The 144,179-nt window shown below is 41.5% G+C and overlaps 2 protein-coding genes and 1 non-coding gene across 5 annotated transcripts in view; 1 reads left to right on the top strand and 2 right to left on the bottom strand.

Moving 5' to 3' along the window:
* Positions 1-2,334, bottom strand: part of PTPN14 (protein tyrosine phosphatase non-receptor type 14) — a 192,520-nt gene extending 190,186 nt beyond the window's left edge. Inside the window, exon 1 of one of the 2 annotated variants that reach the window (XM_040263167.1) lies at positions 1,867-2,334. The gene's annotated coding sequence lies outside the window, so the exon portion shown is untranslated. Of the gene's footprint in view, positions 1,326-1,866 lie in introns of those variants that run through there. The other variant, XM_040263168.1, reaches the window with a different exon arrangement.
* Positions 2,335-42,224: 39,890 nt separating this feature from the next.
* On the top strand, positions 42,225-107,604 carry CENPF (centromere protein F). 2 transcript variants are annotated; one of them, XM_040263170.1, is made up of 20 exons: positions 42,225-42,363; positions 45,120-45,322; positions 46,605-46,801; positions 54,873-54,994; positions 55,417-55,508; positions 57,565-57,856; positions 58,964-59,166; positions 68,233-68,358; positions 69,482-69,610; positions 71,433-71,555; positions 77,270-77,405; positions 79,407-82,801; positions 84,057-87,344; positions 88,576-88,728; positions 92,612-92,788; positions 93,177-93,338; positions 95,569-95,731; positions 99,234-99,710; positions 102,113-102,291; positions 106,631-107,604. In XM_040263170.1, the coding sequence occupies exons 2-20, from the start codon at positions 45,161-45,163 to the stop codon at positions 106,832-106,834; spliced, it is 9,780 nt and encodes a 3,259-aa protein (XP_040119104.1). In that variant the 5' UTR covers positions 42,225-42,363; positions 45,120-45,160; the 3' UTR covers positions 106,835-107,604. The 2 variants fall into 2 exon arrangements, with proteins under 2 accessions (XP_040119104.1, XP_040119105.1); XM_040263171.1 differs by lacking the exons at positions 42,225-42,363; positions 45,120-45,322; positions 46,605-46,801; positions 54,873-54,994; positions 57,565-57,856 and having other exon boundaries at positions 55,421-55,508; positions 106,631-106,834.
* On the bottom strand, positions 90,315-90,386 carry TRNAS-GGA. Its single transcript has one exon. It is a non-coding gene; the product is annotated as a tRNA-Ser (tRNA).
* Positions 107,605-144,179: the final 36,575 nt, after the last annotated feature.

Genomic DNA, 144,179 nt, shown 5'->3' on the forward strand with positions numbered 1-144,179 from the left:
TAGAAGGCGTTCAGCTTTTCGTAGTTTCAGAGGAAGGAAAAGTCATTCCTCCAACGGTGCTGATGCCGTGATGACGTGGGAAAGTGGAGAATACTACAGTGACACACACACGAACTCACTCTGCACAGCACAGACGCCCAGTCAGATTAGGCAAAAGGGCATCTGTGCTCTCCAGCTTCCACTCGTTAAGGCTATCATTCCCAAGGCACATGCTTTTAACGCCATCACCAAAAGATAAGGCGACTTCAATGCAAGGTTCTGTAAGCTGCGGTATTATCACCTATTGCTGTCAGGTGGCCCTTTGAAAGGGAATCAGTACCATTCTGATGAAACCAGGCATGAGCATGAGCCAATTAGTGTCAATGAAAATGCAGATGGTCCCCCAACCACTGCTTGTTGCAGATCCAGCATCAGGCATCCAAAGAGAGGGATGTGTGCGCCGCTGGAAGCTACTTGGTTCCTGAGTGCTTCCAGTTTAATATCTGATATTTTTTTTTAAATAAATAATAAGCTGTCCTGGCTACACTGAACCAACCAAGCCACAAATCCTCCTTCAGTCCCCTGCTCTCTACTAGGTATGATCTCCTTGCACCCGTATTTTGGATGACTCTTACTTTGCACGAGTTCTTTCCTCCCCCTGGAAGGCACTTTCCTAATCGGTCCTCTAGGTGAGCAACGCCTCAACTCTCCAGACTCGGCGCATACCTGGCCTCCTCTCCTCTGGACCAAGCCTTCCCAGGCCCTCTCAGTTCACTCTACTTTCAGATCAGCCAGTGGGTTTCCTCTGGCAGGCTGCAGTTACATCCTGTTTTAGCATCTTTGTATCCCCAGTTCCTAGCCCAGGAGGAGAAACTGCCCTACTAGGTTTGTAGAATGAATGGGCCAACGAACTAACCCACTTGAAGAAATTCACACGTTGGTGGAAACCCTGTAACCCATCCACAGCTGGTATGGAAATTCCTCACCTTCTCAAAGACCCAGCACCTTCACAAAGCCAGCCCCTGGACGGACTGAAGACCAAAGCCCACAGTCGGCCTTAAGCTGTAGGGAGGGGTGGGGTTAGGGGTGACGGACCCGGAGAAAGTGGGAAGGAAAGTGGGGATCGGGGCAGCGCTCCCTCACTGCTCCTCAAAAAGGTGAAAAACCCCTTCCGAGCGTTAAAAGCCCAGAAGTAGGGGTCATGCCAGGAGAAAGGGGAGACAGTGTCTGAACACCACCCTCGGAACTTGTTAATACTCAGAACTTGGGGCGTTCGAGGTGGAGACCTGCTCTGAAATTAGGGGGCCGCAGGGTCCCCCTGTGAGTCGGCCGACCACCCAAGTAGGGGCCAAGAAGCCCAGCAGTTTGGTGGCAAGGCTGTGGCCTAGTGGAAGGGCATGGAAATTTCTCCCTCTCAAGATCCTGTCTCCTAGGTAGTGGGGGGGACCGGGGGCGGGGGGCTGTGGAACAGAGGAGGGTCGCGGCGGGGGACCCTCTCCAACTTGAGAGGCAGCGACGTCTTTGGCTTCCATCCTCCGGCCCCCGCCGTCTGCGTGTCTCAGCTGTCCTCACTAGGCCCTCTGTGGTTCCCCAAAAGAAAACGGCAGCGGGGAGGAGGGGGCGAGAGTGTGAGTTTCACCGTCCACTGTGCAGACAGCGCACCTTCCATCGTAACTCCAAGCCGTGCGCATTAGCGGGCGGCTCCCACCGCCACTTAACAAGTCCAGCTGCCCGGCCCCTCGCGCTCCGGCTGCCCTGCCAGGCGTCCCGGGCCGCCGATCCCAAGTCGGCGTGGCCAGCGTTTGCCCAAGTCATCGGCAAGACGCCCGGAGCGCCCAGGGCGGCCCTCAAGCTGGGGCCCGACTCCCCGCCCCAGACGCCGCTTACCTGCTTACATGGCCCCGTCGGAACCCCGTAGTCCCGCGCCGAAAGGCTGCCCTCCGCGGGCGGCGGAGCCCCAAGTCCCCCGAAGGAATTGATTCCAGTGGCTGGCGGAGGAGGGGCGGAGGGAAGGAGCCGGAGGAGGCGAAAGGGGAGGGAGGTTTCCGCCGCGATCCCGGCGCGAGAGTGGGTGCGGGGGCGCCCGGAGAAGGGGGGAAAGGAGAACCACCCCGGCGCGGGGCTGTCCCGCCAGAGAGGGGGCCGGGACGGGGAGGCTGGCCGAGGTGGTAGGGGACGCGCCGCCAGGGGCCACGGAGTGGCGGCTGCTCGCCGAGGACCGGCGCCCGGAGGGCAGGCGGCGGAGCGAGGACGAGCGCAGCAACCTGCCCCCGGACTGCGCCCGCCGCGCCCTCCCCGGGGTGAGAAAAGTTGGGACGAACTTTCAGGGGCCGGGAGAGCCAGAGCGGCAGGAAATGCGAGCGGCCGCGAGAGGAGGGAGGAAGGGGCCTGGCGAGTGGGAGGGGACGGAGCAGGCGCCGGCGGCCGCGGCTCCCCCACCCCCGGGCCCGGCTCGGCGGCGCGGGGGGGAGCGCGGGGCGCGCGCCGGGGGCGGGGAGGAATGCGGCGGGGCGGGCGGGGGCGCAGGGGGGCGGCGCGGGAAGGGGAGCCCCGGCTCCCGAGCCCCGGGGGCGCGTCCTTGGGGACGTCACAGCGCTGGAATCCGAGGAATGCCGGGCTGCCGGAGCTCCTTCTGCAGGCCCGGGAGAAGTCGCGCACTTTTATAAATGTGGTGGCTTTGGGAGAAGGTTTTCAAAGGTGAGGGCTGAGCAGGGAGGACGAGGTGAAACTCCGCTGGAGTAAGAGGCGAGGGGAGTGGGGAAAGCGAAGGGACCACAGCAACCCCACCTAGCGCCTCTCCCGGGCGGGGGCCGAGGCGGGGGGCGGGAGTGGGGCAGGAAAAATCGCACCAAGAACTCCGCAACCTGCAGAGGCGGGGCCGCGATGGGGACTGGCCCACCCCGACCTAGAGCACCCCACCTTATTCGCGGGACCCCTCCAAGCAGGATGTCCCCACGCAGTCACTGCACAGGGAAAACAGACCCGGAGAAAGGAGGGTGGCTTCCCAGAGAAGGCAATCTTTTAAGTTATCTGTCCAGGACTCCTGGAACCTCTGGGTACCAAACCTGGCGTCTAAACCACCCCTCACCCGCTCCTCCGGGAGTCGCACAAACAGTTAGTGTACCCAAGGAGTTAGTATACCCAAGGAATTAGTGTACCCAAGGAGTTAGAATCGTTTTCCCGGTTCTTTCCATGCCACAGAATCGCCCCACCCAGCCGGCGTAGGCATTGGGAGGAAACTTCCTTAGCATTTTCGGAGGTGGAGTTAATGAGACGCAGCTGGTAAGACGAACCAGGCTCTCGGAGCCAGGCCCAGGAGCCCGGGTTTTCGGACCTACCCTGCCGTCACCGGCCGAGGAGTGTCCCCGTCCCTGAAAGCCTTGGCCTCTGTAGCTGTAAAAATTAAAGGATTTGCCTGTTTTTCTGTGGTCCTTGGCATTGCAAAAATGATGCCTTAGTCTGTGGTCTTACTCGAGCAACCTTTCCTAGGTTGAATAGGGTCCTCGGAGAATTGCCACTGAGGATGTCGTTCCAAATTCCTTCCGTGTCCCACAACCCAGAAAAATCCCTGGGCTCTTGGGGAAGAGTCTCCTGTACCCATCAGGCACAAATCTGTGGTTATGTGATTTCTCTGAGCATTTGCCCGCATCCAAAACTACAAAGAAGCAGAGAAGACCCTCAAGGGATGGAAGGAAAAAGGCTGAAGAGAGTTAAGATCAATTTCTCCAACTTTCAAGAAATAGCTGGATACTTTCAATATGGACTTGCTGGATTTCCAAAGAAAATTAGGGAGTGCTTTATTGTCCACCAAAAAGTGTGGAAAGCACTTCATGTGTTCATATACTATTATCCTTATTTGTAAGATGAGGAAAGTGAGGTGTGAAGACATTATCTGTCTCACCAAGGATCACACAGCAAGTATACTATGATAATGGACCCTAGTGTGTCTGGCCCCAAAATGCAAACTTATAAACTCTGTAAAATTTAACCAGGACAGGATTAAGATCAAAGATAAGGAAATGCCTACAGGCTCTCTTGGGGTTTCAAGGAAAAGCGGTGGCATTTGTGTATTTTTGCTCAAAAGTCACTTTGTTACCAAACCCTGGAGCACAACGTGCTGAGACTGTTGTGTAGAAGAGAAAAGACTTGTATGTAGAAAGCAGTTGTACCTGGGTGATCCTGAGCAAGCCACTTCACCTGTAGGCCTGAGTTTGATTGTGAAGTGGAGTGTGACATGAACTTTGGAGCTTGGTTGAAGGAGTTCATCGCTGAAGTCTTTCCCAGTCTGAAGTAGGATGAATATACATTCCTCTCGGCAGATGGCATGCCTATGGAGGAAGCTAAGTGATAAAGCCAGGAGGTCTTGGGGAAAGGACTGTTTTCACACTGCCTTCAGAATCCAAATAAATGTTAAGAATGTTGCTGGGTGTTCAATGGCAAAACAGAAAACCACCAAATAAAATTTAGTACTACTCCTATGGACTCATTTTTATGTTAAATAATTTTGTTTCTAAAGAAAAAATGCCTTAGTAATTTAAAAGCCCACAAAGTGGTTTTAAGAAACTTTGATTCTCTAGATAAATATATAAAAGTAGTCACAAGTTTCTTTCCTAAAAGAAAAAAGCAACCCGTTGCCTAAGTCTTCATTATACTTGAGTCTCTTCAATATGCATCAGAGTGACTAGGAGCTTGGTTGATGGGATAAGTTCCAAACACATCACTACACATTTATTTCAAACTTTGTAATTTTAGGAACTTGTCAATATTAAATATGCTCCCAAATCTTTCAGTTGGTTCTAAGCCCAATTTAAACTACAAATAAAGGCCAAATCTCATGGGCCACCGTGATTTGTCCCGCCTCCGAGGTGTTTCTCATTAATTTATTAATTTTGTACCTTTAAAACCATTGAAAAGCAAAACGAAATAAGTTCCCCAATCAAAGAAACCTGGAAAGTGAGCAGGCTCTCTTAGGGAGAAGTCTGACAACCACTAGGGGCCTTCTACAAAATGTAAAGTCATATATAAGTAGAGAGAATGTTTGCTTTTATCCTAAGTCTAATTTCAGTTCCTAAGAGGATATTTGGCAGTTTACCGTAATAGAGGAAAAGAGAAAAGAGAAGCTTTTTCAAAATACACATCCTCTGTAATCCCTGCTTCCCATGTCTCATTCATCTTATCCCCATGGTCTAGGGTAGAGAGACTTCAGTTGGTGCATATATATATATATATATATATTTTTTTTTTTTAGGCAGTATTTTATTGATATAATCCATACTCCATAAAAATGTACATACAACTTGACTTTTTCACACAGATATATCCATGTGAAAACCACCCAAATCAGGATATAGAAAATGTCCATCACCACATAAACTTCCCTTAAGTGACTTTTCAGTCAGTATCACCTCTCAAAATTAACTTCTACTACCATACACTAGTTCTGCAGATTCTCCAACATTGTATAAATATAATGTGTGTATGTATATGTGGGTCTGGGTCACTGTTTGCTTATCCATTTTTCTGTTGATATATTGGGTAAGTATATTTTGAAAACATTTCCCAGGTAATTCTTTTATGCCTGACCACCTCCAATTCAGAACTGTTGAGTTACAAAAAAAGTAATCATAAATAAGCCTAGATTATTAACACCTACAAAAAATATTAAGTAGCAGAGGAGGAAAAACTATTTTAGAACAACCAACTTTAAGAGTTTTTTAATGGTAGTACACATTCAGAGCTTCTTATCAATAAAAACAAATTAGGAGGTAACTGGAATACGGACTTTGTGTTATCTAGTGACTTTTTAAAAAGCTATGTGACTGCAGAACTGTCACGTACAGCCACATGCACGGTATACAGAATTCCATGAGCTCAAATAGACTGCAGTGTGAATGGCATCCTCTGGATAGGGCACTGTGGTGGCTGTGATATTATGAACTCTCATTTTAGAGATATTAATAACATCATGGAATCTGCTCTGGAAGAACCATTTCTGGCATAGAAGACTGAGCCCTTCCCTCCTGGTTGCATCTCTGTGCACTTTATGGGGAAGAAAAGTGCCCTTTTTTGGCAGAGGGCGGAGGGAGCATGCCATTCGGCTTGTGGTATCTTAGTCTTAGTTCCCCGACCAGGGATTGATCTGCACCCTTGACAGTGAAAGTGCTGCACCCTAACCACGGGACCACCAGGGAATTCCCAAAAAGTGACTTTCTAAAGCTCAGATCTCCCCATGGTGACTAAAGGGAGAAAGTCACAGCATACTCAAATAAATAATGCTAACATAACAGAAGAGGTGGCAAGAATACACAGAAAGACTATACAAAGAAGATCTTCACGACCCAGATAATCATGATGGTGTGGTCACTCACCTAGAGCCAGACATCCTGGAATGCAAAGTCAAGTGGGCCTTAGGAAGCATCACTACGAACAAAGCTAGTGGAGGTGATAGAATTCCAGTTGAGCTATTTCAAATCCTAAAAGGTGGTGCTATGAAAGTGCTACACTCTATATGCCAGCAAATTTGGAAAACTCAGCAGTGGCGACAGGACCGGAAAAGGTCAATTTTCATTCCAATCCCAAAGAAAGGCAATGCCAAAGAATGCTCAAACTACCTCATAATTGTACTCATCTCACACGCTAGCAAAGTAATGCTCAAAGTTCTCCAAGCCAGGCGTAAACCATGAACTTTGAGATGTTCAAGCTGGTTTTAGAAAAGGCAGAGGAACCAGAGATCAAATTGCCAACATCCTCTGGATCATTGAAAAAGCATGAGAGTTCCAGAAAAAATATCTACTTTTGCTTTATTGACTATGCTAAAATCACTGCAGATGGTGATTGCAGCCATGAAATTAAAAGACACTTACTCCTTGGAAGGAAAGTTATAACCAACCGAGACAGCATATTAAAAAGCAGAGAGATTACTTTGTCAACAAAGGTCTGTCTAGTCAAGGCTATGGTTTTTCCAGTGGTCATGAATGGATGTGAGAGTTGGACTATAAAGAAAGCTGAGGGCAAAAGAATTGATGCTTTTGAACTGTGGTGTTGGAGAAGACTCTTGAGAGTCCCTTGGACTGCAAGGCGATCCAACCAGTCCATCCTAAAGGAAATCAGTCCTGAATATTCATTGGAAGGACTGATGCTGAAGCTGAAACTCCAATACCTTGGCCACCTAATTCGAAGAACTGACTCATTTGAAAAGACCCTGATGCTGGGAATGATTGAAGGCAGGAGGAGAAGGGGACAACAGAAGATGAGATGGTTGTATGGCATCATCGACTCAATGGACATGAGTTTGAGTAATTCCGGGAGTTGGTGATGGATAGGGAAGCCTGGCATGCTACAGACAATGGGGTCATAAAGAGTTGGACAAGACAGCAACTGATTTGAACTGAACATAACAGGAGACTTTTGTGGATGCATGAATAGGACGAAAGTGCAAGATACCTGTTTTTCCAGTTTCTTTTTGAGGCCCACCATACTTGCACCCTTTATGTTACATACTGTCTCTGTTTCATCATCTTTCCTCGTGTCTCAGCTCTCTCATTCTTGATATACCCTGATCTCTGGCCACCAAACCTTCTGGCCACCATATTATTGCCCCACTTCATTTCTCTTCTTTTATCCACCTCTCAGGAAAATGCTCCCTGCCTTCCAAAGGGATCATCCTCTGACTTAAGTCAAAAAAGAGAGGGCCCCCAGCTCCATGCCCATCAACCGAGGTCACAAATGAATTATTGCCTTGTTATTTCCTTCTGGAAAGAATTCCAAAGATTTTGGGGTTGTGTTCTTTCAAGCTGGGAGGAGAAAGATAAATCTGTCCTCTGGGACACTGTGCCAGCTCCCCTGGCAACTGCAGTTGACCACGTGGGCAATGGTATCAGCAAGGGTCATTTACACCAGGCAGCCTCACTCTAGGCCGATCACTAGTTTTTCCAAAGAAAATGTACAAGACGCAGCCAATTGTTTACTCTTTAAAATTTGATACAATAGCAATATATATTAAATACACTTGAGGAAGGTAATTAATTCACACACATTTGCACTATTTTCAGCAAGGTTTAAGAGAAATAAAACCTAGGCACCATTAAGTATCTTGCCTATTTCAATGTATTCATTATTCTCTACTAATTTCACCTTAGATCACAAACACACTTTGAATCATGTCTTAAAGGTGCAAACTTCCTTGTCATATTCACCGGTCTCAGCTTGCTGACTTTCCCCCCTGCTCTCGGCCCCCGCCTTGTCTTTCACCCTTTCAGGCTTGATGAGAACACACAATTTTCCTCCCACACTGACATGTGTGCGTGTGCACCTGTGCACACACATACACACACGAGTCATCACCATAGGCTCCATGGAGCACACTGCCAAGAAAGAGTTTACCCTCCTCTTACTGCTGAAAGCCATCTATTACCCAGGAGGGGGGAAAAAAGTTTTCACTATTTCCAAAATCTTTTCTGGAGAGCTTCTTCATTTTGATTTCAACCATTTTAAACTTTGTAATGAAATAGAGTCATTAAAAAAGAAGGAAAGAAAAAGAAGAGAGGAGAAAAGGAAGGGAAGGAGGAGGGAGAGAGAGGGGAATGAAAGGGAGAAAGAAAGGCTCTCTGTAGTCATTTACATGTGATTGATAAACTCAAAAGCACAGGCTATTAGAGCCTAACAGATCTGGTGCGTGCGTGCTAAGTCGCTTCAGTGGTGTCCAGCTCTTGGCGACTGTGTGGACTGTAGCCCACCAGGCTCCTCTGTCCGTGGAATTCTCCAGGCAAGAATACTGGAGTGGTTTGCTGTGCCCTCCTCCAGGGGATCTTCCCTACCCAGGGATGGAACTTGTGTCTCCTCTGCACTGGTAGGCAGATTCTTTGCCACTGAGTCCCCAGGGAAGCGACTTGATAGCTATGTGACCCTGGGCAAAGTACTAAAGCTCTCCCACCTGAACTTCCTCACCTGTAAAACGAGGAATTATGAGCATGTCTCTCTCATAGGGTTGCAGTAATGAGCAGTAGTAAGGTTGTGGTAAGTGAGTCACCATGTAGGAAACTCTTCAAACAGCACCTGGTTCACATTGAACTCTCAATGTGTTACGTACGTATTAATATCATCACCAGCGTCATTCTGTAGATTTCTTCTAGACTGGATTTCTTGCCTTCAGCAGGAAAATACATCTGAATCTCGATCCAAATTCCCAGGAGAAAGAATATGTCTTCAGGTGCCAGTGTAGGGTGTTAGAGAAGGAGCAGGCTTGGTGCAGCCCTCTGGGTGGGAAAGAGAATTCTCAGGCAGGAGAGAGTGCCCAGGGAGGCTCCTCGTGGTAGAGAAGCAAGTGACCTCCTAGGGAGGGGAGTGACAGAGGGAGGAAGGAAAGGAACCAATATTCCCTGAGCACTTGCTGTGCACTAGGAACAAGGCTAGGTCCTGTATGTACGCCATCTGAAGTAGTGCTTGTAACGGTGTTTGAGTGTTGTAGACTGAACTCTGTCCCTCCGAAATTCATATGTTGAAGTCCTAAGCCCCAGCAGGGCGTATTTGGGGATAAGGACTTTACAGAGCTAATTAGGGTTACATGAAGTCATAAAGAGGGGCTCCGATCCAATAGGACCCGTGTCTTTATAAGTAGAGGAAGAGATTCCAGATTTCTCTCTACGTGTGCACAGAGGAAAGGCCACGTGAGGACACAGAAGGAGGCCATCCGCCCACCAAGGAGAGAGGCCCCTCCAGAAACCAAGCTGGCAGCACGTTAATTTGGACTTCCAGCCTCCAAAACCGTGAGATATCAGTTTCACCACACAGCCTGCAGTGTTTCACTATGGCGGCCCTAGCAGGTTGATACATCGAGGTTAGTGTTTTTGTTGTTTAACAGAGAAATAAACTGAGATCTCAAGACATTAAATAGCTGCATTTAGACAAGTACCTAAGTACCTATGTACATGGCAGAACCAAGATTCAAATATGGACCTCTCTAATTCCAGTTGTTCATGTTCTTTCTAAACCATCATGTGGCCGCAAAGTTTATTGAGTACCAGGATAGTTCAGGAATAGGGTTAGGTGGTGGCTGAGCTTGTATGGTTAAAAAGGGGAAATGAGACCATCAACAGGGTAGAGTCAAAATTCCCCATGAAGAGGACAGTTGTACTTGGCTGATGTTAAATTCCACAAATAAGAAGGCACATACCCAGAATATGCATCTCCGATCATTTTAAATCCTTCTTTTCCCGTGTCTTTCTGAATGCAGCTTGTAAAAGGGGGAAGGGAAGCTGCTGCCATATGGTCTGGGAGCGGCTCCTTTCAAAGACGTCTAATTTTCACTACTAATTATTTCATCAGAGAAGCCTGGTGTGCTGAAGTCCAGCGGATCGCAAAGAGTTGGACATGACTGAGCAACTGAACAGCAGTATTTATGTCATCAGCTCCCTAGATTCCTATGAGTTAAAGTCCTCTGTTTAGCTACATGAACTCCAAGAAGTGGCAGTTTGGGTCCATGGTCCTTCCTAAAACACAGATTGCCTTCGCCTTCTGCCATGAAGTGACTGTTTCTGGTAGTGCAGAGTCATTTCTGTTCATGACCTCGATCTCAAAAGGTCAGAAATACCCTAATTTCTAAGAATAGTGGCTTGTGAATCTCTCAGGAATCCATGAACTGAGCTAAACTGTTCTTCGTCCTGTTTATATCCCTACCTGGGCCAGCTCTGAGGAAGGTACACAGCTATAGAATTTACCAGGGCTGGCCAAGGAGCCATCAACACCTCGAGGAGCTGCGTGAGGGCAAGTCAATAAGAGCTGTAATTATCCCTGTCTAACCATCTCCAAAATATCTGCCTGTTGTCATTTTGTGACATGGTAGTGGCAATAGGTGCCAGGTTGCTAAGAATAACTGGGCTAGAGAAATCCTGAGTGGAATCTTAAAATCATTCTTCATAGGAGATAAAGTGATAGCTAAACGCACTGTTACAAAAAAAAAAGTCAAGTCAGCCAGGACATTTCTGAGTAAAATGTCAATAGATTCCCCCCGTCTCCACTGTGTACATTTTCCTTTCCCAACAACCTTAGGGGAAAAATGTTTATAGAGCCAGAGCGTCAGTCGGTACCTTCTTATAATGATGGCATTCAGAATAAAGGGGCCAGGCGAGATACAGCCCTTTTGCTGACACTGTGTTTGCTAATATTCGCAGCTGCCCTAAAATCTCCCTGAAAATATATCCAGCCTGAGGAAGCTGGATTCCAACTGTATGGGCACTGACTCTTCTCCATCTCGTGTCCTGAATATGACATTTAAATAAAGCCCCAATAAAAGGCAATTCATTAGTTTGTTCTTTTCCCCTCACCTCTTTGGTTCTGAGTTTATTTTTAAATGTAATTTAAACACCTAAATGAAATTGACAGTAAATAATAACGCAAACTGTACTACTGCATTTATGGAAGTCAAAAAAAAAAAAAAGCTAGATAGACTTCCAGATGGATTACAGATTCAGAGGACTTGAAAATAGAACAAGAAAGGGTGCGTTTGTTTCTAACATTGGCTGCTATTGCCAGAACACCCCTCTGAAGGTACGGGCCATGAAAAGAATCTTCTGCTGTGATTAGCAACAAGGAACAACCTTTGCTGGGGGAGGGAAGAATCAGGTCGTGTTTGGGATGCCTTTCTACAGAACATGGACTGCCCAGCCTGCAGGGATGAGATAGGGTTACCCCCAAGTATGGGCAGGGCTATGTCAGGGAATCCAATAGCACTAAATCAAAACCTTCTCTAAGACCCGGCTGCTTCCTGGCTGCCTCCCCTAGAATAAGGGGTGACTCAGAGTGTGGCTGACTCCCTGACTTCAAACATTTCTGAGTAATTCCCATGGATCCAGACAAGGGCAATTAGAGGACTGGTTTGGAATGACCACTGAGGATCAAAAGATACTTCTGGTGGCAGCAGGGGAAAGGCAAATGGCCTAGGAAGCTCAATTTTGAGATGTCTTCTGCTACAAGAGGAGACAGAGGTACCTTCTGACATCCTAAATCTTAAGATGCTGCTGCTAAGTCACTTCAGTCGTGTCCGACTCCTAGCGACCCCATGGACTGCAGCCTACCAGGCTCCTCTGTCCATGGGATTTTCCAGGCAAGAGTACTGGAGTGGGTTGCCATTGCCTTCTCCCTTAAGATGCTAGAAGGAGCTTACTCATGTAGGAGGGCGTGTCCTGGCCTTCCCTCCACGATGGGCGCCTCTGAGGTCCTGGGATACACAAAGACAGAGCTTTTATATGCTGAAAGAAAAACTTTCCAATTTGATTTCCAACTCTACTTCCCTGGCTTCCTCTGCCCCCGGGATGCCAACATTCTGCTGTTCCTTGAACATACACTCCGAGTACTCCCCACCCCAGGATCTCTGCATGCACTGTTTCCTCTGCCAAGAACTCCACTCCTCTAGGTGTTTTCTCACTTCATTCCTTGGACAGAATTTTCTCAACCATCCTGTCAAAATAGAACCTCTTCACACTCCATTCTCTATTCCTTTGTGTGCATGCTCAGTCATGTCTGACTCTTTGCGACCCCGTGGACTATATAGCCCTCCAGGCTCCCCTGTCCATGGAATTTTCCAGGCAAGAATATTGGAGTGAGTTGCCATTTCGTCCTCCAGGGGACCTTGCTGACCCAGGATTGAACCCACTTCTCCTGCATCTCATGCATTGGCAGGTGGGTTCTTTTCCACTGAGCCCCCTGGGAAACCCTCACTTCCTTTACCCTGCTCTAATTTTGTTGATAGCACATACACCACCTGACATCATCTATTTACATTTGTTTGCTTATTGCCCCCCACCCCCACCCCTGCCCCTCCAGACGCTCCATCACAGGTAGAGATTTTTAGTCACCACTGTATTCTACTGCCTGGTACATAGATCTTCAACAAATTTTTATGAATAGTTGGATAAATAAAAACTGTATAATTTTTATGTCATTATATACAGTTATTTTCCTGTGCTCAGAATTCTACATGTACTATATTATTTAATCTTTACAATAATCCTGTGATGTAGGGGTTATACTCTCTCATTTGCAGATGAAGAAATTGAGGGTTAGAGAGATGAAATAACTTATCTGTTTTTGTTGTTATTTCTAGCTGGTGGTTTCTGTGTTTAGGGGGTTTTGATGTTTGTTTGCTTGTTTCTTTTGGTGGCACTGGGTCTTAGTTGAGGCACGCAGGCTTTCTCTAGTTGTGGGACTTGGACTTAATTGTCCCATGGCGTGTGGGATCTTAGTCCCCCAACCAGGGATTGAACCCACGTCTCCTGAATTGGAAGACAGACTCTTACCCACTGGACCATAGGGAAGTCTGACTGTTTGTTTTTAAGAACCTCAGTCACAAGAAGTTAAATGCTTAGTCACTCAGTCATGTGCAAATCTTTGCAACCCCATGGATTGTAGACCACCAGGCTCCTCTGTCCATGGGATTCTCCAGGCAAGAATACTGGAGTGGGTTGCCATGCCCTCCTCCAGGAGATCTTCCCAACCCAGGTATTGAACCCAGGTCTCCCGCATGGCAGGTGGGTTCTTTACCATCTGAGCCACCAGAGGAGCCTGGAATCTCCATTCCAAACACACTCTGTTCTTCAGTTTATACATGAACGTGAAGTCGCTCAGTCGGGTCCGACTCTTCACGACCCCATGGACTGTAGCCTACCAGACTCCCCTGTCCATGGGGTTTTCCAGGCAAGAGTAAGAGTACTGGAGTGGATTGCCATTTCCCTGCTTCTCTTTTGCTTATTTTATAATTTTCCCTCTTTATGCCCTGTTCCTAACTTGGTTCTCTTCCTCCAGATTTGCATTTGATGTTGTATGTCTAGGGCAGTAAATAATAGTTAAGGGTCCAGCTAGTTTGCCTGGACTGACCTCCTGGTTTTGCCACTTATTAGCTGTACCATTAGGAAATTCTTGGTCATGATTCTTGAACGTTTGGTCTCTCTCCATTTCCCTTTTTTTCCTTCTGTGTCCCTAGTACAGAGACTTTAACTCTTACCCGATTCTTCATGTTTCTTTTCTCTCCATTTTCCATTCTTTATCCTTACACTTTCTTTGCCTCCTGGGGAAACTCCTTAACCTAATCTTCCAGCTTATATATTTACTAGATACCTTCATTCTATAAGCAAGCCATTGAATTATTTATTCAATAATTACAGGATTTTAAAATTATTTTTTCCTTTTTATTGAGGTATAATCAACAAAATTGTTAGGCACTTAAAAATATATGGTGCCCTGATGTGATGTATGTAACCATTGTGAAAGGATTTTGCCCATTAAGTTAACACGTCTATCATCTCACGTATTTACTGTTGGCGGTGGGTGAGAACATTTAAATTCTACCCCTCTTAACAGATTTCAATTACACAATAGGGTTATTGGCCACAGTCACCAGGTTACACATTAGGTCCTCGGGCAGTACTCATCTTGTAACTGAAAGTTTGTGCCCTTTTACCAACCTCTCTCTATTCCCCCCACCCTCCAGCTCCTGTTTCTGCTCTCTGCTTCTACGAGTTTGATTTTTTTTTTTTTTTTTTAGATTCCACCTAGAAGTGATAACATCAGTACTGTCCTTCTCTGTCGGGATTCATTCTGTCTTTTACTTTTCTAGTGAAAGTGAAGTCACTCAGTCGTGTCTGACTCTTTGTGACCCCATGGACTGTAGCCTACCAGGCTCCTCCGTCCATGGGATTTTCCAGGCAATAGTACTGGAGTGGGTTGCCATTACCTTCTCCAGGAGATCTTCCCGACCCAGGGATCAAACCCGGGTCTCCTGCATTGCAGACAGACGCTTTACCCTCTGAGCCATCAGGGAAGGGGTTACTTTTCTAGTAAGAACTGTTTACTCTCACTTTATGTTTCCAATATCTTCTCTCAGCTCTTCAAGCATATTTGTTATTCTAGTTTTAAATTCTTTTCCCCTTTTCCATGAGTTCTGCTTTCTCTGACGTAAGCTGTTCAGTTGATTGTTCCTCAGATTCACAGTTCTCAGAATTTGCCCTCTAAACTCATCCTTGTTCCTTTGGGACCATTGTGTGTGTGTGTGTGTGTGTGTTCAGTTGCTCAGTCTTGTCTGACTCTGCGACTCCATGGACTGTAGCCTGCCAGGCTTCTCTGTCCATGGGATTTTTCAGACAAGCATACTAGAGTGGGTTGCCATGTCTTCCTCCAGGGGATTTTCCCTAACCAGGAACTAAACCCGCGTCTCCCGCATCTTCTTCATTGGCAAGCTAAGTCTTTATCCCTGCACTGCCTTGGTTAGCAAAATTCATCTGTGCTGAGGGGCAGACATCTCTGCTCTAGATGAGTTGGTGCCTATATTTGCTATGTGTATCTGTGGGAAAGGCACAGGGCTTTGCTCAACTGGTCTCCAAAGAACTTCTGAATTACTTTTTATTGGAGGCAGCCACTCTGTATCAGAAATAAATACCATAGTGGGGATGAGAGTGAGGAGATGTGTGTGGAGGGGGTATTATTAGGGACTGGTCAGACCAGCTACACTCATTGCCATCTGCTTATACCCATACCTGATGTGAGCTCTGCCTTATAGTTACCCCATTGCTTCTGGCCTATGCTCTGAAAATCCTGCCTCCACGGTACCCAAAGGAGGGGGCAAATCTGCCTAGGGCAACATGGATGAGGAAAGGGCAGAACTAAAACATTTCCCCCAAACTGAGTCCCTGCTTGTGACCCCAGGGCTTCCCCATCCCTGGCCAGTTTCCCTGCTGGTAGATCAAGTCAACTCCGATACTCTCCAAGAATTTCTTTCCGTGGCTAACTGCTGAGCACAGTTCCAAGGTCTGTCATCTCCGTGGCAATTCTCCAGGAGAGAACACTCAATCTGTGTTTCTTTGCTATCTTCCCCTGAACCAGAAGCTTTGTAAATTTCCCAAGATCATCAGCTGTGAGAGATGGAGCTGAGGTTCAAGCTTTGATCTTTTTTACTCCAGTCCTTGTGATGTTAGCCCCTAAACTATGCTCAGGGTTTGCTGAAAGGTGATTGGGTCAAATTATCCATTCAACTAAAAAGTTATTTCATTCCAGATGTTTCCCACTAACCAGAACATGGACTCCTTAGAGAAATGGCAAACTTCAAGTCTGAGGAAAAAAATGTACAAGAAAGGTATCAAAAGAACACTAGGGTCATAACCAAAAAACTCAGGAACCACCTTGAAGAGATTCCCAGTGGGTGTAGATAGACCAATTTTAGCATTTGTAAGTATAATTACAGCAATTGGTTATAAAATGTCAACTGTGTTGAAACCTGTAAGTTCATAATGGTACAAGAAAAAGAAAAAGAAAAAAACCCCTAACTAGTCACCATTGGAACCAACTCATTATTTTGAAAAATGATAAATGAAGGCATAGAAATAAATCACCATGTCTTTCCTAAGAAATCACTCCACTGGTAACCAAGTAGTAGATGAGGAGGGGTTTTACATGATGGAAATACCCTAGATAACAAATAAAAGGGATGATGAAATTAGAATATCACTATTTCGCAACTTCTGATAAGGAATGGATCTAGGCAACAGCTTGAGTGGTTGCTAACATCACAAAAAGAGGACTATTTTGAAGACTAAAGAGAGTCAAACATAGGACTATTTTGTTTTGAAAAAGATAATCTGAACCTGATCAGGCCTCTAGATAGAGTTAGCTACCAATTTACAAAATGTGCACGTCAGAGGAATATGTTCAAACAGACCTCAGAGATCAGTAAATGAGTATTAGCAAAATGTAGGCTGTGGTAGTGTCAGGAAGAAAACTTTTTTTTTCCTTTTAAACAATACATTTCAATAGTGAGGAAGAAATAAGGTTAATGTATAGATTAAAAGAGACTTAAAAGACATACTAACTGTTACAACATGTGGCCTTATCTGTATCCTGATTCAAACAGCATCTAAAAAGAAAAGTTATTTATTCTATTTATGAAGACCTTTGAACACTGATTAGATATTAAGAAATTATTATGAAATATTTTAGATTACTGATAGTTTTTATGTTAAAAATAGCTTCTCCTGTTTTAAATATACATATATATGTACACATATTTTAAGAATTTATTTATAGTTGAAATGTTATATTTCTGCTTTGCTTCCAAATAAGATAGGAGGTGAGAAATTTATGGGGGTATAGGTAAGGCAAGATTGGCAAAGAGTTTATGATTGCTGAAACTTGTTGATGGATATATGGGCATTCATTTTACTATTCTGATTAATTTTGTATAAGTATGAAATAATAAACTTAAAAGCCTAATAATAAAAAGTTTAAAAAATAAAAATATAAGAATAATATGTCCTCATCTCAAATATTGAAGTATATAATTAAAGATGGGTTGCATGTTTTCAAATCCTATTTCCATGTTAAAATTCCCTGCAGGCGATCACTTTAATTCTATACTGATACAAAGGTTTTATGAGTTATTTTATAGCTATATATATGTTAAGTGCAAGAGAAAACTGAAGCGAAGCATTAGCTCCTACAAAATGGTGTCAGCCATCCTACATTTTGGGTAGGATAGACACAAGACTGTAAGTTTTTTTTTAAGTCTGTAATTATACATATTAAACTGTTAACAAAATAGAAGAGAAAAATGACATTTTCATTTGTACTAAATTTGGGATTTGAAGCTATCAGAACAAGTTCCAAGATACTTCACTTAGGAGAAAACACAGTCTAAACATTCCAAACTGAGGAAACAAATTTGTTTGGGATTAGACAGAAGGAAACTTCACTCAAAACAAGTAAACATAAGTATAGCTTAGCGCTCCTTTAGATGGTGCCTTCCACTACTGATTTTGATTTTCAAGTTCTACTGAATTTATACATAACTTTTCAAAGGCACACACCCCATGATCCATGATCTGGATTTGAAGTCAGAAGACCTGAGTCGATTGGTAACCTGTGTGCTGGGAATCCAAACAACTGGTCAATCCTGTCAGTGAGGTTTTTAAAACTATCTGTTTCAGCTAGAAATACTCCATTTAAATAGTTGATAAATTACTCACAGTAGACCTGTCCAGGAAAGAGAAGAAAAGAAAGCTCAGCAAGCATAAGAATATAAATAGCCACCGAGTATCATAACTACACAGACCTTATTTAAAAACAGAGAGAGAAACACTTAGGATGTGCATCAATCTTATTATCTCTTTTCTGACAAGAAGCAGAAAGATGGACTTGTAGGGCCCTTCTGCATGCCAGGAACCACCTACTCCCACCCATCTGCCAGGCCAGCTCCATATGGTCTCTAAAATCAATGTATCTCTTTGTGAGATTTTTTTTTTTTCCCAATTAAGGAGAGCACATTTCCTACTCAATTTTTCTGCAGACTCCTCAAAGCACTTACATGACTCAACTTGTGTAAAATTTAATCTATTTATTGTAGATGGTATACAGATTAATGCTGGCTGATGTTATTCTTTTCTGTGTACCCAGCTGATATTAGCATTAATTCAAAAGTGTTTAATAAGCCCTTACTGTTTGTTAAGTGTTGATAATATACAGTTGAATAAGACATGTTTTGGGGTGAACTTTTTAAACAATCTTCCATATTTATACTAAAGCAAGGTCTGTTATCATCTTTTAATAATTTCTTATCTGTAAGACAAAATTATACAGGAATACATGGTTTTTGATACAAATGAAGGGTGTTTTTTTACAGCAGAATTTGGGAAAAAGGTTCAATAGCTACTTTCCTTGAAACACTATTACCACGTCTTTCTATATTCTTTAATTTTAAAAAGAATCATTCGAATTCAGTGATACTTAAGGTAAAACTTGAAAAATATTATGATATCATCAGATCATTATGATTTAGGAAAACAGTCCTTAGGAGGAGCACAAGAATATCATTTCTGGCTAAAATAGCACTTTCCTGTAAGAACTGTAAATGAAGCATATAAAAGGAGTCTGACTTCAGAATTCCTAGTATTTGAAAACCAAACAAAGGAAGAAAACAATGTTAAAATAGGGAACTAAAAATTTTACTCTAAATAATAGCTGTTCTGCGAGTGAGTTACATCTTTATGTGTGTTTTCTATCTGACTGAACACACATTTTTATTGATTTGCAACCAATAAAGCCATTGGTACCCATTTTAGTATAGAAAGCAAGCACTCTAGGAAAAACATTTGAGAAAACTCTCTCTATATTGTGGGAAAACATTTGAAAAAACTACTATAGTAGTCATTTCTAAACCAAATTCTGTAACCGAGAAAGTAAATATTAATATATGGCCACACAAAACTATCAATTTCCTCAAAAATGCACAGAAATAAGTGAGTTATAAAAAGTTGGCAGGACAGGGGTGTAATTCATGTGTGAGACCCTCCACTCAGGCTGTTGCTGGCCAGGCCTGGGTCACTGGACCACAGGCCACTTGTCCACACTCTATAGCCCCTGCTGAGCTCACCGCTGTCTTAGCAAGAGTTTGTAAGACGAGAAAGTGACATTTTCACTCATACTAAAACTGATATTTCATCAGAAAAGTTCAGCGGCGCCTCATTTTGGAGAAAACCTAATATAAAAATTCCAAACTCATGAACTAAATATATTGAGGGATTGTTTCCCATTCAAGGTAAATAGCCAAGGCTCTAATCACAGGCTCACTTATACTATGTGCTCCAGTATTGATTACACGTCAGAATTCAAAATTTATACAAGTTATACACGCACATATACACACACATATACACACACACGGTGTAGTATTTTGATTTGAGGTCAGGCATGAGATTATTACACGTTGTAACTGGCCATGTAACTCTACAATTCATTTGTGGGTCCTTGTTTCCCAAACTATACAGTCAGGAAGACTGGCCTAAGACCCGTTTTAACTCTAAACTGTATGATTCTCTTATTTCTCTAAGATAAGTTTACTACATCAGTGGTATAAGTTCACAGTTCTCTTATACACCTTGTCCCCACACTCCCTATTTTAGAGAGCAGTGGTTTTGGCCAATGGTCTGGAAACTACACAATTGAACTTCCTGTGGTTTCTAGAACGTTGGCTTCTATACATCTGGACTTTGGGGGACATGTCAAGAAAAAATGTTTTTAATCTCCAAATATCAGTACAGAATTCTACCTGAGACTTTCTACAGGTAAAATAAAACAGTTGTCTTTTCTTTAAAAAAATCTCTGGAAAAGCAAGTTAATACACTAAATGTTCTGTACTGTTTCTCCAAACATTAAGTTTCTAAGGTCTTCCACCATTTGTGTATTAGTGGAGGACAGCATTATAAACAGGTAATAAATGAATGCAGATGGAGAAATAGCAGAATACTGAATTTTAGTTCATGAGTTTATTTATGCCTATAAACGTATGGCTGTAGTTTTCTATTCCTATGTAAACTATCATCATTTACTAACTCAACAACTATAACTTGAACTCTTACTATGTGCTAGGCCTTGTGCTAGACACTAGATGCAAGTAGATGGAACGAGACAGGTTTTGGCCTCATGAAAGTTACAGCTAGCACAGACATAAGCACTAAATAAATTGTTATACCAAATACATCCATAATCACAAATTGTGCTAAATGTAATGAAGGGAGAAAAACAAGAGTATCAAGAGAAAGAGGATAAATCTCCTAACTTAGAATTTGGGATACTTGAATCTTCAAAACAATTTCTCTTTTATGCCAGGTCAGATGTGATCTCTGAGGCCAGGCTAAGTGTATCAGTCAGGGGTCTCCAAGAAACAAAATCAATAGAAGCTATATATATATTTGGCTTCCCTGGTGGCTCCGTGGTAAAGAAGTCACCTGCCAATGCAGGAGATGTGGGTTCAATCCCTGGGTGGGTCAGGAAGATTCCCTGGAGGAGGAAATGGCAACCCACTCCAGTATTCTTACCTGGAAAATCCCACGGACAGTAGAGCCTAAAGGGCTACAGTCTGTGGGGCCACAGTCGGACATGACTGAGCAACTGAGCATGCACAGACAGAGAGAGAGTTCTTTTAGGATTGACTCAGATGATTATGTAGGCCAAGAAATCTCATGATCTGCCATTTGTAAGCTGGAGAACCAAGAAAGCTGGGGGTGCAGTTCAGTTCAAGTCCCAGGGCCCGATAATAGAGGAGCTAACGAGAAAGCAACGGCAACCCACTCCAGTGCTCTTGCCTGGAAAATCCCATGGACGGAGGAGCCTGGTAGGCTGCAGTCCATGGGGTCACTAAGAGTCGGACACAACTGAGTGACTTCCCTTTCACTTTTCACTTTCATGCATTGGAGAAGGAAATGGCAACCCACTCCAGTGTTCTTGCCTGGAGAATCCCAGGGACGGGGGAGCCTGGTGGGCTGCCGTCTATGGGGTCGCACAGAATCGGACAGGACTGAAGCGACTTAGCAGCAGCAGCAGCACCGGCGTAAGTCCAGGTCAGATCCGAAGGCCTGAGAACCAGGAGTGCAGATGTCCAAGGACAGGAGAAAACGGATGTCCCATCTCAGGCGGAAGGAGTAAATCCCCACTTCCTCTGCCTTTTTGTGCTATCCATGTTCTCGATGGTTTGGAAAATTCCCATTCACATCAGTGAGGGTGGATCTTCTTTATTCATCTTATTAACTCGAATGCTAATCTCTTCCAGAAACACCCTCACAGCCGCTCAGAAATAATGTTTTACCAGCTATCTGGGCATCTCTTTGCCCAGTCAAGTCAACACATACAATTAACCTTCAAATACAATGAAGAAAAAAAACCCAATATTAAAGGAGAGAGTAACCTAGAACTTGGGATATTTGAACCTTTAGAACAATTCATCTTCTAAAAATTTTTTAAATTTTATGTATTTATTTTTTTGGCTATAGGTATACCCCACTTAGTTCCTGACCAGGGATTCAACTTTCAGGCCACAGCAGTGAAAGTGCCAAGTCCTAACCAATGGGCTGCCAGGGAATTCCCTAAAACATTCATCTTTTATATAAGATGCTTCCTATAGATCAGATGTTTTCTCGAAGGTCAGGCTGGGGAATGTAGAATGTCCTTTCTCTCCATAACCCTCTCTCTTGTCTTCCTTCTTCATCCACAGATTTCTGGAAACCAACTCTTTCCTTCCTTCTCTTTCAGAAACAATTAGGCCTCCATGTACATCCAGCTGGGCTTGCCCTGTGGCTCAGTGGTAAAGAATCTGCCTGCAATGCAGGGGAGGCAGGAGGGGCAGATTCGATCTCTGGATCAGGAAGCTCCCCTGGGTAAGGCATGGCAACCCACTCCAGTCCTTGCCTGGAGATTCCCGTGGACAGAGGAGCCTGGTGGGCTACAGTCCCCATGGGGTCACAAAAAGTCGAATACAACTGAAACGACAGCAGGGACACACATACACCCAGTTATGAAAACCAATACCCAGGAGACCCAGTAATAGCCGGGAATTAGACATGATGGGTCATGATAAATGGTGAATGGTAGATGAGAACACCTTAAGTAAATAATCAGGCACACCGGACATCAGGACTCTCAGAGTGAGGCCATGCTATCAAGCCCTACGTTCATTTTTCTTTCTGTTCTCCCTTTGCTTGTCTTCTTGGCAGCATTTCACCGAGTTGACCACCTCCTCTTTTGAAACACAACACCTCTTGGTACACTCTTCCTCTCACTGCCCCCTTCCAAACTCTCTAGCTCTTCTCCACCCATCTCTAAATGTTGGAATGACTCAGGGTTCTGTCCTGAGCACTCTGTCTTTGATTCCTCAATTATGCTCATTCATGTCACTTCAAATGCCATTGGTAAAAGATGTCTTCCAAATTTATATCTAATGCTGCAGTCTTTTTTCTGAGCTCCAGTAGCAAGATTAAACTCCTAATTCACATTCTTTAAGCCTGTTCCTCTCCCAGTCTAGCCCATTGTATGCATTAACACCACCATCCACCCAAACTGTATGAGCCAGAAATATTGGCGTATCTGTGATGCCCTCACCTCCTACTTTCTTCATGCATTCATATAATCTTGAATCAGCCCACATCTTCCCATCTCCTCTGCCAGCATACTAGGCCTGGCTATTCCCATTACCCACCTGGACAACTATAGTAACATTCTACCTGTTGATTGGTCTCCATTGTCTTTTGCAGAGGCAGGTTAAAAACCTTTCTACAGGTTAAAAACCTTCAGTGGCCTCCTATGGTAGTTTAAAAAACAAGTTCAAGTATTTTACTAAGAGTCTTGTATGATCTGACTTCTGCAAACCTCTCCAACCTCATATTGGGCCCTCTCTATTTCTCACGGTGCCTAAAACATCCTGAGTTCTGCCTCACATCCTTATTTATCACAAGCTACTTCCCATCTTGGGCCTTTGGATAAATATATGCTCATCCCTTTGAAAGGAATATAATTAACCTCTACTTCCCATATAGCTGATTCCTTATTCATTGGGGGTCAGTTTATTATCACCTCCTCAGGTCTTCCCTGGTAACTCTCTGTATTGAGGTTCTCTAGAGAAATAGAACCAGTAAGGATGATGGATAGAAGGACAGACAGATAGACAGAGATGGAGCTATGTAGATAGATAAATAGATAGACATTTTATGAGGGGAGGGGTGGTAGCAAGTCTGAAATCTGTACGTCAGCCCAGCAGGCTGGCAACTCCAGGCAAGGGCTGACCCTGCAGTCTTGGGTAATTTCTTCCCCAAAACTGTTGTTTCAAGACTTTTGTTCCTCAGGGAAATCTCAGTTTTGTTCTTAAGGCCTTTCAACTGATTAGATGAGGCCCACCCTTATTAAGTAGAATTATCTCTTTTATTTCAAAGTCAACTGAAAAAATAAAAGGGAAAGTCAACATATTGTAGATGTTAGCCCCATCTACAAAATACTTCTATAGCAACATCTAGATTAATATTGAATTGAAAACCTGGATACTATAGCCTAGCTGAGTTGACACATAAAGCCAACCAACACACCCTGCTAGATGTATTAGACTCTTTTTAATCTTTCTTTTCATGTGGCTGGCATATGTGTTTTATTTCCTCATACCAGGTACCTTGATCAGGGCCTAGAATTTTTCCTTATTACTATTCAAGTTTGGACTAAAGCACTCTTAATGTGCAAGAGAAATTTGGGGCTAGGGAATTGCTTCCACAAGTTTCCCTTCATCCATGTTTTTCCAGCCTAAAATCTTGCCAGTTAGAGATAATTTAAGTGTCAAACACTTAAAATGTAAACTCTGTAAGCAGTAATAATAATTATCGTGTTATTGGAAATTCTAAGCTGGTCTTGGTAAAGAAGAGGAAAAAAGAAAGTTAAGTTTGTCTGTAGCATAGTTTTGAGTAGAACTCACTCTGACTCTCACAAGAAACTACCTTCCCTGACTCTTTTTCCATCTAGTCTCTGGTGTTTACATCTGCTTTAATTTCCTCCTCTCTCTTTACAATGGCTTCCTATGACTTTGAATATTCTTCTTTGCACTTATACCTGATTGTTCTAGAATACTTAATTAATGTCTGATGTTCCCTAGATTATCGCCCGGATGTGTTATCTAGTATTGGTAAATCCTCAAATTTTCCTTGCAAGAATATAGGGTTTTTTTTCCTTATAATGACTTAGTGTATTTACAATTCACATTCTTATACAATAATAGGATGAGTACATATTGTAAAATAACAGAGGAAAATATTTGAGAGAGGCAGCGCCTCAATCACTTTCTAGTAAAGGCAATAATTAATAACGCTATCAATTATTGAAATTGTTTCAATTATTGTCCTATTGAAACCAATGCAAAATTCCCCCTTCCCAAAGAATGGGAGGGAGAGTAAAAACCCAGAAGTTCACTAGCTGTAGTTAAGTGACATTAGCCATCATTACGCTAAGGTTCCCTAACTTGGTAAAATCTAGGGAATTGAGAAACTGGAAACAGATCAAGGCCAGAAATAATTTTCATATTAGATCTCGCCAATATTAAAGTGGTATACTCATCTGCAGTCTTCGCACAATTAAGTGATGAAGAGGAGGCTAGGTGGGTTGTGAAACTTGTGGGCCACTTGTTTTGCCTTCTTCTGTTAATGATCTTCCACTCAACTGAGCATCTTGGGGAGGAGAGGGCAGGAGTGCAGAGAGGATGTTAGCTTCAACTTAGTCTACCTGTTCTTTTGTAGAAGTACCAGTAGAAGGGAACAGGGGTTGAAATTAATGAGGTGGAAATGAGATTCTGAATTATCAGTGCATTTCCATGGTCTCTGCTCACCCTTGCAGGTTGACTGCACTCAATTTCCTTTAAGCTTCCCTAGGTAGGGACGTCTAGACACACAAGAAAGAATTATTTCTCTCTTATGAATCTCTATTCCCTGTATCCACTTCTATTACTACCAAGGGAGATTTTAAAAGTTAGGGAGACCTAAATAGAAAAACATTTCTACTTTTTGTTTCATCTAAAAAGCCTTTAAGACATTTTTGTTAATAGAGGGAGGATTTTCCCTAGTATCTTTGGACATGTTTCTGAAAAGTTCCCCTAGGTTACTTTTCTGCGTATGCTCCCCAGAGCAGAGAATATAAGTAACACGACATACCCTCTGTGCATTTTTTCTTCAGTTCCTCCTGTCCTTGTTGGAGAAATAGTTTCCATTCTTTCAGAATGCTTTTAAATTCTAATGTCAGAGAACTTTTGCAAAATCCAAATATGCACTTGGGTTGATCACGGTGGATTAAGTTGAAATAATATCATGCCTGGATGCAACAGCAGTGAAAAGTTGGTTATGTTCCACTTCTGTGGATATAGTAAACAATGATAAAATCAGGCAGGGAGACTATTTTTATTTACTTTTTAAGAAAAGAAAGAAAATTGCAGCCAGGAAACCAAAGAGAAAGGCTTTTGTCTCTAGTGGGACTTCCTTGGTGGTTCAGACGGTAAAGAATCTGTCTGCAACTCAGGAGACCTAGGTTCGATCCCTGGGTCGGGAAGATCCCCTGGAGAAGGGAATGGCAACCCACTCCAGTATTCTTGCCTGGAAAATCCCATGGACATAGGAGCCTCTCAGGCTACACAGTCCATGGCGTCGCAAAGAGCCAGACACGACTGTGCAACTAACACTTCACTTTGTCTAGAGTTGCCCAGCTAGCTCAAAGAATCTGCCAGAAATAGTGAAAACTGTAGCAGTTTCATGATAGTTTGGAGGAAGGAGAGTGCCCTTGGGTTGAAGTTCTTTATTGGTAAGGCTGTTTTGAGTTGAACCTAGAAGGAGGGAAATTAGAGAGGTGAGGGGAAAGAATTCCAAGCAGAGTTTCAAGGTGGGCACAGAGGTCTGAATGAGCACAGTGATGGGGATGGGGGTGGGGGTAGAGGAAGGCTGTTTGTTCCAGCCAAGGGAGGGGCTGCCTCTGAGGAACAGGATACCAGCCTCTTCTCTGAAGGATGGCCTCAGCATGCCTGCCCAGTGGCCCACGCTGCTTCTGTCTGGCAGAAAGCCTTCATTAAGAGCTTTTGAACTGCCAAGGAAATTAGTCCCCAGTTTGAGTGAGTTAAAATTCAACTCTCCCCCATCCCAACACCAACCCTTCAGGATCCTTTCCTTTGGCCATAAGACCTTTAACGCTGCTGAAACAATGAGGCAGAGAAGAAAAGGTTAACAGTTTTTCCTAAGCAATTAATTTGGGCGTGCTATTTGAGTAACAAGTTTTCTAGTATTCTTGTAATTTATTTTTCGCTAAAAATTCATATCAGACTCATAGCTACTCCATACAAGGACAAGTTTTGGAATTCTCTCTTTCTTTGTTACACACACTCACACTCATGGCCAGTTACAATCTCATCTCTCTCCCTCACTCAGAATTTTGCATAGGTTCTGGCCTGGGACCCATTTAATAGCGCTAACTAGTGAATACAGCAAAGGAAATCTTAGCATTTGACTTTCAACTCATAGTAAACATTCAACTGTGTGTACACATTGCATAGGAAAGCATAGGCTTATAACACTCGGGGGAAACAAAATCTGCCATTTCCCCGAGAGGAAAAAAAAAATCACGTTGGCCCAAGAATCTTGTAGTGTTCTTTTATTTCCCCTCTTAATTCCTGAAACCTAACAAGAAGATCCCAGAGAATGATTAGAGTTTCCCAAGCTTGGTCCTCAGTTCTTCTAAAACACTCTTCTTTGGGGTTTACATGGGTGTGTGGATCTTTATTAGATTTGGTCTTTGCCCAAATGCCTAACTCAATCTGTCGTCGTCCTGTTATCTTCAAGTGAAATCCGAGTCTCCAGGAGGAACTTGAAAAAAACAAAACAAAAACAAAACAAAAAAAACCCCCACACCTGGTCTGGCACCCAGAACACTAAGGGCTGAAAGCCAGGGCAGATTCTTCAAGTATAAGAATCAAACCATTCACTGTCTGGCCTTGGGATTGGGTCTGCCAGCCAAGAGGGAACAGGAAGCTTGCCTCTGAGCCCAGGACTATGGAATGCAAACCCCCAAGCAGTTATTTGCTGTGGTTTCAAGTTCTGTCCTAGAAGTTAAGAACAATGTGAACTCTTTTCTAAGTAGCATTCTAGTCAATAAGTACCAACCTAGCGCCCAGAGTCTTTGAACCTACTCCAGTATGCACCCTTTACACACTATTTTAACACTGTATTAGTTTTTAAAGCTGATCTAATATGGGTACTAGTGTACAGAGAGCCTGGATCTCTTGGCTCATTAGGTTGCTATTTAAGACTGAGGGAGATCAAATACCCTCCCTAAAAGTCCTTAGTAGGCATCTCAGTGCCTTCTGTAAACCTCAGCTGACTACTGGACATTTCTCACGGGTCACACTCGATTTGTAGTTTACAGATCTGTCTAGGGGTCGGGGACAGTTTGAGAGGAAAGGTCTGTAGCTAATATACATGGGCATTTAGACCAAACTCTTGCTGGCATGCAATGTAATAACTCATTTCCAAATCCTTTCTTGGAAAAAGAATTCAGATTACATAATCATGAAAAACAAACCTGTTGCCACTGAGCATGAACTAACATGTTACAGTATTTTATGGCTGAGAGTTGTTAAGCCAGCAGCCAGTTTCATGCACGGAGGAGAACGCTGGGAAAATGAGAATCTGCCAGTTTTGTTCAAAGTTATGCCACTTAGTGGTAATGACATAGGCCGTCCACCTTTCTTATTAGATCACATTACCTTGGGACTCTGAGCTGATTAAGTAGGTGCTCATTTACTGCTCATTAGAGCCATGGGATTATTATTAATAGCCACCTAGGAGCCGGTTAGAGCGATTCATTAGATGAGCTCTTCTTAGCAGGAAGACCACCTTGGGTGTCCCCAGGTGTCCTCCAGTTTCCCATCACATACACCCTCTGCTCTGGAGCCTTCCTGATGCTGCCTCCCTGGGCAACGGAAGTAATGAGCTCCGATCTGGTGTAGCTGTTCAGCAGCCTACACTGTCCATTAAAGTCAACCGGAGAATTCTAGTGTTCTGAGCCTGTAAACGTTTCAGTTCAGACGGGCTTGGAGATAAAAGACTCTAAACTGGATTGTCATTTATGCTTCCTAACTTAAGAGCCAGATACAGATTCTGTCCTAAGACTCCTACTTGTGATTCCTAAAGGAGATCTATGAGCCACAAGGGTGGGTCGGTGGCCAGGCATTAAAAAGCATTACGTTCTCCCTGCAGACGAATAACCAAATAAAAATGCTTTTCTGCCCCAAGCACAAATTTGACCCAAATTTCTATTTTCAGCACAGAAGTGAAAAAAAGGAAAACAATCTGACTCATCAAATTAGGCAACCACCAACTCACCATATAACCTTTCTTATGATTAATATACCTTATAAACTTACTAGGAGGTGTAAAAATCACCTTAGTTCTTCCAGCAGAAATCACAGGTAATTAGATGACACAGCCTACCCAGAACAGTACCTTTTGAGTACTTACCATGTGACCTGGCACTAAGAGCTCTCCGCAGATTATCTCACTTAATCCCCATGACAACACTATTAGGTGGATAAAGGTGAAAAGAGATTGAGTCATTTGCCCAGCATTTCACAGCTGGTAGGTGGTGGCCCTGAGAAGTGATCTTCAGTTTGATACCTACAGCCCAGCACTGGGCTGCCTGCTGGTCACCAGGCAGGATAGGAATTTAGAAGGCGAGGAAAACACCCTTCAGTTGCTATGGTCAATGGATCACCTTCATACATCCTGAACATATATTCTGTCACCTTTGACTTTTCGTGAAAAAGATATCTTTTTTCTTGGTAATTAAGAGTCGCATGCAAATCTGAAAAGTGGTGGCTACCTTGTTTAAAATAATCAGGTATTCCTATTTTCTGGTTCTAGGAGTCTAGAAGCAAAATCTTCTCGAAGGGAAACTATAAGGGATAACTTTATACTTTTTATCTCTCAGCTGTCTGGGTAACTGATACCAACCATGAGAAGAGAGCTAGTTTCCTTCTCAAAGAAGCAAAGGAGACAGGAAAAAAGAATTGCCCACTTGTGGTTCGTTTGCACTTCAACTCATCCTCTGAGGTCTTGGGTGAGGCAAAAAGGAAACCAGTCATTCCCCAACTTTTTCTCTCCCTTCTGCTCCCAAGGACTTTCACGGCAGAGCTGGATGAGAAGAGTTGGATGAGTTTCTTCTTTTGGGGGACACTTTGATCTATCATTTACAAGTGCTACATACAGTCATTGAAACTTACTATGTGTCCAGCATTGAACTAGGCATAAGGACTCAATGCTCAGCTGTTTTGGTGGCTATGCAGGGAAACGGGCATCTATAAAGTCAGGCAGTCCTCATGTGCTGTTCAAATATTGCACCTGCTCTCATAGCAGGAATAGATTTAAGGCCGAGGGTGTGAAGAAGTAAAGTCAGGGATCCCCTGGAGAGAAAAGAGAAGGAAAAGAATCCTCATATTTGTCTCGAATTTTTCTAGTTTGAGAAGTGAGGACTGGAATATAAGGGAGTCATAAAACTTGCTATTCATTTTGTGATATAGTGAAGGTAAAGAGATTTTTCTGAAATCCTGGCTCAGGGGTGCAGTACTCATGATTTAGTTTCTTCTCATGCAAACCTAGCCTCACCTAAACACCCTGGCGTCTGCATTCATGTAATAGATATGAGGAGATCATCAATTCTGTCTGCTTGAGACAGTCACAGTTTTAGCATTGAAAGTCGCACAACCCATAAAACCATCCTTCTCTCTTGGGCGTTTGCCATGTTGGTCCTTCAGTGATTCCTTGAAAGGCAACAAGCTAAACCTACACCCTCAATATGTAGGATTATGTTTTGCTTAGAAGCAAATGAACCAGTTTTAAACATTCTCTGGCCTTTATTTTTTTTCAATGTCTTATACCCTAAAATAATAAAAGAATCTCTATCTAAATCCACTTAAAAACGTTCCAGAACTAGACTTCCTGGGTGGTCCAGTGGTTAAGAATCCACCTTGCAATGCAGGGGACACTGGTTTGATCTCTGGTCCGGAAAGATTCCACAGGCCACAGAGCTTCGAGGCCGCGTTATTAAAGCCTGCACACCTAGAGCCCATGCTCCACAACAAACCACCGCAGTGAGAAGCCCACACGTGACGACGAAGAGTTAGCCTCCGCTCTCTATACCTGGAGAAAACCAAAAAGCAGCAATGGAGACCCACCGCAGCCAAATAAAAAAGGATACCTTCTTTAAAAAAAAAATTCTAGAACCAATAAAGGGTGTGAATGGTTTAACTTTCTCAAATTTGGGCTTAAAAGAGAGTGAGTATACAATTTAACTGAAAAAGATATTTTTGAGAATAAAAAGGCTGACTAAAGTTATTTAACATGTGTCATTTTTAACATATTTATTTATTGAGCAATAAACTATTTTTTATATCAGTGGATCTATAAAATAGTTCCATTAAAAATCATTTTCAAAAAAATTCGCTCTTAAAAACATATGCACCTCCCTGGTGGTCCACTGGTGACTCCACGCTCCCACTGCAGGGGGCACGTGTCCCCTTCTTGGTTGGGGAGGTAAGATCCCGGGTGCCATGAGGTGCAGCCAAAAATCAGGAAGCAAAAACCCATATATACCTATGTATAATAAAGCAAACTTTTGGAAACATTTATATTGATTATCTGAATATTAAAAATAATATAAGCAGAACAATTGTTGTTGGTATGTATTTATATACTTTATTCAGTTTCTTAGCTGTATCATTTACTAATACTTTGTTGCTGAGATATTTCTGAAGAATATGTTGTTTTCAATACGATCTTTACTTTTTCCATCAAATTGCCACAATTTTTTCCAATTGACTCTTCTCTGGAGCCCATAGTATTTTCAACTGAGAACTTATTCTTCAGGTGGTGAGACTCGTGGTAAGCTCAGAACAAATTCTGCTGAATGGAGGAGATTCTCAATTCTATTCTTTTTATTTTTAATTGTGTAAATACCTCAGCAAAGGTATTTTCACAGGTGCTTTATGTTTGCCTTCATTCAGAGTATTTTTTTTTTTTACAAATACACTTAACAAGACAAAACTTGTAAGTTGACTCCATTTATACTTCTTTAAAATATTTTGTACAATTTAGATGCTTCAAAATTGTCAGCTTTTGCAGTTTCATTCCCTCTGGGACAGAATATACATCCATGGAATAAAAACAAGAGGCTCTCTCAGATTACTCCACAAGTCTGGATATTCCAAGGCACAATGGTAGAATTTCAAAAGTAAACCTTGCAAATTGATTATGCTCTCATAGTTTAATTTGTTCATTTTTTTCCCCTTGCTTTTGTAGTATACATTTCAATATCTCCCTGTTTCCAAATTTGTTGTTAAGAAATGCAATTTTTTAAAAGCTTCAAAAAGCACTTCTGCACTCTATATTTCTTATTTAGCAAGAAATTTATTAAAAGATAGACTGTAGGCAGAATTTTACCTATATGATCTTCACAAAACAAATTATCTTCAAAATTAAACTTTTAACTAAATTTACAATAGTATTCACAATAAGGTCTAATGAACTTTTAAAACTTTGATTCATGAATCTTGAAAAAATTGAACAATTATTGGAAATAATTTTTAATTTGAAACTGTTGACATATAAAAAATGAGTCATTTAGCTGTCTGCAGAGTTCTCCTATTAATTAAGCCAAGCACATTAATAGTTATTTTCATGGTTCATACTCATCCAAGAAAACCTTAAAATAGTATCTAAGATTTAAAGTAAATTCTGGGGTCTTTATAGCATATTTACTTCCCAGTTTTTGTTACTACAGGCCCCATGGTTTATGGTAAATGTTGGCAAAAATTTTATGTATGTTGTAGAATTATTATCAACCTTACTGAAAAATAAAAATTCTGTACTTCATTTTCACTAAACCTGTGTTTCCGTTTTGTTTAGTTTTGTTTCTTGAGCTCATTGTTCCTGAGAGAGCTCATTGTAAAATCTTTAAAAATTGTTACAATAATAAAGTAAATGCAGGTTTCCCCTGCTTTACAAAAGTAGAGTGTTTCTATTATCTTTCCTAAGCTGAAATGAAATGAAGTGAGGAAGCAATTTATTTAGGGCACATCTTGCTAATGGAGGCACAGAATAAATCCAGCTAAGGCACGGATGCTCAAAGTTCAAAGCTGCGGTGGATGTAGTTCCTGGGGAAGAAGCTTGGCAGTGCCTCTCTCCCAGCTCCAAGTGTGTGCTCAGTCATTCAGTCGTGTCTGACTCTTTGCGGCCCCATGGACTGCAGCACGCCAGGCTTCCCTGTCCTTCACCATCTCCCAGAGCTTGCTCAGACTCATGTCCATCAAGTTGGTGACACCAAGTGTGTACTGCCTCTATAATATGGGCTCCTGCAAAACAAACACGCAATGCTGTTTTCCCTTTTTGCCCTTTTTTGTGAAAGCAAAAATCCTCTTCAGATTTGGTTCAGTTATCGAAGAAAGGTACTATAAGTGGCTTAAACCAAATTTTCGAAAAGTGGAGGATAGCTGTAAGGTGTTGTGGTCTTACATACTAGTATAAGACAAAACCGTTTCAGCAAGATTGCTCACACTTCTCTGTAAAAACTCTACTGCAGGCATGCTTCACCCCCACTTCCCGCCTTTATTTCGCATGCTTGGGAATTTCTGATATCTCACATTTCAAAGTGACCTCTCCCATTGGGAGACTGGCAGTCTACTTCCTCACTCACAGGCCTCTCTCTGGACTAAGAAACCACGATTCATCTACCAGATGGCCACCAGGGGCAGCAGCAAACGCTTCTCCCACATCACTGAGAACCAGAAGTTCCTTGTCCCAAACCGCCTGCCTACAGGCAACTGCACTTTATCAGCCTGCATTCTATATAGCATATAGGAGGAAAGTGGTGGAGTTAGTTACCAGTGTTGAAATTGGTTTTGAATAAGTCAGAGGTCTTATCACTGCTGGTTTGGATTTATCCACTTATTAATTGCTGGACTCTGCTTATGCACCGTGTAGCTCACCGGCTACCACAGAAGGCCATGGGGGACTTCCCTGGTGGGCCAGTGGTTAAGAATCCACCTTCCGGTGAAGGGAATTCAGGTTCCATCCTTGGTCAGGGAACTGAAATCCCACACACCACAGGGCAACTTTGTCCGCCTGCCGTAACTAAAGCCTGTATGCTGCAAATTACAGAGCTGGCATGGCAACTGCTGAGACCCAACAGTGGCCAAAAACATATAAATATATAAAAAGAAGGCCAATCATAGAATATGGAAGTACAAAGTGATCTATCAGACCTAGCCTGGCTTATTTTAATACAACTGTTTTGAATAATGTTTTCTTAAAAACAACAACAGTTCTGGAACACCTGTTAAACCAAAGGGATGCCAGGAGAATAGAAGTAGATCAGGAAGTATATTCACCTTATCCACTACCACGGGGTGCTTCATGAAATGGATTTCTGTACTCTACTCCAAACCTGTTAAATCTGAACAAGGTATAGCATCAAAATTTGTATTATAAGAAGCTTTCCATGATATTCTTGTTTGCTTTAAATTCTATTTATTTGCTTATTTATTTAATCTGTTTTTTTATTGAACTGTAGTTGATTTGGAATGTTTTGTTAGTTTCTGGTATACAGCAAAGTGAATCAGTTATACATCCATATATATATCTATTTTTTTCAGATTCTTTTCTTTTATAGATTATTATGAAATATCGAGAATAGTTCCCTCCATGGTATTCTTAGGGACACTAAAGTTTTCCTCCTGGTTTAGGGAATTCCTTCACCTTTTACTGTGTCAAGCCCCACGGTCAGAGAGGTTGGGAGGATCACGTGCTTCACTCCATGGCTGATATAACACTTGGATCAAAACTATTATTGAAAATGAGCTAGGCACAAATTGAACTTAAATTAAGTCACAAGATAAAAATACTGTCCTCTCCTTAAGCAAACTTGTCTTGCAAGTTGAGAGATTTATTTTTGGCTACATCATTGCCTGTTGGGGAATTTGGCCCTATACCAGCCACTTTCTTTCTTTGAGGATTAAGTTTATAGCTAAGGAATATATAATGAACATTGCTTTTAATACTTTGGAAGAGATAAGCATTAGGTGAGATGTTTCCCTACTAAAAAAATATGCTACTAAAATTTTAAAAAACATACTTTATTTCATTTCATTCTTAAAAATTACTACTGCTAGAGTCATAAGATATGTTTTGAGTTTCTGTAAGGTAGCTGATTCCAGAATAATGATGTTTTATCTGTTTATTTTCTTAATTTGCATTTGGGTTTTTTTTGTGGGGGTAGGGTCAGTAACCGCTTGTGTGAATTTTTAGAAATATCTTGATCTCACTGACCTCAGCTACAAAATGATTTTAGTCTAGTGGTTGTCCAATATTCATTCTAGTTTCCTGAATTCATCTTTTAAACCTTTTTGAATGTTTGGAATTTTTATCATGTGCACATTATTGTTTTATTATTTTGTTAGTAAGAAAGATTTTATAAGCAGTAGGATTATGAGCTATTATCTTTTCCTCTACTTTAAACAAACACATGTTATTTTAAAAAGAAAGTAAACAAAAACATTAGATCCACCAAGGGAAGGGAGAGAGGAAAGTAGAAGGATGATGTAGTAACCCAGGATATAGAACAGCAGCAAGTTTTAAACACTTTCTAAGGTACGGTATAGGGGATCACCTAGTGGCAGAACTAGGAAAAGCTTTTTAAAAGATTCCTGTGTGAGGGTCCATATGGATTGCAATCAATTTATTTAAAACATGAGATGATGTTGAATATGTATTTTTGTGATCAACTTTATTGAAATCATACTAATAAGTTGAATATGTAAATATTTACCCCAAGCCTCTCTTTTCTAGAGGGATCAAAAATCTCCTAATATTAAGCTTGGAAAATTAACTCTTGTCTCAAAGAGTGTGTTAAATTCATGGTTCCATGGTCAAAAAAGAGACACGACTGAGCGACTTTCACCTGAAGGTCAGAAAAAGTCTAGATATGCGGAAAACAAGCATGAAAGCATGACCCTTACCTATCAGAAAGCTCTGGTCTAAAAACCATGTTGTTGTTTACTTGCTAAATTGTATCTGACTCTTTGTCACCCCACGGACTGTAGACTGCCAGGCTCCTCTGTCCATGGGATTTTCTGGGCAAGATTATCGGAGTGGGCTGCCATGTCTCCAGGGAATCTTCCTGACCCAGGGATCAAGCCCATGTCTCCTGCACTGGCAGGTGGATTCTTTACCACTGAACCACCCGGGAAGCCCAGGTGAATCCATTAGGATTGTACTTCTAATTTAACAGTTGAGGTAGCTGAGGTTCTATCTATATAACAGAAACTTTAAACTATTTGGGACCCAGATGGAATTTTCACTTGTTGAAAATAATAATGAAACATACGAGGACGGCAACTTCTGTTTTTGTCTCGGTTCTCCCCAAACAGAGACTAAGGTAGAGATTTAGTAGTAGTTCATTTGGAAGTAGTTCACTTGGGTGATGGTTCCAGGAAGCAAAGTAGGGAGCAGGGAGGCTGAGACAGGGGAGGGGGAGAAGCCAGGAGAAGGGGGACAAATGGCAGTTATTACAGTAGATGCCTATGGCTTGATCCTCCCAGCATCTCTCAGAATTGCCTGTGGGAAAGATGGAGCCCTGTGATGTTTATCTGCCTCCTGACTCCGTTTACTGAGGATTGCTCCTGTATACTGTAACTGTCCCACGTCTCCAAGCTGTGCTGTAGGCTGACTGAGCTGCCTCTCTCAGCTTCAGAGAAGGCCCTGGAGCAGAGAATTGGAGGGACATGTGGCTTGTTGAGGTGGAAAAAGTCTGAGCCTACAGGGAATTCTCTACTACAACTGTGGCTGAAATCAGAGCTGGGCCAGGGGGATGTCATAAAGTACAAGCGAAGGGTCACACCTTATATTACTCAGATCTGTTTGTCCTCTTATTAACTTCATGTTGTCACTGTACCTTCAAGGTGGTGGCCACAATTTCTAGAAAGGACTCTGTGCAGGAGAAAGAGTGGAATAAGGTCATGATGCCTGCTGGTCCCAAGGCCATGACTGATATTCATCAGCTACCACTTATTCTGGATGATCTCATCCTTGGCCAACATTGGCTGGTCTACTTTATTTGCCTGGTGGGGGAATCCCAGAACTTCATCTGAGAGGTCAGGTCTTTCACTGTCTTGCCCTTATTTTGCTATAGTGACAGCAATTGCTTGTTCACTGTTATTATCAAACACAAAGACACGTAACGGTACCCCAACAAATCCCCTGAGTTCCAGACATATTCTCCACTGCCCCCTTAACGAAGCACCAGTGCTGGCTTCTTATGCTAATCAAGACTGAGCAACCTCACCAGTATTGTAACTCCTTTCTTTGCCTGCTGTTACATAAGAGATCAGTTGTAGCTTCTAATTTTGTGGAACCCTTCATGTGTCACTAGGAGTACTGTGATCCACTCCCCACTTTCTGCAGTAGAGCCCACACTAGAATGGGAAGCACAAATGGGTTATTGGGAGTGGTAGTGAGAAGGGCGAAATCCTGTTCCATTTCTTGGCATCTGGATTCTAGCCATGGGGGACACCGCTTGATATGTTGGCTAATACAGATAGTGAGTTATGGAGGATATTTTCCCAGGTCTATAGGATGTTGCCTTAGTTGAGCTGTTCATAGGCTATTCCAATCTGGTATTTGTTTTCGTTTCCTGACCCTGCTGTAACAAAGTACAAGCAACCGGGTGGTTTAGAATGACTGAAATTTATTGTCTTAGATTTCTGTATTCTAGAGGTTTGAGATCCTGCCATTGGCAGGATTGGTTGCTTCTGAGGCCGTGAACTGAGCCGTGAGAGAGACTGTTCCATGCTTCTCACCCAGCTCCTGGTCATTTACCAGCAGTCTTTGGTGTCCCTTGGCCCGTGGCAGCGTAACTCCATTCTTCACATGGTGTTCCCCCTGTGCGGCTGTCTCTGTGTCTGAATATCTCCTTTTAATAAGGACATAGCCATACTGGGTCAAGGGCCACCCTAATGACCTCATCTACAAGCTGATGATATCTGAAATGACCCTGTTTCCAATTAAAGTCACATTCTGAGTTACTGGCAGTTACCACTTCAACATATGAGTTTATGGGGTGGTGGGGGGAAGACACAATTCAACTCAAACAGTATTAGACCAGCTACTTCCAGGAATACTTTGGCCACCTGATTCAAACAGCTGACTCATTGAAAAAGACCCTGATGGAGGGAAAGACTGAAGGCGGGAGGAGAAGGGGATGACAGAGGATGAGATGGTTGGATGGCATCACTGATTCAATGGACATGAGTTTGAGCGAGCTTCCAGAGATGGTGAAGGACAGGGGAGCCTGGCGTGCTGCAGCCCACGGGGTTGCAGAGTCGGACATGACTGACTGAATGACTGAACACCGACTTCCAGGAAAAAGGTAGGATACAGTTCAGTTCAGTTCAGTTCAGTCGCTCAGTCGTGTCCGACTCTTTGCGACCCCATGAATCGCAGCACGCCAGGCCTCCCTGTTCATCACCAACTCCCGGAGTTCACTCAGACTCACGTCCATCGAGTCAGTGATGCCATCCAGCCATCTCGTCCTCTGTCGTCCCCTTCTCCTCCTGCCCCCAATCCCTCCCAGCATCAGAGTCTTTTCCAATGAGTCAACTCTTCGCATGAGGTGGCCAGAGTACTGGAGCTTCAGCTTCAGCATCACAGTAGAACCAGCAAATCCCATAGTCATGTACACATTTCTCAATAAAAGGAGTGCCTTGACCCGAGACAATCTTATGCAGGATGCTATGACTGTTAATCAGGTATTCTGTAAGCCCTTCAGACAGTACAACTGGTAGAGGCACTGCAGAAAGAGAAGATAAACCAATATCGAGAGCAGGTGTAAAGACCTTCAGAGCGGAAGGGATCCAATGCAATTGACTTGCCATCAAGAAGCTGGTTGTTTTCACTTGGGTTTCTGAGGGCCCAGTGTCAGTCTTATGATGACAGGTTGATTATGCACCAGAAATGGTGGTTGCTGCTGCTAAGTAGCTTCAGGCGTGTCCGACTCTGTGTGACCCCATAGACGGCAGCCCACCAGGCTCCCCCGTCCCTGGGATTCTCCAGGCAAGAACACTGGATTGGGTTGCCATTTCCTTCTCCAATGCATGAAAGTGAAAAGTGAAAGTGAAGTGAAAAGTGAAAGTGAAGCCTACCAGGCTCCTCCGTCCATGGGATTTTCCAGGCGAGAGTACTGGAGTGGGGTGCCATTGCCTTATTGAGCCCATGCTGTTGGGTCCATTTACAGCCATCATCCCTGACACCGTGGCTGCTCTGATGATGGGACCATTGTGCACTTGGGTGACTGAGGACATCCACTGGACAATCCATCGGATCAATCATCTTGTCCATCTAGTTGTGCCTCCTCTGTGGTGGATGTTCTCCAGTGAGTACTGACGTAAGACACAAAGACTTGAATACTTCGTTCTTTTTCCTATAAGGTCTCCCCATAATGCCCTTTTCTAAAACTGTTTATAATATTAATAATTTAATCCTGCTCCTTCCAGGCCCCTGATCAATCACCCAAATCATTTGCCCAGAGGTGTATCCTGATCGTGGGCTACCTTTTCTTCCGTGTGAAGCAGGCAATAGACTGTTCTGCTCACAGCTTTGCCCACGGGGTGGGTGTTCCCCTTGTGGTGCTGTAGGGAACAGCAGTTTATTGTCAGGACACCCCAGCACAGTTCTCGAAGTATTGAGCCTTTATTAAAAAAAAATCATTTTGATAAAAATGCTGCTTCAAGAAAACCTCTTGCATACTGGAAAAGGGAAAAGCTTTCAGTGGTTCCTTGCTGCTCTGGAAGCACACTGTGAGCTGGAGCTGAGGTGCCAGGACGCATGGAGCCGCCCTCTGCAGGGACAGAGCCCCCTTAGGTGCAGAAGCATAGGCCTGTGCCTGGTGGTCAGGGCAGCGGGGGAGCTTCTCCAGTCGGTGCGGACTCCCTCCTCAGGGAGTTCCCCTTAGGATCTCTGTTGCAGGAGCATCGTGTGCAAGGATGTCCTGAAAGCCCCGCTGCCCTGCTGGTGGTGATGTGATCTGCTGGGTGATCATCAGCACATTAAGCCAAACCATCTGTGAATGAGGATCAGGCATTTTCTCCTCTGTTGGCTTGTTTGGGGGAACCTAAAATAACCCGCCTGCAATGCAAGGGACGCGGGTTCCATCCCTGGGTCGGGAAGATCCCCTGGAGAAGGGAATTTTGATCCTCTTCCGTATTCTTGCCTGGAAAAATCCCATGGATAGAGGAGCCGGGTGGACTATGCAGTCCATGGGATGGCGAAGAGTCAGACACGATGAAGCGACTGAGCATGCACGCACGCACTGTAAGAGCTCAGATATTCACAAAGTCTTGGTGAAACAGAACAGGTGACCTATGGCCACTTTTCTATTTATGTAAGTTATTTATGCCATTTGGACCTGCTTGGACCCCATCACAGAATGGTTTGCTGCTGAACCCACTAGAACCCCTGACTTGGTGGGTCTGACAGTACACAGCTAGTGATGGACACGTCTGATGTTCTCAGGTCAGGTGCTTGGTCTTTAATAAAGACAGCAGCACATCAGGATGCTTTTATTCAGATGGTGAGTCATTCTCTATGGAAAAAACACGGCCTTGCTCCAGGATGCTAGGGAGTTTGTGCAATGAATTGCTCCCTGATCCTTGCCAGCGGGTTGGCCTTTTCTGCTATACTCATCTCTAGCATTGTTAGGTTTGCAGAGGACATGGCCACATACAGGGCCCTCCCTTGATTTTGCACAGCAGTGGCTCTCAGCTTTCTGCTGGGCCAATGCTTGAATATCTCTGGTGATATAAATCAAGTGAAACCCAAGTGTGTTGACCACTAATCTCTCACCTAGGAACATAATCCCAATCAAAATTTCAGAAGGCTCTTGGAAAAATTTATATTCTTTTTTTTTTAGAAAGATAAAGGCCCTAGATTAAATGACACAATTTTAAAAGACCAGAATTTAAATCAAGAATTTATGTTACCTAATATCATGACTTACTATAAGGTGGCAGTAATCAAAACAGTGTGTTATAAAGATAGAAAATATAGATCTGTAAAACAGAAGAGAGGCACAAATATATCCTTATTTGTATATTCAGTTAATTTTCAATACAAGCATTTTCAAAAAAGAAAGGATAATCTTTTCAACAAATAGTGGTAGAATAACTGGTTCTCTAGATGGGAAAATGTAAAAATATCAATCCTAACTTCATAACATACGCTCATGAGCTCAGCAGGGTCTGACTCTTTGTGACCCCATGGACTGTAGCCTACCAGGCTGCTCTGTTCTGTTCTTTCTAGTTCTGTTTTCCTTTGACAGCTAATAAATAGTTGAATAATTACCCTGGAAAACAATGCAGCTGTAACCATTGTTGGAATTTGGTTTAAATCCCGGAACAGTCAGATACTAGACTCATACAGCAGTGTCTGAGAAAAGTTCTCCCCTACCTGCTCCCTCCTCTCTCCTTAGGGCTTCAAGGAAAGTGGAGAACAAGGCCTTGCCAAGATAATTTTAAGTTACGATGTGCAAGGTTACTAGGGAGTTGCTAGGAATGTAAAGATGAATTCAAAAAGATTTTACCCTACAGGAATTTTTGAGTCTGCAGGGGGAGCCAGACAAAAATAGATATCTATATGTATACCTATATTTATCTATCCATCCATTTTAAAACACAGCAAAAATCCTTATAGTGAAGTATAAGCCAAACTCTACAAAAGGTCTAGGGAATTATTTCAAGGGGTGGGTGGGAAGAGCAAAAATTTTCAGAAGAAAGCGGTGTTTGAGTTGGGTGGAAGGATGAGTAAACTTTCAGTGAAGGATAAGGGGCTGCAGGAATAGCCTAATGGAAGGTAAACAGAAAGGTTGGAATCTATTGAGGAACACAATAGTGTCAGAGAAATAGTAATTTAACAATTCATTGTTTTGATCCTGTCTTCTAAGGCTTATTTTTAGTTTGTTGCTGTTATTTAGTAGCTAAGTCCTGTTGGATTGGTTTTGCGACCCCATGAACTGTAGCCTGCCAGGATCCTCTGTCCAAGGGATTTTCCAGGTAAGAATACTGTGGGTTGCCACAGTGGGTTGCCATTTCCTTCTCCAGGGGATCTTCCCCACCCAGGGATGGAAACCCGCGTCTCCTGCATTGGCAGACAAGTTCTTTACCACTGAGCCACCAGGGAAGTCCATTATTTTTAGTTTAGGGTACATAAGTACACACATTACTAGGGAGCTTCATAAGAAAAGAGGGGGTTACATCCTACGTTCACGGTTTTTCTGGGTACAATCTTCTCCCCTGGAATCGCAGATAACAAGTGCTTAGAATCACCTGTTTAGAAGCCGTTAAACGTGAAACCCTGCATTTCTAGATTTCAGTTTCAAAAGACTTAAGCTTCTCCGTGCCTCAGTTAACCTTTAAATAAAAACAAGAATACTGACACAGGAGGAAGAATGTCTGCCAGAATAGTACTTTAGCAGATATGTCCTAAATTATATATTTAATAAGTAAGTAGATACGTGTGTATTAAAAAGTTTTCACCTGGCAGCCCTGTCCCGCTTGCTGTAGCCGATAGACCACACCCTCCTAATCCGCCGTCCCATTCCCTGCCTTTGGAGGAAACAGCGGTTCGTAACGCCTCCCAGCCTCAGCTAAAGCACGTGGGCTCCGCCTCCCCACAACAACAAAAAACCCTGTAGCACCAGCCCCGGCCCCTCTGCGGACTTGGCTTGATTTTTAAATCCATCCGAAAGGGCCAATCAGAGGCAGCCGTTCGACTACGCGGAAGCCGATTGGCTCGCAACCTCTGATAGTGACCAATAGGCTTGCAGCCGAGTTCAGTCTCGAGGCCGGAAGCGGTCGAATCGAAAACGGGTGGCGGTCGCGGGCAGTTTGAATTGGCCTCTGGGCTCCAGCTCACGGAGGCTGGACAAGGACTCGCCTTTCAGAAGGGTTGTTTGCCCTCTCCCGCCAGCAAGGTGAGAGTTCTCCCTGGGTTCCAGCTCTGGCGGCGGGCGGGAGGGAGCCGCGGTCCTTGTGCTGGGGGCTCCTGGGCGGCGATGCCTGTGGGATGGCGCTTCTCGGCACTGAAGGCGCCGCGGGCCGCTGCCTCCTCCCGCCCGAGGGACTAGAGAATCGGCCCTGGGCCAGGTTCTTAGGGGTCTCGGCGCCCCTGTGCTCCCGGTGAAAGTGGGCTTGCACTAGTGTCCGGAGCCCTTGCTCTGCCCTCTGGGGGAACTGATTCCTCTGTACGGTAAGGGACTTGAAGCTCAGCAGGTGTTTCACTGGCAGCCTTTCTGCACCTCCTGTTTGAAATTTGGACATCGGTCTTTTGTCCCTTGGAGGAGATGCCAACTTGGGATTTGAGGGTTTTGATCTGGGCAACGCTTTGGTGTGCCTGTTGTTCGTTGCGAGAGCATTTTCTCTTGCCTTCCCTTTACGCATTTATTGTACTGCGCCTGTGGACCTGGCTTGCGCTATGGGATAAGGATTCAGAAATTTTAATTTTGATGAGAGAGGACGACTTCGACAGATTTAAGGTATCAATCATTCAACAATCTATATGGAACCACTGGGGCAACAGGACAAAAAAAAAAATGTAAACCTCAAGAAGAAAGAGGCAAAGGGGGTAGGGGGTGGGGTGATGAAGAAAAGCCCAGGAAGTCAAGGTTCCTGCCAAAAGGATCTGCAGGACTACGATCCTTCCAGAAATGCTCTTTCTGTCTTAACCAAGTGGAGGACACTTCCCAGGCCCGAATAACAACCCCATAAAGTGCCCAAAGAAAGTTTTGTGACTTGCGCACATCACGTACGGCAGGCCGGGTTCACACTTTCCCTGTATCAGAATCCCCCATCTTCGGCAAGAAACTCGAGTCCCCGCCTACAGTGCCACCAGGGAGCGACTCTGCGTCCTATTCTCCAGCTTGGTCTGGAGGGGCAGGCGGAGTTTTCATTCACAGGCTCCGCCCCCCACCCCCTTTGCCTCTTTCATCTTGAGCTTTACATTTAAAAAATTTTTTTGGTCCTGTTGCCCCAGTGGCTCCATATAGATTGTTGAATGACTGATACCTTAAATCTGTCGAAGTCGTCCCCTCCAATCAAAATTATCTTGGGTCTGGTGATTGCTTTAACCGTTTATGTTTTGCTGTATCTTAGACTTTGAAATGGAAAAGCATTTAACTTGCCAGTCGTCCTTCTGTTTATTTCCATCGTCTGTATCATCTTTTTAAATTGCTTGTTTTAATATTTTGTTTGCTATGGTGTCTTGATGTAATGCTTTCCATGGCTGGCAGAATTGTTTAGGAGCTATAGTTGTGTTCCTCTGAAGGTACCCCTGAACTGCTGAATGAACTAGCTAGTTTATAATGGATGAGGCTGCCTATTGGGGAAGTGTAAATTGTCTTTGTTGCTGGAGAGGCATGACACTCCTTGAAGTAGTTTTTGGGTGGATGGGAATGGGGTTTAAGATACTGTGTTCAAAGAATTAAGGGGAGGGGAGAATGGGAAAGGAAACCACTTTCCAAGGCTTGAAATTATGTGCTTTCCGAGACCCGTGCTTCTCTTTTAATTTTTGGAAAAAAAAATTATTATTCTTAGTACTTTCATCAACTAATTTTTAATCATGCTGATAAAATTTCCTTGATAAAGTCGATTGAAACAAAACACTAAAATAGTTATGACCTTCATTTAGTAAAAAAAAGATTCTCGTCCTCTTGCTAAAATAACTGGAAAATGAATGGTTTTTTTTCCCTTCTATTTAAGTTCTAAAGGCTAATGAGAAAAGAATAATTGCCATACTTTTCTCTCAGCTGATTTGAATTTTCTAAGATATGTCCCAGAAAGAGGTAGGCCATTTCTGTCTTCGTACCATATGTAGCAATATACAAATGAAAAAGTGTTTTTCAGGGACTAATATAATAGCTAATATGTATGGGAAGCTTATCAGAAGATAGTTTTCTAAAGGTTTAGGGAGTCACCACCATTATTATTCCCAAACAGGGAAGCCAGAGCACAGACCTGTTACATAGCACGCTCAGGGCCACACATCTTGCCTATAGCTGAGAAGGGATTTGAATCACTAAGGCTGTATACCTGTTTCCTGGTCACAGTTGGGCTGGAGAATGACTTGGCTGCATTTTGCAGTGGTTCTAGTGCTTGTATGGCATTCATACTTTGTCCATTCATGCACTGACTCAACAAATGATAATCGCGTGGGAGGAGGAGGAGGTACCTGTGCCTTGAGAGACTCTGATGGAGAGAAAACACCAGATTATGCTGGATGTCCTCAGGGAAGTCTTCCTGGAGGAAGAGGGATGGAGTATGAGTGGGCGTTAATGACACGAAGAGAAGAAAGACAAGCGTTTGCAAAATAACTTATGCATCTTCTTTGTCCTGTAAGCCCAATTTCCCCAGAAGCCTTATACCAAAAAATTCATACCTTGTATAATGAAAAGGAACTGAGTGGTAGAAAGCAGGTGGCCTAATGAAAAGTAAGAAATGAGAAATAAGAAAAACAGAAAGCAAGGTGAAACCAAATGAGCATATTGTGTACTACTTCACAGAGTTATTGGGAGTCACCTGGCAAAGGGTGGCTAGATGGATGCTATATTTTGTTATTTTTTGAAAGAAGTTTTGAAATTTGATTCTTAGAGGTGGTTATGTAGATTAGTTTGTCTCTGAGACTATAAGTTTCATTTTACTGTGGTAGGATCAACAGTCTGTTTATTCTTTTCAGTTTATTTATAAATGTTTGAGTAATAAGGAAAGGAGAGCAAAATGAGCTGGGCTTTGGAAGAATGGAAGGAAGGCCTGCCTACAAGAGCTCTTCAGAAGATTCAAGAGCTTGAAGGCCAGCTCGACAAACTGAAGAAAGAAAGGCAGCAAAGGCAGTTTCAGCTTGAGACCCTGGAGGCTGCATTGCAGAAGCAGAAACAGAAGGTATCACCGAAATGCTGGTATTTAAAACTGTTCACTCATTATTTGGATCAACAGTTTTATCTTGGTCCTTTTTTAATTTAGAGAAAGATGATTTTGCTGTCTTCAGGTGGTAATCCTCCTCCCTCTCCTCTATTGAGTCTTTTTTATTGTGATTACCTTATTTCTCCATCCTCTGTCCTCATTTCTGCTTATGTGCTCCTGTGTAGGAGTGCTGAGTTCCATTTTCACTTCTCTTAGGCACCATGAATGGGACATTGCTTTTGCATTCAGCACCAACATGGGCAAAAGTCTCTGGCTCTGAATCTGGGGTCAGTATGAGAACACTTTGCAGCCAAAATAGATACTGCTTTTTTTTTGCCGGGGTTGCAGGGAGGGGGCAGGGGTGGGGGGGCGTGGGGCTGTGCAGTTTGTGGGATCTTAGTTCCCTGACCAGGAATCGAACCTACACTCCCTGCAGTGGAAGCTCAGAGTCTTAACCACTGGATCACCAAAGAAGTCTCCTGCTGCTGCTAAGTCACTTCAGTCGTGTCCGACTCTGTGCGACCCCATAGACAGCAGCCCACCAGGCTCCCCTGTCCCTGGGATTCTCCAGGCAAGAACACTGGGGTGGGTTGCCATTCCTTCTCCAATGCATGAAAGTGAAAAGTGAAAGTGAAGTCACTCAGTTGTGTCCGACTCTTAGTGACCCCATGGACTGCAGCCTACCAGGCTCCTCCGTCCATGGGATTTTCCAGGCAGGAGTACTGGAGTGGGTTGCCATTGCCTTCTCGGAAGAAGTCTCCTAGATACTGCTTTCTGACAGTGAGCTTTCACGGTGCAGTTCCCAGATCTCTCTAGGACTAGTAAATGGAAACTTAAGTAGTACTTCTTTCATACTAGAGTAGTAATAACAATTACTACTTCTAAAATGTTTTTGCTAGTGGGAGAATTTTTCAATTTCTTACACATACTGGCTTTGGCAACTGAACTTGAAAATGAGTAGCTAAGAGAGGGTTTCTAAGGTTAATTTTTTTTAATTCTCGAAAGCATATTAAAGCCTCTCTAGGATTGGTGTGTGTAGACCTAGCCAAAGACAGTGTAATACATGACTTTGTAAAACTTTTCTATTAATGAACTTCAAAATGAGATCATCTAGGATTTCTCTGTTCATCAAGCATTGACTTCTGGATTATTACAATTGTATCTCAGAAAATTAGTCGTCAGGGTTAGACTCAGATTCACAGATAATGTCTGATAAGTTCATGAGTAAGTGATGTATTTCCTTTTGAACAATCCCCATTAGGTTGAGAATGAAAAAACTGAGGGTGCAAACCTGAAAAGGGAGAACCAAAGCTTGATGGAAATATGTGAAAATCTGGAGAAGACTAAGCAGAAGATTTCTCATGAACTTCAAGTCAAGGAGTCACAAGTGAATTTCCAAGAAGGTCAACTGAACTCGAGCAAAAAACAAATAGAAAAGCTGGAACAGGAACTTAAAAGGTAGTTTTTTGGGAAAAGTATTTATTATGGATGTCTTTATATGTATTTATCAGATGTATCCTTTTCATGATGTTATTACTACATATTGCAGTTTTTTTCTTTCCAGTGGAATGAACAGTGATTTGAGGACAATTCTTATATGCTTCAGTCTTGTTGTTGCATGGCTCAGGGCTGTGTAAATTCATTAAATGGTTGCTGGCTTATTCATTTACTTATTCAGTATATGTTTATTAAACTGCCTCATGTGCCAGGCACTGTGTTTGTTACGAGGGGGGTGCAATGATAAATTCCCAAACTGTCAACAGTGGTTACTGGAAAGATGGAGGGAAGTTAAAACGTGGGTTATATTGACGGCTTGTGTCTCCTCTGCATGGAAAAGCTGTTGTAGAGGAGAGAACTAGTCCCAAAGGATGAGGACCATTGAGAGCTCAGTTAAGATTGGAGGCCAGGAATTTATAGTGGGACCAGTCTATACAGTTGTATGAGGGTTTTTTTTTTTTTTCTTTAGCATGTGGGATGTAAATGTTGAGAAGATATCCCAGAGGACTGATTTAGGGTTTGGGGGCAAGGGTGATGGGATAGAAGTCAGTGGAGTAATTGAGGATGTGGAAGAGAGTGAATGAACTTGGGTGCCAGCTGGGTGCCACGGAATCTCAGCTCGAGAGGAGGAAAGTGAAGTCTGGAAGACTTTCCCACTGAGATCCCCATCCGAGAGACCCTTCTTCCATCTTCAGTTCAGTTCAGTCGCTCAGTCGTGTCCGACTCTTTGCGACCCCATGAATCGCAGCATGCCAGGCCTCCCTGTTCATCACCATCTCCTGGAGTTCGCTCCAGCTCATGTCCATCGAGTCCATGATGCCATCCAGCCATCTCATCCTCTATTGTCCCCTTCTCCTCCTGCCCCCAATCCCTCCCAGCATCAGAGTCTTTTCCAATGAGTCAACTCTTCGCATGAGGTGGCCAAAGTACTGGAGTTTCAGCTTTAGCATCATTCCTTCCAAAGAAATCCCAGGGCTGATCTTCAGAATGGACTGGTTGGATCTCCTTGCGGTCCAAGGGACTCTCAAGAGTCTTCTCCAACACCACAGTTCAGAAGCATCAGTTCTTTGGCGCTCAGCCTTCTTCACAGTCCAACTCTCACATCCATACATGACCACAGGAAAAACCATAGCCTTGACTAGATGGACCTTAGTCAGCAAGGTAATGTCTCTGCTTTTGAATATGCTATCTAGGTTGGTCATAACTTTTCTTTCAAGGAGTAAGCGTCTTTTAATTTCATGGCTGCAGTCACCATCTGCAGTGATTTTGGAGCCCAGAAAAATAAAGTCTGACACTGTTTCCACTGTTTCCCTATTTCCCATGAAGTGATGGGACCAGATGCCATGATCTTCGTTTTCTGAATGTTGAGCTTTAAGCCAACTTTTTTGCTCTCCTCTTTCACTTTGATCAAGAGGCTTTTTAGCTCCTCTTCACTTTCTGCCATAAGGGTGGTGTCATCTGCATATCTGAGGTTATTGATAATTTCTCCCGGCCATCTTGATTCCAGCTTGTGTTTCTTCCAGTCCAGCATTTCTCATGATGTACTCTGCACATAAGTTAAATAAGCAGGGTGACAATATACAGCCTTGACGTACTCTTTTTCCTATTTGGAACCAGTCTGTTGTTCCATGTCCAGTTCTAACTATTGCTTCCTGACCTGCATACAGATTTCTCAAGAGGCAGGTTAGGTGGTCTGGTATTCCCATCTCTTTCAGAATTTTCCACAGTTTATTGTGATCCACACAGTCAAAGGCTTTTGCATAGTCAATAAAGCAGAAATAGATGTTTTTTTTTGGAACTCTCTTGCTTTTTCCATGATCCAGCAGATGTTGGCAATTTGATCTCTGGTTCCTCTGCCTTTTCTAAAACCAGCTGGAACATCAGGGAGTTCACGGTTCATGTATTGCTGAAGCCTGGCTTGGAGAATTTTCAGCATTACTTTACTAGCATGTGAGATGCTTCCATCTTAAGTATTCCCTAATCAGTTCACTGATTTCACTCTATGACTGCATCTCTGTTCCTGCCCTGGAAGCACGTGGACACAGTTGGGGAAGATGGGGATGGGGGAAATGGGGAAATCGGCATTGACATATATACGCTACCTTGTATGAAAGAGCTAGTTGGAACCTATTGTAAAGCATAGGGAACTCGGCTCAGTGCTCTGTGAAGACCTAGATGGGTGGGCTGGGGGCGTGGAGGGTAGGAGGGAGGTCTAAGAGGGAAGGGAGTATATACATAGAGCTGATTCACTTTACTGTGCCGCAGAAACCAAGCACAACGTTGTAAAGCAATTATACTCCAATTAAAAAAATAAAAGTGCTCGTCTTACAAAAGGCAGCCAATAAAATACTTGTTAAATGGGGGAAAATATCACCAATTTCAATGCCATATTTAAGCAATTTTTAAAAAAGTGCTTATTACTATTTTTCCATTAAAAAAAAAAATCCCTAAACAACTAGAGGCATTAATCAAAGTTTAGTGGGACTTGAGCACTGCGAGCTTATAAATGGAATCTTCTAACAGTGGAAGATTAAAAGCAAAAAAGACTAGCAAATTGCCCCATGTTAATTCTGCAAATGTTCCCCTAGAAATTTTAAGAATAAATTTTATTTTTAAATAACTTCATACTTCCAGAATCAGTTGTTAACACCTTACATAACTGGGGTACAATGACCAAACCAGAAATAAACATTAATTCAGTACTATTAACTTATTGGAATTTCTCTCATTTTTCCAGTCATGTCCTTACTCATTTTTCCAGGAATGTCCTTTTTGTACTCCAGGACCTGAGCCAGGATTCCATGTTGCATTTAGTGGATGCTTTCTTTTCTCCCTAAGCTGTGATGGTTTCTTGACTTTTGTGACTTTGACATCTTCAAGGAGCACTAGACCCCTTTGTTGTACAATAGTACTCAATTTGGATTTGTCCACTGTTTTTCAACAATGGCAGAGTTGACACTTAGGACTGGATTATTTGCTGTGGAAGGCTGCCCTGTTCACCATAGGATACGTGGAATTCCTGGCCTCCACGCACTAGATGCCAGTAGCACTTAATCCCATCTCCAAATTTTGACGGTCAGAAATGTCACCAGGCACTGCCAAAAGCCCTTTGGGAGGGCAGAGTCATCCTGGAGAGAATCTCTGGGTCAGACTGAGGCTATGGATTTTTGGTAAAAGTATCACAGAACTAGTGATATGCCTTTCTCAGTGCTTCATATCAGAGGGTACATGATTCAATTTGACTTTTAAACCATCACTTGGTTAGGGTGTCACCTGAATTTCTGGATTGTAAATTACTGTTTTTCCATTTGTATTTAATAAGTATTTTGATACCAAGAACTTTTTTCCAGGCATAGCTTGTGGTTATTTTAATTCTACCTACAAAGCGAACATATTTTTGAAAGGTAGAACATTTAAAAATTAAGAGTTGACTCTACATATCTATGAGTTCTGCATCCACAGATTCAACCAACTAGGGTCAAAAATATTTGAAGAAAAAATTTCAGAGTGTTCCAAAAGCAAAAATTAAATTTGCATGCTGACAACTATTAACATAGTATATACATTATATTAGGTATTATAAGTAACCTAGAGATGATTTAAAATATGCAGGATGATGTGCATAGATTATTATGCAAATGCTACCTGTGTGATTTTATATGAGAGTTGAGCCTTTGCACATTTTAGTATTTAAAGTGAGTATTTAGTATTTAAAGTATTTAACTGAGCTATGCAAGTAGCTCAGTTGTGTCTGACTCTTTGCGACCCCATGGACTATACAGTCCCTGGAATTCTCCAGGCCAATACTGGAGTGGGTAGCCTTTCCCTTCTTCAGGGGATCTTTCCAACCCAGGGATCAAACCCAAGTCTCCCACATTGCAGGCAGATTCTTTACCAGCTGGGACACAAGGGAAGCCCTTTAGTATTTAAGAGGGTCCTAGAACCAACTTTCTGCAGGTACCAAGGGTTGATTGTATGCTTGTCTTTTTATGAAGATGATAACTTAGGTACACAGCAGTCTTTTTCTAATTTTGTTTTCTATCCATGTGTAAGGTGGCTATTAAGTTGCAATGTTAGAATGATAAATAAATGTCTATTTTATTCTTTGTTTTCCTATACTTTATCTTTGTCTGTCTTGTTTATCACCGTATTCCTAGCACCTGGCAATTGCAAGTCCTCAAATACTTGTTGAATGAATAAATGAAAGAAGCTTTTGTTTTGGAAAGCAGGTGCTTGGGAAGTAGGAAGTTCACTTCAGTATGCTGGAATAATTATTTCTTTGAAAAGAACATTTTGGGTGCCAATGTTAGAAATATTGATTTTAATAATTTAGACGGAAACATTCATATTTTAACATTTGAGGAAGAGATGCTTGGCTAAATGAAACCTAGTAGAAAAGAGCTTAATTTAGTACATTTTTTTTCAGTGGTGATGGTTTGTGTGTTTTTTTCCCTAGGAGACAGGTGATACAAAGGTTTATAAAAATAACAGCTGGGTATATTTTTATTTAATATTTAAAATTAAGAAACTTTTGCAAATGAAAAGATAAAGAAAAGGAGATAAGATGTGAATTTGAGAGGGAAAAGAAACACCAATTTTGCAAGTTCCTTCAAAATTTCTCTCCAGAGTCACCAGCCTTTTACACCTTGGGAAGTCTGTAGACCTGCAGTGTCCAGGATGGTAGCCACTGGCTACACGTGGCTGTGGGACGCTTGAAATGTGGTTAGTGTAAATGCAGGTGTGCTGGGAGTACACACTGAACTCCAAATTCTGAAGATTTAGTACAAAAACATGTAAAATAACCTTATTAATGATTTTTGCATTGAGTGAGGTGAAATGATAATATCAAAAATATTGAGTGAAATATTAAGATTGAATTCATTTATTTCTTGTTATTTTTTTCACACTAACAGAACATTTCTATTGGAGAGGTGTTATCTATTGTAAATTCGAAGGTGATTTTATTTGCTGCATAGCCATTTTCGGCTCATAACATTACTCTACTTTCTCGGACAGAATTTAGAGCCGGGAGGAGCTAGGGCACTGAGGCTCTTCCTTTATTCCTTTCTTCCCTCCCTGCTTTGAGTAATGTGTCCTTGGCAAAGAGAATGGTGCCCATCATTAGCGATTGTCTGAGGAGCTTCATTTTGTTTCTTGTGTTAAGGGAAAATCAGAGACACAGGTCAAGCTGTAAGAATTGAGTTCTTTTGAAAGGTGTTAGGACTTAAATGGTAAGGATACTTGACACCTGCGCAGTCCAGGTCCTCTGTATCCTCAGCTTCCACACCTAACAATATGAAGGGCTGCAGGTATTACTGCCAGTTTTATACAAGGGACTTGAGCATCCCTGGATATTTGTCATCTGTAGGGGTCTTGGAACCAATGCTCCACACATACTGAGAATGATTGTGTTTAGCTCCCTTTCTCCATTTCTTTGGGTTTGTTTCCTGCCAGTATCTTTTCTACATGCATGAAGTTAACTTAATTTTTATATATGCATTTTAAAAATGTGATAAAAGGCATGGTATGTATATCAAGGCTATGTTTTTATTTATTTAAATTTTCTACTTATTTAATTTTTAACTGGAGTATAATTGGTTTATAATACTGGGTTAGTTTCTGCTGTACAACAGTGGGAACCAGCTATAAGTACATGTATGTCCCGACCCTTTTAAGCCCCCCTGCCAGCCCCCCGTCCCAGCCCTCTGGGTCGCCACGGGGCGCTGAGCTGCGCTCCCTGCGATCCAGAGCAGCTTCCCGCCAGCCGTGTGTCTGACGCATGGCAGTGTATATGCCAATGCTGCTCTCTCCATCCATCCGCCCTCTCCTTCCTCCTCTGCCCACAAGTCCGTTCTCTGTTTCTGCTGGGCAGGTGGGTTCGTCAGCACCATTTTTCTAGATTCCTTATGTATGTCTTAATATGTGGTACTTGTTTTTCTCTTTCTGGCCTCCTTCACTCTGTGTGGCAGACTCTGTGCTCATCCACATCACTACAAATGACCCAATCTCTTTCCCGTTTATGGCTGAGAAATATTCCATTGTATATTTGTACATCTTTTATCCGTTCATTTGTCTGTGGACATTTAGCTTGATTCTGTGAACTGTCTCTTGTAAATAGTGCTGCAGTGAACATTTGGGGTCGTTGTTGTTCAGACACTAGGTTGTGTCTGACTCTTTCGTGACCCCCATGGACTGTAGCCTGCCAGGCCCCTCTGTCCATGGGATTTCCTAGGCCAAAAAACAGCTGGATTGGGTAGCCATTCCCTTCTCCAGGGGCTCTTCCCAACTCAGGGATTGAACCCATGTCTCCTGCATTACAGGCGGGTTCTTTTACTGCTGAGCCACTGGTGAAGCCCTAACATTGGCATACATGTGTCTTTTTGAATTATGGTTTTTCAGGGTATATGCCCAGTAGTGGGATTGCTGGGTCATATGGTAGTTTTTAGCTTTTTTAAGGAACCTCAGTACTGTTCTCCACAGTGGTCGTATCAATTTACATTCCACCAACAGTGCAGGAGGGCTCTCTTTTTTCCGCATCCTCTACAGCGTTTATTGTTTGTAGATTTTTTGATGATGGCTGGTCTGACCTGTGTGAGGTGATACCTGTCTGCAGTTTTGGTCTGTGTTTCTATAATAATGAGCGATGTTGAGAATCTTTTCATGTTGTTGGGCGTCTATCTGTCTTTTTTGGAGAAATGACTGTTTAGCTCTTCCATTTTTTGATTAAAAAAATAATTTTTATTTATGTATTTATTTTTGGCTGTGTTGGGTCTTCATTGCTGCGCAGGCTTTTTTTCCAGTTGCAGTGAGCAGGGGCTGCTCTCTTGTGGAACACAGGCTCTAGGGCATGCGGGCTTCGATAGTTGTGATGCGTGGGCTCAGTAGTTGCAGCTCCAGGGCTCCAGAGAACAGGCTCAGTAGTTGTGGTGCATGGGCTTAGTTGCTTCACAGCACGTGGGATCTTCCTGGACCAGGGATCGAACCCATGTCTCCTGCGTTGGCAGGTGGATTCTTTACCACTGAGCCACCAGGGAAGCCCTGCTGTTGTAGTTTTATATTGAACTCCGTGAGCTGCTTGTATATTTTGGAGATTAATCTTTTGTCAGTTGCTTCATTTGCAAGTATTTTCTCCTATTCTGCTGCTGCTGCTAAGTCGCTTCAGTCGTGTCTGACTCTCTGCGACCCCGTAGACGGCAGCCCAGCAGGCTCCCCCATCCCTGGGATTCTCCAAGCAAGAACACTGGAGTGGGTTGCCATTTCCTTCTCCAATGCATGAAAGTGAAAAGTGAAAGTGAAGTCGCTCAGTCGTGTCCGACTTCTAGCGACCCCATGGACTGTAGCCCACCAGGCTCCTCCGTCCATGGGATTTTCCAGGCAAGAGTACTGGAGTGGGGTGCCATCGCCTTCTCCATTCTCCCATTCTGAGGGTTGTCTTTTCATCATCTTATTTATTGTTTCGTTTGTTGTGCGAAAGCTTTTAAGTTTAATTAGGTCCCATTTGTTTATTTTTCTTTTCATTTCCCTAGAAGGTAGGTCAAAAGGATCTTGCCAAAGTCTATGTTATTAATATAATGACAATATTATATGTAATGTTATCTAACTTCAAGATTTGAGCCCCTGCTTCAATGATACCAATGTCCTCCTGTCTTAAGTTCTGGGGTTTTTTGTTTTTTGTTTTTTGGTAGCACTGTGTCTTTCTTTGGCCTAGAATATAAAATTTGGTTGGAATGTGTCCCAACCCTCCCAACTCTTCTTTGCTATGATAGTGGTTGTTACAGATCTTCATTATAGCCTTTATCACACTGTAATTGGCTGGCTTATATTTCTGTTTTCCTAACCAGGCCGAGTTCCTTTGGAGACAAAGGACTGTCTCGCAATTAGTTCTTATGAAGTGTCTGTTGGATAAATGCAGTGGCAGGAATTCTTAGCCAGTGGGTTTTCTTGTCAGTTTGTTGCTCTCTGGGAATGTGTGGTGTTGGCGTTCTGCAGCTGTGACTCTGGTGTGGCATCCTCTCGGGTCGTTTTCTCACAGGTGTAAATCTGAACTTGAAAGAAGCCAGCAAGCGGCACAATCTGCGGATGTCTCTCTGAATTCATGCCTTACACCACAGAAAATTTTTGCAACTCCGCTCACACCAAGCCAGTATTATAGCGGTAAGGATTCTTTTCCCTTTGTGTAAATAGCTCTTTTGTTGAGATTTTAATTCTGCCCAAGAAATGAAATCATTCAACCTTGAATTCAGCTTCTAATTGAAGCATTAAAAACAATAACAAAAAGCAGCCATTAGTTACACATATATTTGTGTATCTGTTGAAATATGTTGTGCCATCAGTCAGCCTTTAAGCTTTTCACTTTATCCGTCTATGGTATTTTTAAAAATAATTCAGTTTTGGAATATTCAAAATACTTGTGTTTCCATGCATTTTAATATTTGGGTAATTTGAGCGGCATCGGTTGCTTTAACCAAAATGTTCTTTCTATCTGATGTATGAAGATACTCATTTCTAGACTATCATAATGATTCTTTGCAAAATCAGTGATCAAACTGAAACTGTATCTCATTGTCTGTGTTTAGGTTCCAAATATGAAGATCTAAAAGAAAAATATAATAAAGAAGTTGAAGAACGAAAAAGATTAGAGGCAGAGGTAAAAGCCTTGCAGGCAAAGGTAAGTTAATTATGGGCCTTTTAATGGAGTGTACAGTTGAAGAAGTACTTTGATATAGGTAGGATAGAGCAAAGATAGAAAAATCTGCTCTACATAGGATTGACCCGTTTTTCTTACACTGAGAAAACAGAGTTCCTGGCTCATTGGTTATGATATTTTTAGGTTTAAAAATAGTTTAAGAGTGGAATAAAATAGATTGGGCAGGTGACTTTATCCTAAATATCAAATAGACCCCCAATTCCCCAGAAACTGTGGAAACATACTTAAGATCTTATGATAAAGAATGTTTGGAGAGGGTGGGACCAGAGTTATTCCTGGCTGACTTTGGCACCTGGAGGGAATTGGTTCCTATTCAGACCTTCTGATGGAATTTGGTGATTGCTACCAGGGCTTCCCTGGTAGCTCAGACGGTAAAGCATCTGCCTGCAATGCGGGAGACCCGGGTTCGATTCCTGGGTCAGGAAGTTCCCCTGGGTCGCAAAGAGTCAGACACGACTGAGTGACTTCACTTTCACTTTCACCAGGGATAAGAGGTTTGGGGATCATTATTAATGAAGTTTATTTCAGGTGAGAAGGTTGTCAACATAATCTCTCTAGTTCTTTTAAATAAGTAGCTGACAAGGGATTTAAACTCCAGTTTGATAGGGGAAAAAATGGCTGAGAGAGGTAGGTGAAAGATTTGCTTAACATCAATAAAATAAAACACATGTTTTGGGAACCCCAGCTTTTAGTTACCAGGTATTTTCAGGGTCAGTCCTATTATTTGTAGAATATACCTTTCCCATTTCTGCTCACATGGTATTACTTTTTTTTTTTTTTTAAATTCCAGTTTGGTACTGAATGGCACAATTCCACTAAGCATGTGAACTTGGTGAGATGGCCCAACTTAGCAGACAGGTTAAGGCTGAATTTATAAGTAGATGCCTTAAATAGTGAGGATCAAAAAGTACCTGTTAGAGTTTTAGCAATTTTAATTTTTTTAAAGCCTTTAACCCTTGTTTTGAGATCACCAGAGTTTTGATACATAGCAAAGGCATTGCTTTTCAACACAAATAACAGTTAAACAGTAAACTTCTGATTGTCTTGGAAATATCATTTGTTTTGTTACCCATTTCAGTCATTGGTATCAATTCTGGCCCTGACATCTGTTCCCAGAGTTATTTTGTGGAGGACTGTGAGTCTCCAGAAACATTAAGGGTGAGAAAAGCCCTTGCTATAAAAAATTTAACTCAGCTACTGTAGCTGCCACTTGATGTTTGTCAGAATGGAAAGAACAAACAGGATTCCAAACAGCAGACGATCCACAAATGTGTTCTATGTAATACAAAATGCCTCTTAGGACAGTTTTTGGGGGGAACGGTGTGGTGGAAGATGGAAGAGTTCTTTGGTTAGTACTGAATTCTGAGTCTCTGTGTGCAAAGCTCTAGGGGGAGGGGACCAAGGGTGGGCAAAGGAAAATCGTATTTCAGAATTCAAAAGGGCAGTGAGTGCTCACGTGCGTTTTTATGAAGCATATGAGGGTGCAGGATAAATACACAAGCTGAGCCCAGTTAAAATAGATTGGACCTCAGATGGTGCTGGCTTCACCCTCCAGTGCTAAGTCTGACCGTCAGAACATTTCACTGGGTAATGGGACTCAGTGGGTCCCCTGACTTGATCAGTGTTCTTTCTTGGTACACAGTCGAAGTGCTGTTAAATACCTTCTTGGCGTGGCTTTATGTTCTATTTGAAAAGAAGTACGTAGTCTTTTTTTAAAATTTTAGTTGTTGTATAGCTGACTTACAGTGTTGTGTTAGTTTCAGCTGTACAGCCAGGTGATTCAGTTATATATATATGTACACACACACACATTTTCATATTCTTTTCTGTTACAGTTTATGGCAAGATGTTGAATACAGTTCCCTGTGTGTAAGATCTTGTTTATCTATATCACATGTAGTAGTTTTTCCCCACCACCACTTTCCTCTTTCATGAGTATACTTATGTCTGTGAGTCTAGAACGTAGTCTTAAATATTGTGACTTCTAAAGGGCTCTAAAGGGCTTCTGTTTTTACAGAAAGCAAGCCAGGCTATTCCCCAAAGCACCATGAATCACCGGGACATCGCCCGACATCAGGCTTCTTCATCTGTGTTCTCATGGCAACAAGAAAAAACCCCAAGCCGTCTTTCATCTAACACTCTAAAAACTCCAGTTAGGAGAGATTTCTCTGCATCTCATTTTTCTGGGGAACAAGAAGTGACTCCGAGTAGATCAACTTTGCAAATAGGGAAAACAGATGCTAATAGCAGTTTCTGTGATAATTCTAGCAATTCTCATCTTTTGGATCAGTTAAAAGCACAGAACCAAGGTAACTTCTTGAGTTAAATTTTCCTGAGATAATTTCAGACATGACTCCAGACACTTTTAATCCTAGAAAGTGGTAATGTGTTTTGTTAGACCCATCCGTGGTTAACATCCCAGCCTGGTGATATGAAATAGTGTCTTTGGGATAATAAAAAAAGCTATCACCATTTGGAAAGATACCTTTATTTTACTAAAAAGCTGGTGCCGTGAAGACTTCAAAAGTAGGGTGAGTGGCTTTGACTTTGCGAAGCAGGGAAAAGTGGTTACTGTTGACATTCCCTGCGCTTCTCACCTGGATCCTTCTGTGGCCCGTGGCACAAGCTAGTTTTGGCCAGAGGTGTGGTGTGTGTCTGCAGAACGGCTTTTCTGTGTGCTGCCAGGTTGTCCATATGGGGGCAAACCTGTAACCTTGGCTGCTGCAACGTGCTGCTGCTGACAGCCAAGGGTGCCAGGTGGTGTTTTGGAATCTGCTCTGCAGACTATGATCATTTCCAGTGCTGTGATGGATTGAAAATCACCATCAGCGTGCACTGGTGAGAGCTAGCTATTGCACGGCCAGTGCCTTTGGAACCAATATTGTGTATATGTGGGAGAAAAAAATGAAAAAAATTATTGTTAATTTTGGCAGTAGAGGAGGTTAACACTGTCTTGCTCTTTACTGTAGGTAAAGCCATTAGAGAATACAGGAGGATGAATTTTTCACTGTTTAGCACTCATTTGCATTGATATGGGTACAAAACAAATATTTTTGGGTGTCTGAAACCAAGTGGTAATTTTAACATGGGGTATTATATGTGATACAATTTTGGCAGTTTTCTCAATAAGATACTATTCCTGATTTTAGAAAAGCATTCCCCCCTGCCACAAGTTTTCTATGAAAACATAAAAGTTTTCTTCTGCTTTTAATAGGATTTTTGAATACAAATAACAATAAAAACTAAATATTGAAATTAAATCCAATTAAAAGCTTCTTTGTTTAGTGAACTGATTTATATTTGACTCACCAAAGATTTCAGACTGTAGTAACGGTGATACATTCTGAGTTTAGTTGTAAATTTCTTTGTGAAAAATATGTGTTAATTGAAGTATGGGTTTTGTTTGTGATTTAAAGAACTAAAGAGCAAGATCAGTGAGCTGGAACTACGTCTGCAAGGACAAGAAAAAGAAATGAAAGGCCAAGTGAATAAACTTCAAGAACTCCAACTCCAACTGGAGAAAGCAAAAGTGGAATTAAACGAAAAAGAGAAAGTTTTGAACAAAACCCGGGATGAACTAGTGAGAACAACTTCACAGTATGACCAGGCCTCAACCAAGGTACTCAACTTTTCATTAGTTATTGATAAATCTGCATTTTTTCATACAATTATTTGGAAAGAGTATGCTTAGACTTGTAAAATAAATATTAGTAATGAACCTTATTAATATATACTAGGCAGTATTGATTGCAGTTGAACAGTAAGTTCTTTTAGAATTTGGTAGATCTGGGTCAAATCTGGGCTATATATTTTTTAGCTGAGGGACTTGGACAAGTCGCTGATCTCTTTTACACCTCAGAGGGTGGTGAAGAGTAAAGATGTGTATATAGCATCTGGCAGGTGCCTGATACGTAGAAGAGGCACTTAAAGTCATGGAGCTTTAAAAGAGGTTTAGGACATATGATAGAGTTGAATCAGTCTACTCATGGAAACCAATATATACCCTTCTGCCATTTAACCTTTTTTCTTTTTTAAGTTTTTTCTTTTGTTTTGGGGTATAGCTGATAACAGTGTTGTGATGGTTTTAGGTGAGCAGCGAAGGGACTCAGCCATACATATACATGCATGCATTCACCCCCAAACTCGCCTCCCATCCAGGCTGCCACACGTCATTGAGTAGAGTTCCCTGAGATGAACAGTATGGCCTTGTTGGTTATCCATTTTCAACACAGCAGTGTGTACATGTCCATCCGAAACTTCCTGACTATCCCTTCACCCATCCTTCCCCCCGGCAACCATGAGTTCATTCTCTAAATCTGTGAGTCTGTTTCTGGACACAATTTGAGTCATTTACTGACTCATTTGACAAATACTTATTGACAGTCTGCTGTATGTCAGGCACTGTTCTAGACCTAGAATGCGGCAGTAGCAGTGAGTAAATAGACAAAAAGCACTGCCCTTATGGAGCTTCATCCTAATGGGGGATGGAACGTAAATGTATCAGGCACATTGATAGTGTGCTATATGGAGACAAGAGTAGAGAAAAATGAATTCATTTTATATATTTCTGAATTTTATTTACTAATAATTTGTTAAGGATTCTTGTGTCTATATTTATGAGGGATGTTGGTCTGCTGTTTTATCTTTTTGTACTGTCTTTGTCTGGTATTTGTATCAGAGGTAATTGTAGCTTCATAAATGGATTGTGAAGCGTTCCCTCCTCTTCTGATTTTTAGGAAGATATTGTGTAGAATTGGTGTTATTTCTTCTTTATAACATTTGGTAGAATTCTCCGTGAAACTGTCTGGGCCTGATGATTTCTTTTTGGGAGTTTTAAAATGACAAATTCAATTTTTAAAATAGTGACAACTATTAAAATGATTTATTTCACATTGGATGAGGTGGGTTAGTTTGTGATTTCAGAGTAACTTTCATCTACATTGTCAAATTCATATATGTGGCGTTCATAATATTTCATTCTTCTTTTGCTGGCTGTAGGCCAGGCTTATTCCCTGCTCCTTTCTGATGCTTGTGTCTGCTTTTGTTTTTCTCTTTGTCACTATTGCTGGGAGGTTGCCAGGTTTACGGCTCTTTTATTGATCTTACCAAAGAGCCAGCTCTTTAATTCATTGATTTACTCTATTTACTCTATTTCAGTAATTTTTTTTTTTTTTCTGCCCTCTGTTATTTTCTTCTGCTTGCTTTGAGTTTATTTTGCTCTTTTTCTAGGTTGTTGAGGTGGGCCACTTAGTTTATTGACTTGAGACTTTTCTTCTTTTCTAATGCACACATTTAATGTGATAAATTTCCCTTTCCATACTACTTTCACTGTGCCCTTCAAATTTTGATATGTCTGGTGGATTATTCAGAAATACCTTGTTTAGTTTCCCAGTATTTGAGATTTTTCTCTTTTTGTTTTTGATTTATTGTTTGACTCCTTTGCTGTCAGAGAACATATTCTATGATTTCAGTTCTTTTAGATTTCTTGGGGTTTGTTTTATGGTCTAGGATATGGTCTGTCTTGGTATATATTTCATAGGCACTTGGGAAAAAAATGTATATTCTGTTGTTGAGAGCAATATTCTAAAAGTGTCATTCAGTTCAGTTCAGTCTCTCAGTCATGTCCGACTCTCTGTGACCCCATGAATCGCAGCACGCCAGGCCTCCCTGTCCATTACCATATCCCGGAGTTCACTCAGACTCACGTCCATCGAGTCGGTGATGCCATCCAGCCATCTCATCCTCTGTCATCCCCTTCTCCTCCTGCCCCCAATCCCTCCCAGCATCAGAGTCTTTTCCAATGAGTCAACTCTTCGCATGAGGTGGCCAAAGTACTGGAGCTTCAGCTTCAACATCAGTCCTTCCAATGAACACCCGGGGCTGATCTCCTTTAGAATGGACTGGTTGGATCTCCTTGCAGTCCAAGGGACTCTCAAGAGTCTTCTCCAACACTACAGTTCAAAAGCATCACTTCTTAGGTGCTCAGCCTTCTTCACAGTCCAACTCTCACATCTGTACATGACTACTGGAAAAACCATAGCCTTGACTAGACGGATCTTTGTTGGCAAAGTAATGTCTCTGCTTTTCAATATGCTATCTAGGCCCGCCATAACTTTTCTTCCAAGGAGTAAGCATCTTTTAATTTCATGGCTGCAGTCACCATCTGCAGTGATTTTGGAGCCCCCAAAATAAAGTCTGACACTGTTTCCACTGTTTCCCCATCTATTTCCCATGAAGTGATGGGAACAGATGCCATTTAGTTTTCTGAATGTTGAGCTTTAAGTCAACTTTTTCACTCTCTTTTACTTTCATCAAGAGGCTTTTTGGTTCCTCTTCTCTTTCTGCATTAGGGTTGGTGTTAGCTGCATATCTGAGGTTATTGATATTTCTCCTGGCAATCTTGATTTCAGCTCATGCTTCTTCCAGCCCAGGGTTTCTCATGATGTACTTCATGCATATAATTTAAATAAGCAGGGCGACAGTATACAGCCTTGATGTACTCCTTTCACGATTTGGAACCAGTCTGTTGTTCCATGTCCAGTTCTAACTGTTGCTTCCTGACCTGCATATAGATTTCTCAAGAGGCAGGTCAGGTGGTCAGGTATTCCCATCTCTCTCAGAATTTTCCAGTTTATTGTGATCCACACAGTCAAAGGCTTTGGCATAGTCAATAAAGCAGAAATAGATGTTTTTCTGGAACTCTCTTGCTTTTTCTATGATCCAGCGGATGTTGGCAATTTGATCTCTGGTTCCTCTGCCTTTTCTAAAACCAGCTTGAACATCAGGAAGTTCACGGTTCACGTATTGCAGAAGCCTGGCTTGGAGAATTTTGAGCATTACTTTACTAGCATGTGAGATGAGTGCAATTGTGCGGTAGTTTGAGCGTTCTTTGGCATTGCCTTTCTTTGGGACTGGAATGAAAACTGACCTTTTCCAGTCCTGTAGCCACCGCTGAGTTTTCCAAATTTGCTGGCATATTGAGTGCAGCACTTTCGCAGGATCATCGTTCAGGATTTGAAACAGCTCAACTGGAATTCCATCACCTCCACTAGCTTTGTTCGTAGTGATGGTTTCTAAGGCCCACTTGACTTTACATTCCAGGATGTCTGGCTCTAGGTGAGTGATCATACCATCGTGATTATCTTGGTCATGAAGATCTTTTTGTACAGTTCTGTGTATTCTTGCCACCTCTTCTTAATATCTTCTGCTTCTGTTAGGTCCATACCATTTCTGTCCTTTATCAAGCCCATCTTTGCATGAAATGTTCCCTTGGTGTATCTAATTTTCTTGAAGACATCTCTAGTCTTTCCCATTCTGTTGTTGTCCTCTATTTCTTTGCATTGATCACTGAGGAAGGCTTTCTTATCTCTCCTTGCTATTCTTTGGAACTGTGCATTCAGATGTTTATATCTTTCCTTTTCTCCTTTGCTTTTCACTTCTCTTTTCACAGCTATTTGTAAGGCTTCTCCAGACAGCCATTTTGGTTTTTTGCATTTCTTTTCCATGGGGATGGTCTTGATCCCTGTCTCCTGTACAATGTTACAAACCTCCGTCCATAGTTCATCAGGCAGTCTGTCTATCAGATCTAGTCCCTTAAATCTATTTCTCACTTCCACTGTATAATCATAAGGGATTTGATTTAGGTCATACCTGAATTGTCTAGTGGTTTTCCCTACTTTGTTCAATTTAAATCTGAATTTGGCAATAAGGAGCTCATGATCTGAGCCACAGTAAGCTCCCGGTCGTTTTTCCTGACTGTATAGAGCTTCTCCATCTTTGGCTGCAAAGAATATAATCCATCTGATTTCAGTGTTGACCATCTGGTGATGTCCATGTGTAGAGTCTTCTCTTGTGTTGTTGGGAGAGGGTGTTTGCTATGACCAGTGCGTTCTCTTGGCAAAACTCTATTAGCCTTTGCCCTGCTTCATTCCACATTCCAAGGCCAAATTTGCCTGTTACTCCAGGTGCTTCTTGACTTCCTACTTTTGCATTCCAGTCCGCTATAATGAATAGGACATCTGTTTTGGGTGTTACTAGCTCCTGTTGATTAATGTTGATTAAAGTGTCATTAGCTCCTGTTGATTAATGTTCTTTGTTGAATTCCTCTTTATCTTTACTGATTTCCTGTCTAATTGCTTCTAGCAGTTGTTGAGGGAAGGGTATTGCAGTCTCCCATAATTGTCTATTTCTCCTTTCAGTTTTATAAATTTTTGCTTCACTTATTTTGCAGTTCTGTAGTTTAGTCCATACACATTTAGGATTGTTATGTCTTCTTTTGGATTGACCTTTATCATGTAATATTCCTTAGTTCTCTGATAATTTTTTTTTTAATTCTGTGAAGTCTATTTTATCTGCTAGTAATATAACCTCTCCAGCTTTCCTTTGGTTAAAGTGTCATGATGTATTTCTTTCTGTCTTTTTACTTTTAGCTTATCTATACTGTTAAGTTTAAAAATATGAGCATACTATGAATTTAAAAAATAGCCTAATGTTAGTTTTGTGTGGACAGCGTGTAATTGGGTCATATTTTTTAATCTACTCTTTTATTCCCTTTTAGAAACACTGTCTCTATTAATTAGTGTTTTTAGACCGTTTATAGTCAATGTAATTACTAATATGTCATGACTTAAGTTTTACATCTTAGTTTTTGTTTTTTATTTCTTTCATTTTTCATTTGGCTGATTTCATTTTTTCTGCCTTCCTGTAGGTTACTTGAACACTTTTTAGAATTCCATGTTGAATTACCAGTAGTTTCTGAGTATATTTCTTTGTAGGGCTTTTATGATTGTTCTAGATAATGTATGTCTATATACAATTTATCGGTTTATTGGTGGTGTCGTTCTATCAACTCTAATAAAGTACTGAAAGTCTGCTTCTCTCTTTGTCCTTGTGATCCTCCCCTATTCATAGTGTAATTTTCTTGAGCAGTTTTTATATAAACATTTAGAGCCACGTCAGGCAGTGTTACGCTTTTGCTTTCCTTGTCAAACATAATTCAGAAAACGGAAGAATAAGAAAAGGAAAGCCTATTGTATATACATTTATTGGGTGTACAAATATTCTTATTTTTCTTCCAAATTTCCTTCTTTCATCATTTCCTTTCTTTGTAAAGAACATCCTTTAACCGTTCTCTTACTGTAGCAACAAATCCTCTAAATTTTCTTTTGTCTGGGAATGTGTTTATTCTTGGAAGATATTTCTGCAGGGTAGAGGATTCTGGGTTAACAGTTTTTTTCTTTCAGTACTATCATGCTTTTTCTTAGGTCTCGAAGTTTCTTGTTAATCTGCATTTTTCTCTCTTTTCAGAGCTTTCTTTTGTGTGTTTTAATAAAATATGTAGGTTTTGGATTGTTCTTGTTTTGGGAGTTATAGGGAAATGTTCATCTCTTCCATATTCCTGGAGGTGGTAGTCCTGCTTCATTTTTAGAATTCTTCTAGTGCAGTGCTTTCCACAGAAACATTCTCAACAACTTTGGGTTAGATATATGACAAAACGTGACCTCCCTTGATCTGTATGTATATTTACTCTCTTTGTGCAGTCTGGGTTTGTATGTGATTCGGTTTTCTAAGTTAGACTTGGATTCAAGCCCTGGCTCTATTTATTCCCAGTTTTGTTACTTTGGAGCTATTTAATTAACTTCTGAGCTTCAGTTGCCTAATCAATAAAATGGTGTTAGTAATAATGCCTTTCTCATAGGATTGCTGTAAAGTTTGTGATAATTTTTATAAAGGCTTTAGCATAGTGCCTGGCATATGGTGAACTTATAATTGTTGTTGTTGTTATATTGAGTTCCTAGTCAGTTTAGTTCCTTTTCAGTTGCATTTCTGCCAACTCAGGCTTCTTTTGTATATGAGAATTATACTTATTCTTTTACACTTTGAGGGCTCCCCTGGTGGCTCAGATGGTAAAGAATCTGCCTGCAGTGCAGGAAATCCAAATTCAATCCCTGGATCTGGAAGATTCCCCGGAGAAGGGAATGCCTACCCACTCCAGAATTCTTACTTGGAGAATTCTATGGACAGAGGAGCCTGGCAGTCTACAGTCTATGGGGTCACAAAGATACTGAGCAGCTAACTTTTACATGTTGTTTTGTTGGTTTTGGTGTGACAGGATCACCAGATCCTTCTCTCTAGCATATATCGTGAGGTCACTTACCAGATCATGAATTAAAATTTTTGAATAGGACAGTGCTGAAAACATAGCTTTTGCTTTCTTACTATTAGAGACTTCCCTCTAGATTCTTAAGATTCATTTATTCAGTGTTTTCTGGATTCCATTTTTTTGTCATAAACTACGAATCCACCTAACTGAAAATTCAGTCTACCTTTCTCCATCTTGTCTCTAAAGATAGTATGACCTTGTCCAATATGTTGCTGAAATCAAATTATCCTTTGCTTATGCTATTTATTCCCTGATCTACCTTTAGAATTACCTATTAAATGAAATGGAGCTAATTTAGCCAAAGTCAACCACGTGCTTCAGTAAACATACGCTGTTTCTAGTATGCTTCTTTCCCAAGTATTTACACGCCGTTGGGATACAAGGTTTGAACTCATGTAGAGACAGAGTGTTGGGGCTGGGCAGCAAATCTGGATTTCATATGTTATGGTTAAAAACTCAGGCCCAGAGCACTGAGCCTCTAGGGTCTCTATATACATACTGTTATATACTCTCTACAAACTGTTAAAGGACTAGAGCCTTGAACCCTTTTTTAGAGTATTATGGAGCATTGATGACACCTAGTGGCCAGGTACTTGTATATGGGTGGTGCATCATAAATACCAACATTAAAAAAAAATCTAAATAAAATATAAATTACTCCTAAAGGCTTTTTTTTCTTAAACCAACTGTTTGTACAATAATAAGAAAGCATTATTGATTCTGAGATCGTGTGGGTTGCAGTTTGAAGGAGTGCCAGCAGAGGGCGCCAGGGATTCATTCATTCATTCATTCTGCTGTGCATGGTTTCCCCTACCTCCCCGAGAATTGTCAAAATTTTAGACCATCATTTAGGCAGTGATTTTTGTCTTAGTTGCTTACTGCTGTGTCCCCAGTGCCTAGCATGGTGCTTGACATATTTGCTGAGTTCATATTTATTATTGGTAGAAATAATTTCTTTCATACTTTGCCGTAGGGGTTTAAAAATTCAAGAACAATAAGGATAATGACAGAGGTATCTTAATGTTCAAAGCAGTGAATTAATTTGAACTACTGGCTCAATATTTTATTTTTTGAATTCAGGATCTTGAAAGTTCTGATATTTGCAAGATCAGACCAGCTTTATCTTTTCATCTTTGGCTAGTTAATAATTGGTGTCAGGTCTTATGGGAAAATTTTACATAGTGGTTTCTTTTCCTCTTTGTTAAATTTCTAATAGTTCTAAATGGGTCTATAATGAGTCTCAGAGAAATGTATTAGTGGAGAGATTTGCCACACTGGGGTACATTTCTTTTGGATCAGGAATTCTCCCCCAGCAATGTGAATTGTTCTTATTCTTTCTTGGGAATTTAGAGTTGTTTTGTAGGGCAGTTCTAGGATTTGAACACCACAGGGAAGAATTAGAGGAATGGGTTTTAACACTTTGAAGATTTACTTTTAAAGAGGATCCTAAATTTCAATGTAGTTCATGTTTCAAAAATTATTTTAAATATAACTGGCTGTGTATAAAAAAGAATGGAATAATGCCTTTGGCAGCAAACATGGATGGCCCTAGAGATTAGAAGCAAGTCAAAGACAAATATCACATGATATCATTTATATGTGGAATCTAAAAAATCATACAAATGAACCTATTTATAAAACAAAGACTCACAGACATAGAACACAAATATATGGTTACTAAAGGGGAAAGTGGTGGGGAGAGGGATAAACTGGGGATTTGGGCTTAACAGATACACAGATATATAATTACTATATATTATATAGTAATATATAAAATGGATAAAGAATACAGCACAGGGAACTGTGTTCAATATCTTCTAATAATCTATAATGGAAAAGAATCTGAAAAAGAATGTGTGTGTGTGTGTGTGTGTGTGTGCGCGCGCGCGCGTGCGTGTGTGTGTAGTTGAATCACTTTGCTGTAACACTGTAAATCAGCTATAGTTCAGTTTAAAAAAAGAGATAACCGGCTGTATAAGAAGGCAAGTGAGTATTCTTTGTGTTGCTTTTGGCAGCTTGGTTTAAAACCCATTGTGATACTCTCTGGAGTGCTGTGAACTTCCAAACATTTAAAATGACATAGTAGGAGCATTGTGGAGAGATGCATATTAATATTTAAAATTTCTCACAAAATCTATTATGCTTGAAACAGACTATGTATGAGGATAATAGGTACCCTCTGGTTATTTTGCAGCCTCTAATTTGTACAAGTCAACATCACTGCATTTTAACCTCTCATTTCTGTACGACAAAATGTTAGGTGACTCAGTATTCAGACACACTGATTTCTTTTATGGCACAACTTATGAAGGGCTTATTTAAATAGCCTAATGTAGGTTTATATCCTTGCTGATATTTCCCATTGGCTAATTGTTTTAGCCCCAACTTTGTGTGATATAAAAAAGTCAAAACACAATGTTAAACTTGAACCAGGTCGTAGGACTAATTTTTCTAAAATTCAAAACGTTTGCTTCTTTCCAAGAATAATTTTTGTTTTGTATTGAACATCTTAATTTGTTTTAGTGTACTGCTTTGGAACAAAAATTGAAAAAATTGACTGAAGATTTGAGTTGTCAGCGTCAAAATGCAGAAAGTGCCAGATGTTCTCTGGAACAGAAAATCAAGGAGAAAGAAAAAGAGTTCCAAGAGGTAAGGTAAATGGATTCATGAGGAGTTTGTCCAGAAGGCACTTGTGGTCATTTCCTCGTTTGATCATTTGAAAAGAGGAGTGTCTGCCATCATTTGGGATGTTCCACTGGAGGGAAATGCTGTGTGTGGAAAAGGTTACTGTACTTTCCTTCACACTTTTCCATCCTGCAGTTTTTGGTTGGAGAAGGGCTTTAGAAATTTTTTTTTAATCCATGTTTTCTGATTTGTTTGAAATTTGATACCAAGTAGAAAAGGATCGTATTTCTTATTTCAAACACTCTGTGTTGTAAGGGAAATTATATTACATTCTACAGCTGGGGTTTTTTTTTTTTTTTTTTTTACTTTTTTACAAGTTTCTTTGTTTTTTAATTTTTTGGCCATCCCCTGTGGTGTGTGGAATATTAGTTCTCCAACCAGTGATTGAACCTACACCTGATCCACCTTGGAAGGTGGAGTCTTCACCACCAGTCCACAGGGGAAGTCCTTCCAGCTGTTTCTAAAGTCTGTGAGTTGGCAAATACATTAGAAAGATAATTAATGTCTGGGGGGAAGAAGTTGGCAGACAAGTTAGGGCTGAAGATGCACTTGGATAAATCTTGGTTTCAGTTTCAGGTGAGTTAGCCTGGAATTAGGTCTGTAGTCCTTCAGTGAGAGTTATTGGAATTGTTAATCTGGTGTCCCTGTGTGGTTATCAAAGTTAATTGGTGACATGTACTTTCTGTTATTCTCAATGATCAGTGGTGTGTGATACTTGATGTCTTAAGCTCCCTTTTCGAGTGTGTTGATTTCTCAGTGGAGTTGTGACTGGTTGGCTCTCAGCCCTACCCTTTTGTCCCTGGGTACCTCAGAACAGAGGTGATTCATTTAAGATGGGGATGAGGTGCCAATGGGCCAGTTTCCACGTGTTCTCCTGGTGGACTGCTTCCTCTTCCGTTCAGAGACTGAGATCTGATTCCTGGGACCGGTGCTAAGGCTGCCTGTGTTGGTCATCAAGTAGATGCCGACTGGCTCCGTCCTCTCCTGTTCTTTCAGAAGAGCAGTGCCTGGAGGGTGTCTGGGTCTTGCCCTGGGCTCTCCCTTGTTAACCAGCGTCTGTTGGATACGTTTGTCTTTCACTTTTTAGGAGCTCTCCCGTCAACAGCGTTCCTTCCAAACCCTGGACCAGGAGTGCACTCAGATGAAAGCCAGGCTCACCCAGGAGCTACAGCAAGCTAAGAACACATACAACATCCTACAGGCTGAACTGGATAAAGTAGGGTGCTAACTTATTTCTCCCTCCTCTGTAACCTCCTCCCCCACGTTTTAAAATAACGTGTCATTTCTGTACCTCAGTGGAAATAGGATTCCTTTAAAGGAAGAAAACTTTCCTCACTTTCTGTAGTTATTAAAGTGGAGAGCAAACTGAACCTCCCTGGGTCTGGGTGTTCTCATTTAGAGAAAGGGGACGCCGAGTGGGGATCTCAGATATGAGGGTCTGTGGGCGTCTATGATATTCTGGTGGTTCTTGGTCATGCCACCACATGGGAGCTCTCCTAAGTGTGTATGCTGCCAGGCAAAGCGCTAAAAAAAATTATAATTTACTTTAACACCCACTGCACAAATGATTCCATCCAGATTTTTGGCTTTCTGACTCTCCACGTGATGATGACACCTATATTTAAATGTCCAGCCTGGATGTCTGGCCTGAACTTCAGATGTGGGGTGTGCATCCAATATTTCCACTCACGTTTCTAACAGGCATTTCACACTTAACGTGTTGTTATTGGAACTCCAACTTTTTTCAGACTTGTTCTTTGCTTAGGCTTCCTTGTCCCAGTAAATAGCAATTCCATTCTTCACATTGCTTCAGTCAAAACCTTCCCGTCATCTTCAACTCCTCTTTCCTCTCATATGTCAAAGTCATCCCTTAAAACTCTGCCGACTGTACCTTTATTTATTCACACACACAACACACACTTGAGTGGATGTTTGCGTGCATGTGTATATATGTGCTCTAATACACATCATCGCCCACCTGGGTTTCTGTACTAGCAGAACCCTTGTGTGCCAGGATACATTTTTATGAATTATTTATTGGCTGTCCTCCAAGATTAAAAAAAACAAGAAACATTTACAGATGTATAATTGTTTTTTTTTTCTTGCTTGATTTAATTTTTGCTAAAAAAGGAAAACGGTCTGAGCTTCGTCCTTGTCAGATGTTTTGTAGTTTATTTTCCCTCCTGATGGGTCTTGAGGTTTGTGTAGTACCATTGGTAATGTCACTGGGCAGGTAAACGTGTGTGGGGCTGATGTTTCTGTCGGACAGCTTCCTGCATGTGACATTGGTGGCCTCTAGGGCAAATATCTTCTCACATGTGACAGGGTACTTCCAAGCCGCCCTCCAGGAAAGTGGTAGCGGTTTACCTGACCCCTGGTATAAGAGGCCTGTTACCTCCATCCTGCTAGTAGCGGACATTCCTGGTTTTAAAAATTTTGCCAAAGAGTGAAAAATGTTATTATTTTTTAATTCACACTTTCTTGATTACCACTGAGGTTATTTCTTTCAGAGGGTAACTTGCCATTTGTATCTTTTGTATAAAATTTCTATTTCTGTCCTTTGCTCATTTTTAAATGGGCTTGCTTTTTTCTACATTGAATCATAGCTATGCTTTATGTGTTGTATTTTGGGAATATCATTTTTATTCTGTTGTATTATTGCAAATGTGTTCTCTTAATTTGTTTTCCCATCTTTTGTAGTTTATTTCTCATCTCATTTTTTTAAACAAATTTTAGTTGTTTATTACTATTTAGTTGTTTTATTTCTTGTGGTTATTTTTTTTTCTTTTGTGATTTCCGCCCCAAACCCAGCCGTATTCATCAACATATGCTATTGCCGAGTGATGTCATGGGTTAACATGATGGTATTTTAAGTTCAGCTTCTAGGACCATGTTAAGCTATAACATATATAGTATGTCTCAACCAAAGTAGATTGCTTCGGTTCTTATATTCCATGACCTTTTTATTATTTAAGAATATGAATAACTATTGAAAAGTAAAAACAAAAATGAAGCTTTGCCTTGTTTTCTCTTTGTAGGTCACGTCTGTAAAGCACCAGGTAGAAAAAAAATTGGAAGAGTTTAAGCAAAATCTCAGCAAAACTGAACAGGCCTTACAGGCAAGTCAGACCAAGGAAAATGAGCTGAGGAGAAGCAGTGAGGTGAGGAGCAGAGAGCATTTATTTGCTTCTGTGCATGAGGAAGTGTGAGGGTTAAAGAATTTCTGCACCATTTTCTTGTAGTGTTTTTCTTTTCTATTTGCTAGAAGTATTACAGTGTTTTGTATATAATCTATGACATAGAACATAAGTGGTTTTTTCACTTTCTGTTCTGATGTAACTTACTAATATGCATCTAACAATTATAGGAAAACATGACTTGTAGTAAGACCATTTGGTACTATTCTTTATTATTTTAAGATAGATTTAGACCACCTGCGAGGTGGAAGGATGGAAGAAAGCACGCGATTTTCTTTTCTTCTTTTTCTTCTTTTTAATTTTAAAATGTGTCTACTTTTTGCTGGGCCGGGTCTGCACTGCACAGGCTTCCTCTCGCTGTGGTGGCTTTTCCTGTTGTGCAGCGGGGGCTCCAGGGCACTCAGCCTCAGTGGTTGCAGCACACAGGCTCACACAGTTGCCCCATGGCATGTGGGATATTCCCATACTAGGGGTAAAACCAGTGTCCCCTGCAGTGCAGGCAGACTCTTAACCATGGGACCACCAGGGAAGTCCTGCCAGGGGCTTTCTAAGTGAAAAGTAACAAAATTAGTGATAGAAGGTATGATTTAAGTCCCCTTTCCAAGGATTGGCTTTTGAGTCATCAAGTATTAAAAACCTTGTGCAAAGTGATAGACTTAAATACAAGTTTTTTTGACAGATAAAGTGTTTCTAGGTTTAATATTGTTACAAAAGCATTAACTAATAACTGTGTGACTCTGGCTTCAACAGGCCCACACTGACCTTCATGTTAAGCATGTGCAGGCCTGGGCACTGCTCTTTGTAGAATCATGGTCATGGTACACATGGTGGGTGCAGTTTCCCAGTGACGAGGGTGCGCGGAGTAGCCTGATAGCACTTCTACCAATAGATTTATCCGTATTTACTTTAATTTGCTTCTCTGTGAATTCAGTAGCTTGGAGTTTATTTTAAAGGACTTAATTAAAAACCACTTAGGGACAGTTAATAGGATGAAACAATTTGAATAGAGCCATAAGTCAGCATCAAATGTCGGAGGGAAGACTATTTTTCACTAGTTTTTAAAATATTTTTAAAAGTATTAAATATTAAATCTTTTACATATCTAAAATTACTTGTTAGATTGGACAGATTTTTTTTTTTTAAGTTCTTTGTAAGGAACAGTGATTTATCCAGATGAGGCAAGTCTAAATGTATTTATCCTCTCAGCTTCAAAAAGTGTATTGGTTCTAGAATCAGAACATCTGTCAGTGGCAAAGAAGAGGTTGTTAAAGCAGCTATAGCCTCAGAGGGGTAATATTGCTGGAGAGAGGCGGCCCCAGCCCCAGCCGCCTGAGTAGAGGAAAGCTTCATATCAGATGATGGTTTCATCAGCAAACGTTTTTAAATGGAAGTGTTTGTTTCAGCAAAACAAATGTTTGCCTTTTGGCCAGTGGGGACCAACCAACAGATGCTTCTGCTAACATTTCCACAGGCAGACTGGCACCAAACTCTTCCCTCTCTGAGCTTCCCTTTCAGCCAGGAACTCTCCTGCGACTCCACTGGCTGCCTGGTGGAAACATTTTGTAAAAGTGATTGTCTGGTTAAATGAGTCCAAACACTCTTTAAACGGTTTGCTGGGCCAAGGCTGCATAGTGAGCTGGACATATCTTGCAGGTGTTTCTGAAGACTCATGCGTCCCTGCAGGGTCTGGTTTGTCAGCTGAGGAGCTGTCCACCATGAACTCGAGCTGTGCTGAGTTCAATGCCAGTCATGTTTTGCTCAGTATTTCATAAAGTTCTGTGTCCAGTGAGGGCAGTCATGGAGGTGTCTAGCACAGGGCCAGAGAGTTCATTTAGAATTGGTCTTCAATGCATGTTTGTGTATATGTGTCTTCTTTTGAGAATAACATCAAAAACTCAAAGGCCTTAGCTGGCTCTCACATTTTGAATTGGGATTGGAATCAGGAAAACAATCTACCTAGTTTGACGGGTGGTATAACTTTGTGGTAAAATGGTGGCTTTCGACGAAGTGAGATCTGAACCTGCTCTGTGGCCTTGGGACCATGACTTACCCTTTCTTAGTTTGACTTGCCTTATCTTCATATGAGGACTAATAGAGCTCCTCCATTTTCAGAGTTGAATTAATGATTAAATTAAGTATTGTATGGCAAGTGCTTAGACCTGTGCCCAGCCCATAAGAGCCCTTTGGTCTTGATAACTGTTAGAACTTTTTTGGTGTGACCACTGTTTGCTGTCACCCTGAGGCACAGAAAGTGATGAGCAAAGGACACGGCATTTGAGATTTTTCACATTTAAAATTAGAGCCTATTCTGGTCTGTCACTCTGGGTGTCTTTCTGTATCTAATTATAAGTCAGTGCAAGCAAGTTTCGTGCGCTGATAGGTTTTGGATGCTGAAATAATGTGACAGTTGTACCGGAATGTTCCTTGTCCGTGTTTAGCAAACTAACATGCCGCTCACAATGAGAAGTTATCAGTCGTGCAAACGTGCTTTAATGGCCCAATCAAGGGTAGGGTTAACATTTAGTATCAAAGTGAACGGAGGGTTTAGCTAGGCTGCTCATCCAACATCTAGTGCCAGCCCCATAGCACTGGGGTTAGACGGTCGTAAACCGTCATTTGACAGCCACGATGAGGGAACACTTGCTTGGGGACCTTCCTGAGCGTGGGGACCTGTATGACACGGGGTCCTCTAAGGGACCTGGTCTGGCAGGCAAGAATGATGAGGCGGAAGGGGAGAAACACATCCTTTGCATCCATCCCTGGTTCACCATATAGACTTTGCGCCAGCAGGGGGTGTATTAAGCTGCTTTCATGGGTGCCATCACGAGATGCCACACAGTAGCTGAAATGTGTTTTGTCTGGCCCTAGGAAATGACACTTCCCTTGCTGCTTCTAAAACCAAAGTTGATCTGGGTGGAATTGCTTGCTAAGCTCTAATGCTGGCTTGTGGTTATAGGGATTTTTGTTGTGTGTTTCCAGACTGGAGCCCAATTTTTCGAATCATGTTTGGTGGCGAGAGATGCCTGGGAGACTGTATCCTTGTATGCTTAACTCATTGTTGGTAATGAGCTACCCAATCAAGTCTTAAGTGGCTTAAGCTGTGCAGAAAGCTAATTGCTGATGGATGGCAGCCTACAGCTTCATTTTCAGATACTCATTTTCTAAATTCTGGCCTTTTAAAATTCTTGGGTTGGCCACAGCCATCGCATGATAAGCCTCAGGGTCTCGGGGTTGGCGGAAGGTTTCTTCATTTGAAACAAATATTTACGGAGCTAATGCCAGAATAAAGGCACGTTAATCTTTCCACTGGGTTTCATGCTCACTTAAATGTCTCCAGTTATGGACGTGATAGATAGAGACGAGCAGACACATAAATATATTGTCCCCCTGCCTCCTGGGGTCCCTCCTTCCTCGTCTTTTCACCTTCCTCCTGCTGGGATGCACCCAGCTTTAGCTTTCTTGTCACACCTCTAGATGTAGATGCCATTTGATTCAATGATTTTTTTAGAGCAAAAAATACAAGTTGCAAAATGTATCAAAGATGGTTACATCCTAGTTACTCTCTTATGTTGAGCTCATTTAGCTGATCTTAACATTGAACACACAGAATCTAGCTGCTGTTGAATATTAGGAAGAAACACTACTATTAATGCCCCATTGCCCGCATTAGAGTGAGTTGTGATCTCATTTGAGTGGGGATTATTCTGAGTCTGAAGAGCAAACAAGTGATTACACATTCTCTAGTTGAATGATGCTCGTTTAAGGCGATCACATCCTTGTACCTTAGTGATCGTTCATCCTGTGCAGAATTTCACAATGACTGGTATGAACGTCAGTCTTGACATGAGTCGGTGCGGGCCTTTAGTTCTGGTGGATCTCTTAATTTGATAGAGTCTCAGTTGAGCACATGGAAAGGAGGGAGGATCAAGACAAAGGAGACAGAAATATAACTGCAGCAGGCTCTTAAATTTTGATGATGAAATGAACATATATACACGAACACAGCAGCCGCCAGCAAGTTTTCAAGTACTTTGTACCAGCCAGATTCTCCCTCTTCTTGAATTTGGCTTTGCTACATCAGTACCCATCTGCTGGTAGTAACCAGACTGATAATTGAAGGCAGGCTTCCAGCACCACGTTGCCAGGGCCATCTGTTTTCTAACGGTGCAGTAGGGTTTTGGAGGATGGGTCTTAACTGTTTCTTTAAGGATTCAAAAATTCCCTTTACTTCTCAGAGGAATATTTTTCTGAGTGTGTTTGTGTGCTTTTAAAGTTAGGCTTGTGAGTCTCCCCTCCCCACGCCACTCCAAGGATGGGGGTTGCTTAGTTCTGTCAGTTTGTCACGATACATGCCAATTCCCAGTGATCCAGAAGGTGCCATATAATATAGGTTGAAATAATTAACAACTGTAACATCATTGAAGGTTGAACAGCAGTTTGAGGAATATGGATAGAGGATTTATAATATTTATTATGCAAGTCACATGGTTAATAAGAAGCATTTTTATTCAGCAGACAAATACTACTTTGTTTTAAGACTAAGAAAAATAGGTCTCCCTAGAAAATAGAGTGAGGCTGCATGTGTCTGTCTGCTAGTCTATGGCACATCGATGCACGGCTCTTCGTTTAATCAGGTACCCACCAAAGGACCTGTCTTCACTGGGAAGCCTCAGATTCCTCCATCTAGAATTGATCCTTCCATGCTCCAGCCCTCTCATTTCCCACAGCACACTTCATCTCTCTTGAGCATATAACACATCCTGCCATGTATTACAGAGAAGGCGATGGCACCCCACTCCAGTACTCTTGCCTGGAGAATCCCATGGACAGAGGAGCCTGGTGGGCTGCAGTCCATGGGGTCGCTAAGAGTCGGACACGACTGAGCGACTTCACTTTCACTTTTCACTTTCATGCATTGGAGAAGGAAATGGCAACCCACTCCAGTGTTCTTGCCTGGAGAATCCCAGGGACAGAGGAGCCTGTTGGGCTGTGCCGTCTATGGGGTCGCATAGAGTCGGACACTACTGAAGCGACTTAGCAGCAGCAGCCGCCGCCGCCACGTATTAAGTGATGGCCCCCTGGCAGGTACCTGTCCTGAGGGCAGAGATTGTCTTAATTTGTAACTGCACCTTTCATAATGCCCATTCCAACATCTTGTACATTGCAAACTTTAATAAACATTTCTTAAAGGTAATTTACTCATAAAGACATTCCCCTATAGCAGTGAAACTTAAGATAGTTTTACAAAAAAACATCAAAATCTTCACATGAATTTTTTTGGTTCATTAGCACTTCAGAACTTTACAAAGATATATTTGATTATTTAGGCGTGCTGTAAACCTGGAGCGATTGTTTCTTTGGGAAGCTTGTAAAAGGGGTTTTCCTTATATGCGAATGTTTCAACAACCATAGGGACACCCGGAAAGTTCAAAAAGTAAACTTCTTGAAGAAAAAAGATTATCATCAGTTTTTAGATTTCGTGCTTCTGACTTCTATTTACAATATCATTTTATTGAAATAAAATTATCTAACTTCATTGCTCAAAGGGCAAGTGTGGTTCCTCCCCTAGTGAGAGGCACACATGGTCCCATGAGGCAGAAGTCCCACCAAGGCACAAGTCCTGAGTTGCTTGAGCATCTGTCTGGGCAGTAAGATAACTAACTAAACCTGTCTTTTAGGAAATGAAGAGGGAAAACAGCCTCCTCAAGAGTCAGTCTGAGCAAAGGGCCCGAGAAGTCTGCCACCTGGAGGAGGAACTGAAGAAGGCCAAGCAGTGTTTGAGTCAGAGCCAGAATTTTGCAGAAGAAATGAAGGGTGAGTGGCGATTTAGAGTTCTTTCTCTAGGCTAATGTTCCCTCGAGGGAGGGTGGCTGTCATTAGAAACTTCTTTGAATTTTTCCATATCTTCTCCGAGAAAGATGTCAGCAGCTGATGTGGAAAAGTTTTTGCTTTTCCACTTTTTAGTTTCCAGAGTGATAGTTGGACTTTTTTTTTTATTGAAACACACTGAGTCCCCAAATGCCTGGTTTTCAGCACTTTGAAACCAAAAGGGTAAATACTTTCCATACAAAAGTAACTTGTTGGTATTGTCTCATTCCCCAGCGTGCTATTTTGTGTCTCAAACATGTTTGTTAGTTATATCCAGACGGCTCATCTTCTCACCCATTACCGTTTCCCTTATAATGGAAAATTCTGTATTAACTGCCTGTTTTCCCAGCCCTTAGTGACCATTGTTTTTGGATGGCTTACTTGACTGAATGATTTTATTTCCTTACTTTCTATATAGCCACAGAATGATGCTATGTACACCAAATGATCCCACTGTTTGTTTCACATTTATCTGTATGTGCCATGTGTCTTTATTTAGATTTATTTTCTCCCCTGGGGTGTTTGCACGTCTTGGATTTCTTTTAACCTGAGCACTTCTCTGACTCTTTCCTTTTTTTAAATTCTAACCTCCCCATACAGCTTTCAGTTTTCCATGGCAGGAGGTAGAAATATCAATCTTCAGATTTTTTGAAAGAAAACTATAGCAAAAGAAAGAGGGTGTTTTTTTTCAGCGTTGGTCACCAGTGTCATTGCTTGAGGCTCTCCCAAGCAAATAGCCCCTATGGCACTGTCTCCAGCAGCCATCCACTCTCATTAGGTAGACGGAGATGAGCGGGCTAAAAAGACGAATTGCTGTCCAATTGGTATAACACCTGAGTTTATAATACATGCTACCTTTTTCATCTACTACTGAGATTCTTTAAGACTTCCCATTGTTGAATGAAAGCCATGTGATTATTCTCAACTCGGAGGGGTCCGTGGGCAGAGGAGGTTTTTAAGCAGAGAACAGGCAGTGATGGAGTCTATAACATCTTCCTGATGACTCTCATCTTCACAGGTACCACCCTGACTCTGAGGGGCTGGGGTGTGGGCCATTGCTCCTCACTGACATTCCTATGTTCGCCTCCAGAGCTGCTGATATATAGAACCATGTATACTTTGGGGGAAAAAAATGTACATTTTTTAATTGAAGTATAGTTGGTTTACAATGCTGTGTTAGTTTCAGTTGTACAGCAGAGTGATTCAGTTACACACACACACACACACACGTTTTCAAATGCTTTTCCCTTACAGACACAGACACACAGACACACACACAGACACACACACAGACACACACACACACACGTTTTCAAATGCTTTTCCCTTAGAGACACACAGACACACACAGACACACACACAGACACACACACACACACACACACACGTTTTCAAATGCTTTTCCCTTACAGAATAATATAATTCCTGTAGCACCACATACCCTTGTACTTAAGCTTGATCCTGTGGATTATTTTTGGCTAAAACGGCAAAGAAGTTATTAACTTTTCTGAGATATCGGGGATGTTGCATAGTGATGTGGGATATTTCCATGTTAGTGCTGCTCTTGTCACACTTTTCTCTCCTTGAATAGCTATTTCCAAAGGGCAAAAATATGAATATACATAAGCATATACAAGGTAAAAGAATAAAAGAAAGTTTCAAGTGCTTAGGAAAATAACCCCTTGGTGTTTTATACAATAGCACTTTGTTATGCTGCTTAGAAAGAAGATAAACAAAGGTATTGCCATCCTGAAAAGGACCATTTTCTTTATATGAGCTTAGATAATTATCAGGTGGTTTACTTTCAAGGAGATATGCAGGCAGTAATGCCAATTTTTACATGACTTAAGCTGTTAGTTTTAGTTTTTTTTTTTAGAGTTTAGAATTCTTGTAGAATAAGTATTTATTAAAGCCATGACAACTTATGTATTTTTTCTGTTTTAATAGCTAAGAACACCTCTCAGGAAACCATGTTAAGAGATCTTCAAGAAAAGATAAATCAGCAAGAGAATTCCTTGACTTTAGAGAAACTGAAGCTTGCCTTGGCTGACCTGGAAAAGCAGCGAGATTGTTCTCAAGACCTATTAAAGAAAAGGGAACACCACATTGAACAACTGAACGAAAAGTTAAGCAAAACAGAGAGAGAATCTGAAGCATTGTTGAGCGCTTTGGAATTAAAGAAGAAAGAATATGAAGAATTAAAAGAAGAGAAAACTCTGTTTTCTCGCTGGAAAAGTGAAAACGAACAACTTTTAAATCAGATGGAATCAGAAAAGGAAAGCTTGCAGAGTAAAGTTAATCACTTGGAAACTTGTCTTAAGACACAACAAATAAAAAGTCACGAATATAACGAGAGGGTAAGAACCCTGGAGATGGAAAGAGAAAATCTAAACGTGGAGATCAGGAACCTTCAAAATGTGATCGACAGCAAGACTGCAGAGGCAGAGACACAGAAACAAGCTTATGGAGAACTGCAACAGAAAGCTGAGTTCTCAGATCAGAAACACGAGAAGGAGATAGAAAATATGTGTTTGAAAATCTCTCACCTCACTGGGCAAGTGGAAGACCTAGAACATAAGCTTCAGTTACTGTCAAGTGAAATCATGGACAAAGACCAGCGTTACCAAGACTTGCATGCTGAATCTGAGAGCCTCAGGGATCTGCTAAAATCCAGAGATTCCTCTGCGGTGACAATTGAGCCTCATCAGAGAAGTCGTTTGGCTTTTGAACAGCAGTCTTCACTGAACAATTCCTTTGCAAATATAATTGGAGAGCAAGAAAGCGTGCCTTCAGAAAGGAGTGGATGCCATGTAGCAACAGACCAAAGTCCGGAAAGTTCATCCATGTTGCAAAATAGAGTCGTTTCTCTTGAATTTTCCTTAGAGTCGCAAAAGCAGATGAACTCAGATCTGCAGAAGCAGTGTGAAGAGTTGGTGCAAATCAAAGGAGAAATTGAAGAAAACCTCATGAAAGCAGAACAGATACATCAAAGTTTTGTGGCTGAAACAAGTCAACGCATTAGTAAGTTACAAGAAGACACTTCTATTCATCAGAATGTTGTTGCTGAAACTTTAGCTACCCTGGAGAGCAAGGAAAGAGAGTTGCAACTTTTGAATGAAAAATTAGAAACTGAGCAGGCAGAGATTGGAGAGTTAAAAAAGAACAACCATTTACTTCAGGAATCTCTAAAGGAGCTACAGTTTTTGTCTGAAACCCTGAGCTTGGAGAAAAAGGAACTGAATTCCATCATTTCTCTAAATAAAAAGGACATTGAAGGGTTGACCCAAGAGAATGGGACTCTCAAGGAAATCAATGCCACCTTAACTCAAGAGAAGATGAACTTGCTCCAAAAAACTGAGTTTTTTTCAAGCTGTATAGATGAAAGAGACAAAAGCATTTCAGAGTTATCTAATCAGTACCAACAAGAAAGGCTTACTTTACTACAAAGATGTGAAGAAACAGGAAATGCATTTCAGGATCTGAGTGAAAAATATAAAGTGGTTCAGGAAAAGAACTCTAAATTAGAATGCTTGCTGAGTGAGTGCACAGGTGTTTGTGAAAACAGAAAAAATGAATTAGGACAGCTAAAGGAAACATTTGCAAGGGAACACCAAGCATTTGTATCGCAGTTAGCATCAGCTGAAGAAAGAAACCAGAATTTAATTCTGGAGTTGGAGACGGTACAGCAAGCCCTGCAGTCTGAGATTACAGATATCCAAAACAGCTCCAAGAGGGAGACTGATGGTTTAAAGCAAGAAATCATGAAGTTAAAGGAAGAGCAAAATAAGATGCAACAGGAAGTTAATGCCTTATTACAAGAGAATGAGCACCTGATGGAATTAATGAAGACGAAACACGAGCATCAATGTCTAGAATTGGAACCAATTCAAGACTCTGAGAAAGGAGAGAGGGAGATAAATACATGTCACGTTCAACTTCCAATGGATCTTGATGTTAAAGATACTTCTCTAGACACTTATAATGCACAGCTGGTGCAAGTAGAATCTGAAGTCAGAAACATGGAATTAAGACTTCAGACGAGTGAGAAGGAAGAGTGTCTACAGCACAAATTACAAGCTAGAGAATTAGAAACTGAAGATTTGCAACAGGATACTCAGTCACAAGATATTAGTAGCCTTGGAGACTCTGAAATAGATCCAGAAGAAAAATATATTTCAGTGCTTCATGAGTTGTCAACAAGTCAGCAGGACAATGCCCACCTGCAGTGCTCTCTACAGACAGCCATGAACAAGCTGAATGAGTTAGAGAAAATGTGTGAAGCCCTGCAGGTTGAAAAGTCTGAACTCCTATCTGAGCTGAATGACTCAAGATCAGAATGTATCACAGCAACTAGTAAAATGGCAGAAGAGGTAGGGAAACTAGCAAATGAAGTTGAAACATTAAATGATGAGAATGGACTTCTCCAAGGCGAGTTAGTGGAAGAAACACCAGAAGGTGAATTTGGTGAACAACAAGATGAGCAGACATCTGTGAACTTAAATCCTTTGGATGATAGTAATTTCTATGAGCATTTGACCATGTCAAACAAAGAGGTTCAAATGCACTTTGCTGAATTACAGGAGAAATTTTCATCTTTACAGAGTGAACACAAAATTTTACATGAACAGCACTGTCTCATGAGCTCCAAGATGTCAGAGCTGCAGTCTTATGTTGACACATTAAAGGCTGAAAATTTCGTCTTGTCGGTGAGTCTGAGAAGCACTCAAGGTGACCTGGTAAAGGAGGTGCCAGCAGCACCCGGGGAGGAGCATTTACTGTCCTTGTCGTTCTCCCGTGTGACTGACAGCCCTGGTAACGCAAGTTTGGGAGAATCCTCTTTTTACAAAGATCTTTTAGAGCACACAACAGAAATGTCCCTCTTGAATAATTTAGAAGGGACTGTTTCAGCAAACCAGTCCAATGTAGAGGAAGTCTCTTGCAGTAGTCTGGAGGAGGAGAATCTGACCAAGAAAGAGATCCCCTCTGTCCCACTGAGGAGCACTCGAGAACTTGAGACCCTCTGCCAGACGTACCTCCAGTCCCTCAAGCAGCTGGAAGAGGACATTGAAAGTCAAGGGATCACGAAAAACAAGGAAATCGAAGAGCTCAAGGAGTTACTGAGTTCTTCGAGGGAGGAGCTCGACTACCTCAGGAAGCAGTATTTGTCAGAAAATGAACAGTGGCAGCAGAAGCTGACAGATGTGACAGCAGAGATGGAGTCCAAGTTGGCGGCTGAAAAGAGACACACGGAGCACCTCACGCTTGAGCTTGAAGTGGCGCGGCTCCAGCTGCAGGGTCTGGACTTAAGCTCTCGGTCGCTGCTCGGCACCGACATAGAAGATGTAAGTACACGGGGCTGACATGCTGTTTCTCTAATCGAGTGCCTAGGAGGCATGCAGTGTTTGTTGAAATCGACATTAAATCCACATGAAAATATTTTTAGGGTTTAAGGAAATAAGAGCAAAGTATAGCAAAGTTTTGAAAAAATAAGCCAGATCTTTAGGAAAATGTGTCAGCTTTATTTGAGGGGTAATTTCTATCATCATCATCTTTAAAAATTATTATATTGGACATTACTACAGATGTCTTTTAAAGTCTCCTAGAGAAAATCATGTTACGGAGTCAGAATATCTTCTTGAGGATGTCTATATATTTTTACTTTGTGATTTAATAAAACACATTGAATCTCAAACTGGCACTTAGGAATGGTAAGGTGATCAGAATTTTTACCTCTCTTACTCTCTTCAGACTGTTTTTAATGTTACAGAGTTATAGTCATGAAGCTAAATATTAGTGTTTATTTTGTAATTATGAATACTTTTCTAACAATTTGGGTACACATCTATGATTTGGTATCAGTTATTCTGAGACACTTTTTTCTCTGTTGAATAAAAAGTTGTTTAGTTACTTATACCTTTGTCTTTTCTAGTCTACCAGCTGAACTGATAATGGTGCACAGTCAATGAGTCTCACTTGATTCCCTTCCTCCACCTCTGGGGAGAGGGAGAAGGCACGTGGGGAGGTGACAGCCATTGTGGTCGAAGTAGCAGTTATCCATTTTACAGATAAGAGAAGGGGAGGTCCAAACATGTGGTTTATCCAAGAATATGGGCCGCTGATACTAAGCGGTTAAGTCCTTGACCTGGAAATCTGGTCATGAAGCCTTACTGCCTTCTCTTATTGAAGAGTGTCATAAATGCTGCAGATGGAAGCTGACCATTTAATTTGGAATTTGTTAGCCTCTTATTTGATAATCCCAAAGAAAATTTCAAATTTGGCTAGTTAGAATATTTCTAACAGGAAAAACATTTTGAAATGTAACTACATCACAATTTAGATGATGATCACATAAACTGACCTGAAGGCTTTGTCTTCTTGATAAATACCCAGGACCTTGCACATGGAGAACACTTCCTGAAAGTTTGTTTAATTGTGTTGACTATTTGGATGGAGAGACGTGAATCTGGTAGGCAGTATGCCATTTGAAGAGATGTGTTTAGCAGAGACAAGTATCTAGTTTCCAAAAAATAATAAGCCTATTTATTCTGATTCTTCTTGAAAAGTAAGCTGCATTCTTATTATATTTTGCAACTACAGGCTATTCCGGGTGGAAACAATAGCTGTGACATAAGAGAATCAGAAGAATATGCTTCAGAAACCAAAGAGAGGACCCCAAAGCATGAGATTAACCAGATTTGTGAAAAAGATGTTCAGCAGGACCTCAGTCTAGAGATGGAGAAAATAACAAAGACTGGTGCAACCAAACTTACAGAAGAATGGTCCAGAGAGCAGTCCTCAGAAACCAGTCCTGAGACCCCAGTGGAAGATCCAGCCCAGGGCTGTTCAGAATGCATTTCTGAACTGTCCCTTTCTGGGCCTAATGCTTCGGTGCCTAGGGATTTTCTGGAGAATCAGGTAACCATTCAGAGTCTCGAGCTGAAAGTAAAAGAGACATCAAATGAGAATTTGAGATTACTTCATGGCATAGAGGAACGTGACCAAAAAGTTGAAAACTTGCTAAATGAAATCAAAGAGTTAGATTCAAAATTCCATTTACTGGAAGTACAACTAACTACCAAGATTGAAGCATGTGTGGCATTGGAAAAAATAGTTGAGGAACTTAAGAAAGAAAAATTAGATTTAAATGAAAAATTGGAATCCTTTTCTTGTCATAACCAGAGAGAAGAAAGTTCAGGAGGTCTCACTTCTAACTTAGAAATGGTCTCAAGCAAATTGCCACATGAAGGTATTGAAGATGATGTAGCCAAGGTGACTGACAACTGGAGAGAGAAATGTCTCCAGGTGGAAAATGAACTACAGAGGATTCAATCTGAGAAAGATAGCATGGAGCATCACACCCTCTCTGTGGAAGCCAGCTTAGAGGCAGTTCAAACAGAGAAACTATATTTAGAAAAAGACAATGAAAACAAACAAACAGTTATAACCTGTCTTGAGGAAGGACTCTCTGTGGTCACAAGTGAGAGAGAGCAGCTTCGTGGAGAGTTAGATACTTTGTCAAAAGAAAATCAAGAGCTAGATCAGATGTCTGAAAAGATGAAGGAGAAAATACGGGAGCTTGAATCTCATCAAAGTGAGAGTCTGCATCTCCAAGAGCAGCTTCAGAGTTTGGAAAAGGACTCACAGGCACTGTCTCTGGTAAGAAGTGAATTGGAAAACCAAATTGAACAACTGAATAAAGAGAAAGACTCACTTGTATGGGAATCCGAAAGCCTGCAGACCAAACTCAGTGAATCAGAGAATGAAAAGCTGACTGTCACCAAGGCTTTGGAGACTGCACTGATGGAGAAGGGTGAGGTCGCAGTGAGGCTGAGCTCCACGCAAGAGGAAGTGCACCAGTTAAGAAAAGGCATTGAGAAACTCAGGGTCCGCATTGAGGCTGATGAAAAGAAGCAGCTCCATGTCTCAGAAAAACTGAAAGCAAGCGAGCGGAGGAATGACTCGCTTCAGGACAAGGTTGAAACCCTTGAAAGGGAGTTGCAGATGGCAGAAGAAAACCAAGAGCTGGTGATTCTTGATGCTGAGAATTGCAAAGCAGAGGTGGAAACCCTAAAAACACAAATAGAATTGATGACTGAACGCCTGAAAGATTTAGAATCAGACCTTGTCACAATACGGACTGAAAAAGAAAATCTTTTGAAACAGCTACAAGAAAAACAAGGTCAGGCGTCTGAGTTAGATATGCTGCTCTCTTCATTGAAAAACCTATTAGAAGAAAAGGAGCGAGAGAAAATACAGATGAAAGAAGAATCTAAAGCTGCAGTGGAGATGCTGCAAACACAATTGAGAGAGCTGAGTGAGGAAGTAGCAGCCTTATGTGATGACCAGGAGACCTGGAAGGTCAAAGAACAGAGTCTGGACTCTCCTGCCCAGGAGGTACAACAGCTGAGAAATAACATTGAAAAGCTGAAAGTCCACTTGGACATTGATAAAAAGCAGCAGCTCCATATCCTAGAAAAACTGAAGGAAAGTGAGCATCAGGCAGATTTGCTTAAGAATACAGTTGAGAACCTTGAAAGAGAACTCAAGCTATCAGGAGAAAACCAAGAGCATGTGACTCTTGAGGCTGAGAAGTCCAAAGCAGAAGTAGAGACCCTGAAAGCAACAGTGGAGGAGATGGACCAAAATCTGAGAGGTTTGCAATTAGATCTTGTCAATATAAGATCAGAAAAAGAAGATCTGACTAAAGAATTACTGAAAGAGCAGAGTCGAGTGTCTGAATTACAAACATTAAATTCTTCATTTGAAAACCTATTGCAAGAAAAAGAGCAAGAAAAAGTACAGATGAAGGAAGAATCTAAAGCTGCAGTGGAGATGCTGCAGACACAACTGAAAGAGCTAAGTGAGGAAGTAGCAACCTTGTGTGTTGACCAGGAGACCTGGAAGGTTGAAGAACAGAATCTGGACTCCCCAGTTGAGGAGGTAGAACAGCTGAGAAATAACATTGGAAAGCTGAAAGTCTGCTTAGATGCTGATAAAAAGCAGCAGCTCTATATCTTAGAAAAACTGAAGGAAAGTGAGCATCAGGCAGATTTCCTTAAGGATACAGTTGAGAACCTTGAAAGAGAACTCGAGCTATCAGGAAAAAACCAAGAGCATGTGACTCTTGAGGCTGAGAAGTCCAAAGCAGAAGTAGAGACCCTGAAAACAACAGTAGAGGAGATGGACCAAAATCTGAGAGGTTTGCAATTAGATGTTGTCAATATAAGATCAGAAAAAGAAGATCTGACTAAAGAATTACAAAAAGAGCAGAGTCGAGTGTCTGAATTAGAAACATTAAATTCTTCATTTGAAAATATGTTGCGGGAAAAAGAGCAAGAAAAAGTACAGATGAAGGAAGAATCTAAAGCTGCAGTGGAGATGCTGCAAAAAGAATTAGAAGAGCTAAACGAGAAAATGGCAGCCTTGGGTAATGACCAAGAGACCTGGAAGGTCAAAGAACAGAGCCTGAGTAGTCAAGTAGATTCCCTTGAACATGAGAAGGCTCAGTTGGTGCAGGGCCTTGATGATGCCAAAAGTAATTACATGATTTTGCAGTCTTCTGTGAATGACCTCATTCAAGAAGTTGAAGATGGCAAACAGAAACTAGAGAAAAAAAATGAAGAAATCAGTATACTAAAAAGTCAGACTCGGGACCAAGAGCAGCTTGTCTCTAAACTGTCCCAGATGGAAGGAGAACAGCAACTTTGGAAGAAGCAAAAGGTAGACCTGGAAAATCTGATGGTGGAATTGGAGCAGAAGATTCAGGTGCTGCAATCCAAAAATAATGCTTTACAGGACACCTTAGAAGCTCTGCAGAATTCTTACAGGAATCTGGAGAAAGAGCTTGAATCGACAAATTTGGAAAAAACGTCCTTTGTTGAAAAAGTAAGTGGCTTTATGTCTTTACATTTGAATCTGTTGTCAGGAGGAGGGGCAACCACTGTGTGAATTCTGTTTCCTTCTGGACAGCGTTTGCTGTATTGGATCAAACTTTGTAAAGGCTTTAAGTTTGGGGGTCTCGAACTGTGGGGGATATTGACTTGGCTCCAATAGTGAGTGATTCTTAGCTTTGGCACACACTTCCATGGGGTACTTCTATGGATTGGCCCAGTTTTCACTGTGACACCTGGACAGGGAAGAAGCTTTGGGTTGTGTATGGTTCATTTCTTGTACTACATCAGAATAGTAGCCTGCATACCCATACCCAGTTGAGTACCACTGTTGCGGAGAATATAACACATATTAGTCAGAATCAGTAGAGATCGCTTTTGCCTCTGCCCTCCCATTTTTGCCTTTAGGAGAAAGAACTGTTAAAGATACTGATATAATTATAACCAACAGAACCCTCACGGCTCCCAGGACACGTCCCTCCTAGGGATTTTGTGCTTTCAGCCCCGTTCTCTTTGGGCCGTCTCCTCTTTTGTTAGCTGATGATGAAAGGGAAGATCTGCCATCAAGAAACTCAATTATTAAAAGTTAAAAATTTCCCCTATACTTACTGACCTAGGAAAGTGATTCCTTCAAATTAAGTTTTTATTGGACAAGTAGATTATCCAGAAAATACAGTCAATCATATCTCAATATTTTCCAAGAATTTCAAGTTTTTGCATAGCCTGCAAGTGTAGCAGTTATGGTAGAGACAATTAGACAGACTTTACCAGGCTATTTCAGTCTGGTGTAGGGATGGATGCAAACAATCCTGCTTTAACTGGTTTTAACAAACCATCATCCTGTTTCTTGAATTTTAGCATGGCTCTAGAGAATACATAAGATATCCAAGGTCTGATAGATTAAGTCACTGCCTTGTAAATACTTTCTGATGTTTAAGTTTAATTCAAATCATTACCTCTATGAAGGATTTTAAGATTTGATAATATTATCTTTTCTTTGTCATTCCTTTCCTTATTGCTGTCTTATGTTAAATCTTGCAGAGAAGAAAAGGCAAGCTTATCAGTCGGTTTTGAGAATATTGGTTGAGTGGATTAGTAACGGGAGGATTAGCTGGGTTTTATTTTATTATTGGAGTGATGTGAATGTCACAAATATGCTGTATCACAGTGATTAATTTGATCAAACAGACAACCATAAGCAGATCTAATGAAAAATGAAATTTCAGGTAAACACAATGACTGTGAAGGAAACTGAGCTTCAGAAGGAAATGCATGCAATGATACAAAAAACGGTGGAACTGAAAGAAGAATTTAGTGGGGAGAAAAACAGGCTAACGGAAGAATTAAATTTAATGTTGGAAGAAGTAAAGAGCAGCAAAGTAAGTTTTTCTGACAGATTGATTATACTCTAATAATTCTTGTGCTCTGTCTCCTTGTTTGTTTTTCTAAGATCTTCTGAGATGTATCAAACTTTTTTTAGCTTTTGAAAAGAGTAACCCAAAGCTATGTCATGGTCAGACCTGCAGTAATCTTTGCCATCCATGTCATGAGCCCTGAAGGAGTCCAAAGAGGCCCCCAAACACATCAAAATACCTGTCAAGGAGCCCAGATACCTTTTTCATAGAAGACAGCCCTTTTGACTAGATTAACTCATACCAGAAATGGATTGCATGCAGCTTTCAATAGGCTGTTTTCCTGGCCTGCCCCAGATTATAAGCCAGAGTGTTGCTAGAGACAGATGCACTGATCTTGCAAAGAACTAACAAAGTAACAGTCACAGTAAAATGTAAAGTTGGAGCAGTCTTGGGTGCTATTTTAGGGTGGGTGGTGGCAGAACTATAGCATTTGGGCTGCCACTCCCACTGCTGGTCTCATAATAGACATTGCTGACTCATGTGCTTTCTCCTGAATCTCTTAACAACGAGCCTTAGGTAGCAGCTACCATGCAGCCAGATGGTAAAATTCCTATATCCATATAGTCCGTATGCAACTTCATCCCCAAGTAGTTCTTAGAAAAGGATAGCAAAATATAATTGTGATTATGACCCAGAATAATCACACAAAGTTGCAATGATATTTGGAATAGCCTGTATAAGAAATGGGGGAAATTTGTGTTTTGTTTTTTTTTTAATAAGGTAGGTTTTTAAAAAGTTATTAACTTTATGTCTTTGCTGTGTCTTTGTTGCTGCCTGTGGACTTTCTCTAGTTTTGGAGAGCGGAGGCTAGTCTGTAGTTGCAGTGCTCAGGCTTCTTGCTGCCGTGACTTCTCTTGTTGTGGAGGATGGGCTCTAGAGTCCAAGCTCAGTAGTTACGAAACATGGGCTTAGTGGCTGTGCGGCTTATAGGATCTTCCTGGACCAGGGATGGAACCGATGTCCCCTGCATTGCAAGGTGGATTCTAACCACTGAACCACCAGGGAAGCCCTGTGCTTTTCTTTAAATATGATATTTAATAAAAGTGGAAAAGCTTTGGCATTTAATCTCAGCAATTGGTTCATGGGATTTGTGGCAATGCTGTGTGGAAGGAGTTCCTATGAATGATATCTGAGTCCTGCACCTGCTGAAATCTGCTTAGAACTGAGCAGTTTGAGAGTATCCTTAGTATATTGCTACTTGCATTTCATTTATAGGCTCTACTAAAAAAAAAGGCTAAGTGTTCAGCTTGAAGGCCATATGTATGTGTTGGTCTGCAATGGCTTTATTCATTCTGTATACACTACTAAGGTCAGAGGATAGAATGGTGAACGATAGCTATCCAGTGGTTTCTGCACTCACAGAGCTTACCATCTTGACCCAATAAATCACTCCGTGTGTGTGTGTGTGTGTGTGTGTGTGTGTGTGAAGTCACTCAGTCGTGTCCGACTCTTTGCGAGCCCATGGACTGTAGCCTACCAGGCTCCTCCCTCCATGGGATTCTCCAGGCAAGAGTACTGGAGTGGGTTGCTATTTCCTTCTCCAGGGGATCTTCCCTACCCAGGGATCGAACCTGGGTCTCCTGCATTCCAGGCAGACGCTTTAACCTCTGAGCCACCAGGGAAGCCCTAAGTTGCTCCATAGGACATGTATAAAATAACCATAAATGCTTCGAGTGCTACGAGACTTCCCTGGTGGTCCAGTGGTTAAGAATCTGCCTGCCACTGCAGGGACACTGGTTTGATCCCTGGTCCGGCGAGATTCCACAAACCCTGAGGCAGCTAAGCCCATGTACCCAGCTGCTGAGCCTGTGTTCTGCAATAGGAGATCCTGCTGCAGTGAGAAGTCTGGGCACCAGAACTAGATAGTAGTCCCCCCTTGCTGCAGCTAGAGAAAGCCCGTGTGCGGCAGTGAAGACCCAGTGTTGCCAAATAAATAAATTAAAAAAAAAAACGTTAAGTGTGATAAAGGAAACAAGAGTACAATCTAAAGTGACACAAAATACAGGTGGCTGGTGATTGAAGGGAAGGTTTAGGATAGATCCATGAATTTGGCTAGTTCACAATATAGGTAGTGTTTACAAATTATGAGGATGGTAGGAAATACAGACGGAGAAGAGAAGGTGGAGAAGAGGCGGCTCTGGGCCCAGCCCAGGTGACCCCCAGCACGTACGGTGAGACAGGAGGAAGAGCCAGCAAAGAAACTGAGAAGACAAGAGGAGGCAAACCAGGAGAGTATCCTGTTCCTGAAGGCACGAGTGGAGGCTGTCTTGGGACTGAAGGAGTGGTTAGCAGCATCAGATTCTGCTCAGAGGTTGAAAGAGATGAGAGCTAAAGGATGGGGTTTGTAACATGGGGCTTGATGATGCTGTTTCAGGAGGAGCTGGGATAAAAGGAGTGGGAGTGGGCTGAGGAGTGGTTGATGAGAAAGTGGACACAGCGTGTATATAAACACATGTAGGAACAGCTATTTGGGATCATGCGCAGAGAAGCCAGAGGCCTCTAGGGCTGCAGTTTTGCTAGTCCTGCACTGTGAAGGGGCAGAGGAGTGGGGAGCCTGTGGAAGGAAATTCTTAAAGTGACAGAAGACGCACCTAAGCTGGCCAAGGAAGGAAACACAAGGCTGGAGGGGCTTGAGTGTAAAGGTGGTGGTGGTCCTGTTGATGAGGTCAAGAAATTACTGTAATAGAAGTACTTAAAAAAGTGGAGGGCCAAGGAAGGTTTGGTCCAGGGTGTCTTAGTTGTAAAGTTGAGGTTTCAGAGATCCCGTGTTCCTTGTGGAGGTGACCTGGGGTTGGAACAGAGAAAATTGCCCCTGGAGATGAAGTCGCCATTTAAAGTGAATTAAGTCATCCCTCTGTATCCACAGGAGATGGGTTCTAGGCCCTCCAGATTCCAAAATTCACAGAAGTTCAAGTCCCTCATATAAAATGGCATAGTGTTTCCGTCTAACCTACACACATCCTCGCGTATGCTTTAGGTCTGCATGTGCTCAGTTGCTAAGTCATGTCCGACTCTGCAACTCCATGGACAGTAGCCTGCCAGGCTTCTCTGTCCTTGGGAATACTGCAGTGGGTTGCCATTTCCTCTTCCAGGGGATCTTCCCGACCCAGGGATCGAACCCAAGTCTTCTGTGTCTGCATTGGCAGGTGGATTCTTTACCACTGAGCCGCCTGGGAAGCCCATACTGGGTTACTTAAAATAGCTAATACTATGTAAATAGTTGTAAATACTCTGCCTGCAGTGCAGGAGACCCCGGTTCGGGAAGATCCCCTGGAGAAGAGATAGGCTATTCACTTCAATATTCTTAGACTTCCCTGGTGGCTCAGACAGTAAAGAATCCACCTGCAATGTGGGAGACCTGGGTTCGATACCTGTGTTGGGAAAATCCTCTGGATCTTCCAGAGCAACCCATTCCAGTATTCTTGCCTGGAGAGTCCTCATGGACAGAGGAACCTGGTGGGCCCCAGTCCATCGGGTTGAAAAGAATTGTACAGGACTGAGCGACTAAACAGCAACAATAAGTAACTCACTAGAATATGTAATTACAGTGCAAATGCTGTGTGGAAAATTCCTGGTATACAGAAAATTTAAGTTTGACTTTTTGGAACTGTCTGGAATTTTGGGGGAGGGGGGATGGAATATTTTTGTTTTGTAGTTGGTTAAATTTGTGGATGTTTAATCTGTGGCTATAGAACATCAACTACATTGCTAAGGATTATAGCACTAATTTTATATAGATTTTGTCTTGCCTGTAAATGATTTTTTTCCCTTCTGTGCTCAGTGTTCCTAAATATATATGTCCAGGTTCTTAATTATCTTCCCATAATTTTATTGTTTTTCTAATTAGGGTCAACTGAATGAGCTCATGCTAGAAAATAGTGAATTGAAGAAGAGTTTGGATTGTGTACACAAAGACCATATGGAAGAACAAGGGAAAATGAGAGGAGAAATAGCTGAATATCAGCTACGGCTTCAGGAAGCTGAATACAAACATCAGGCTTTGCTTCTGGATACAAACAAACAGGTAAAAATGGGTGGTCTGGTGACTGGGCAAGCTGAAGAGTATGTCGATGGTGGTGATGAGGCATTTTTTGCAAGGAAGCCAGTGTTGTTATGCTTCACAATTTTTTGAATGGTCTCTTTCTATTAACTTCCCTTTCTTTTCCCCAGTTATTTGCATGTGTCTTATTTTATGCCTTGAATTTTTAAAAAATACATTTCCATCTTGGAGAGAGTTCCAAAAACCATGGTCTTGGAAGAGCCTGGTGGGCTACAGTCCATGGGGTCGCAAAGAGTCGGACACGACTGAGCGAGCTCACTTCACTTTGGAATAGCAGTTTTCTTTTCTGTTTGTTTCCCTTATGATGTTTTTACTTGAGCCTCCTGGCTAAAGTAATATTTTTCTGCCCTAGCATGAAATGGAAATCCAGACATATCGAGAGAAACTGACTTCTAAGGAGGAATGTCTCAGCTCACAGAAGGTGGAGATAGACCTCTTAAAGTCCAGTAAAGAAGAACTCAATAATTCTTTGAAAGCGACCACTGAGATTTTAGAAGAATTGAAGAAAACCAAGGTATGTACACTTATCATTACTTCATAACTTAGAGTGGCTCATACATGTAACAGTGGTTTTAGCAGTATGAAATTAAGTGTTTTCATTTTAATTTTCATGAAAAAGGTTTTTGTAGTGATGAATAAAATCATTCATCAGTTGTCTGCTAAGTTGTTTCTACAAATGAGAGGACAGTATGCAGTTCCATAGCTTGAGCAGACTTTATTCATCACTCAGTGAATCCTGTCAAAATAGAGGATGTCAGAGACTTCTGGAAGTGGATATGAAGATCAAGCCTATAACAGATGACGGCAAGCCCCTCCAGACATAGAAAATGATTTGGTGAAAGTCTTAATGATTGGTCTTCAGGTTCACTATCACCAAATCTTCTTTCCCATGACTGTGGGGCTCAAGGTGGGCCAGGCACTTGGCCAGCCACACATAAGTGTACATTCTCCTCTTCCTCTCCATGCAGGGACCATCAAACTTTTTTCTTTAGAAAAAAAGGTGAACCCTAGTCTCAGTATTGTTAGACTATGTGTGTGGGCTCAGTTGCTCAGTCATGTCTGACTCTTTGCTATCCCGTGGACTGTAGCCCACTGGGCTCGTCTGTCCATGGAATTTTCTGGGCAAGAATACTGGAATGGGTTGCCATTTCCTACTCCAGGGGATCTTCCCTACCCAGAGATCCAGCCCATGTTTCTTGTGTCTCCTGCATTGGCAGGCGGATTCTTTACCACTGTGCCACCTGCAAAGTTCCATTGTTAGAGTATAGGAAGTCCTATAGTAATTCTACTTGGAGAAGGAGGCTGTTTTGAATCCCACAAATACTTTACATAAAACGAATACCATCCAGAATGTAAAATATGAACCTGGAAAATAAATATCTTTCAGAAAAGTTAAGATAACTAGGTATAGATTTCTTACGTTTATAGTCTTATACAATTATCACAGTGAAGGAAATATACCAAGGAAATACAAACTAAGTTTAAAGTAACATTAATGATCAATAATGTCCTATTGCTCCAAAATGAGAGATATTAGGTTTAATAACAGAAAGAAATAGCTTCAGGTCTACTTTTTAATTTACTTACTTTCTCCTTTTTTAAAATCTTTGACAGTTGTGGGGAATGTCTATTTATATATGTACAAAATGGTACATTGTTAGTTGAGTCTATTCAGATCTCATTTTATTGAAGTTGATAAGCATTGTTGAAATTGAATTAAATCTGTCTCTAATCCATTTGTGTTTGGAATCAGAAATAGAAAATTCGGAAAGTGCAGATTTATTGCAACATTGCTGATGAAATCGTTTCCAGGTGAAATGTACAAAGAGGGAAATCTACCTGTAACATCAGTGTGCTGCTAAGCTCCTCCTCTCTTTTTCTGATGGTTCGGTCTGCCTTCGTATGTTTATGATCTCTTATCAGAAACTCTTAGAGCTAGATTGTTTTAGAATTCTGTATTTCTTAGATATTAGATAATGCAATGCATAAGCCACATATCACATAATATCCTATCAAAGTCTGGGTGATACTTTAATCAAATTCATAGTTTTATAGCAAAATGTATGAATATTTTCATAAGGTTTGATAAATAAAGACTGTAAATTCCTTTATATCTGTTCAGGTCAAGTTTTGCCTGTAAATCATTTTCAGAACTTGTTTTTTTGATTTTGCAACTGTGCTTAAGGAACTATGAACATGTACTACTAAGAAGTGCTTGATGACATAATTCTCCCACCATTCTGTTCACTTTTTGTTTGAGGTACTATAACATTTAAATTTATGTTATAAACCATAATATCATTTGGCTTTAAATTAGTGTTGTGAGCCACATCTCTGGCCTTCATCTGGTGTGACTCAGCAAATGTCATCTGAGGCATTGAAACTGTGCAACAGCACAGAATCGCAAATGGGACACAATCCTCTCATCTGGAGTGTTCGGCCCACCAAGAATATGTCCGTGGACCCCTGCCCCTACCTCCCGGGTGTGATTCCCGTTGGATAAACACAGATATATTGGGCTACTTAGTAGGGCATTATCTTAAGAAAGGGAGTGACAAAGAGTGTTTACTGGGGGGACTTAGGACACTGAACAGAGACGAGGAATTGTTGTATGCATCTTTAGATGTTTTGTCTTATTCTTAAACTTACAGCATATGATTCTTAATTATATCTCATTGTTATTTTTCCATATGCTCACGAAAAGCAATTCAAGGTTTTTAAGTGGAATTGCTTTTGTTTTGTAGATGGAAAATCTAAAACATGCAGATAAATTGAAGAAGGAAAACGATCGTGCCCAGAGTAAAATAAAGTTGTTGATGAAATCCTGTAAACAGCTGGAAGAGGAAAAGGTGATGTTGCAGAAAGAACTGTCTCATCTTGGAGCTGCACAGGAGAAACAGAGAGCAGGTGGGTGCGAGCCGGGCCCACATAGACCAGCCCTGACTGGCGCCGACTAGTGACGTCACATACACAACGACAGGCCCTGGCTGGCGCCGGCTAGTGACGTCACACTGGTGTGTCTGTGCAGGAAGCGTGGTCAGCGCTCTGTTTTGTGGCGGCACGCCCAGACTGAGTGGTGAACCGTTTCCCAATTTCTGAATTTTGTGCTCGGGCTGGGGTCATTAATGGGATTCAGAATGAAGCCTGCATTTAAAAAATAGAATGACTGCATCTTCTGTTCTTTCAAATGTTCAGAAACCTGGCAGCCCCGTTTGCTAATGAGCCTTTCCAAGAAGAGTTATTCATGTGGATGTCCATTACCTAGTTCCTACATCAAAGGAAGACTGGCCTCTGAGCTGGCACTGGGAATTTACGAACAGATGATTCTGGTTGTCCTTGGCTCTACTGAATAGGTTGGGGACTCTATTTTTGGGTGTGTAGGTAGAATGAAACAGTAGTGACAACGCTTTTTGTCACTTTTCTCCACACACACACCCCTAGAGTGGAATGCTTTTTCTGTATGGATAGATGACGGCAAATATAGTACGCATGGCTCTTCTGGACCATACATAGCTTGGCAGGGGTGAGGGGTCAATAGTCTTCCCTGCTGAGAAGAGTAGGCAGAATGGACTGGGGCTTCAAGGATGGAATCAACGCCAAGCAGGCGGCTACAAGTGACTGAGACGTCTTTCCATGTAGTGTCCTGCAAACCCTGTCCGTCAGATTCTCCACTGCCTCCGTGCACTTTTCAGCATTTCTTTGGACTTGTCTTTTCATTGGCCCCTGCTTGTATCCCAGTATACAGCCTTGATGTATTCCTTTCCCAATTTGGAACCAGTCTGTTGTTCCATGTTCAGTTCTAACTGCTGCTTCCTGACCTGCATACAGATTTCTCAGAAGGCAGGACAGGTGGTCTGGTATTCCCATCTCTTTCAGAATTTTCCAGTTTGTTGTGATCCACACAGGGCTTTGGCATATTCAATAAAGCAGAAATAGATGCTTTTCTGGAACTCTCTTGCTTTTTTGATGATCCAACAGATGTTGGCAATTTGATCTCTGGTACCTCTGCCTTTTCTAAAACCAGCTTGAACATCTGGAAGTTCTCAGTTCACATTCTGTTGAAGCCTGGCTTGGAGAATTTTGAGCATCACTTTGCTAGCATGTGAGATGAGTGCAATTGTCTGGTAGTTTGAACATTCTTTGGCATTGCCTTTCTTTTGGATTGGAATGAAAATTGACCTTTTCCAGTCCTGTAGCCACTGCTCAGTTTTCCATATTTGCTGGCATATTGAGTGCAGCACTTTCACAGCATCATCTTTTAGGATTTGAAATAGCTCAATTGGAATTCCATCACCTCCACCAGCTTTGTTTGTAGTGATGCTTCCTAAGGCCCACTTGACTTTGCACTCTAGGATGTCTGGCTCTAGGTGAGTGATCACACCATCGTGATTATCTGGGTCATGAAGATCTTTTTTGTATAGCTCTTCTGTTTATTCTTGCCACCTCTTCTTAATATCTTCTGCTTTTGTTAGGTCTGTACCATTTCTATCCTTTATTGTGCCCATCTTTGCATGAAATGTTTCCTTGGTATCTCTGATTTTCTTGAAGATATCTCTAGTCTTTCCCATTCTGTTTTCCTCTATTTCTTTGCATTGATCACTGAGGAAGGGTTTCTTATCTCTCCTTGCTATTCTTTGGAACTCTGCATTCCAATGGGCATCTCATTCCTTTTCTCCTTTGCCTTTCGCTTCTCTTCTTTTCACAGCTATTTGTAAGGCCTCCTCAGACAACCATTATGCCTTTTTGCATTTCTTTTTCTTGGAAATGGTCTTGATCACTGCCTCCTGTACTATGTCATGAACCTCCATCCATAGTTCCTCAGGCACTCTGTCTATCAGATCTAATCCCTTGAATCTATTTGTCACTTCCTCTGTATAATCCTAAGGGATCAGGAAAGGAGTACGTCAAGGCTGTATATTGTCAACCTGCTTATTTAACTTACATGCAGAGTACATCATGAGAAATGCTGGACTGGGTAAAGCACAAGCTGGAATCAAGGGAGAAATATCAGTAACCTCAGATATGCAGATGACACCACCCTTATGGCAGAAAGTGAAGAAGAACTAAAGAGCCTCTTGATGAAAGTGAAAGACAAGAGTGAAAAAGTTGGCTGAAAATTCAACATTCAGAAAACTAAGATCATGGCATCTGTTCTCATCACTTCATGGCGAATAGATGGGGAAACAGTGGAAACAATGACAGACTTTAATTTCAGGGCTAAAAATCACTACAGATGGTGACTGCAGCCATGAAGTTAAAAGACACTCCTTGGAAGCCAAGTTGTGACCAACCTAGACAGCATATTAAAAAACAGAGACATCACTTTGCCAACAAAGGTCCATCTAGTCAAGGCTATGGTTTTTCCAGTAGTCATGTATGGATGTGACAGTTGGACTATAAAGAAAGCTGAGCACTGAAGAACTGATGCTTGTAAAACTGTGGTGTTGGAGAAGACTCTTGAGAGTCCCTTGGACTGCAAGGATATCCAACCTAAAGAAAATCAGTCCTGAATATTCATTGGAAGGACTGATGCTGAAGCTGAAACGCCAGTACTTTGGCCACCTGATGCGAAGGGCTGACTTATTTTAAGACCCTGATGCTGGGAAAGATTGAGGGCAGGAGGAGAAGGGGATGACAGGATGAGATGGATAGATAGCATCACGGACTCAAGGGATATGAGTTTGAGTAAACTCTGGGAGTTGGTGATGGACAGGGAGGCCTGGCGTGTTGCAGTCCATGGGGTCACAAAGAGTAAGACACGACTGAGCAACTGAACTGCCTCCCAAAGCCTTTACAACAGTAACTTTATATTCTCTGTCGACTTTTACTGTTCATTCACTTAAAATAGAAAGAATGGACAGAGGAATATAGAGAGTGTAATAAATTAATTCATTTTATGTAGTATAACTATAAGGTGGTTTGATGGATTGGCTGAAATACTAGTTTGAGATATTGATGGGTTCTATTTAAACTATCCCAGTAAGTATGTGGGCTCCCCTGTTGGCTGAAGACTCTGCCTGCAAAGTAGTAAAGAATCTGCCCGCCAAGGAGGATATGTGGGTTCAATCCCTGGCGAAGGAAATGGCAACCCACTCCAGTATTCTTGCCTAGGAAATCCCATGGACAGAGTAGCCTGGTGGGCTACAGTCTGTGGGGTCTCAAAAGAATCGGGCATGACTTAGTGAGTAAACAACAATAAGTATATAACTCACTAGAATATGTATCTTGATACAATCCCTCCCGAACAAGAGCTGTTTGAAATATAAGAACATCTGTAGCTACATTTTCCCCCGTTCCTCCAAAATAAAAAAAAAATCAAGAGCAAGTCTAAGGTTATCTGCTTGATGATGCTCAGTGTTAACTAGAGAAGTGTCATGTTACAAATAACTTGTCATTTTACTTTTGACAGATACCGTTGTAGATGCTAATGTCGACAAATTAATAACTGAAATGAAAGAACTGAAAGAAACCCTTGAAGGAAAAACCAAGGAGGCAGACGAATACCTGGATAAATACTGTTCCCTGCTGATAAGCCATGAGAAGTTAGAGAAAGCCAAAGAGATGTTAGAAACACAAGTTGCTCGTTTGAGTTCACAACAATCTAAACTTAATCTTCGGAGTTCTCCTTTGGTGAATTCGGTTGCTCCAGGACCATCCACAGTCCCTTCTGCCACTGAAAAGAAGTTACCATCTGGCCAAAATAAATCTTCAGGCAAAAGGCAAAGGTCCAGTGGGATTCGGGAAGATGGGGGAGAAACCATGCCTTCTACACCAGAGACATTTTCTAAAAAAAGCAGGAAAGCCATCAAAAGTGGTACTCACCCTCCAGAGGATGCAGAAGATGCTGAATTTGAGCCAGAGGGGCTTCCAGAAGTTGTAAAGAAAGGTATGACATAATTTTAAAAGTATTTGTGTTCTTTTAAAGAAACTCATATACAAAAAGAAAAGAGGCATTTGTATTTTGGGGTTATTACGCCATGGTCCTAATTAATCTTCAGAAGCAATAGTCCACTGTTAAATTGGTAAGGTATATACTTTCTTTTCTGTTGTGAGAGAATGACAGGTCTAATTACTTATGTCACAGTACAAAAACTATACTAGGAGATTTAAAAAATGACTGTCAGAAAACTGTTTGGAATTTGATATTTCTGTGCTGAAAAATCCCCAAATCAAAGATAATCCTTCAAGTTTCCCACCTTTAGTGTTGTGCGACCCAGGTAGTAGGGGAGTGGAAGGATGGGCCCTGATGCTGGCTCCTGGCTGCAGCTGCTTACCACGTTTTTTTTTTTTAACCCCAGTGTTCCTCAACGTGTAGCCCAGAGACTGGGGCCAGTCTAGGAATGTTTGTTACTGGCCCATGACTAAAACAATGTATAGAAATCATGAGTTAGAGTTTAAAATTTTCATAGCCATTTGCTATTTTGCTGTTTGCAATATCCAGGCACATAATCCGTTTTTATTATACTCATTGTATTATATAAAAGTATCATTCCACAGCAGATGAGAGATTACTCCCCACCCCTCTTTCCGTAGAACTAGAGAAAAACAAATATCATATATTAATGTGTGTATGTGGGATCTGAAAAAATTGGTATAGATGGTCTTATTTATAGAGCTGAAATAGAGACACAGAAGTAGAGAACAAACATATGGACACTAAGAGGAAAAGTAGGGAGGCAGGATGAATTGGGAGATTAGGACTGACATATATATAGACATATGACATTGTTGATCTATGTATAAAATAGGTAACTAATGAGAACCTACTGTACAGCATGGGCTTCCCAGGTGATAAAGAGTAAATGATATTCTTTATGAATGATAAATAAAGAATCTGCCTACCAATGCAGGAGACCAGCATCCCACTCCTGGATCGGGAAGATCCCCTGGAGGAGGGCATGGAAACCCACTCTATATTCTTGCCTGGGAAATCCCATGGACTGAGGAGCCTGGTGGGCTACAGTCCAAAGGGTCACCAAGAGCCAGACACAGCTAATTGACTAAACTGGCAGGCACTGCATAGCGCAGGGAACTCTACTGAGTGCTCTGTGGTGGCCTAAACGGAAACGCAGCTCCAGAAAGAGGGGTTATGTGTATACGTATAGCTGATTCACTTTGCTGTACAGTAGAAATTAACACAGCATTGTAAAGCAACTATACTCCAGTAACAGTTTATTTTTAAAAATGAATTCTGGGATATAGAAAACAAACTAATGGTTACCAGTGGAGACAGGACTGCGGGAGGGACAAGATGGGTGCAGGAGATTAAGAGGTACAGACCTACTATGTTTGAAATAAATAGGCTACAAGGATATATCATTCAGCATAGTGAATAGAGCCAGTAATGTAGCCAATATTTTATAATAACTAAAATGGAATATAACCTTTAAAAATTGTGAATCACTGTGTTGTACACCTGAAACTAATATAATATCATCAATCAACTATACCACAATTAAAAAGAAAAAATTCTGGGAAATGATTTGGGGGAAAAAAAAGAAATTTTTTTTTGCCGTAGATGGTTTGAGAGGCACTATTCTGAGTAATTCTAACCTTTAGGAAATCTAACCTCCAAATAGTTTGCTTGCTCTTTTTCATTACTGTTTTTTATTTGTAGGTAAAGGGTTAAAAACAAAGCAAAAACACAGGCTGTTGTAATTAGTTACTTTAAAGCTGTTCCGAGCCTGTGTGACATGCTTTCTTTTAGTGTCCCTGGGATTGCTGTTCTCCTCTTGGTCATCACAAGTTGCTTCAGTTCCCTCTATGGGGCCAGATGATGCCGAGGGAATTCGCTCTTAGCGAGATCCAGACTCTCCTCCCATCCAGTCTTTCAACATGAGAGTAGTCACTGCAAGTAGCTGTTGTGACTTCACATTTTCCCCCTTTCCACGGGAGCAGGCCTTTTCTTTTGCCTGTCTCTTTCCATTTTAACCCCCATATTTTCCCATCCAATCCGTCTTACAGGAAGGCCTGCCGGTTTGTTCTTAGTAGAAGCAGGAAGAACTTCTTTCTCTTTTATATTATTTCCACCCCCGCCTCCCTTTTCCCCATGTTGTTTCTTGTGTTTCTAAAAAAAAAAAAAAACACCTGTTAGGGATTTACTGTTTGCTGCCTCCCAGGGTAATTATGAATAAAATGGGTCCACTGTCCACTGTGGCAAGGAGGAAGTGGTTTTGGAGTCACCCTTATCCTTGCTCACTCATGAGTGTCACTTGTGAATATCACTCCCACTGGAGAGGCTGATGGAATTGCAGCCAGCAGTGCTGACAATCAGTTTTGTGTCCTTAGGGTTTGCCGACATCCCAACCGGAAAGACTAGCCCGTACATCCTGCGGAGGACAACCATGGCAACCAGGACCAGCCCCCGCCTTGCTGCCCAGAAGTTAGCAGCATCCCCGCTAAGTCTCGACAAAGAAAATCTCACCGAGACCTCCAAACCAACAGCTGGTGGCAGCAGATCACAAAAGGTAAGCTCTGTGAACATGTATCGACTGTGTGAAATCCAGGAAATGAGAGCGGCATCTGGGCAAGGCTTTGACATTGCACTGGCTGACTCAGGAGCTCTTCAAAGTCTGACCTTCTCCCCGTGGTATAAATAAGTTGGTAGTGAGGAGAGTAGCAAGCAGTTGTGAGGATAGGCGTCATGTTACCCTGCCGCACAATCTCATCCTTGACCCAGCAGGCTGCTGATAAACAGTCTGATGGGAAATGGTGTTGTCAGAGCAGAGCTCCAAGGGTGTGTTAGCAAGTTTTGGGCAGAACCATGGAAGGACGCGGCACAGGCAGTGGTCTTTGCTTGTTTACAGGCTCCTCCCTCACCCCTCTGCCCCCTGGCTGTGATTCTTAGTGTTTGTTACTCCTTGACTTTCTACAGAAAGCACATATATTCAGTACATGTCTAAAGAAAGGAGCTCTGTGGATGTCTCTATTTTGATTGTTGAAGTGAGAGAGGATTGGAATCTTAGGGACCTCTCTGCACCTTGCAAACAGCCCAGTCAAGTTCTTTAAAGCACAGAGTGTATTTGCTTCACAGTCATACCAGCAGCTACCGTTTATGTATGCAAAGTACATGAATTTTAGGGAACTCAGTTTTATTTTATTTTATTGAACTCTCGTAAGTAGTTATTATAAAAGGATGAAGAAAGTAAGACTCATTAAAGATTGAACCTACCCGGGGTTAACACCTCTCTCTCTCAGCTCCAGTCTTGCTTTTTTCCTATTGTTTCTCAAACTAGGGATCACAGGAATCTTGTTGGAAGTTTCTGGAATAGCTTACAGAATTTTTGTTTTTAATTTTGTGATTTTACTTTGCTTATTGGTTGCTGCTGCTGCTGCTAAGTTGCTTCAGTCGTGTCCGACCCTGTGCGACCCCACAGACAGCAGCCCACCAGGCTCCCCTGTCCCTGGGATTCTCCAGGCAAGAACACTGGAGTGGGTTGCCATTTCCTTCTCCAGTGCATGAAAGTGAAAAGTGAAAGTGGAGTCGCTCAGTCGTGTCTGACCCTTCGAGACTCCATGGACTGTGGCCCACCAGGCTCCTCCGTCCATGGGATTTTCCAGGCAAGAGTACTGGAGTGGGTTGCCAGTTCCTTCTCCATTGCTTATTGGTTAGAGTTTAAGTATTCAGTCAGATTACCTTGACCCAGCCAACAAAACTCTGAAGGTGTAGTAACCCTTATTTGTATAATGTAATGCTTGTTAAGTGGGCAGGCGTGTTCCTCTCTAGGATTTCAGATACCAAATACAAAGACGTTGGTGATTAGTTGCATCAAAGCAACATTTACGCAAATGTTTGTTATGCTGATATATAAGAGCTTTAAGGATTAAGGAGTTTATATCTACAGTTGAGTTTTGTTCATAACTTACATTATAATAAAGATTTTATTAACTGGGGGCTGAGGAAGAAGGGTATGAGATTTTCTTTCACTCATTAAAATGGGCCCATCTATGACTTGCAATTAGAAATATTCTGCTATTTTGTGCATATTTCTTTCCTTTCCCCATCAGTCCTCCCACCTCCCACCTCCAACCTACCTTTCTCTATTTTTCTTTTTTACTCACTCACTCACTCACCTTCGGAGTTAACTTTTAAATGTTGGTAACCATAAAACACTGAAGTATACTGGAGTAGGTCCTAACTCTCCAGGGACCATAAGAAGAGTTTCTTTTCCATAAAGTAACTAGTGCCTTTAAAGATGAAGCTTCCAGACTTGACCAAAGCTATTAACTGCAACCTAATTCCTGAAGTGAAGTCTTTGGCTCTTTCCAGTATCCCTTCTGTGATGTTGCTGATTATGTTAACAATTTACTTGTGTCCTCATGTCTAATACAGATAGCTTCTGAATTAATGGAGCTGTTAATGTCCTGAAGTGATTGCAATGGTAGAGGTAGATGTTTAAAGGTGTGTAGGAAATCACCTCATAAGATTACCATAGGGGTCACTTTTCCTTCTTTTATGAGGAACTGACGGTAAAGCAGTTTTCACGTGGAGTTCGAACTTATTTTCTAAGAGAGCTTTGCACGCTAGGGGGCCTGCTTTCCACACTGCTGTCGCATCTGCTGGGGGCAGAGCGGTAACCATGGTTTCCTGCAGACTTGCCTGTGCAGGAGCTATAGGCTGCAGCAGGCGCCGGTGGTTATGAAATGCTAAGCAATTTTGTGCGCTTGAGCACATGAATGGCGGGGGGTTCCTCTTGAAAGGAGGTTATAGGGGACTCGTGATTAGATGCAAGCCTTCAAAACCCAGCCTATTGATTTTTAATGTAACTCAACATTTTCTGAGTCACTTTATAAAATGCTTGCCTCATCTGCTGAGCATATTTCATCATTCAGTTTGAAAAAAGAGACAGCAAGTTATCCTTTGCTAAAGCGGTTGCTTAGAAACTTCAGATTATGAATCTTTGCCTGAAGTCACTGGCTGAGTGTTGAGAGATTTCCTAGATTATTTAACAGAACTGTTAGTGACAGCTGACAAGTTTGAAGGGGAACATGGGTAAGATGCAGAATAGATGAGGATCAGTCTCTGCTTTGTCTCTGGGAGTTAGCTCCAGAGGATCGTCCACTAACTGTATGAGATGATTGTGAGGTCATCACGACAGGGCCTGTCAGCAATTCAGTGGGATCTTAACCATTTTTCCTACTTATGAGTTCCTTTTCCAGTGAGCTATTTGCATACCCGCCGTCTCCCCACTGTGGCTGCAGACACGGTTTGTAAGACAGTTAGGGTATGGTGCACTTAATAGGCTAAATACCTGGAAAGTCTGACCTCATCTAGTTACGGATAAGTCTGAGGCTAACTAACCAACATGAGGATCAAATCCAAAGTTAAAAGTCTGATTACCAACTACAGTTACCTCAATTCAGAATCAAGAAATTGAGTCTGGAAGGGGAGGCCAAAGGGTGAACTTGGGCTATTCTGTTGGGTTTCAGAAGGAGTTTTACTAGCCCCAATTCTTTCCCCAGTGCAGTCTCTCTCCCCACCGCCTCTGTTTTTTAATGGGTGCAACTGAAGGTTTGATTCTCCTGCAGCTCATGGGTTCAAGGGAAATGTCTGTCTTCTGTATCACTTTCTACTTTAAAAAAAAAAAAAAAAGGAAAGAAAAGAGTGCCAGTAAAGCTCTTGTTTTTTTCCTTCAAATTTCCATGGACAGTAATTTTCCATTAAGTCCTGATCCTTCAAGGCCACTCCTTTTAAGTGTCCCACACATCATCTGAGGTAGAGGCAACCTTTCTAGGGATCTGATCTGTTGGCCAGATTTACTATTTTTCTGTAATGAAAAGTATTTAGTTGCCTTTTAAAACCACACACTTCCTATGGAAAGAATATACACAGGGAAATAATTTCCATTCTTTCTTCTTCTGCTTCAGAAGGCGGTCCCGGGCAGGCGGTCGGGCAGGGAGTGGTCTGTCACATAGGTGCTTCTCAGAGTTGGTACTGAACATGCATCACCCTGGTTAAGGGTCCTTCCTCTGTTTCTTTTAAAGATCTTCCTACCTGAACCGTCGTCTACTCTTGCTCTTTCATTTTGGTTGTGACGTTTTTCTGTATTTCATCTGTCTTGCTCATTCTCTCTCCTGACCCCATATTTTTTCTCACTACTATAGAAACCTCAAAAAATCTCAACACTACCAGTGTTGCGTTACCTGGTAATGCATTACCCTCTCATCTACTTGAAGTCTCACATTTTTTGAGATCCCCCTTTCTCTTAAAAGGCAGGACATTGGAAAGGGAGCTTACTTTTTTTCTGGACTTTAAATGTAAGGAGAATGATTAAAATGTTATTATGTGAGGAAGAGGCTCTAGGTCTTTTAAATGTTGTAAATAAAGCTTCCACCTTATGAAACTGTTATGACTCACTGGAATACGTTTATTTGAATGATAGAGGATCAAGTAAGATAATGGAAACTGGTTTGGGTTCTTATACAGATATTGAATGTTTGCCATTAGTCACGCATATTCTGGGCACTGTGGATGCAAAGGTAAAGAGGACATAGTCTTTGCCCTCAGACAGCTGAGCTTCTGACCTGAGAAGGTCACAGTGGTCTTCAGAACGAGTGTCTGGTCATTAGACATGTCAAGGAAAGCTTTGCAAGGTGGCTCATCAGAGGTGGTGTCTGACCCTTTTCTCTAGCTTCTCTGTTTAGGTGGGGTCCTGTTTTCAGGGCAGAAGAAATAGTCAAACCGTGTACAACTCCTAGAAGAAGAATTGAACTTCAAATGTGATGACCTAAATAAGTACTTTATTTTTCATGTTGTAGAAATGCGAATGTGATTTTAGACCTCTAACTGTCATACTTGTGTTGCAGGTCAAGGTTTCTCAACAGAGCCCAGTGGATTCAGGCACTGCCTTCCGAGATCCCACTGCCAGATCTCTCTCCATCAGTAATCTTGCTGAGAGAAGCCCGGCGGGCAGCCCCAGGGAGGGCCTGAGAGCCAAGCAAGGCCGCCACGCCCCCAGCCCAGCAGCCAGCCTGCAGTCCAAGGGCAGTGAGAACTGTAGGGTCCAGTAGAAGAGCCCGTGTGCGTCAGGATTCCTGGAAGGTGGCAGCTGTTGAACAGAAAGCAGTGTGAATGCACTTGTCTTTATTCATCAGCAAGCACCATACCAGAGGGAAGAAAACTCCTTTTAAACAGAAATATATTGACTATTTAGATCCCCCCATAGAAGAATTAGAAAAGTTTGGAAGCACTGATTACCTCTACATTGATATTCCTCTTCTGTAATGTAAAATAGTCCTGTATAAAGCATTTTGGTAATGTTACACTTAAACAGCAAGCACTATATTACAACTCCTGTTTTTATGTGGATTTTACACTAAAAAATGCAAGTAACATTTTCTTGCTTGTAATGGACAGCTCCCAGGAAAATGTAAACTTTTGCTTTATGACGTTTCTTTTGTATAATGTTAGACATGGAATAATTTTAGATCAAGAATTCCTTTGAGTTGAGTAAAATGAAGGAAAGCCTGTTGCATGTTTTTCAGGAAAAGATGCACGCAGATACATGTGTGGCTATGTCCCCTCTTGCAGTGTGTGTTCTAAATCTCGGCTCATTTATGTAACCTGTTCATGTTTGTGTGTGGTGTGGTCTGGTGGGCGTTGTGTGTTGATTTTCAATTAGCCTGGTTGCAGGCTCCTCAAAGGTATAGTATTTTGAGTTTTCTGTCATTGTGCTGTTTCTCTTCAAGGCCAGTTTGTTGTAGTGTTTTGGTAGGATTCTCATAAATGGTGATCTATAAAATATGGCATTTTTTCCAATAAAAAATTCAATTCACCTTTGTTTTACATACAAATGATTTCTAAATATAAATATATTATGAACTTTGGTACCATTTCTTGCTAACTTCAACAGCCTCTTATAAAAGTAAAAATGTTTTAACAAATGGTACTACTACATTTAGAAAGCACATTCAGTTATATTAAAAAGACATGGTTTGGAATGTGGGTCATGAAGATTATGTAGGCATATAATACGTCCAGCCAGTGCCTAGCACATTGTGTGTACTCATTAAATCTCATCAACAAGGTTACAAGTATGTGGTATTTTCCAGCTCATTTATGGATGACAAAGTTTTGTAAATATGCAGGCATTCTGAGCCATATCAATTCCAAAAACTCTGGAACAAGTCCTTGTGTCCTCGAATCAGGGTAAAGAAGTTTTCCAGGACATGAACTTGTAAAAGATAATTTGCTGTTGACTTTCAGTTCAGATTTATGTATAAACTTTGACAAATACTAACATTTATATTTTTAAATTGTCCTTACTAGATGGCCTGTATTGCTGGATAATGCTTCAGTAATATGAAGCTGCTTAGTATTCATCTACTGAAAGTGATATCCTGTCTTTCCTCCTGTTTCTTCAGTTGCTTGGGGTTGTGGTCTGGTGCAATATCCTTATCATAAGTCATCCCAAGGCTGCCATGTGCTCAAGGGCATGGCCCAGAGGAGATATTACTAATACCAGGCCATCAACTTTATTGGCTGCCTGCAGTTATTGGAAGATTCCACTCAGTAGATCTGGCTGGGTGGTTCCCTGGGTCCTTGAAAGCATTCTTTTTTTATCTTTTCTATTAATTTTTTACTGGAGTACATTTGGTTTACAATGTAGTATTCTCTGTACAGTAAAATGAATCAGCTATGTATATACACATAATCCCTCCTTTTTGAATTTCCTTTCCATTTGGATCACTGCAGAGCACTGAGTAAGAGTTCCCTGAGCTATACAGTATGTTTTCATTAGTTATCTATTTTATTCACAGTATCAACAGTGGATATATGTCAATCCCAGTCTCCCAGTTCCTCCCACCCCTCCCACCTTCCCCTTGGTATCTGTATTTACTCTATGTTTGTGTTTCTATTTTGGCTTTGCGAATAAGATCATCTATACCATTTTTCTTGATTCCACATGTATTAATATACGGTATTTATTTTTCTGACTTACTTCATTTTGTATGACACTATTTCCGTCCATCCATGTCTCTACAAATGACCCAATTTTGTTCCTTTTTATGGCTGAGTAATATTCCATTGTATGTAAGCATCTTGATCTTTTCCCAGGTGGACTATAGCTGCTGCTCCTTGTTATGGGAAATACTCAGCATGTCTTCCATTTATATAATTGTAGAGAATTGTTCACAGTCTTATAAATGGACAGTCAAGACGTTAAATATTTTTTTCCTTAAGCTAACAATACTTGTTATATTATGAGCTGAGTTGCATATAGGTGGTGGTTTAGTTGTTGTATCTGACTCTCTGCGACCCTGTGGACTGTAGCCTGCCAGACTCCTCTGTCCATGGGATTTGCAGGCAAGAATACTGGTGTGAGTTGCCATTCCCATCGCATTGCATAGAGCATTAAAACTTTATATACCAGTCCTAACCCCGAAGTACCTGAGAAGCCAGTTGAGTCACAAATAAGATCCAGTTGACAAATCATAGGGGAAAATAGACCAGGTCCAGAGATCTAGGTATTTGATTCTCATTTGTACAATGACAGGCTCGATTGAGATGATTATTTTCATCTTGAGTATTTTGTAGGAACTGAGATGGCTCTTTGTGTTATTGAGAGTTATCAGGAGTCCAAAGGGACTGCATCTTCAATAAAAAGGAATAAAGACCAACATTGGAATTGTAGCCCAAGTTTCTAAGAGTAACCCCTCAACTCTGTATTCATACTAATTTTCTCCGAGATTTGTGATTTTTCTCATTCAATTCCAATCTATTTCTTTTGTTGGAACTATCAAATTTAGATTTGTTTGAACCTGGAAAGTAGTCAGTATACTTCTTCCCAGGGGCTCCTAACTCTAGAAGGGGTGATCCATTTCCCTTGCTAACTGTTTTTGGTTGAAAAGAGTTCTGCTACCCTTAGGATGGCTCAGAACATTGATCTTGGAATTTTCAAGTTAGCTTTCCCAAAGCCATTCAGGCTAAGGCAAGATATCATGAAAATAAGTGGGAATAAACTGTGACCAGTGTTTTTTTTTTAACAAGGATTATGTATTCATGTGGGCTGTGCTGGGTCTTTGTTCCTGTGTGGGTTTTTCTCTAGTTGTGGTGAGAGGGGCCGCTTTCCTTGTGTGCAGGCTTCTCGCTGCTGTGACTTCTGTTGTGGAGCACGGGCTCTAGGGCATGTGGGCTCAGTGGTTGTGGTTCCCAGGCTCTAGAGCACAGACTCAGTAGTTAACGGTACATGAGCTTAGTTGCTCTGCAGCATGTGGAATCTTCTGGATTAGGAATCAAACCTGTGTCTCTTGCATTGGCAGGCAGACTCTTCACCACTGAGCCACCAGGGAAGTCCTTTTTTTAAGTCAGAGGTTTCTTATACCACAATCAGGAGTTGAACTAATCATTGGCATGTATTTTATTTCCCTTTTGTGGTTGACAAAGTGGATACAAGTGTTTCTTCAGCAGGACATTGGAATCGGTAGCTGCAAATTAATTGACGACTGAGGATAGTTGAGCTATCTTTTTTTCTCCTACTTCTATTCACATAAGCTGCCTTCCCTTTAGAGAAATGGGCTTAACTGACCAGAGGGAACACTGAGGAGATAGAACTTGGGGAGCTTCAGAAGAACCAGGTCGTTCTAATGAGAAAAGCCTGAGGACCTGAAACTAGCATCCTACCTCTGGGTAGAGCTGTGTATCTAAAGGCACTAGTCACCTGAGCTATGGCTCAGCTACTTAAAACACTGTGGAAAGTTGTATTCATTTCACAAAGTGTTTTCACATGTTTGCTCAGACCTTATACCTTCATGAGGTAGGCATTAGGATCTCCATTTCATAAGCTAAGATTAAGTAAGACACAGAGCTTCTGATGTCTGGAGAGAGCTTGTTAAGAATAATAACAATGGATCTCACAACAAGCTTGCAAAACGGGGATTATCCTCCTTGGATAAAAAATGACAGGGGCTCAGAGAGTTGAAGTATTTCAAGCTTGGTTTCGTGAGCCGAGAGGCCACTCTCTTGTTTATACTGTGCCTCTTTGGGAGCAGGCTGTTCCAGAATAATTCTGATAGCACAGATATTCCTGTGATAGAAGTAGCTTTTCCATTTTGTGCAATGCAGATGTCTGTCCTTCAGTCTAGGATGATGGCATCTGGCTTGTGTTACCTTCTGTTGAATTTTAAAAACCTTAAAATGAGACTAGCTATAAATTTCAACTTGTAAAACTTATAACTACTAACACAATGCATGCATGTGTGCGTGCTAAGTCACTTCAGTCATGTTGGACTCTTTGAGACACAATGGACTGTAGCCCGCCAGTCTCCTCTTGTCCATGGGGACTCTTTAGGCAAGAATACTGGAGTGAGCTGCCATGCCCTCCTCCAGGGGATCTTCCTGTCCCAGGGAGGGAATTCACATCTCTTATCTCTCCCGCATTGGCAGGCAGCAGAGATACCTTTACCTCTAGCGCCAGCTGGGAAGCCCCAACTCAATGCCTAAGCACTGTTTAAAATGCACATTTAATATAATGTAGACATTAAAAGTCAAGTGTCAGAATGCCTGGGCTCCCCATGTGACCTTGGGCCGAGTTTGACCACTGTGCCCCAGTTTCCTCTGGTAAAATTGGGAATAGTAATAAAGCCTGAGAATTCCAGAAAAACATCTGCTTCATTGAGTACACCAAAGCCTTTGTGTGGATCACAACAAACTGTGAAAAATTCTTAAAGAGATAGGGAATACCAGACCACCTTACCTGCCTCCTGAGAAATCTGTGTGCAGGTCAAGAAGCAACAGTTAGAACTGGACATGGAACAACGGACTGATTCCAAATTGGGAAAGGAGTACATCAAGGCTGTATATTGTCACCCTACTTATTTAACCTGTACACACAGTACATAATGGGGAATGCTGGGCTGGATGAAGCACAAGCTGGAATCAAGATTGCTGGGAGAAATACCCAATAACCTTGGATATGCAGACAACACCACCCTTATGACAGAAAGGGAAGAGGAACTAAAGAGCCTCTTGATGAAGGAGAAAGACGAGAGTGAAAAAGTTAGCTTAAAACTCAACATTCAAAAAATGAAGATCATAGCCTCTGGTCCCATAACTTCATGGCAAATAGATGGGAAACAATGGAAACAGTGACAGACAGTGACTGCAGCCATGAAATTAAAAGACGCTTGCTCCTTGGAAGAAAAGCTATGACAAAGCTAGACAGCATATTAAAAAACAGAGAGATATTACTTTGCCAACAAAGGTCCATCTAGTCAAAGCCATGGTTTTTCCAGTAATTATGTATGGATGTGAGAGTTGGACCATAAAGAAGGCTGAGTGCTGAGAAATTGATGCTTTTGAGCTGTGGTGTTGGAGAAGACTCTTGAGAGTCCCCTGGACTGCCAGGAGATCAAACCAGTCAATCCTAAAGGAAATCAGTCCTGAATATTCATTGGAGGGACTGATACTGAAGCTCCAATACTTTGGCTACCTGATGCGAAGAAGTGACTCCTTAGAAAAGACACGGATGCTGGGAAAAACTGAATGCAGGAGGAGAAGGGGACGACAGAGGATGAGATGATAGGATAGCATCACCAACTTGATAGACGTGAGTTTGAGCAAGTTCTGGGGGTTGGTGATGTACAGAGAAGCCTGGCGTGCTGCAATCCAACAGGTTCCAAAGAGTCACATGACTGAGCAACCGAACTGAATAAAACCTGGTGTGCTATAGTCCATGGAGTTGCAAAGAGTTGGACATGTCTTAGTGACTAAACAACAACAACAATACTTACTGATGCTGTCATGATAATTAAATTCATTGCTTATTATTTACTCATACAAATGATTTTACACTTAATAAATTGTTGATTAGTCTGTATCTTCCTGAGCTTCCTCGTGGCTCAGTGGTAAAGAATCTGCCTACCAATGCAGGACACCCAGGTTCGATCCCTGGTTTGGGAATATCCCCTGGAGAACAAAGTGGCAACCCACTCCAGTGTTTTCACCTGGGAAATCCCATGGAGAGGGACCCGGCAGGCTACAGTCAATGGGGTTGCAAAAGATTTGGACATGACTTAACAATCAAACAGTTCTATAGATAATTACACAGGTGATTTTAAATTTTCAGTTTACAAGTGTTAGATAAATCTGTTCATCCAACACTACACATTAATTTCAGATGAAGTTCTGTCCTACAAAATTCTCACCATTCTCAAAACCACTAATGCTTATTTTGCAAATGAGTTTAATCACTGTAGACTTGTTCATATTGTTGAATTACTGATCTTGCAAATGTACTGTCCACTGGTTTTGGTTTTTCTTTGGCTCATTAAAAATACTCAAAGAAAACAGTTGCTGCTATTTTAATTACAAATGAGTTGTGTCGCTGAAGTTCATATAAATTGACCATTTGGAACTCAAAATACATTTCTTTACAGAAACAACATTACGAGTTGTGCCTAATTCAAGCTTAGAAATTCAGCTGAGCTCACACATAATAAATTAAAAATGAGAAATACTTTTGTTTCAACTATCAGTACCTCCACTCATAGCATTGTTTTACTGGGGAAAAAAATGTATTTTAAGCTTTGGGTTACAGAAACTCATTTTTCTACGCCTCAATTCTTTTTCTAGTACGTCCCATTCTTCCACCCTGTGTAATGTTGGACAGAATTATCTGTGGTTTCTGGAGAGTAATAGGTGTGCAGATTCTTGTCTGCCACATTTCTAGCAGCAGTCTTTCCTGGTATGAAAGCCAAGGGGACTGCTTTTGTGTTGATTCTGATGCTGCAGCCAGATCATCCTATGTGATGTGGATGTATTTATATATGTAAATCTTCTACTGATGTTTTAGAGAACCACAAGGAAACACGCATATCCCCAAGCCTAATACATTTTTGTCGACTTGCAGATTGAATTCCAGCACACAAAATTCCCACCAGCCCTCATCCTCTCAAAACAAAGACCATAGGAGATGAATAAGATGACTGTCCTTTGTTATTCCTCTCCTCTAGGACACCTTGAAGGTGACCAGAGGGTAATGTTTATATGTATACAAATAACCATACTTGTCAAGTGGAATCCTTGCAGTTTCAAATGCTTTATCTCATTTGATATTTAATAATTTTGTGAAAAGTGTTAGTCACTCAGTTGTGTCTGACTCTGTGACACCATGGACTCTAGCCTGCCAAACTCCTTTGTCCATGAAATTCTCCAGGCAAGAATACTAGAGTGGGTAGCCATTCCTTTCTCCAGGGGATCTTCCCAACCCAAGGACTGAATCGAGGTCTCCTACATTGCAGGCAGATTCTTTACTGTTTGAGCCACCAGGGAAATCCAAGAATACTGGAGTGGGCCCTATTTTGGCACTGAAGAAGACACCCCCCAAAATAGCCAAAAATGTTACAAAGTTTGTAGCAAAACAAAGCTGAGGTTCTAGACTGATGTCCAGTCCAAAGCTCCTCATATATTACCATCTACCTTCTAGTAGAGAGTAAAGGAGAGCAAGAAGTCAAACACAATCCCGATGTGTTTTTAGGATCCTATTCTGAACCCAGTGGTGGGGGAGTTCTTTTTTTAGGGCTCAGGACAACTCCACACCTAAGGAAAATGTGCTGTATTTAACTTTACTTAATGCTTTAGTCAGGAGAAGGCAATGGCACCCCACTCCAGTACTCTTGCCTGGAAAATCCCATGGAGGAGCCTGGTGAGCCGTAGCCCATAGGGTCACTAAGAGTCGGACACAACTGAGCGACTTCACTTTCACTTTTCACTTTCATGCATTGGAGAAGGAAATGGCAACCCACTCCAGTGTTCTTGCCTGGAGAATCCCAGGGATGGGGGAGCCTGGTGGGCTGCCATCTCTTGGGTCACACAGAGTCGGACACGACTAAAGCAACTTAGCAGCAGTAGCAGCAGCAACGCTTTAGTCAGGAATGGTTTCTAGCAAAAGTTACACTCTTGTAATCATGGGGAATTTCAATTTTTCCCACTTCAAAATTTCCTCCAATGCTGCTTTAGCAAGGAGGTAGGAAAATGGCAGCTTTCCACAGTTACGTGCTTTTTAGGGAAATATTGGGATATTTCTGAGTTTTAAATGTGAGCTGATTCTCTGGGTGTTGAAATTGAAGCTGTGTTTTCTAACCGCGTGTACTGGCCGAGAGCCCTTGCCTTCTTCTTATCTCTTGGGCTGTCTATTGTCCTGGTTGCCACCTGCCTGTTGTTTTAATGGTCATCTTCTTGGACGTGGGCCAGCAGAGGGTCATGAGCGTGCCCTGTGTCCGCCCACAATGTTTTGTCTCTATGCTGTTTATGGGCAGCCCACAACTTATGCATTCACAGCAGGCTGGTGGTCATTTTCTTCCAAATCATAGACCTGTGGGGAAGGAAAGAAGTGCTACTGCTGATTTGTAAACTGGTGTAGTGAGTATGGAGTCTTATTTTTCTTTGGAAACAGCCACGACTTGGAGCAGGTAAGTGAGCTACACCTTGGCTCACTTAGGTTCTTTCAGAGGTTAGGTATTCAACCTGTGAGACAAGTTGAAATGCCAGATGTTCATGGGCTTGCATATAACAGATTTTAATGGCAGAGCAAATAAATGGAAGATATCCATCATTCCTAGAAGTTAAAACAAGTTCTTATTGAGAAGATTTACTGAAGATCCCACTTACCAATCTGCTGTTATAAAAACCAGAAGCCCAAATTAGCATCCTAAATCTTGTTCCAACATGTATAACAAAATTAGAATTTTTTCCTCTTTGAAGTTGTTATAAACTCATTGAGAATATATTGGTTTACAGAGTCTCACACTGATCTTCCAAACATATTTGGAATGTTGTAGTCAATGAAGGTTGTAGTCAATGAAGAATTATTAATATTTTTAAAGCAAATTTAGTAAGTTAAAAATAAAATTATCCCCAGACAGAAAATTTTCATTGCTGTGGTAGAGATGGTTGATTGCCTACTCAACTGTCACTTCCACTTTCTTTCTTGCCAATGGAACCTGCTTTTGTTCAGATGCTGGGCAGCATTTGCTCAGAAAATATGGTCTCATCCCTAGGAAAGGAATGAAATTAGCATAAGCCAATTATGGTCATTCCATTCTCTTTTGCCAGAGATTGGTTATGATGACCACTCTATACTCACTGATTCTGAGACCAGAAATAAAGCATTTCCAAAACACAGATGCCAGATCACAAAGGTGGGTCATTGACAACTATGTCAAGCCTCTGAACCAATCTTGGATTTCTCGTCATGTCAGAAAATAAGCTATTATATTTTAAAGTAACTTTCAGGAGGAAATTCTGTTACTCTGCCCACAAGCTTCCTGATATAATTGCAAAGCCTGTTTTCTGATTTTTTGTTAGCCAGTTCCTGAACTCTTCATACTTTGTCTTTTGTCTGCTACCTGAGCAAGAGAGCCCTTTGAAGCTCATATGCCTAACAATCCTACTTTCTCCAGGGCTGTCATGAATAGCATTTCTGCCTGGATTGGCACAGGGTACCTGTCTGAAACCTAAATTACACTGGGAAGGACATAAAGAAAGTACATCACTTCCTAATGCTTTTTGTTTTATTTTTGGCTGTGCTGGGTCCTAGTGTGTGTAGGCTCTTCCTTGTGGCTCACGGGCTTCTCTTGTTGGGGCGCATGGGCTCCAGAGCACGCGGGGTCGGTAGTGGAGGCACATGGTGGCTTCTTTACTAGCAGCACTCAGCTTTAGTTGTCTCATAGCATGGGGGATCTCAGCTCCCTGACCAGAGATTAAACTCTTGTCCCCTGCATTGGAAGGTGGATTCTCAACCACTGGATCACCAGGGATGTCTCCCCAGTGCCTCTTAATGCTCATCTTGAAAGTCATTCATTACTCTGACTATTGGGATTTCCCTCAATATCAGGTATTTGCAATAGCTACAAAGTCCAAAAATCAAATGCCCTTTGGGGGCATCCATAACTTCTATTATGACAGTATGGTTTAATTATCTAGGTCTCCTTTATCACTTTGAAGATGAAGACATTGAGATCCTGAATAAGAAATGGTTTTCTCTACATCCCACACTTTGTCCTGAAACCTGCATTCCAGCTCCTCAGAATGATGCTTTAAAAAAAATAAAGCGTGTGACCGATGTGAATAATATTTTCTAGAAATGATCATTTGCAGCCCTCAAAAGAGTAGCAAGTGTGGACCACACCCAGAAAACTGGATCTTGAGGTCTACGTGGGTCGAATATCCCTTCGCTCTGTTCTGGCCTTACAGACAGGTGATTTCACTAGGAAAACCAGTAAGGAAGCCATGATTAGGATGCCAGCTGCAGAGAGATGTACGAGTGTGCGTGTTAATGGAATCACCGTGGGGACAGACACACAGAGAATGAACCCTCAGTGTTTCTGGTGACAGAATCACAGAAGCTTTCCACCTCCTTCACCAGGCTTTCCCCCAAGCCAACGCCTCTGTGTGCTCCAGGGCTCCTCTCCTAGGAGCTCTCAAACATGGCCGTGTGTGTCTTTTACACAAATAGGGCTTTAAATTTGAAAAAAAAAAAAAAATCCTCAGATAGAATTTGTCAGAATTTAAAGAACTTCTTCTCCCAGACTCCTTCTCTTCATATATACAACCTATATCCCCAACTTTGATTCAATTTATGAAAACCAGAACCAAATCAGAGTATGAGTGTCAACCTTTCCAAATCATTGCCAGCTATTCCCTTGAAGTAACAGTGGGTGAGAGCTCTACTATATTGCTTTGAGGAGAATTAATCACTTGACAGAGTGTTTAGAGAGAAATTTAATAGTGAGGTTAGTTAGAGGGTTACACCCACTGAAGATCAAGTAGAAATACAGATGGAGAATCCATGGTGGTCATTGCAAAAACAAAAGATATTTTATTTTTTGTATTTATTTGTATTTATTTATTTATTCTTGTGGCCACACCATGTGGTAGTTCCCTGAATCTATGCTCCCTGCATTGGGCGTGTAGCACTGTGACACCAGAGAAATCCTGAAAATATATTTTAAGTAAATATTAAAAAAAATGGAATTTTGAAAATAGAAATATTGTCTATAAACTCACCCTAACTCAAAAATTATTTTTAACAGAGATAGAGATATTAAGAAAACTCTTTTTCCTCATGTAACTTTTCATGACACACCATCAGAGAAGAGTTACTAACCACACACTCATCTTAGCTAGAGAGTTACCCACTAAGGTTTCCTCTCCATTCTGTTCTTAACTTATATATTTTTTAAGTTTAAAAAGATAAAAAAGTCTTTTTTGTTTTCTGCTTTCACATATTACGTTTCCAATTTAACTATGTTAAAGACTATGTTAGAGTTATCTAACTATGTTAGAGACTATGTTTCTAGTCATTGAAGTAAATGAGCTCCGGGATTTAAGGTTGGTTGACTTAGATACCATGACCAGCTCACAGTAATTGGTAAGGAATGTACTACTGGTGGTGATCAGGAAATGCGGAAAGATGCACAGTGAAGGAAGGGAAAAAAGGTGTGAAGAAGGAAAAAAAGGTGTGAAGGAGAACACTGAGCAGATGGGGAGGGACAAGCAGGGAAAGGAATGCAGGCTGGGGGTCAGAAGACGCCCAGAGAGCACTGGAGGCCTCCACAGTTACAGTTCAAGAACTGGAAGGTCAGTTGCATGAGAGGACTGCTAATTCTTGGCTGGGCAGACCTTGGATCCCCATCTCACAGCTATTACCTGCCAACACCCATTTCACAATTGTGACCTCATGGAAGCCACTCCAAGGCTCCATCCAGTGTTTAAAGTCTTCCTTCCGCACATACACACTTCCTTTTCAGGCATAGTCAAAAAGCCTCAGCTTATTTAAAAAAGTTTAAAGTCACGTGATTCCGATTCCAACTCTGATTTAACTAATAGTTGTAGCTCCCACCCTCACATTTCTGACCAGTGATGCTCTCCTGTATTGACTTGGAATGGTTTGCAGTCCTCTACCCTAGACTCAGATGGTAAAGAGTCTGCCTGCAATGCAGGACACCTGGGTTTGATCCCTGGGTCAGGAAGATCCCCTGCAGAAGAAAATGGTAACCCACTCCGGTGTTCTTGCCTAGAGAATTCCATGGACAGATGAGCCTGGTAGGCTACCGTCTGTGGGGTTGCAATGAGTTGGACATGACTGAGTGACTTTCACATTCACCACCCTAGTACAATTCTGAGAATTGGATTAGAAGTTTCAAGCCTTATATAACTTTGCAGGTATAGTAAAACCTAATGTGTCCATTCTTCATTAATTTGGCACTTGTGAAAATGTCTTACATACTCTAGGTTGAGATCTGTCTGGACTATCTGGGAAGAACAGGTTTTCCAAATGGATTCAATTTACAACATTCCCAACACTTACCAGCCTCATTAACCTCCCTGAGTGACCCTGCACCTGCAAGGCCTTTCCTTCGGGTATTTTCATTTTAATAATTTTCACCTCTTCCCTTTGTTCCTTTCATCTTAGGAATAATGACTGCTTATTGCACTTGCAATCTCTGTAAATCCTTTGTGTCCTTTTGTTTGCTTTTTAAGTTCTGCAATATCTAATTAACAATTCTTTATTAAATTCATTCTGTTTAAATAGTTGGTGTCATTTCTGCATTCTGGTTGGACCCTGTGTGACAGACCACACAGGTTCTCTTGTGTTTATGGAGGTAATGGAAATATTTAAAATTCTCTATGTTTTCCACCTTTAAAAATTTTCACCAAATATGTCTGAATTAGTGACATGTTCTAGAAATCCTTCTGCAACAATCTATTTACCAGGCTTGATGCTAATACCTCAAAACCAAAAAAAAAAAAAAAAAGTCCACCAATCTCCATTTCCAGCAGATGAGAGTTGATATGGGTCTGTGTCTCCTTGTCTCCTCACATCCCAGGAAGAGGGGATGAGTTGGAATGGGAGTATCCAAGTCAGTTCCACTCTTGTGACACCTTCCAAATCACAGGAGGGGGCAATGCAGGACATTATGATAATCATCTCCCCCAAGAAGCAGTGATCCTGGGTCTCTTTCTTGTTCTTGGCAAGGAAGGAGAAGCCCCAGTGCGAGCAACAGAATCGATTTAAATATTCCTTTCAACATTGCTCAGCATGAGTGCAGATGGGCTTTAAGAACAGAGACTTTGGCTTGAAGTTGGCTATTCTGAGGTCAGAGCAAAGTTTCTCCCTTGAGAACTTTTGTGCTGAGAGCAGTGCTCTTGTGTGTTTTTTTGTTGTTGTTATTATGGAATGGTATCTTTTGCAGGGCAGAAGTTTTTAACTTCAGTGAAGTCTAAGTTAACAATTCTTTGTTTCATGGACATGTTTATGATGTTGTACCTAAAAAGTTATCACCAAATCCAAAGGCACATAGACTTTTCTCCCATGCTTTCTTCTAGAAGTTTTATAGTGTTCCATTTTATTTTTAGGTCTGTGATCCATTCTGAGTTAATTTTTGCAAAGGGTGTAAGGTATTCAGATTTTGATTTTTATCTGTATAACAGCCAGTTGTTCCAGCACCATTTGCTGCAAAGACTATCTCTTCTATATTGCATTACCTTTGTTCCTTTTTCAAGGATCTGTTGACTGTATTCGTGTGGGTCAATTCTGAGCTCTATGTTCTGGTCCAGGTTCATTCAATTTTCAGAAAATGTTTATTAAGCAATTAATAAATAAAGTTAAGAGAATTCTGCTTAGGTACAAAGGGGAAAGATAAAACCACTGTTTTCAGCAGCTCTCAGTCCTGATAAATGCACCGTTCACAGAACAGCTTGGTAAATGATACAATGGAAATATACACAGCGTACTAAGAGTTCCCAGAACATATAAAACATCCAACCATTTCTTCTCATGAAACTAAAATTTTATGAAGTTGACTATGAACTTGCTCCTTGGAAGAAAAGCTATGACCAACCTAGACAGCATATTAAAAAGCAGAGACATTACTTTGCCCACAAAGGTCTGAATAGTCAAAGTTAAGGTTTTTCCAGTAGTCAGGTACAGATGTGAGAGTTGGATCATAAAGAAGGCTGAGCGTCGAAGAACTGATGCTTTCAAACTGTGGTGCTGGAGAAGACTCTTGAGAGTTCCTTGGACAGCAAGGAAATCAAACCAGTTAATCCTAAAGGAAATCTGAGCTCTGAATACTCATTGGAAGGACTGATGCTGAAGCTGAAGCTCCAATACTTCGGCCACCTGATGCAAAGAGCCCACTCGCTGGAGAAGACCTTGATGCTGGGGAAAACTGAGGGCATGAAGAGAAGGGGGCAGCAGAGGATGCAGTGGCTGGATGGCATCACTGACTCAATGAACATGAGTTCGAGCAGGCGCTGGGAGATAGTGAAGGACAGGGAAGCCTTGCATGCTGCAGTCTGTGGGGTTGCAGAGTTGGACGTGACTGAGTGACTGAACAAAAACAAATTTCTTCCCACCTCTGTCATGACTATTTCCATTTGGGTCCCTGATACTATTATTTTTCACCTTGATTTTTTAAGTTGCTTTATAAAGTTCTCTGATGATGTCTTTGCCTTTCCATTAAAAGAAAGTAGAATTATGTCACTGTTCTGCTAAAAATCCCCAATGAGCTCCCTTCTACCTTGCAGTAAATGTCAGCATCCTCTCCATGGCCTTCGTGAGCAGGATCCCATTGTGTTCTGGCCCTCATCTCCTAGTCTTACCCTCTTGTTCTGGTCTGGCCTCTCTGTTAATGTACCAGGTGCTCTTGTTTCAGTATTGGCTTTTGCTATGCTCCCTGCTGGGGAAAATCTTGCCAGATATCCACACACCTCTCTCCCTCCAATTCCTTTAGATTTTAATACAGTCTATGCTATCAGTGTCTATTACCTGCTTAATATTTTAGATCTTCTTTTTCAAAAAAGTAATCTATGTCTCCCCAATAAATTCCATGAGGTTAGGGAATTTTATCTTTCCTTCTCTCCCTTCATTCTCTTCTCTCCACTTTGGTGCCTAGAATAATGCTTGCAATATAATATAAACTCATAACATATTTGTGGAATGAGGGAGTAAAGGCAAGAAAGAGAAAGAGGGACACTTTGGGGTAATCCCAGGAAACTATCAGCTTCTCAAGGAAAGAAGAGCTTATGCATGCACGCATGCTCAGTAATGTCTGACTGTTTGGTCCTATGGACTGTAGCCCACTAGGTTCCTTTGTCTATGGGATTTTCCCAGCAAGAATACTGGAGTAGGCTGCCCTGCCCTCCTCCATGCGATCTCCCTGATCCAGGGATTGAACCTGTGTCTCCTGTACTACAGGCAGATTCTTTACCTGCCGAGCCATCAGCTGCTGCTGCTAAGTCACTTCAGTCGTGTCCAACTCTGTGCAACCCCATAGACGGCAGCCCACCAGGCTCCCTCGTCCCTGGGATTCTCCAGGCAAGAACACTGGAGTGGGTTGCCATTTCCTTCTCCAATGCATGAAAGTGAAAAGTGAAAGTGAAGTTGCTCAGTTGTGTCCGACTCTTTGCGACCCCATGGACCACAGCCCACCAGGCTCCTCCATCCATGGGATTTTCCAGGCAAGAGTACTTGAGTGGGGTGCCATTGCCTTCTCTGGCTGAGCCATCAGAGAGGCCCCTAGAAGCTTATAAAAGCCATGAGTGATCCTTAGTGTTTGAGCATGAAATAAATGCTGAATAAATGAGGAATAACATACTCAAATACCCATTTACAGTTGAGAACACTGAGGTACAGAACTTTAGATGATTTCTTAAGATCTTGTACCCCTGTAGAGACAGACAAGGCATTTGAGACTACAGGGATATTTTTTTCTTTTCATTGCAACATTTTAAGATTATAATATCTAAATAAGATGAACTAATTGAGTCAAGGGAATTAATTAGAAGCCAGGAGAGGACTTCATGGGTTAGAATGTTTCTCAGTAGGATTTTGAAGGAAGTGAGCCTCAATTAAAAGGTACGAAAAAAGAGGTCTCTCCCTTCCAAATTCCCTATCTTGGCTGAGGAATCTGCCACTGCAGGAGTTTGTGTGCCCCAGAAGTTCCTGACAGCAGCCTTGTCAAGTGGCCATGGAGACTTCGCTTGCCAATTAACAGAGCTAGGAAGGTATCATAGGGAGTCGGACACGACTGAGTGACTAAGTGCATTCTTGCACACACACTCACACACCCGAAGGTATGGGCTGAAAATGGATTTATCACAAAGAGTTGGACATGAGGACATGACTGAGTGACTAAGTCACATACCCACACACACACACACATGCGTTTGGGCTGAAAATGGAGTTAGCAACACACACACACGTATGGGCTGAAAACGGAGTTAGCAAGACACACAGACACAGGCACACATGCACACACACACATAGACACACACACATACACACACACATGGGCTGAGTTAGCATCCTGTAAGGCCTTCTTCCATTTGCATGAAAAAGCAAATGCTAGAAGATTAGGAACACCTGAGCAACCTAAGAGGCAGAAGCAATTTTCTCAGACACGAGCTCTTCTCAGGGAATACCAGAGATGACCCAGAGAAGGCTATCCTTCTCAGGGTCCTTCTCACAGGGTCTCTCCTGACCCGTGCTGAAGATGCCTGTCCCAGCTCAGCTCTTCTGGGAAAACGTGGGAAAGGGTGAGATGTAGCTGACTCTGCTCTCAGCGCTCCCCAGGGCAGAGGTATGCACTGTAGGGTGGTGGGAAGGGTCTGCATTAAGACCTCACTCAGTTCAGTTCAAGAGCAAGCGGCCATGGAACTTCTATAACAACATCGCAGATGCTGTCATCAGTGCTGGTGCTGGTAAACAGGCATGGTTGTGTCTGATCTCTCCCGCAAATGGCATTTATAGCTTTTCTTTATATTAACTTTTTGGCTGAAAATATATACCATCAGAGAGCAAATAATACTGACTTTCAAGATTTATGTAACTAGTTTCATATACCTTTGACAGTTCTATCATGTTTTTAGACAGTTACAAAAGACAACTGGATAGCAACCTGAACAACTAATGGGTGTCTTGTGAAGTAAATAAAATACTAGGAAGTCAAAAGCTAACTACAAATGTTTTTACCAAAATTCATCAAGGAAGAAATGAGGAGAAATATTCTTTATAGTGATAACATGCAGTAAAAAGAAATGCTGCTTTTTTTTTTCTGCTCAAGATTCTGGTTAACAAAAACTTTTTTTTTTTTTTTCAAGTTAATTGTCTGTTAGTAAAGCATCACTGTCTTAAACATGTTCTGAATTTTCTCTTTAAATTTGCCACGCTTATCATTATTCAGTATACCTGATAAGTTCATTTTTGGAATTTCAGAAGCTTGATGAAATGGATTCATCATTCAATAAAGTACCAAGAAAGAATGGAAAATTTTTAAATTGAATTTTGCTTTGCAGTTTCAGGCTTTTATACAGGTTACGAGAGAAAAAAAGCATTTTCTCTTTAAGAGAAGCATCATGACACCACATCTCATCCAATATTTATACCCTAAGGACCGCTGAGTAAGTCAACTGCTCTTTAAGTTTCAGGGATGGAGAGAGGACTTGGATTTTCACTGTGTAGGGTCTGACTGACAACACTGAATTTTTCTTTGCATATGGATACATTTTCTTGCACTCACAAAGAGAAGAAAAAAAAAAAAAAGCTTGGAACTCTATTCCCTCTGAGGATTCTTCTCTTTTTTTCTCCTTTTTTTTTTTGGCTGAAGAAGCAAAGATGAATGTGAATGGTTATTAAATAATCACTTGTTACAAGTAACTGATTAGAATTTGGACTATATCAACAGTGTTTTTTTGCCAGCCTCTTGGCAGAGCTCTAATCACGTTAGGTTTTGGGTAATCAATTTATTCTAATACAAACCATATTGAATGACTGAGATTTTATGCCTTTTTATTTCCTTTAAACAGCCTTCTGAACCAAATGCTTATTATTTTGAAATGCAGCCAAATTCTGGCCACCACAGGAGTTCAGTGTTAAGATGGAGCTCCTAGTACTTTAGATATTTTCTTGGCTTACACAGAACCCTTAGAAAATTGGTCCAAAAATTTATGCTTCTGATTTTCTTTCTTATCTGCTGATTATTCAAGTTTCTTTAGGAAAGTAATTTTTTAAATCTATAGAATATTTTTCTGCAATAAAACTCCCTCTTCTTGTTTTATTTTGCCTAAATTTTAGGTAAACAAAGAGTACCCAAACATTTAGAATTCAAATCCAGTAATAAACAGCAACCATGGGGGTGGACAGAGCCCCAGAGAAGTGAGCAAAAGTGGGGTTTTCCGGGAAGAGATCATGGAAACTAACAACCAACAATGAAGAGGACTAGAGGAGTGATTAAGCTTAAAGGCTGGACACAGAAATTGCTTAGGGCTTTCCAGGGGAATGAGGCTATTAAAAAAGCCATGTTCTACAGGTGACATAAGGATGTCAACAAGCCAAATATTTTGAGATATATAGGGGAGCAGAAGAAGAAGATATATAGGGCACAGAAGCTCAGATGAGCACCTGTGGATGAGATGGAGAGATGGCTAATGTTTGAGAGAGGTGGCAGTCTCAAAGGCCTGTCCCGAATTGGCAGGTGACCTACATGTAGAGATGCTATTAGTGATGTTTCACTGTTATGGGAGTGACATTTATTGATCAAAACAGACACTGGCCACAGAGGTGGAGTAAAATGGACTCTATGGAGATAGAGAGCAGTGCAGACTGTGGTAAGCCTGAGCAGGGATGCCACTGGGAACCACAGTCCAGTGAGTTTTATGTCCATTGGAAATCTCCATTTTAAAAACTATTTTTTAACCCCATGCAGGTGAAATAAAACACATTTGCAGTTACTGGACAATTTCCATGCACCAGGGACTACTAGGTGCTGATAGAGAAAACTCATAAGGTAGTCTCTTTTTATTGCCCTCAAGAAGCTTCTTGTCTAACTCAACTCAGCTTTCCGCTGATGAAGTATTATCGAGAGTCTGGCTGACATCATCTTACTCAGTCCTTGGAGAGGCTGATTGAACAGCCTTTTCTCTTTTTTATTTTTTCACCTCCCTCTTCTCAGGTTGGGCTTCCCCGATAGCTCAGTTGGTAAAGGATCTGCCTGCAATGTGGGAGATCTGGGTTTGATCCCTGGGTTGGGAAGATCCCCTGGAGAAGAGAAAAGATACCCACTCCACTATTGTGGTCTGGAGAATTCCATAGACTGAATGGGGTCACAAAAAGTGGGACACGACTGAGTCACTTTCGCTTTCACTCCTCATGCTACAACGCAGTGATTTCCTCAGCATCTCACCTCATATCCTCCTTATTGTTCTGCTTTTCAAAGTCCCCCATTGAGCTACCTTGACAAACCTCATCTCTCCAGTCCCTTCATACCCTTTTCCCTTCCTTTTGTGGCTTTTGGACTTTCTTTTGCTCAGTTGCTCCGTCATGTCCGACTCTTTGTGACCTCACGGACTGTAGCCTGCCAGGCTCCTCTGTCCGTGGAATTGTCCAGGCCAGAATACTGGAGTGGGTTGCCGTTCCCTTCTGCAGAGGATCTTCCCAACCCAGGGATCGAACCCAGGTCTTTTGCCTCTCCTGTAGGGCCATCTGGGAAGCCCCTTGGACTTTCTTGCTCATGCAAATCCTCTTCCTCCCCCTCAGCCCTCCTTGCAGTTGTGGGTCTTCAGCTTCACCAGGGACATTTTCCACAGCCCAGCTCATCAGGGCCTATGGCTCTCCTCTGAGCTGCTGCCTGGATCTGATTTAATCTGGGGGAGATTTGTGCCCTTGCTTTTGACTGACCTAACAGGTTTTCTGAAGCATCAGGTATAAAGTGAAGGGGCAGCAGAACATGTTGCCTGACACAAAAGGAGCACGAGAAACATCAGATTGACTTAGCAGAGGGAATTGGGAAGACAGGCAAAAGGAGAGAAGGGCGAGTGTGCACTTCCTAAAGGAAAAACAATTTAAAGGGAAAGCCTTCCTTATCTAAACTTCCTGAAAGCTGTGAACAGTGGTGAGTTCAGAGAGCAACACTGCAGGCCAGACCATAGAGCTGGTCTCGTTTGAAGGCCGGAGAATGACGCCTTGGTTTCCATTCAAAGTCACTTTCTCCTTAGTCTAGGGTGAAATTTGTACACAGCAAGGACTAGAGAAGGTTAAAGACAAGCAGATGAGGCTTCTCAATATCTTCTTTTCAGAGTTATGTGGTCAATACTGTTTACATGGGAATGGGGGGCCACCAGGACTTCTGACCTGTACCGGCTGCCTTTTAAGGATCAGAATGAAAGACGGGGCTTGTCAGCTTTCAGGGACCCCCTTACGTCCATGCAAAGGAATGACTGCTACAGTGAATATTCTGTGTTCAGTTTCCCCCTGGCAAAGATATGCTGAAGTTCTAATCCCAGGCACCTCAGAGATTGCCCATACTTAGAAATAGGGTCTTTATTATAATTATTATTTTTATTCTTTTAAAAGACTGGAAAACAGAGCTTGCCTCTATTTTCCTTAGGGAAAACATGATATCTACAGGAAAACTGGGAAAGTCTCTGACCCAGAAATAAGGTCTTTACAGAGGTTATCAAGTTAAAATCGGGTCACTGAGTGGGCCCTAGTCCCTATGACTAGTATCCTTATAAAAAAGAGAAATTAGGACAGAGACACAGAGGGAAAACAATATGAAGACGCACAGGGGACTTTATCCATATGACTCAAAAATGCCATCTACAAGCCAAGGAATACCAAGGATGGCTGGCAAACAACAGAAGCCAGAATAGGCTAGAAAGGATTTTCCTCTGGAGATGGAAGAGAGAGCATGGCCCTGCCAACATCTTGGTTTGCACTTCTGGCCTCCAACATTGTAAAACAATATATTCCTATTGTTTCAAACCATCCATTGTTTGGTATAACTAATACTCCTTCTTATCTTGTCAGCAGTCCCATATCAGTTCTGCTTATGGCCTACCACAGGCCATATAATAAAAGAGATTTCTTCTGCTTAGAATATGGAAAGAACCACTGTTTTGCAGACACATTTGCACAAAAAGGCAGTATCTGTCTATAATCTAGTAATATACAACACCTTCTCTGTTTTTCTGCAACAGCACTGTCCAGTAACATAGTCACTACTAGTTACATGCGGTTCTTTAAAATACAAATTTAAGTAAAATTATTAAATTAAAAATTTAGTTCCTTAGACACACGAGTCACACGTCAAATCATGTGTGACTGGTAGCTACTGTATTGGGCAATGCCGATACAAAGCATGTCCCTCACTGCAGAAAAGTTCTATTGCACAGCACAGTTCTAGAGAAAGAGGTTCTAGTCAGTTGAATTTTCTGGGTAACAGAAAGATAATACATATGGGTCAGGAAGTACAAATCAAAGAAAGAAAGAAACGAAAAAAGAAAAAAAGCCTATACAGTTAACTCTGAAAATGTACTTTGATAAATCTGAAGTGATGCTATGACTTTGAAATATTTTAGAGGTGGGAGTATGAATTTCAACCCTCACTGTATGAACAGTGGGCCAGAATGTTGGCAAACTGAGAGCTGGATTGATTGAACACTAAATAAATCAGCGTCTGTTGTCTAAACTATGGCCCCAGCACAAAATCTAACCAAGTCTGGGGAATAATTTAGGAACATTTAAAGTCATTAGGATCATTAGCTCTGACTCGAGCAAAGCAAAATAAACAACTCTCTCAGCCTGATTTGGAACTAGTTCTTCTACGGCCTTCTAAGTCAAAGTGAAATCCTCTGAGTTTAAGTGTATTACAAATGTTTTCCTTTATTAGGCTATGTTTATTCTTACATCTCTGTGTTTTGGGGGTTCGCTCCATTGTTTTCTGTACGCACTGTGTTGGAGCCATGGGACTGTTAAGGACTGACTGGTCTAGTTTGTCCTTCAGTCTGAAAGGCAACTGAACAGACTGTCTATACTTCTGTGTTCCAGGTCCATCCATCATAGGAACATAATCATCCCAGGAATATACCTAGCAGTTTGATATTATACCATGATTTCTCTCGGCCCCTTATTTTTCATAATGGCATTTTTTTTACAGTCTTTCCAAACCTTTGGGTCAGAGTGACATTTAGTCCATTCCTCTGACCTCTGGCTACAATTTTCTTTGTCTGGACTGCAGAGAGGGAGGCTAAATTTCTTTTTTTTAAATTGTAGTTAGAGGGTTCACCAAGGAACAATGGTAGGAATGTAGCTCTGAGTTCTGAAATCATGGATAACTAATACTTTACAAACAGAGGGGACTCCAAAAATATTCTTAACTGACTGGTTGGCATAAAGAAATTAACACTCTTCTATAAAAAATAATTTTGTCTATATTTAAGAGAGGTGTGGTACTCTAAATTTGAAAAAAATTGCTGAAGAAGGACTTTACTCCAACTCTTCAGGGAGAAAAGTCATTATATTTGGCTTTATTGATAACACTGATTTAGACATTTATTTCTTTTCTTCTACCTGAAAAATGCCATGCCAGTTAGGTTGTCAAGAACTGCAGAGCTAACTGGGCTCTGATGAAGGCTTATCAGGAAGGTATGAGCAAGAAGCTCTCCTGGACAAGCAGGCTGAGTCTCAGCTGGTGCCCTGGGTGCTCTTTGGGAAGAGAACTGGGTCAGTGGGCCACTTACCTTCCAGGGCCCTGATTATGTGATTGACAGATTATTATGTCAACCAAGAGAAAAGATGAATAGATGAAACAAGAGAGAGAAGTTTAATAGGAGAGCCTTTTATATGTTGAGAATAGAGAGGTTCTATCACATTTTCAAGCCACCTCTGACCCTAGGCAGTCTCTCTTCTCCCCAGTATGGAAGATACATGGTGTTTCCCATTTTAAGAAGTTCAACAAATAAAAATCTAGAAAAAGAAACCCAGAATATCTTTTAAAAAACAATAATTATTGAAAAAACTTTCTGAATTACTTAAGAATATCTATGTAGTAAGATTTTTTTTGAACAAGACTTGGCAGAAAGTTCTGTTCTGGTTTTAAATAAATTCATTACTTTTTCTTTTCTTTTCTACCTGGGTTCTGGATACCTCACAGTTCACTCATGCTGCTTTACAATAGCTGCTTTTTCTCTTATGTTGTTCAGCAGCTCAGTCATGTCCGACTGTTTGCGACCCCAAGGACTGCAGCACGCCAGGCTTCCCTGTCCTTCACCATGTCCTAGAGCTTGCTCAAACTCATGTCCACTGAGTCTGTGATGCCATCAACCATCTCATTCTCTGTCATCCCCTTCTCCACCTGCCTTCAATCTTTCCCAGAATCAGAGTCTTTTCTAATGAGTCAGTTCTTCACATCAGGTGGCCAAAGTATTGGAGATTCAGCTTCAGCATCAGTCCTTCCACTGGATCTTCAGGATCGATTTCCTTTAGGATTGACTAGTTTGATCTCCTTGCAGTCCAAGGGACACTCAAGAGTCTTCACCAATACCACAGTTCAAAAGCATCAGTTCCTTGGGCTCAACCTTCTTTATGATCCAACTCCCACATCCATACATGACTACTGGAAAAACCAAAGCGTTCACAGACCTTTGTTGGCAAAGGAATATCTTTGCTTTTTAATATGCTGTCTAGGTTTGTCTTTTATATTGGGGCCCTTATTACAAGTTGTAAACAATTCTTGGTCTCTATCCCTAAATTTGGAGCCCCAGCTTACATCTTTATGTACCAAATTACCTAGGTAGTTTTTAACCTGATGGTCCCATGGACATCTCAGACTGAACAGAGCCCAAGACTGTTTTTTAACCTCAAATATATTCTACTAGTAGTTTTCCCTGTGTCAGTTTTGGGTAATTCCAAAATTCCATCTGCTTAGGTCAAAACCCTTGGAATCAACTGGAACTTACCTCTCCTCCCATTTCCCCCTTTCCGCACACTTCACATCTACCAGTCGGGATGTCTATCTGGAACTGTCTCCAGAATCTGGTCACTTCTCACCTGCTGCTATCAGCCACCACGATCTCCCATTTTATTACAGTGGCCTCCTAGCAGTTCTCTCTGCTTCCACTCTTCCCATTTAGAGTTTGTTCACTCAGCGGCCAAAGTGTAGGAGCTGTTGCACGCTTTTTGACCAGAGGAGTGACAAGATCTGACTTTTGATGTAAATCTCCTAAGACTTGACAATAAACACTCGATTTAAAAGTATAAAGCTACTCTTTCTCTCAGCATTCTTAATGCCCTTAGTTTGATCAAATTACACACGGCATTAATCACTTAAAAAAAAATCTTTGGCTATTCTGGGTCTGTGCTGCTGTGCGTAGGTTTTCTTTCCTTGTGGTGAGTGGGGTTTACTCTAGGTGCGGTACATAGGTTTCTCAGGGGCGGCTTCTCTTGCTGTGGAGCATGGGCTGCAGTTTACGCAGGCCTCAGTAGTTCTGGCTCATGGGCTTAACTGCTCCTTGGCATGTGGGATCTTAGTTCCCAGGCCAGGTATCAAACCTGTGTCCCCGGCACTGGCAGGTAGATTACTGGACCTCCAGGGAAGTCCAAGTATTAATCATTTGAAACATAATATATAATTTACCTATTCATCATATTTACTGTGTTCTCTTATCCTATCTCCCTACCCCCACCCCAGAAGAATGTAGATATCTGGTCTGTTTGCTGATATTTCCAAGCATGGGATCATACTGATACATGGCACACTGAAAGCACTCTACATACTTGCTTAATGATGAAAAACAATTGAATCACCATCCCCAGCTTCTGAGTCCTGTACTGGGAAGGGAAGCATGGATGCTTCTAATCCATAGCCTTACCATTTCTAAATCTTGCTCACTAGGCCAGGCTTATGACTCCTCATTCCTTCTGAATTGGGAAGAAGGCATTAAGGAAACAAACAGGATCAGAGATTGCTGTTTTTATAATCTGTCCTTGGTGTTCATGAGGCTTGGCAAAAATAAACCTAGATCTAGATCTTTCTCTTGCAATACATTTTGTGGGTTTCTAAGAAACCCTGCTTGCTACCCCCCTCCCACCCCGCCGCCCCTGGCCTCACCAGGAATCTCCGACAATGACCAGTCCTATGATGTGGGATGTGGTTGGCCACTTTACAGTACAAACTCTCAGACTTGGAGCCCTGGGCCTTCCACCTTACCAGACTCTCTGTGGTAAGCCTCTTGAGAGCAAGGTCTCTTTGAAGATGGCTCCAGTCTGGCTCCCAGGAGACCCTTATATGGTTGAAAAGGATCTCTTCTTACGTCCTTGCCTGTGTAAAGTGCAATTCACATTCACTTTTTCTGAACGCTGCTTGTTAGCATGACTTCAGATATTTCAGCCAAATCTGACTTTGGTACACTGAGGAGTCTCCTGGAATCTCCCACTAGATCGCAAAGTGTGGGGGTAAAAGATCCCACTTCTTCCCCTTTGTGGAAGAGACAGATTGAGGGAGTGGATGTAGAATGACAGCTTCTTCAGAGAAATTCTTGCTCTCAGCTTTTTCAACTCCAACTCTGTTGTAGTCTCAAGATGGGTGGTAGATTAGGGGTTGAGGAATGGATGCCTGGGTACCCTCTTGGCAAGTTCTGTGGGGATGTCTTGGATTTATTATTTTGCTGTCAGCCAATGGGGAGAATAAACGTAGAACAAGCCACAGTTTAGGATGTTCTTACAGTTTTAAAATAATAAGGAAATGAGTTGATGTTGTCAGGAGGTCCCAACCTCAGTTTTGCCTCCACACACTGCTTTCTGGGCATGAAGGCTCCGTGTGCCCAGCTCCTCTTCCATTGCAGGTCTTGGCTTAGATGAAGCTTCTCACAGAGGCCTGCTTGGCCTGATCAGCACAAGAGAGGTCCCTGTTATGCTTTCTTAGCTCCTGCTTCATTTTCTTCATATATTTATTATAGGCTGTAACCATATGTGTATTGATAGGATCAGTTTCTACCTTTCATACCAGACTTAGTGCTCCAGGAAGTCAGTCTGCTTGGTTCATAGTAGCTTCCCTGGAGCCCAGGACAGAGTTGAGCATCCAGGTCCTGCTCAGAATCACTAGGGGACCCTCAGTGCTTCCTGGTGTGGACATGGCTCTGCCACTCCCTGGCTGCGTGCTCTTGGGAAAGTTCCTCAGCTATAGAGTTGGGACAACAACAGTACTAACTATTAGGTGATATTTGTGTATTTACAGTGTTTAGAAAAGGGACTGGCAGGTACCTTAAAAAGGTTTGCCCTGATTATTAACTACATAAAGGTGATGCATTATCTAAGTGATACATTCACTGTTTTTAGGAAATGTTCAGTTAAGGAAGGGGAGGGCCGAGAGGAGCTACCCCACGCCTGAGGTCAGGGGCGGCAGCCATGAGGACATACCCCTCATCCAAGGTAAGGAACAGCAGCTGTGCTTTGCTGGAGCAGCCGTAAAGAGATACCCCACGTCCAAGGTAAGTGAAACCCAAGTAAGACGGTAGGTGTTGCAAGAGGGCATCAGAGGGCAGATACACTGAAACCATAATCACAGAAAACTAGTCAATCTGAACACATGGACCACAGCCTTGTCTAACTCAGTGAAACTAAGCCATGCCATGTGGGGCCACCCAAGATGGACGGGTCATGGTGGAGAGGTCTGACAGAATGTGGTCCACTGGAGAAGGGAATGGCAAACCACTTCAGTATTCTTGCCTTGACAACCCCATGAACAGTGTGAAAAGGCTAAATGACAGGATACTGAAAGAGGAACTCCCCAGGTTGATAAGTGCCCAATATGCTACTGGAGATCAGTGGAGAAAGCACTCCAGAAAGAATGAAGGGATGGAGCCAAAGCAAAAACAATACCCAGTTGTGGATGTGACTGGTGAGAAGCAAAGTCTAATGCTGTGAAGAGAAATATTGCATAGGAACCTGGAATGTCAGGTCCATGAATCAAGGCAAATTGGAAATGGTCAAACAGGAGATGGCGAGAGTGAACATCAACATTCTAGGAATCAGTGAACTAAAATGGACTGGAATGGGTGAATTTAACTCAGATGACCATTATATCTACTACTGTGGGCAGGAATCCCTTAGAAGAAATGGAGTAGCCATCATGGTCAACAAAAGAGTCTGAAATGCAGTACTTGGATGCAATCTCAAAAACAACAGAATGATCTCTGTTCATTTTCAAGGCAACTCATTCAATATTACAGTGATCCAAGCCTATGCCTCAATCAGTAACGCTGAAGAAGCTGAAGTTGAACAGTTCTATGAAGACCTACAAGGCCTTTTAGAACTAACACCCAAAAAAGATGTCCTTTTCATTATAGGGGACTGGAATGCAAAAGTAGGAATTCAAGAAACACCTGGAGTAACAGGCAAATTTGGCCTTGGAGTACAGAATGAAGCAGGGCAAAGGCTAATAGACTTTTGCCCAAAAAATGCACTGGTCATTGCAAACATCCTCTTCCAACAACCCAAGAGAAGACTCTATGCATGGACATCACCAGATGGTCAACACTGAAATCAGATTGATTATATTCTTTGTAGCCAAAGATGGAGAAGCTGTATACAGTCAGCAAAAACAAGACCAGGAGCTGACTGTGGCTCAGATCATAAACTCCTTATTGCCAAATTCAAACTTAAATTGAAGAAAGTGGAGAAAACCACTCGGCCATTCAGGTATGACCTAAATAAAATCCCTTATGACTATACAGTAGAAGTGAGAAATAGATTTAAGGGACTAGATCTGATAGACAGAGTGCCTGATGAACTATGGACAGAGGTTCATGGCATTGTACAGGAGACAGGAATCAAGACAATCCCCAAGAAAAAGAAATGCAAAAAAGCAAAATGGCTGTCTGAGGAGGCCTAACAAATAGCTGTGAAAAGAAGGGAAGCGAAAAGCAAAGGCGAAAAGGAAAGATATACTCATCTGAATGCAGAGTTCCAAAAAATAGTAAGGAGAGATAAGAAAGCCTTCCTCAGTGATCAGTGTAAAGAAATAGAGGAAAAGAACAGAATGGGAAAGACTAAAAGATGATGCTGTGAAAGTGCTCCAGTCAATACGCCAGCAAATTTGGAAAACTTAGCAGTGGCCACAGGACTGGAAAAGGTCAGTTTTCATTGCAATCCCAAAGAAAGGCAATGCCAAAGAATGCTCAAACTACCGCATAATTGCACTCATCTCACACGCTAGTAAAGTGATGCTTAAAATTCTCCAAGCCAGGTTTCAGCAATACGTGAACTGTGAACTTCCAGATGTTCAAGCTGGTTTTAGAAAAGGCAGAGGAACCAGAGATCAAATTGCCAACATCCACTGAATCATGGAAAAAGCAAGAGAGTTCCAGAAAAACATCTATTTCTGCTTTATTGACTAAGCCAAAGCTTTTGACTGTGTGGATCACAATAAAATGTGGAAAATTCTGAAAGAGATGGGCATACCAGACCACGTGACCTGCCTCTTGAGAAACCTATATGCAGGTCAGGAAGCATCAGTTAGAACTGGACATGGAACAACAGACTGGTTCCAAATAGGAAAAGGAGTATGTCAAGGCTGTATATTGTCACCCTGCTTATTTAGCTTATATGCAGAGTCCATCATGAGAAAAGCTGGGCTGGAGGAAGCACAGGCTGGAATCAAGATTGCTGGGAGAAATATCAATAACCTCAGATATGCAGATGACACCACCCTTATGGCAGAAAGTGAAAAAGAACTAAAGAGCCTCTTGATGAAAGTGAGAGAGTGAAAAAGTTGGCTTAAAGCTCAACATTCAGAAAACGAAGATCTTGGCATCTGGTCCCATCACTTCATGGGAAATAGATGGGGAAACAGTATCAGAGTTCATTTTTCTGGGCTCCAAAATCACTGCAGATGGTGACTGTAGCCATGAAATTAAAAGACACTTACTCCTTGGAAGGAAAGGTATGACCAACCTGGATAGCATATTAAAAAGCAGAGACATTACTTTGTCAACAAAGGTCCATTTAGGTAAGGCTATGGTTTTTCCAGTGGTCATGTATATATGTGAGAGTTGGACTATAAAGAAAGCTGAACACAGAAGAATTGATGCTTTTGAACTGTGGTGTTGGAGGAGACTCTTGAGAGTCCTTTGGACTGCAAGGAGATCCAACCAGTCCTTGCTAAAGATAAGTTCTGAATATTCACTGGAAGGACTGATGCTGAAGCTGAAACTCCAATATTTTGGCCACCTGATGCAGAGAGCTGACTCATTGGAAAAGACCCTGATGCTGGGAAAGACTGAGGGCAGGAGAAGGGGATGACACAGGATGAGATGGCTGGATGCATCACCGACTCAATGGACATGGGTTTGGGTGGACTCAGAGTTGGTGATGGACAGGAAGGCCTGGCGTGCTGTGGTCCATGGGGTCGCAAAGAGTCGGACACGACTGAGCAACTGGAGTGAACTGAACTGAACTGAATTCCATTAGGAGGAAATAAATACCTTCCATCCCCAGCAAATCTCAGTCTTAAATTAATAAAAAATATTTCTGCTCCTTGCTTATTTCAAGCAACACTCACTGGAAGTAGTTTCTAGCGGATAACATAAATCAGACTACAAACATGAGGAGTGGTTTGAATCTCAGTAATCTCTGGATTTACTGGTACGTGAAGCACCTCCCTGTGAAAGCACTTTGAACTCTTACTACTGACAGCACCATCTAAATCAATGGTGCTGGTGTTATTTCAACCAAATTCAACTTCTGGAATAATCTCTCCTCACACACATAAATCTCTTAGTTTTAAATCTGCAAACCATTAATATAAGATTCTCAGTGTTTGGTTTACTGGAAATGATATCTGGATTACACTAGAAATGCAGATTTCTTGCTAGTTCTATGATAACTGGATGAAAAAGCTAGATTTTGATTTAGAATTTTTTCCATTGATATTTCTTTGTTTAAATTGTGTACCCATCCATTTTAGCAGGGGGCAAGTGAAGCTGAATAAAGACATTCCACCTACAAGATTAAGTCCCTATTCAGAATCCCTTGGGAACTGTGCTGCGGGGATAGTAGCACTCAGCGACTCCTTGTTATAATCATTCTTCATGATTAAACATTTTGAGGACACTCTCTGGGTCTGTTTTTCAAAGACAGTTATTCTCTTCGACTCTGTATACTTGATGTGATGTCATTTTCTTGTTTTCTCAAGGAAGCTAGATAATTAAGCTAGAGTTTAGACATTTTGGTTAGTGCTTATGAAAATTGAAGGCTATAATACATTTAGCAGGACTCCAAATCTTCAGTCACTACAATCACATGTTTCTGCTGCTTACTAGAAGCCTGGGGTTTTTGTACTCTCTTTGATCTCCCCAGGCTGTACTTCTGAACTGTGGGCTGAAGACTGCCAGAGAAACTGTTCCAACCATCAGGGAGTCCCGTGGCTTCAGGCAGGGCAAGCCCTTGCATTGCCTCTTCATCCTGGGTTCATTTCCTTAAGTGACCCTTTCTCTCTTTTTGCACCTGGTCACTGGGAGTCCTACTCTAGATTCAAAGAGCTGGAACTCGGGAGATGGAGGAATGTGGATGAGAAAAATGGCCTGTCTTTTCATATCTCAGTACAGCGAAATGTGTGGTCAGGGTATCTGAGAAGAAAGCTCAGATGCTCAGTTACTTTCTTCTCCTGATGAGCCTTTCCTCTTGTTTTTCCTAGTAAACCTTCCTCCCTTCGCCCAAAAGCTTTTCTTCCGTTGCAGAGCCATGGGCGGTAGGTAGCACCTGGGTGTTGTAAACTGGCAGAGAGCCAATGGACAAAAGGGGGGGCGAGGCTGAGTGAAAAGTGCTGTAACTGAGGCTGTGCAGGCTGTCGTTCACTTTCACGGTGCTGTCTGCAGTTGCGCCTACCTGCGCCGCTGCACGGGGCAGCCTCAGCCAGGTGCAACATGGTTTAACTGAAGACCTACTAGTTTACCTTTCGTGTCCGTGACTAACTTCCTAACTCTGTGTTTAGGTTTTGCTTGTGAAAATGCTTGTGGAAAAGTAAGGTGATTTTTTAAAATTAGCAATTCTCTTTGAGAATTTATAAAATCCATCATAGTTGCCAACAGCACAGTTCATGGTATGTGAGAAAGAATACAGATGGGCCAATGTCATCCCGTCTCTTAAGAGAATGCAGATAAGCTGTGTGGTGTAAAAACAGCATACGTGCATACAGGATTTTATCAAAAGACCTGTGGTTTGATCCAGAAGAAGGAATGCCATGACTTGTTGAATTTTAAAACATCAAAATGGAGAAAAGTTCCAAATTTTAAAAATAAAACTATCAAAGCATTAGATGCAACAGGGCATTTGTGCAATCGTGAACAGAGCAGACACTTTCTAAGCAGACAACACCAGAATTATAAAGGAAAAGGTGGCAGAATTGCCTCTAATAGTAATTTCTCATTGATTTTTTCCTTTTAATTAATGATTTTATGTTGAGATAACTGCAGATTCACTTGCAGTTGTAATAAACAGTACAGAGAGCTCTGATGCACTTTTTGCTCCAATGCCCCCAATGGTAGCATCTTACAATCGTATAGTGCAATGTCACAACCAGAATATGGACATTGATGCAGTCAGGATACGTGATATTTCCATCCCCATAAGGAGTCATCACATTACTTTTTATAACCTCAGCCACATTCCTTCCACCCCCATTCCCTCCCTAACCCTTGCCAACCAGTAATCTGTTCTTCATTTCTATAATTTTTTTCATTTCAAGGATATTAGAGACATGGACTCACATAGCATATAATCTTTGGGGATTAAAAAAAAAACACTCAGCATAATTCTCTAGAGATACGTCTAGTTTGGTGTGTGTGTGTGTTAATAGTTTCTTCCTTTCTTTAAAAAATTTTATTTATTTGGTTGAGTCAGTTCTTAGTTGTGGCAGGTGGGATCTTTGTTGCCACATGTGGCATATTTTCATTTGGGGTAGGCGGGCTTCTCTCTAGCTGTGGTGCGGACTCCAGAGTGTTGTGGCACACGGGCTTGGTTGCCCGGCAGCACATGGGATCTCAGTTCCCTGACCAGGGACTGAACCCATGTACCCTGCAGTGGAAGGCAAATACTTAACCACTGGACCACCAGGGAAGTCCCCAGTAGTTTCTTTTTATTGCTGAGTAATAAAAAGGTATGGTATGGCTATGCCACAATTTATTGAACCACTCCCTGAAAGGACATCTGGGTTATTTCTAGGTTCTGGCTATTATGAATAAAATTATAATAAGCATTAGTGTACAAGTTTTTGTGTTACCATAAAATTTTACTTCTCTTGAATAAATGCCCAGGAATGCAATTGCTGAGTCATATAGTAAGTAGCTTAATGTTTAATTTATTAAAGAAATTGCTGCACTGCTTTCCAGAGAAGGTGTAATATTTTACGTTCCCGTCAGCAATGGATGAATGATCCAGTTTCTTTGCATTCTTGTCAACATTTGGTGTCGGCACTACTTTTTATTTTAGCCATTCTGATAGGTGTGCAGTGATATCTCATTGTAGCTTTGATTTGCATTTTCCTAGGGGTTAATGCTGTTGACCATCTTATGTATTTATCTGCCATCTGTATATCTTCTTTGGTAAAGTGTCACTTCATATCTTTTGTCCCTGCTGAATTTCCAGAGTCCCTTTATATATTCTATATGACAGTCCTGCAGTAGATAGGTACTTTGTAAATATTTTTTCCCCCTCTGTTGCTTGTCTTTTAACTTTCTTAACTGAGTCTTTCACAGAGAACTGTTTTTAAGTTCGACGAAGACCAATTTATCAAATGTTTTCTTTTCTGCTTTCCCTGTTAAGTCTAAGAACTCTATGCTTAGCCCTAGACTAAGAATTTTCTATGATATTTTTCTTAAAATTTTATTAAGTTTTATCTTCTATATTTACGTCTATGATCAATTTTGAGTGACTATGTAAGGTGGGAAACCTAAATTGAAAATCTTTCTATTTTTTTTTCTCTAGCACTATTTATTGAAAAGACTATCTTTTCTCCGCTGAACTGATTTTTCACTTTTGTCAAAAATAAGTTGGACATATTTATGTTGGTCTACTTTTGGGTTTTCTGTTCTATTCTATTGATCTATATATCCATCCTTCTCCCAATAATTCACAGTCTTGAATAGTGTAGGTATATAATAAGTCTTGAAATCAAGTAGACTGATTGTGTCCACATTATTTTTATGAAACTATTTTAGCTACTATAGTTCCTTTGCCTTTCCATGTAAATTTTATTTTAACTGAAAAATATAGTTAATTTACAATGTTTCAGGTATTCAGCAAACCGATTCAGTTATATATATGTGTGTGTGTGTATGTGTATGTATATATATATATATATATATTCTTTTTGATATTCTTTTTCATTATAGACTATTATAAGATACTGTGCATAGTTCTCTGTGCTATACAGTAGGTCCTTGTTTATCAATTTTATAATAGTAATGTGTATCTATTTTATGTAGTAATGTGTATCTATTAATCTGTGCTATACAGTAGGACCTCGTTTATCTGGCTGAACTTTTAAATTTTGGTTATTTGCATTTTTCAGGTCTAAAATTTCCACACTGTTCTTTACATTGTTTTTATATTCCATTGATGAGACTTTCTGCTTATTCACTGTTTTTTTTTTTTTCATTTGTTTCAAGCATGTTTTTAATTGCTTATTGTTAGCATCTTTATCATGGCTGTTTGAGAATTTTTAGCATGTCAAGATACTTTTAGCATCCCTGTCATCTTGGTGATGACATCTATTGATTTTCTTTTTTTTATTTAGTCTGAGATAATTCCTTATTCATCATATGGCAAATGATTTTCAATAGAAACTTAGATATTTCTGTATTACATTATGAGACTCTGGATATTATGAGAGGTGCTCCCTCATTACCACTGGATGAGGATGAAAGTTTCTCCTCTCCACATGGTCTCCACTGACACCATGGCATGGTGGCCATATTAACACTGGGTGATGGTGAATGTCCTGAGTCTCTACTAGAGTTCCTTTGATGCCATGCCAGTGGAGAAGTGTTTGGGTGCCTTGTTATAGCCTTGCTAAGGCTGAATTCTGAGCTCCCCATTTGCCCGTTTCCCAGGGGCTTCCCAGGTGGCACTAGTGGTAAAGAACCTGCCTGCCAATGCTGGAGACAAAGAGATGCGGGTTCAGTCCCCAGGTTGGGAAGATCCTTTGGAGGAGGGCATGGCAACCCACTCCCATTTTCTTGCCTGGAGAATCCCATGGACAGAGGAGCCTGGCAGGCTGCAGTCCATAGGGGTGCACAGAGTAGAATATGGCTGCAGCGACTTAGCATGCACATATTGTTTTCAGAATAGAATGGTTATTGTCCAAAATGTTTCTCTATTGCTAGGTTTTCTCCTCTCCAGATTTTTCTTTTTAAACTTGGCTGTCCCGGGTCTTACTTGTGGCATGGAGGGTCCTTGTTGCCATGTGCAGGATCTTCACTGTGGCGTGCATGATCCAGTTCCCTGATCAGGGATCAAACCTGGGCCCTCTGCCCTGGACCACCAGGGAATTCCCTCTCCTGATTCTTTGACTAGAAGGTGTGGCATTTGGATCACATGACACGGAAAACAAAAATGTCAGCTCTTCGGTATCACAGGAGAGCAAGTTTTAAAATGTTGAACTTTACTTCTAGGCCATGTATCAGACCTTCACCTCCACCCTACCCTCACCAGCACCTCTGTGCAGACCATGTTCAGAAGTGTGAGAGTCTGGATCAGTCCAGAGGAAGAAGAACCAGTCATTGCTAGCATGACAGGGATCTACAAATGGTGCTGAAACAGCATGAAAAATAACATGGAAACACAGAAAAGTAATCACGGAAAGACACCAACTACAATAAAAGGGGCAGTGAACGGCTGTATGACCCAGCAACCCCACTGCTGGGCATACACACCGAGGAAACCAGAATGGAAAGAGACACGTGTACCCCAATGTTCATCGCAGCACTGTTTACAATAGCCAGGACATGGAAGCAACCTAGATGTCCATCAGCAGACGAATGGATAAGAAAGCTGTGGTACATATACACAATGGAGTATTACTCAGCCATTAAAAAGAATACATTTGAATCAGTTCTTATGAGGTGGATGAAACTGGAGCTGATTATACAGAGTGAAGTAAGCCAGAAAGAAAAACACCAATACAGTATACTAATGCATATATATGGAATTTAGAAATATGGTAACGATAACCCTGTGTGCGAGACAGCAAAAGAGACACAGATGTATAGCACAGACTTTTGGACTCTGTGGGAGAGGGCGAGGGTGGGATGATTTGGGAGAATGGCATTGAAACATGTATAATATCATATATGAAACAAATCGCCAGTCCAGGTTCAATGCATGATACTGGATGCTTGGGGCTGGTGCACTGGGATGACCCAGAGGGATGGTACGGGGAGGGAGGAGGGAGGGGGGTCCAGGATGGGGAACACGTGTATAACAGTGGTGGATTCATGTTGATGTGTGGCAAAACCAATACAATATTGTAAAGTAATTAACCTCCAATTAAATAAATTAAATAAAAAATAAATAAAAAATAAAAGGAGCAGTGTATTCTCTCTGTTCCTATCCTGGTGTATGACTGGTTATATTTATTTGGTAATTTAATAATTCCCAGAAGTCTCCGTTTTTTTAACTCATAGATTTGTGTGCTGCATTTGCTGTATCATTTGAGAACTGGTTTGGATTTATGAATTAACATGGAGCAGTGAGGAGCCAACCACAGTTCTCTATCTGAAATTGTAGCAGGGTTTCTAGAATTAGCTGTTCTAGTTGCTGGCACAAGTAGCCCATGTAAGTTTAAAAAAATTATACAGCTTTCTGGATCTAAATTTCTGCTAGTTGTTTTCTTGCTAAATGTGATGTCTTTGGTGTATTATTAAGAAGAAGTATATCACATAATACAAAATGCTACTGAATACAGAGCATTAAATCACTAAATCACTGTGGACAGTGACTGCAGTCATAAAATTAAAAGACACTTGCCCTTGGAAGAAAAGCTATGACAAACCTAGACAGCAATTAAAAACCAGGACATCACTTTGCTGACAAAGATCTATAAAGTCAAAGCTAAGATTTTTCCAGTAGTCATGTACAGATGTGAGAGATGGACCATAAAGAAGCCTGAGCACCAGCGAACTGATGCTTTTGAACTGTGGTACTGGAGAAGACTCTTGAGAATCCCTCGGAGATTAAGGAGATCAAACCAATTATTCCTAAAGGAAATCAACTCTGAATATTCATTGGAAGGACTGATGCTGAAGCTCCAATACTTTATCCACCTGATGCGAAGAGCTGACTCACTGGGAAAGACTCTGATGCTGGAAAAGACTGAGGGCAAAGGGAGAATGGGGCAGAAGAGCATGAGATCATTAGATGGCATCACTGACTCAATGACACGAAGAGCAGGGAAGCCTGGCATGTGGCAGTCCATGGGGCTGCAAGGAGTCAGACAATGCAGCGACCAAACAACAGCAATGGAGCCTTGAGTATGCACAGTAGGGAGACAGAAGGAAAAGCAGCACAAAACACAGTCATTTGTTCCTTTTATTGTGTGTGCTTAACTCTCTCTCTCTTTTTTTTTTTTTTTTTAAACCAGTCAAAATGGCCATCACCAAAAATTTATTCTACAAACAATAAGTGGTAGAAAGGGTGTGGAGAAAAGGGAACACTCCTGCACTGTTGGTGGGAATGTAAATTGATATAGCCACTATGAAAGGTGGTATGTTGCTGTTGCTGCTGCTGCTGCTTCTGCTGCTAAGTTCCTTCGGTCGTGTCTGACTCTGTGCGACCCCACAGATGGCAGCCCACCAGGCTCTGCCGTCCCCGGAATTCTCCAAGCAAAAACACTGGAGTGGGTTTCCATTTCCTTCTCCAGTGCATGAAAGTGAAAAGTGAAAGTGAAGTTGCTCAGTCATGTCCGACTTTTCACGACGTCATAGACTGCAGCCTACCAGGCTCCTCTGTCCATGAGGTTTTCCAGGCAAGAGAACTGGAGTGGGTTGCCATTGCCTTCTCCGCAAAAAGGTGGTATAGTTAACTCTCTCTTTTATATGAGGGAATGCATGAAACCTAGATAGACTGAACCGAGATAGACTTCTGGAGTTATTTTCAAAGAGCCTCCCTTGTTCACTAGGGAACATACATGGACAGCAACTACTGCACATGGTAAACATACAAATTTAACATACAGTTATAAATCTCAAAGAAATGTGTCACAATGTCCTCTAGAAAGGGGATTAAGTTTGTACTTTTGGCTGAGTCTGAGTAACTGTAAAGTAATGCCAGGAGCTAACGTTTAAGAGAACACCCAGAGAGCAACAGTCAGTTGAAAATCAACACTCACAGGGAAGAGAAGCTATTACAAAGGAAAACAATTCTGAAGTGAGTCTTAGGAGAGGGGAAGCATGGATCATTACAGGTACTCATTTCTTTCTACAAAGTTGTTTTTTGTCAAAAAGATTAACTGAAAGATTTCAACTTCTTTTTCCGTAAGAGAATATTCACTGCCTACCCTATGTCATTCAAATTAAAAT

Source organism: Oryx dammah, unplaced genomic scaffold, assembly GCF_014754425.2.
Source record: "Oryx dammah isolate SB20612 unplaced genomic scaffold, SCBI_Odam_1.1 HiC_scaffold_21, whole genome shotgun sequence".
NCBI lineage: Eukaryota > Metazoa > Chordata > Mammalia > Artiodactyla > Bovidae > Oryx > Oryx dammah.

Excerpts from the sequence above, each read along its gene's own strand:
- CENPF (XM_040263170.1), top strand. The coding sequence starts at position 45,161 with ATGAGCTGGGCTTTGGAAGAATGGAAGGAAGGCCTGCCTACAAGAGCT. Across the intron at positions 54,995-55,416 it reads ACCAAGCCAGTATTATAGCG|GTTCCAAATATGAAGATCTA; the intron begins GTAAGGATTCTT and ends GTCTGTGTTTAG. Across the intron at positions 99,711-102,112 it reads TCCAGAAGTTGTAAAGAAAG|GGTTTGCCGACATCCCAACC; the intron begins GTATGACATAAT and ends TTGTGTCCTTAG.